The sequence below is a fragment of the Phyllobates terribilis genome, unplaced genomic scaffold (genome assembly GCF_046119375.1).
Source record: "Phyllobates terribilis strain yellow unplaced genomic scaffold, ASM4611937v1 Scaffold_3__8_contigs__length_932513732, whole genome shotgun sequence".
NCBI classification, from domain to species: Eukaryota; Metazoa; Chordata; class Amphibia; order Anura; family Dendrobatidae; genus Phyllobates; species Phyllobates terribilis.
The window spans coordinates 685,438,156-685,568,243 of NW_027362763.1; the positions used below are offsets into that span (position 1 = coordinate 685,438,156).

General features: G+C 47.5%; 1 protein-coding gene across 3 annotated transcripts; it reads left to right on the plus strand.

Annotated features, from left to right (window-relative positions):
• Positions 1–17,833: 17,833 nt before the first annotated feature.
• Positions 17,834–120,104, plus strand: SRP9 (signal recognition particle 9). 3 transcript variants are annotated; one of them, XM_073673299.1, is made up of 4 exons: positions 17,834–17,961; positions 36,469–36,588; positions 118,426–118,494; positions 119,482–120,104. In XM_073673299.1, exons 2-4 carry the CDS (start codon positions 36,535–36,537, stop codon positions 119,599–119,601), a joined length of 243 nt encoding a protein of 80 aa, XP_073529400.1. In that variant the 5' UTR covers positions 17,834–17,961; positions 36,469–36,534; the 3' UTR covers positions 119,602–120,104. The 3 variants fall into 3 exon arrangements, with proteins under 3 accessions (XP_073529400.1, XP_073529398.1, XP_073529399.1); XM_073673297.1 differs by lacking the exons at positions 17,834–17,961; positions 36,469–36,588 and adding exons at positions 63,407–63,664; positions 63,739–63,845; XM_073673298.1 differs by lacking the exons at positions 17,834–17,961; positions 36,469–36,588 and adding an exon at positions 116,145–116,330.
• The last annotated feature ends 9,984 nt before the right edge of the window (positions 120,105–130,088 follow it).

Here is a 130,088-nt window from a genome sequence, read left to right on the forward strand (position 1 = left end):
GGACCGGGGAGCGGTGCTGCCTGTGCGGCTCCTTCTGCTGCAAGAAGCCGGGAGATGAGCGACTGCTCGCAGCAGAAGCATCCCGACCGGCGGCGCCGCTCCCCAGTCCTCTGTTCACACTTGCTGTCGGGAGATCAGCGGGCCAAGCCGCTGATCTTCCGACGTTAGCCGCCAGATGAGCCGCTAACGGCCGCCATCTTTTTTCAGAAATCCAGCTGCGCTGATTGGCCGCTGTCGGACCAATGAGCGACGCAGGATTTCCAGGACAGACAAACAGACAGAAAGACAGATAGACAGACAGACAGACAGACGGGATAAGACAATTATATAGTAGATATATATATATATATATATATATATATATATCATGGCAATACTATTTGTTTATAGCATAGTGGTGGTGTGTATATATCAACAATATCAACTGTACTATTTATGTGTGTGCTGTAGTGATACTACTGATGAGTGTGGTATAGCGGTTGTTGAAGTCTGGCAGATGTTAATAGAGCTTCCACAGACAGCGCAACAACTCCACTTACAGATCAGAGGGGATGCCCTGACCTTCACCCCTTAACCCTTGTACAGGGTTCTGGACTTTTTCAGAGACCCCCGGGCAGGGACCACTGAGTCAGCGGCTGACCGATGGAGCTAGCTGGAGGTAAGAGGGGTCGTCACATTGGGTCAATACCAAGAGGTGACATCAGGGGCAAATTCAGAAAGCAGGTGGTCAAAATACAGGCCGAAGTAAGAAAACGGGATATACAACATATCACAACAGGAGCAAAGGATCAGAGTGACCAGGTCCTAGCTGAACTAACGAAATGACTGACAGCTAGAGACTGCTGGGGTTTATACAGAAGGGAGCCCCATCCATGGCTGCCAGCAGACAGCCAGTTACATACCAGCTCACTGCAGCAAAACACACGTGGACAGGAAAGGGACAACTAATCTCAGCAATCTACAAGCTGCCGGCGTCCAGCAGTAACAGTGGTTTCAGTGCAGCGCCACCTAGCGACCAGGGCAAAAGTTGCAGCGGAATGTTGAGACACAGATGCTTCAGCAGGTGTTATACTGTATGTCTGCACCATGTAGCAGGACTATTGAAGTGTAGGGTATGGCGATACTATTTAAATGCATAACATAGCAATCTCACACATGTACAATATCATAGTGTTATATGTGTAAGCTATGGTGATACTATTTATGTATGTGTTATATCGGTGCAATATATGTATACTATTTGTATATGGTATGGCACTATTATTTATGTGTGTACAACCCCTGGCAAAAATTATGGAATCACCGGGCTCGGTGGATGTTCATTCAGTTGTTTAATGTTGTTGAAAAAAAGCAGATCACAGACATGGCATAAACCTAAAGTCATTTCAAATTGCAACTTTAGGGCTTTAAGGAACACTAAAAGAAATCAAGATAAAAAATGTGGTATTCAGTAAGGGTAATTTTTTTCAGACCAAGCAGAGGGAAAAAATTATGGAATCACTCAATTCTGAGGAAAAAATTATGGAATCATGAAAAACAAACACACAAAAGAACACTCCAATACATCACTAGTATTTTGTTGCACCACCTCTGGCTTTAATAACAGCTTGCAGTCTCTGAGGCATGGACTAAATGAGTAACAAACAGTAGTGTTCATCAATCTGGCTCCAACTTTCTCTGATTGCTGTTGCCAGATCAGCTTTGCAGGTTGGAGCCTTGTCATTGACCATTTTCTTCAACTTCCAGCAAAGATTTTCAATTGGATTGAGATCTGGACTATTTGCAGGCCATGACATTGACCTTATGTGTCTTCTTTCAAGGAATGTTTTTACAGTTTTTGCTCTATGGCAGGATGCATTATCATCTTGAAAAATGATGTCATCATCCCCAAACATCCTTTCAATTGATGGGATAAGAAAACTGTCCAAAATATCAATGTAAACTTGGGCATTTATTGAAGATGTAATGACAGCCATCTCCCCAGTGACTTTACCTGACATGCAGCCCCATATCATCAATGACTGTGGAAATTTGCATGTTCTCTTCATGCAGTCATCTTTATAAATCTCATTGGAACGGCACCAAACAAAAGTTTCAGCATCATCACCTTGCCCAATGCAGATTCGCGATTCATCACTGAATATGACTTTCATCCAGTCATCCACAGTCCACGATTACTTTTCCTTAGCCCATTGTAACCTTGTTTTTTTCTGTTTAGGTGTTAATGATGGCTTATGTTTAGCTTTTCTGTATGTAAATCCCATTTCCTTTAGGCGGTTTCTTACAGTTCGGTCACAGACATTGACTCCAGTTTCCTCCCATTCGTTCCTCATTTGTTTTGTTGTGCATTTCCTGCTTTGGAGACATATTGCTTTAAGTTTCCGGTCTTGACGCTTTGATGTCTTCTTTTGTCTAAAAAGTATGTTTGCCTTTAACAACCTTCCCATTTTGTTTGTATTTAGTCCAGATTTTAGACACAGCTGACTGTGAACAACCAACATCTTTTGCAACATTGCGTGATGATTTACCTTCTTTTAAGAGTTTGATAATCATCTCCTTTATTTCAATTGACATCTCTCGTGTTGGAGCCATGATTCATGTCAGTCCACTTGGTGCAACAGCTCTCCAAGGTGTGATCACTCCTTTTTAGATGCAGGCTAACGAGCAGATCTAATTTGATGCAGGTGTTAGTTTTGGAAATGAAAATTTACAGGGTGATTCCATAATTTTTTCCTCAGAATTGAGTGATTCCTTATTTTTTTCCCTCTGCTTGGTCTGAAAAAAATTACCCTTACTGAGTACCACATTTTTTATCTTGATTTCTTTTAGTGTTTCTTAAAGCCCTAAAGTTGCTATTTCAAATGACTTTAGTTTTGTGCCATGTCTGTGATCTGCTTTTTTTTTCAACAACATTAAACAACTGAAAGAACATCCTCCGAGCCCGGTGATTCCATAATTTTTGCCAGGGGTTGTAGCATTGTGATGTTATATATATAGATATACAATATCAGAGTACTATTTCTGTGCACAGTATGGCAGCACTAATTATGTGTAAGCTATGATAATACTATTTATCTATGTGTTATATCGGTGTTATATAGGTATGCCATATAGCAATACTATTTATGTGTGTAACATTGTGATGTTATATATATATATATATATATATATATATATATATATATATACAGTACAGACCAAAAGTTTGGACACACCTTCTCATTTAAAGATTTTTCTGTATTTTCATGACTATGAAAATTGTACATTCACACTGAAGGCATCAAAACTATGAATTAACACATGCGGAATTATATGCTTAACAAAAAAGTGTGAAACAACTGAAAGTATGTCTTATATTCTAGGTTCTTCAAAGTAGCCACCTTTTGCTTTGATGACTGCTTTCCACACTCTTGGCATTCTCTTGATGAGCTTCAAGAGGTAGTCACCGGAAATGGTCTTTCAACAATCTTGAAGGAGTTCCCAGAGATGCTTAGCACTTGTTGGCCCTTTTGCCTTCACTCTGCGGTCCAGCTCACCCCAAACCATCTCGATTGGGTTCAGGTCTGGTGACTGTGGAGGCCAGGTAATCTGGCGTAGCACCCCATCACTCTACTTCTTGGTCAAATAGCCCTTACACAGCCTGGAGGTGTGTTTGGGCTCATTGTCCTGTTGAAAAATAAATGATGGTCCAACTAAACGCAAACCGGATGGAATAGCATGCCGCTGCAAGATGCTGTGGTAGCCATGCTGGTTCAGTATGCCTTCAATTTTGAATAAATCCCCAACAGTGTCACCAGCAAAGCACCCCCACACCATCACACCTCCTCCTCCAGGCTTCACGGTGGGAACAAGGCATGTAGAGTCCATACGTTCACCTTTTCTGTGTCACACAAAGACACGGTGGTTGGAACCAAAGATCTCAAATTTAGACTCATCAGACCAAAGCACAGATTTCCACTGGTCTAATGTCCATTCCTTGTGTTCTTTAGCCAAACAAGTCTCTTCTGCTTGTTGCCTGTCCTTAGCAGTGGTTTCCTAGCAGCTATTTTACCATGAAGGCCTGCTGCACAAAGTCTCCTCTTAACAGTTGTTGTAGAGATGTGTCTGCTGCTAGAACTCTGTGTGGCATTGACCTGGTCTCTAATCTGAGCTGCTGTTAACCTGCGATTTCTGAGGCTGGTGACTCGGATAAACTTATCCTCAGAAGCAGAGGTGACTCTTGGTCTTCCTTTCCTGGGGCGGTCCTCATGTGAGCCAGTTTCTTTGTAGCGCTTGATGGTTTTTGCAACTGCACTTGGGGACACTTTCAAAGTTTTCCCAATTTTTCGCACTGACTGACCTTCATTTCTTAAAGTAATGATGGCCACTCGTTTTTCTTTACTTAGCTGCTTTTTTCTTTCCATAATACAAATTCTAACAGTCTATTCAGTAGGACTATCAGCTGTGTATCCACCTGACTTCTGCACAACACAACTGATGGTCTCAACTCCATTTATAAAGTAAGAAATCCCACTTATTAAACCTGACAGGGCACACCTGTGAAGTGAAAACTCGGGTGACTACCTGTTGAAACTCATCAAGAGAATGCCAAGAGTGTGCAAAGCAATCATCAAAGCAAAAGGTGGCTACTTTGAAGAACCTAGAATATAAGATATATTTTCAGTTGTTTCACACTTTTTTGTTAAGTATATAATTCCACATGTGTTAATTCATAGTTTTGATGCCTTCAGTGTGAATGTACAATTTTCATAGTCATGAAAATACAGAAAAATCTTTAAATGAGAAGATGTGTCCAAACTTTTGGTCTGTACTGTATATATATATTTATATATATATATTATATATATATATATATATAATGTGCAATATTAGAGCACTATTTATGTGCACAGTATGGCAGCACTAATTATGTGTAAGCTATGATGATACTTTTCATGTATGTGTTATATCGGTGTTATATAGGTATAGCATATAGCAATACTATTTGTGTATGGCATGGCATTACTATTTTTGTGTGTCGTATAGCGGTGATATACATACGTACACCATCATAGTACAGTACTACTTATGTGTACAGTATAACGATGTTGTATATGCACAATATCATAGTACTATTTATGTGTATTGGATCTCAATACTATTTATGTGTGAACTATAGCGATACTATTTATACGTATGGTATAGTGGCGTTATGTAGTTGCACAATGCAGTATTTATGTGTATAGTGCATTATTTTACATTTTATCTAAATCTCAATGAATTTTAGGTGTGTTTGTACATTAGATTATGATGCCACACATTTTCTTTTCTACTGCTGCAGCTCCCTAAGGGCAATCGGCATATAGTGAATTCCAAGTGTTTCTGATTATAATGACTAAGTATAAATGTACAAGGCGTCAGTGTATACATGATCATTATTATTGATTGTTATGCATTAATAGTTTATTCTTGATAGACGATGGGATGTGGACAGCCTATCGGAGGCCTAACATCACCAATTATAAATGGTGAAGATGCAGATGGATTGCGAGGATTGATTGCTTTAATTTTCACCCCATAATAGAAATGTGTCTATTTTACACAATTGCACATAAGGAGCTTCCTGGAATAGGAACATGATCCACCAGTTGTGCAAGAATCGCCAGCCAAATACACGTGATGTACTAAAGTCAGCATGAGGCATAGCTGGATGTTATTATCACCTCCTAAAACTGCAGGAAATTTCAGTATTTGCTTACTTGGATACTTACTGACACTGTGCAGAAATTTAGTATGAAGTTATTTACAGCGGGTGAAATAAATACTGAACACGTCACCAATTATTCTAAGTAAATATATTTGTAAAAGTGCTATTGACATGAAATTCTCACCAGATGTCGGTAACAACCCACCCAATCCACACAGGCAAAGAAATCAATTGATAGATGTCCATAAATTCTGTGTAATAATGAGAAATGACACTGGAAAAAAGTACTGAAATTTATTTAATACTTCATACATAAGCCTTTGTTGGTGATGAAGCTTCAAGATGCCTGATGTATGGAAAAACTAGTTGCAGGCATTGCTCAGGTGTGATTTTGGCCCATTCTTCCACACACACACTCTTCACATCCTGAAGGTCCCGTGGGCTCCTTCTATGAACTCTGAGCTTTAGTTCCTTCCATACATTTTCTATTGGATTCAGGTCCGGTGATCGGCTCATCCATTCTAGCAGCTTTATTTTCTTTCGTTTCATCTTTATCATCCTAGTTGATGGCAGCAGATTTTTATCAAGAATGTCTCTGTACATTTGTCCATTCATCCTTCCTTCAATTATATGAATTTTGCCAATGCCGTATGCTGAAAAACAGCCCCACACCATGATGTTCCCACCTGCAAACTTCACTGTTGGTATGGTGTTTTTGTTATGCAGTGCCTTTTGACTTCCAAACATGGTGTGAATTATGGCCTCCAACGAGTTCAATTTTGGTCTGATCTGACCAGATTATATTCTTCCAGTGTTTCACGGGCTTGTCTAAATGTTGTTGAGCAAACTGTAAACAAGCTTTTTGTTCAGCAATGGAGTCTTGTGTGGTGATCATGCATAGTCAGTTCTGCTAGGAAGGTGGCATGAATGGACAAAATGCCCACGTGCTATTTTGGCCCAGGATTCCTTACTTCTTGCATTTGCCCTAAATTGCATAGTGTATAATACAGTTTTGTAGTATTTTTTTTAGAAAATGTTACTCCATACACAACCCCAGTAAGTTATACCCCCCCATCACGTCTTCCTACCCTACTATAATAACACATACATCTACTACTTCATACCCACCTCTAAGGCTAGAAAAAGTTGAGCAGAAATGCTCCAATTCTCAAAACTCTTCAAAAACTTTTAGTTTCTGCTCTCAAAACTCAGTAAAAAGGCTCTATGTGCACAAAGCCTAATATCCCTCTATTAACACTTATACCCACTACTCCATTCCTTCAAAACTTCATGTCTGTCTTCAGTAACCATTACCCCCAATAACCCATTGATGGCTTCACTGATGTGTTGCCTTTTGTAAGGAGCACATGACCACATTTCCAAAGGCACAAAAAAAGGCTTCAAGTATTAAAAAAAAAAAAAAAAAATCCCTTTATGGGGAGAATTGGGGTATGTTGGGCCCACCAGGGGTGATGATTCTCCATACACTCAGGTACGATCACATTGTAATCTTTGCTGCTATCGTCCACACAAGACAAATATTCTCAATGATCTGATCAGTAGATCTGATTAGGAATAGCAAGTAATTGGCTGTAAAGTTTGTCTTCTTTTGGGCCTTAGTACACCACTTGAGTATTCAGGTAGTTGGCATCATCAATACGACTGAGGATGTCTTCACATCACTGTCCTGCATCACTACTTCAACTCCAGCAAACTCAGCTCTGCACAATCTGTTATTCATCCCTGCGTTATCTCTGCTGTGCCAGATCTGCCATTGGACTCTGTTGCAAACTCAGCTCTACAATGACGCTAAGTCAACTGTTATATCACTGTAGCAGGTCTGTAAAATTGAACTACCCTGCAAATCAACTCTGCTACACCGCTGAGTTCATTCTGCTATATTACTGTGCCTGCTCTGTCTTTGGACTCTGCTGCAAACTCAGCTCTAGAATGAAGCTAAGCCAACTGTTATATCACTGTAGCCAGGTCTGTAAAATTGAACTCCGCTGCAAATCAACTCTGCTACACCGCTGAGTTTACTCTGCTATATTGCTTTGCCAGTTCTTTTTTTGGACTCTGCTGCAAACTCAGCTCTACAATGTCGCAAAGCCAATTGTTATATCACTGTAGCAGGTTTGTAAATTGAATTCCGCTGCAAATCAACTCTGTTACATCGCTGAGTTCACTCTGCTATACTGCTGTGCCAGCTTTGCCATTGGGCTCTGTTGTAAACTCAGCTCTACATTGTCACTAAGCCAACTGTTTTATCACTGTAGCCAGGTCTGTAAAATTGAACTCCCCTGCAAATCAACTCAGCTACACCGCTGAGTTCATTCTGATATATTACTGTGCCTACTCTGTCTTTGGACTCTGCTGCAAACTCAGCTCTACAATGACGCTAAGTCAACTGTTATATCACTGTAGCCAGGTCTGTAAAATTGAACTCTGCTGCAAATCAACTCTGCTACACTGCTGAGTTCACTCTGCTATATAGCTCTGTCAGCTTTGCAAGATTGAACTCAGCTGCAAACTCAGCTCTGCGACATCTGAGTTAAAAGTCTGCTTCTTTCCTGGGCCAGTCCTGTGCTTCCCAGATCTGCTACTCCGGTTCTTTATGGCTGAGTTATCCTGCTATGAAGCCTTTGAACCTTCTGTGCAACTTAGGTCTGCTGCTCCAGTTTGAGTCTACTCTGATCCCTTATGAATACAGCTCTACTACCTACTCTGCTTCACCGGTTCTCATGACTCCAGCTCTACTCTACTTAATTTTCTGTACTGCCACATCAGCCTCCGCTGTTCCACCTGGACTGCCCTGCTGCACCAACGTCACCTGTCCGTGCTGCATGAGAACTGCACATCTGAACCAAGGGCTTTGAGGATCCACCTCACCAGGTGAGACAGAACATTCCTGGAGGACCCTCGCCTGCCCTTCTTGGAGAGTCCAATCTTGCCACCCTAGTTTCGAACTGGTTGCAAAATTGTTGGAGTAGATGACTGAGCTCTTTTATTTTTTGGCACCACAGCCAAGTTTGGCATGGCCTGTGAACCCTTGTTGTGGCCTCATCTTATCCTATGAGATCCATCCTGGCACTTGGTCCTGAGGACGCTCCCACCACTACTGTCTACCATTAATGCAGAAGTTCTTCGGAGGGGTGATAACTCTTTAGCGGTGCTCTGTCCTGGAAGCTCCTGGCTGTGTTTTCCTGAGATACGAGCCGCGTCTTGTTATTAGCCTTTAATGCATTTAGCCATGAGTCATCGTCTCTGAATCGCAGACCGGCATTATTTTGGCTGTGTAACCTTGGGAAAAAAAAAAAAAAAAGAGAAAACATTGACAAGACCGAGGCCGAGATTCCTCCTTTTGTCATTTCTGATGTGTCTGACAATCACAGGCAGAGGCAGCTATACGACTACCTGCCAGCTTCCTACCTCTAGCCCAGCTGGGCAATTTCGAACACCAGGCTGGTTTCCACTATAGCCCTATTATACACCCACAAGATAGATGATATGTTGCTAATGCTGGGGTCCAACAGCTGAGGCCCCCACTGATCCCAAGAATCGGGCTCTGGTGTGCCCCCGATTAAATGGTGGCCCGTATGTGCGGCCATCGCTTCATTTTAATTTGCCCTGTTCTTGGATTGATTGGGGTCTCAGTGGTAAGACCCCCAGTGATCAGCAACTAGTCATCTGTAACATACCTGGCGGCGCCCTTGCATGGTGGTCCATCTCCCACTGTGCAAGAGCGCGCACTTGATCTCCAGTCCAGAATGTCTCTCTGGCTTCCCTCCATGCTGTCTGTTTGTGTCTGTTTCTGCTGCTTAAGGGCGGCGCCCGATCACTTCCTGCTTTTTGTACCTGCTGTGGGTCACACCCCTTGTGCGTCCTCAGCCTATTGCTGTCTGTCACCTGGTATATAACCCAGCTGCTCCAATCAATCCCTGCCTGAGCATTGTGTTTCATTCAGTGTGTGCTTGCACTCTGAAGGTGCCAGGTCCCGTTCTGTGTTCTCTTGTCTGCCTATCCTGGAGGCTGTATTTCCAGGCCTGTCTGAACACGCTCCTAGCCTGTTCCTCCTGCCTTCTAGGGGCCGATTACCTAGACCCGCTCCTGTATCTTGTCTGTCCTGTCTGAACTCGCTCCTAGCCTGTTCCTCCCGCCATCTAGGGGCCGATTACCTAGACCCGCTCCTGTATCTTGTCTGTCCTGTCTGAACTCGCTCCTAGCCTGTTCCTCCCGCCTTCTAGGGGCCGATTACCTAGACCCGCTCCTGTATCTTGTCTGTCCTGTCTGAACACGCTCCTTGCCTGTTCGTCCCGCCTCTCTGGGGTCCGTATTCCCAGACCCGCTCCTGTATCCCGCTGCAGTGTCGGTCTCTTCCGTACACTCAGTTCCAGTCTGAACTCTCTCCTATCCTTTACCTGTTTTGCCTCTATGTCCGTTCCTTTCCTTTTTCTGCAGAGTCTGAACTTGTACCTAACTCCTGCTTGTTGTCTCTGTACTCCCGTTTGTGTGTTTGTGGTCCACTCGCTACTTCACTGCAAGTACCTTGTGGGTATCTGGCTCTGCCTTTCCCTTCCTGTCTGTTCCGTGTGAACAGAGCCCTGTCCCCCCTGCTCAGTCTCGCTCCGCTCTGACTCCTTTGCTCACTGCTCCGGCAGCCTCGCTCCGCTCTGACTCCTTTGCTCACTGCTCCGGCAGTCTCGCTCCGCTCTGACTCCTTTGCTCACTGCTCCGGCAGTCTCGCTCCGCTCTGACTCCTTTGCTCACTGCTCCAGCAGTCTCGCTCTGCTCTTGCTCACCGCTCCTGGCGGTCTCGTCCTGCTCTGCTCTTGCTCGCCGCTCCAGACGGTCTCGTCCTGCTCTGCTCTTGCTCGCCGCTCCAGGCGGTCTCGTCCTGCTCTGCTCTTGCTCGCCGCTCCAGGCGGCCTCGTCCTGCTCTGCTCTTGCTCACCGCTTCAGGCGGTCTCGTCCTGCTCTGCTCTTGCTCACCGCTCCAGGCGGTCTCGTCCTGCTCTGCTCTTGCTCACCGCTCCTGGCGGTCTCGTCCTGCTCTGCTCTTGCTCACCGCTCCTGGCGGTCTCGTCCTGCTCTGCTCTTGCTCACCGCTCCAGGCGGTCTCGTCCTGCTCTGCTCTTGCTCACCGCTCCAGGCGGTCTCGTCCTGCTCTGCTCTTGCTCACCGCTCCAGGCGGTCTCGTCCTGCTCTGCTCTTGCTCACCGCTCCAGGCGGTCTCGTCCTGCCCTGCTCTTGCTCACCGCCCCAGGCGGTCTCGTCCTGCTCTGCTCTTGCTCACCGCTCCAGGCGGTCTCGTCCTGCTCTGCTCTTGCTCACTGCTCCAGGCGGTCTTGTCTTGCCCTGCTCTCGCTCACCTCTCTGGGCGGCCTCACTCTGCTGTGTTTGTCTGCCACATCTGTGGTTCTGTTCCAGAGTCCCAGTGTGTACTGGGTCCTATCCCGCCTGTGTTCCTACCTGCTAGTGCCTTCCTGTCTGCACTCTAGCCGTGCTTGCCTGTACCCCCCTGCCTGCATACCCGCCTGCCCGCATACCAGTCGTGCCTGCCTATTCCCACCAGTCTGTGTGCCAGCCTAACCAGTCTGTTCCTGTATTCCTCTGTGTGGGTCAACAGCCGTGTCCGGGGTCTGTCCTGGAGTAGCACCTGGTCCCTCTGCTCGGTTCCTCCTGGGTGCACTGGCGTCGTATGCCGTCGTGCGACCCTGGTCGGATCGGGTGAATACCTAGTTACGCCCCTCCAGGCATTCACTCTCCGGCACGGTCCAGTGGAATCACACGCACACGCCGCTCAGCCCGGGCGTGTGCATTACATCATCTACCATGTGGATGAGTGATAAGAGCTTTTATGCCCACTATAAATTAACTACTTGCCCCCAATGCTAGACCACTGCTACCCCAACAAGACCCCCAAATAACAAGGAGAGGCGAGAATGTGTTTTGTTTTTTGTATCCCCTTTCTAGCTAATTCGATTTGAGAGAATTCTCCCAAACTGAATTTCTGGAGATTTGCAGAACTCTGTGTAATGATCCCATGTTTGTATTAATGTGTATATGTGTGTGTACAGTATAGTGGTACTATTTATGTGTAGGATGTGGGAGTATTATTTATGTGCATTGTGTATCTTTTACTTTTTTTATGCCATTCCCCATGCAGTAGAAGCATGATATTACTATATTGTTATCCCCCCCCCCATCTACCATTGCAACCTCACAATTGCATCATGGGGATGATAATGGGGCAATTGAAGAAGCGCCCTCCCTCCGTGGTCACTATTGGTTAAGAAGCTGAGACTGGAGTTACATTACAACTACTAGTGTAAAACCGTGGTGCCGTAAATGCTCATTCCGCGCAGTGCTGAAAAGGGTCATTTTTCTATATGAATTAGAAAGGACTGAAACCATACAGGAGAGGGGAAAAGACCGGGGACGTGACTGGCGCATTATAACCTATTATATGACAAATCCGCCTGACATATAAAAATGCTCAAAAGCAACATGGTACCTCCATAATGTGCTGGACCGCCCAAAATACATCAAAGTCCTCACCCCAAACCTTACAATAAAGGGGAAATAATCCCTAATGACAGTACAGTCATGTGTTGGTGCACGCTGGTGCTCATCAGCGGGGGTCCGACCACAAAGGAGAAAACAAAGACTAAAAATAAACAATAACGTGCAAAAATAGATCAGAGGAACAATAAAACATTCAGCAACTCGACCTCCCCGAACCATCGAAAAGAAGCAGAAAAGGAACATCACATATAGCTACAAAACCATAGTGTCCCCCCGAGTATTCTGCCCCCCATGTATTGTCCCCCCTCATATTGTGTCCCCCCCGCATATTGTGCCCCCCGCATATTGTGCCCCCCGTGTATTATACCTCCGATTATTGCGCCCCCAGCCATGTCCTGCACAGGACAGGACGGTAAAGCGGATATTTGCTCCCTCTCGTTTGCACAGAATTCATGTGTTATTTTGATACTCGAGATAATTCTATGTAATTATGTTATAGCGGTAATTAAATAAAGTAATTAGAGCAACAATTCACACTGACAATCCCCCGATGGACAGTTCTCTTCTGTCACTGATAGTTACTTCACCGCTTATATTATTGTTTAAGACCAGTTTACACTTTGCATTTCCGAAGGCAAAAATTAGCAGTGAAACCTATGTGCTGCCATAACAGAGCCCCCCACAGTGCCCCCATAATAGAGCCCCCCACAGTACCCCAAAATAGAGCCCCCCACAGTGCCCCATAAGAGTCACCCACAGTGCCCCATAACAGAGCCCCCGACAGTGCCCCATAATAGAGCCCCCCACAGTACCCCATAACAGAGCCCCCCACAGTACCCCATAACAGAGCCCCCCACAGTGCCCCCATAACAGAGCCACCCACAATGCCCCATAACAGACCCCCCCACAGTGCCCCATAACAGAGCCCCCCACAGTGCCCCATAATAGAGCCCCCCACAGTGCGCCATAATAGAGCCCCCCACAGTACCCCATAACAGAGCCACCCACAGTGCCCCATAACAGAGCACCCTACAGTACCCCATAATAGAGCCCATTACAGTACCCCAAAATAGAGCCCCCCACAGTACTCCATAATAGAACCCCCACAGTACCCCATAATAGAACCCTCCACAGTACCCCATAACAGAGCCCCCCCACAGAGCCCCATAATATAACCCCCACAGTGTCCTGTAGTAGTCACCCACAATCCCCCTGTAAGAGCCACACACATTACCCCATAATAGAGCTATAAACAGCACCCCATAATAGAGCCCCCCACAGTGTCCTGTAGTAGATCTACCCACAGTGCCCCGTAATAGAGCCACACACATTACCCCATAATAAAGCCACCCACACTGCCCCATAACAGAACCCCCCACAGTGCCCCATACTAGAGCCCCCCACAGTGCCCCCATAATAGAGCCCCCCACGGTGCCCCATAATAGAGCCCCCCCCACAGTGCCCCATAATAGAGCCCCCCACAGTGCCCCCATAATAGAGCCCCCCAGAGTGCCCCATACCTGAGCCCCCCACAGTGCCCTGTAATAGAGCCACCCACAGTACCCCAAAATAGAGCCCCCCACAGTGCCCCATTATAGAGCCACCCACAGTACCTCAAAATAGAAAAACTCACAGGTGCCCCATAATAGAGCCACCCACAGTAGTACCCCATACTGCCCACAGTGCCCTATAATAAAGCCACCAACAGTGTCCCAATTACAGAGCCACCCACAGTGCTCCCATAATAGAGCCACCCACAGTGCCCCAAAATAGAGCCCCCCACAGTGCCGTATAATAGAGCCACTCACAGTCCCAAAATAGAGCCCCCCTTAGTGCCCCCGTAACAGAGCCACCCACAGTTCCTCAAGCCAAAATACCGCCATTATAGACACAGCCCCAGTGCCCCCATCTTATAGCTATCAATCTCCCTCATAGAGTTATATGAGCTTCATAGACTTTCACTGAACGGAATCATTCAGTACAATATTCCATATAGCAGCATGTGATAGAAAAAAAAGTATATTGCCTGGATTCCTATGGGTGATGGATGTCACCGTGTAGCATCCCCCCGCTGCCTCGCATTAAATGTATGCAACGTGAGCGTTTCTGATGCAGTGTGAACAGTGCTGTACGGTGCGTTCTCATGGAGTTTTTTATGTGTATTTTTCTTTGGATCTGCTTCAAAATCCACATAAAGGGAGACGTTGTGCCATGAAGACACATTATTGCTTCAATGCTGAACCTTCAGAGGCTCATACAAAAACGCAGGGTATGATTGTCTGCGGGATCAGACTACACGGGGATTGTTTGTAGTCTGTTACCATGGAGACACATAGTTCTACATACGAACTTAACAGATGGAAAACAGTAGAAGATTATTAATCAAGACTACATGGAAGTTGCTTAAGATTTTGTAGATACAATGGGGTAATTAATTACGTATGGGGGGCGGGGGGCATGGCACCTACGCTATGTTTGTCGAGTGGAACATGAACTTTTTGCAGCACAGAGTATTTCAGAGCAGAGGAACGTGACATGTCCACTTACATGAGGCTGCATGTGTCAGGGCAGTGTCATAGCGTAAGAAGGAAAATAAAGATGGAGAGTTACATAGTAGAGGAAGTAGGGTCTTCCAGCAGCACAAAGTATTTAAGGAGGCATGTGCTGAAATTGTGGGTGGCTGTGATGTCTTCATTCATGTAAGTAATGGGCAGTCTGTAATAACGCCAATATCATAGTATGATGGAGACTGGTAGATGAAGAAGCAGGGGCCACAGCAGCACAGAGGAATGCTGCAGAAACGAATGTTTACACCAAGTCTCGGTTCCCGATGTTCAGTGCCGTCTCCTGATTTAGGGCGCCACACCCTGCCCTCAGTATCTCTCGGATTTAATGCGCTGACAACTCGTTAAACCGGGTAATTTTCGTCTTCGCATAATGAGAATCAGGAGGCTTAGAGCGAATTAACTCTCACTCAGGGATTTTATGGGTTGGATATTTCTTAATTGCCGCCATATAAATGCTTAGAAATGATTGTGGGGTGTTATGTATTGTAGCACGAGATCGGCTCATATGTGACAATGGAGGCAAATACCGGCCGGCCCTCCTGCTCTGCCCGTGTCTTGTGTATCATCTGCTCCGTCATCGCAGAACTAACATATTCTAGATGTCCCCACAGCTGCTTAAAGGGGTACTCCAGAGGTACAGAGAAGAATGGAGTCCACATTGAGATAGATGTTAAAATATCAGCCATGAATGGCCGTAACAAAGCAAACAAAATTTTCTAGAATAATGCCAAACAGCAGCGTCACACAAAGAGGTATCATACACAGTGATGTCACAGTACAGGGATAATACACACAGTGATGTCACAGTACAGGGATAATACACACAGTGATATCACAGTACAGGGATAATACACACAGTGATGTCACAGTACAGGGATAATGCACACAGTGATGTCACAGTACAGGGATAATGCACACAGTGATGTCACAGTACAGGGATAATACACACAGTGATATCACAGTACAGGGATAATACACACAGTGATGTCACAGTACAGGGATAATGCACACAGTGATGTCACAGTACAGGGATAATGCACACAGTGATGTCACAGTACAGGGATAATACACACAGTGATGTCACAGTACAGGGATAATACACACTGTGATGTCACAGGACAGGAATAATACACACAGTGATATCACAGAACAGGGATAATACACACAGTGATGTCACAGTACAGGGATAATACACACAGTGATGTCACAGTACAGAGATAATGCACACAGTGATGTCACAGTACAGGGATAATACACACAGTGATGTCACAGTACAGAGATAATGCACACAGTGATGTCACAGTACAGGGATAATACACACAGTGATGTCACAGTACAGAGATAATATACACAGTGATGTCACAGTACAGGGATAATACACACAGTGATGTCACAGTACAGAGATAATGCACACAGTGATGTCACAGTACAGGGATAATACACACAGTGATGTCACAGTACAGAGATAATGCACACAGTGATGTCACAGTACAGGGATAATACACACAGTGATGTCACAGTACAGAGATAATGCACACAGTGATGTCACAGTACAGGGATAATACACACAGTGATGTCACAGTACAGAGATAATATACACAGTGATGTCACAGTACAGGGATAATACACACAGTGATGTCACAGTACAGAGATAATACACACAGTGATGTCACAGTGCAGGGATAATACACACAGTGATGTCACAGTACAGGGATAATACACACAGTGATGTCACAGAACAGGGATAATACACACAGTGATGTCACAGTACAGGGATAATACACACAGTGATGTCACAGTACAGAGATAATACACACAGTGATGTCACAGTACAGGGATAATACACACAGTGATGTCACAGTACAGAGATAATACACACAGTGATGTCACAGTGCAGGGATAATACACACAGTGATGTCACAGTGCAGGGATAATACACACAGTGATGTCACAGTACTGGGATAATACACACAGTGATGTCACAGCACAGGGATAATACACACAGTGATGTCACAGTACAGGGATAATACACACAGTGATGTCACAGTACAGGGATAATACACACAGTAATGTCACAGTACAGATATAATACACACAGTGATGTCACAGTACAGGGATAATACACACGCCAATGTCACAGTACAGGGATAATACACACAGTGATGTCACAGTACAGAGATAATAAACACAGTGATGTCACATTACAGGGATAATACACACAGTGATGTCACAGCACAGATATAATACACACAGTGATGTCACAGTACAGGGATAATGCACACAGTGATGTCACAGTACAGAGATAATATGCACAGTGATGTCACAGTACAGAGATAATATACACAGTGATGTCACAGTACAGGGATAATAAACACAGTGATGTCACAGTACAGGGATAATACACACAGTGATGTCACGGCACAGGGATAATACACACAGTGATGTCACAGTACAGGAATAATACACACAGTGATGTCACAGTACAGGGATAATACACACAGTGATGTCACAGTACAGGGATAATACACACAGCGATGTCACAGTACAGGGATAATACACACAGTGATGTCAAAGTACAGGGATAATACACACAGTGATGTCACAGCACAGGGATAATACACACAGTGATGTCACAGTACAGGGATAATACACACAGTGATGTCACAGTACAGGGATAATACACACAGTGATGTCACAGTACAGGGATAATACACACAGTGATGTGACAGTACAGAGATAATAAACAGTGATGTCACAGTACAGGGATAATGCACACAATGATGTCACAGTACGATGATAATGCACACAGTGACATCACAGTAAGGTGATAATGCACACAGAGTTGTCACAGTATATAACATATATGGTGGTTATTACAGCTATTACAGGATTGTTGCCCCATCTTCCCAATTTTCGCCAACAGCGGCTGTAATCCCCGAGTCTCCGCACTGTGTGGTGTTTTGTCTTGGATTATAATCCCTCTCTCCATTCCCAGACAGGCGCTTGCACTGTTTTGCATGTTTCGTCATGGCAGCCTGTAATTGCTCAATGTCTCACCTTGTTCCTATACAATGTGTGGTGGAGACTTGTCCTCAGGTGTTTCATCATACTGAGCGAGCGGAGCCGGAGACCACATCAGGTTCTACATCTGCGGCTCCAACTGCCCTGAGACAAAGTCATTAGGTAAAGCCACTAAATGTCTATAAGCTACGGAGACAGTAAATGGTAATCTCTCGTTGTAAGCTTAAAAATAGACGGTCACAGGCCGAGCCTCATATGTGTGTGCAACGATTAGTGTATCACATTCCATGGCTTATAATCTTAGCTGGGAACCTGGAAAGTTCATGTCACAATCGGTAAGAGGATTTGCAGCGCAAGGTAATAAGTTTATAATGTACATCGCTAAAGTCTACGGAAAAAGTAATCACTGTGTACATACATTACATTACTGATCCTGAGTTCCATCCTGTATTATACTCCAGAGCTGCACTCACTATTCTGCTGGTGCAGTCACTGTGTACATACATTACATTACTGATCCTGAGTTCCATCCTGTATTATACTCCAGAGCTACACTCACTATTCTGCTGGTGCAGTCACTGTGTACATACATTACATTACTGATCCTGAGTTACATCCTGTATTATACTCCAGAGCTGCACTCACTATTCTGCTGGTGCAGTCACTGTGTACATACATTACATTACTGATCCTGAGTTATATCCTGTATTATACTCCAGAGCGGCACTCACTATTCTGCTGGTGCAGTCACTGTGTACATACATTACATTACTGATCCTGAGTTACATCCTGTATTATACTCCAGAGCTGCACTCACTATTCTGCTGGTGCAGTCACTGTGTACATACATTACATTACTGATCCTGAGTTACATCCTGTATTATACTCCAGAGCTGCACTCACTATTCTGCTGGTGCAGTCACTGTCTACATACATTACATTACTGATCCTGAGTTACATCCTGTGTTATACTCCAGAGCTGCACTCACTATTCTGCTGGTGCAGTCACTGTGTACATACATTACATTACTGATCCTGAGTTACATCCTGTATTATACTCCAGAGCTGCACTCACTATTCTGCTGGTGCAGTCACTGTGTACATACATTACATTACTGATCCTGAGTTACATCCTGTATTATACTCCAGAGCTGCACTCACTATTCTGCTGGTGCAGTCACTGTGTACATACATTACATTACTGATCCTGAGTTACATCCTGTATTATACTCCAGAGCTGCACTCACTATTCTGCTGTTGCAGTCACTGTCTACATACATTACATTACTGATCCTGAGTTACATCCTGTATTATACTCCAGAGCTGCACTCACTATTCTGCTGGTGCAGTCACTGTGTACATACATTACATTACTGATCCTGTACTGATCCTGAGTTACCTCCTGTATTATACTCCAGAGCTGCACTCACTATTCTGTTGGTGCAGTCACTGAGTACATACATTACATTACTGATCCTGTACTGATCCTGAGTTACATCCTGTATTATACTCCAGAGCTGCACTCACTATTCTGCTGGTGCAGTCACTGTGTACATACATTACATTACTGATCCTGTACTGATCCTGAGTTACATCCTGTATTATACTCCAGAGCTGCACTCACTATTCTGCTGGTGCAGTCACTGTGTACATACATTACATTACTGATCCTGAGTTACATCCTGTATTATACTCCAGAGCTGCACTCACTATTCTGCTGGTGCAGTCACTGTGTACATACATTACATTACTGATCCTGTACTGATCCTGAGTTACCTCCTGTATTATACTCCAGAGCTGCACTCACTATTCTGTTGGTGCAGTCACTGAGTACATACATTACATTACTGATCCTGAGTTACATCCTGTATTATACTCCAGAGCTGCACTCACTATTCTGCTGGTGCAGTCACTGTGTACATACATTACATTACTGATCCTGAGTTACATCCTGTATTATACTCCAGAGCTGCACTCACTATTCTGCTGGTGCAGTCACTGTGTACATACATTACATTACTGATCCTGTACTGATCCTGAGTTACATCCTGTATTATACTCCAGAGCTGCACTCACTATTCTGTTGGTGCAGTCACTGAGTACATACATTACATTACTGATCCTGAGTTACATCCTGTATTATACACCAGAGCTGCACTCACTATTCTGCTGGTGCAGTCACTGAGTACATACATTACATTACTGATCCTGTACTGATCCTGAGTTACATCCTGTATTATATTCCAGAGCTGCACTCACTATTCTGCTGGTGCAGTCACTGAGTACATACATTACATTACTGATCCTGTACTGATCCTGAGTTACATCCTGTATTATATTCCAGAGCTGCACTCACTATTCTGCTGGTGCAGTCACTGTGTACATACATTACATTACTGATCCTGAGTTACATCCTGTATTATACTCCAGAGCTGCACTCACTATTCTGCTGGTGCAGTCACTGTGTACATACATTACATTACTGATCCTGAGTTACATCCTGTAGATCTTTTATTATAAAAATGAAAAACATAACAATAATAATAGTAGAAACATAGCAAAATTAATAACCAGAAAATAAACAATGTAATGAACTGGTCCAGCCGCTCCCTCTCCTCACACACATATTATACATATATACAGAATAATAAGAACTTACACTACAGACTTCTGGTCCGGTTACCAAAGAAAATGATAACCACATACAATAAATAAAATAAACATAAACAAAATAAACAATAGCTGACAAATATATACAAACTTTTTTTTATTTTTTAAATTAATATAAAATAAATACTAGCTATCAAATATATACAATACTAAACAAAACACCCCACACTCAAGCCCACCGTTCCCAACCCCGGCACTGACCTGAGAGCTGGTCCTGCGTCTCATGCCTATATCCAACGTCCATAGGACAGATCAGGCAGTGCCAGTTTTTCACCCAAATAACCAGTGTCCCTCAAGATTAACCCACCTCCCCCCTTTTCCCACCACCAAACCTAACACCTACACCCAAACCCATATATACAATATATACAGAAACAAACAATACAATAACCACAACTGACAAAGCCCAAGTTTGGCGCCTGCAGCCCTACATCACTGTCTACTGATCAATAAAACAAAAATCTATGGTGTCAGCAGCAGCCCACCACCAGGTGAGGAGATGACCAGACTAGGGCACACTAAAAGAAAAGCCCCTCCAGAGGAGAGCGGCCCTCCGTGTACCCAGTCTCTCATACTCCAGAGAATGCACCTTCACCAGGTCACCGAGTATGGTCCTAAACACATCGTCCACTGGGAGGATTTTCCGTTGCGTCGATACTAAGCACCGTGCGTTCCACGTCTGATACCTAACCACTGTGCTAACTAGAAATAAGGTGCAGCGGTCCCGACCACCCAGGTCTCCGAATGCTCCATAGGCCCATTCCGCATAAGAGAGACCGGCCAGCCGGGGCCAGCCAATGGAGGCGCCCACCCTGTTGTACACCTCTGTGTTAAAGGGACAACAAAGCAGGAAGTGGTCCATACTTTCTAGCATGGTACCACAATGCTCCCGAGGACAGTTCCTGTCCTCAGAGCTCCTACACTTCAGATTGTCCCTCACACACAGTTTCCCATGGAAGCAGCGCCAAGCCAATTCCCAAAACTTTGAGGGGATCCTGATAGAATTCAAAAGATGCAGACCCACCCCAAGATCCCGACTTGGGCAATCCCTGAGCGCCAGAGGCCTCTGAAAATGGGTCAACAGAACCCTTTTGTCAAGGAGCTTCCTTTGCAGAGTCCTGACCTCCCACATTCCCAGACCCCACCGGCGAATTACCTTCAGAACCACGGTAGCGTAAGCCGGGAGATGTCCATGCGGTGTGCGTAGATCCTTCACTTGCCCTCCTGTCTCCCATTCCTGGAAGAAAGGCTGAAACCATCCCCTACAGGAGAATACCCACGGAGGAGCCCTCTCTTTCCAGAGGTTTGCAATATTGATCTTAATGAAGGTATTCACAAGGAATACCACAGGGTTGACCATACCCAACCCTCCTAGTCTCCTCATACGGTAAGTAACCTCCCTCTTGACCAGGTTCAGTCTATTCCCCCATAACAATTGGAAGAACAAACTGTAGACCCGAGTCCAGAGAGGTTCCGGCAAGATGCACACACTGCCCAGATAGATCAACAAAGGGAGCAGGTAGGTTTTAATCAGGTTTACCCTTTCCCTTAGGGTCAAAGACCAACCCTTCCATTGGTTCACCTTCTGAGTGGCGATCTCTAGCCTGCTGTCCCAATTTTGTTTGGGGTAATCCACCTGGCCAAATTCGATGCCAAGAACTTTTGCAGAGACTTTGGGTCATGGAAAGGTGTCCGGGAGGTCAAAACCAGAATCTCCTCCTCCCAGCCAGAGACTCTCACACTTATCCCGGTTGATCTTGGACCCGGATGCCTCCGAGTAGCGATTTACCTCTGACATCAGTCATTCTGCCTCCCCATCAGAGGAAACAAAAACGGTGACGTCATCGGCATACGCCACCACTCTCAGAGTGGCTTCCGGTGCTGCCCGGTCCATCCCGATCCCAGCCAACGGCCCACGCTCCACCCTCCTAAGAAGTGGGTCAATCGCAAACATGTACAGCAGCGGGCTCAAGGGACATCCCTGGCGAACACCACACCCAACCTCAAAAGAGCTGCCAATCCAACCGTTCACAAGCGGGAAACTCTCTGCCCCAGCGTACAAGGTCTTAAGCCAATCAACAAACCCCCCCGCAGGCCATACCTCAGAAGGACAGACCAGAGGTACTCATGATTAACCCGATCAAAGGCTTTTGCCTGGTCCAATGACAACATGTACCCCTTCCAGTGGCCAGACCTACCCTGCTCCACCGCCTCTCGGACACAGAGTACAGCACTAATTGTACGGCGGCCCGGAACAGAGCAATGCTGGGCTCCCGAAAGGAGTCGGGGCACAAATTTCACCAGCCGATTAAACAGCACCTTTGCCAAAACCTTTCTGTCTGCATTGAGAAGCACTATGGGACGCCAATTCTCAATGCAAGATGAGTCCTTACCCTTTGACAAGATGATCAGGGCAGACCTCCTCATTGACTTTGGCAGAGTGCCCGAGGAAAGACACTCATTGAATACCTCAGTCAAGAGGGGAACCAAGGCGTCCTTAAAGGTCTTATAGAATTCAGATGTTAAGCCATCAGGATCGGGAGATTTCTTTAGGGCAAGCCCTTCAATCGCCAATTTAACTTCCTCTTCCCTGATCATCTCTGTCAAAACATCAAGAGAGGGGTCTACCCCTGGTTCGGGGACGGCTTCAGCCAGAAAAGCCGACATCTCATCCCAATCAAGATCCCTCTTCCCCAAGAGGTGCGAGTAGAAGGATCTGATGACCTCCAGGATCCCTGATCTGGATCTTTTCAGGGACCCCGCAGTGACAACCAGTCCTGTAACAACTTTACTATTCACTGACATCTTGCAGTTTCTGTAAGGGTCGGGCGAGCGGTACTTCCCATAATCCCTCTCAAAAACCAAAGATGCGTGTCTATCATACTGACACCTCATTAGCAAAGGTTTGACTCTGGAGATCTCCTCACGGCTACCTCCAGTTGAGACAAGATGCTCGAGTTTCCTCCTCAGGCCCTGATACAGGCGGTACCTGTCCAGGCTCCTGAGGCTCCAGAGCTGGCGGAAGAATATCACCACCCTTTTCTTGAACATCTCCCACCACTCTGACTTACTACTACAAAGATCCAGTAAGGGTACCTGGCTCTGAAGAAAATCCTCAAAGGACTGTCTTATCTCCGCTTCTTCCAAGAGAGACGAATTGAGCCTCCAAAAGACTCTTCCCATCCGGGGGGTCTCTGTAACATTCAGAGAAAACAAAATTAAACAGTGATCGGAGAACTCCACCTCAACAACAGATACTGCTGAAGAGACGGCTTCCTCCTTTAAATAAAACCTGTCTATCCTGGACCTACAGTTACCTCTATGATAGGTGAACCCCTCGTGGCCTAGGGTGTGCCGGATGTGGACATCCACCAGGCGAGCCTCACTAGCTATTCTATTAAGGGCGACGCTATCATAAGTCAGCTGGTCTCTGGAACCTCCTCTATTCCGGGGCCTCATGACAGTGTTAAAGTCCCCTCCAAAGACGACCTGCCGGCTCGTAAAAAGGTATTGCTTGATCCTCATAAAGAGACACTTCCGGTCCCACTTAGATTGGGGACCATAGATGTTAATGAGCCGAAGCTCCTGTCCCTTCATGAGGACATCTAATATCAGGCACCTCCCCATTTCTAACTCAATAACCCATCGGCATTCTACCGGTGCGGTAAAAAGTACCGCCACTCCGCTATACGGCTCGACCACAAGAGACCAATAGGAGGGCCTGAGTCTCCACTCCCTCTTAGCTATAAACACCTCTGCCATATTTGGCAGCCTGGTCTCTTGCAAAAAGAAAATGTCAGCTTCAACCCGGCTGAGAAAATCAAAGGCCGCAAATCTAGCCATATTTGACTTAATGCTGGCGACATTAATGGACGCCAGTGTCAAAGGAGTGGGTACCACCATCACTGGTGATTGAGTTAGATGGCTTTCTTCTTCCCACTCCCCTTATCCTCTGCCTCAGACGAGGAATCCTTCCCCCTCTTTAATGATACAAATGTAATAGAGGGGAAGGACGTAGCCTTCCTTTTGGCACTGAAGTAGTTAAAGGGAGTGTTCCTGTAGTTAAACCTCTCAGAACTGTTGGTAGGCCAAGCTAAGAAGTTAGCATCAGTGGTCCAGTCAGTAGAGAAGAGGGGGAACTTAGTGCCCTGACCAAGCCTTGAGTGTTATAGAGCTTGGTTCTGGCATAATGCCTTGTGGGCTGCAGTACCTGTAATCAGCCACAAGATGCCACTGTCCTGGGTGAAGATGTTAGGTTGAGTCTGCTAGCAGTGTTACAGACAGTGATGGGGTTAATGCTGTGTGATGACAGCCAACAGAGGGTGGGCACATTAGGAAAATCTCTGCTTAGTTTCCAGAAGCAGGAAGTGATGATTTAGTAAGAGATAGGACAGTGAACTGTACGGGCAGCCTGACTATATGGTGGCTGCTAGGGTAGACGGGAGCTCCATACCCTCAGACAGTGGGATCACCAGTGTAAAAGTCTCCCTACGCAAGAGTCCTGTTAGCCGGCCGGAGAAACTCAACAGAGGTATTGAGGACCCGGGGCACTTCTAGTCTGCAAGAAGCAGAGGAAGATAAATAGGACTCCAGGCTAAGACGTGGGGGAGATATCAGATCCGGAACACTGTTGATATTGCAGAAGAGTCTCTTGGGCTAGAGATTAGAGTCACAGAGATGCTTCACTTAAAGATGTTGCCAGCGCCTGTGAGGGAGATAATAACCTGTCGGGCCTTATCCATTATATCTGCCTGTAAATATTGTACATATTCCTCTTCCCCAAGTAAAGTCCAAGTTATGGTTAAGAACCTCGTGTCCTCTGAATTTATTGCTGCCCTGGTCCCAGAAGAGAAATGCCTGGAGACAGCCGCGATCGGATGGTTTGAAGTAAGTGGAGAGCCCCACATACACAGCCACACATCAGAGGGAGGACACGAATTGTCTGTAGGGTGCCAGAGTGAGAGGGGGCTACAGCTCGCCCACGACTACCTCGCTGGGGCACCTTACACAGACGTGTCCATTCCCACATTTTTCATTCTTTTTTCGTCCTCGTCTCCGGACTCTGGGCCAGTCCCTCCCCCCAAGGACCTTGCATCTCCAGGAGAAGGAGACTCGGCGCCCCCTGTAAGCTCCGCCGAAGCCGGAACCTCACCCTCGGCCTCCTCCTCAGAGGAAGAGATGTTATTAAGGGCTTGGAACTGGTTGGAAAGACCAACCAGAGGGGAGTCAGTTTTACCTTCCTTAGGTACCTTGGTCAGAGCGGGAGAAGATGTTTTATCTCCCTTCTCTTCTTTTTGGTGCCAAGCTTACACTTGTCCTCTAGCCACCACTTATTTTCCTCATCCATACTTTCATAATGGGAGGATTCTGAGGCAGAGTCGGTTTCCTCCCTGTGAATCCTCCTGACCTCCTCATCCAACTCATCATCCCTCGGGGCCTCAGCAGCAAGACTGGCATCCAGGACAGGGGCCGCCCCGGTAGTTTGGGGCTCGCCCCGCTCCCTCTCCTGTCTGCGCTTGTCTAGACGCCTCAGCTGGGCAGGCGTGTTTTTATTGCTTTTCTTCCCTGGCCCCTCAGCTCCCCCACCCCTGCTAGTCCCCTCCCCAGCAGAATCGGCCTCACGGCTTTCTCCCACCGGGGTCTTGACTGCATTAGCGAAGGAGCGAGGACAGCGGCTGAATGGGTGACCTAACTCACCACACAGGTGGCACCTAATCTCCACACAAGAGGCAGCAAGATGGCCGACACCCCCACACAACGCACATTTCTGCACAGTGCAGTTTGCACTGAAGTGTGTGGGGTCACCGCACCTGTGACAGAGCTTTGGTTGCCCCTGGTAGAAGACCAGGATACGATCCCAGGAATGTAGGCAACCGTACCACCTGAACGCTTAAGTTTTACCATAAACGTCCAGGCCCCTGACCAGATACCAAACTCGTTGCGGTTTTTCTTTGGCATCTCCACCACATCTCCATACTGACCAAGCCACGTCATGATGTCATAACAAGAAAGCGACTTGTTACGAGTCATCATGGTCACTTTCTTGATTTGGTTTTGGCGAGACACTGCCTGAACGGCAAAGTCTCGCCAGCTGGGCTCATTTTTTGCCAACTCATAATTCGTCCAGAAGAGCTCAAGCCCCTCTGGCCGAACAAAGCTGACATCAAACTCAGGCATGGAATAGGGATGTATCAAGGCATAGATATTAATAGCCTTGAAGCCCATCCTCAGCAGGAGCTCCACAACTTTAGACCTTGGAGGACATGCATCACTGCCCCTCCACCGAAGACGGACCACATTCCTACACACACTGCCTGGCCCGGCTGTTGGGAGGGACCACACTGTATCCCCCCCTTTTTGCTCTCGGAAGGCCATGCCTCTCTATCTAGAAGGATAGATCAACCTCTCGACCCTCTACCATTAGTGATCTCTCCCCCTTCTTTAGAGCCTCCAGAAGGCGCCGTTGCAACATGCCGTCCCCAAAGCCCGGAGACGAGGAGGAGGAGGATGCCCTATTTGCCCCGGCGGTGACACTGGCATAACTCTGGACAGGTGTTGCCACTACCGGGGGGCCAACTGGACCAGTGACTACATCAGTCCCAACAGCATCACCATTACCCACCTCCATCTCACCCTCCACCAAACCAACAACCACACCACTGGACAATGAATTGGCCTCATTCACACCAACCACCACATTCATTCCTGCTGGACCAGGATGACATTTTGACCTCAGCATCATCAGGCACAAGGGGCTCAGTCACCTCCATAGAACTGGAGGTGACCTCACCCCTGGTCTTATGTGTGCCCTCCACATCATGAGTCGGTAATTTCCGCTGTTTTGCATTTGTAGCGATGCGACGCTGATCTTTAGCATCAGGATCTTCCTGACCCCCTGACACCGGGCTGCTGCCCCCTCCCACTGAGGAGCGCACCACAGTATCGTTGCCTGATCGAACGCCCGCCACCGGGCCGCCCTCACTGTCCAGCCTCTCGGCTTATGCTCCTCTTGCTACGTCACCACTACTACAAGCAGAGATGGAGCTCTGCGCCTCACTACCGCGCTCTGTAATCTCTCTGCGCCTTTGCACCGGATCCACAGCAGAACCTGGGCTGGGCTGGGCAAAGGGGCTTATACAGCGAGCTGACCCTGCAGCCGACTCAGGGGGTACAGGGACGGGGGCATATACATAGCTTACCGCTTCCTGCAGCTTTGGCTTGTTCTTCTTAGCCTTTTTCTGGCCCCCAGGTGCCTCTCCTGGTAGATCGTCGCCAAGATGGAAATTCTGGAGGCACACTGGGGACTCCAGGAGCTTTATTTCTGCCATTAGTGCCCCTCCCTGGCTGCTGCTGTCACTGTCCTCCCCAGAGCTGGCAGAACTGCGACCAGATGTCATCTTCGCCTGTCCTGCAGGGAGCTCGCTGCACGTGGCCTGCGGGTGACTTTGCAGGCTGCCAGGTGGGGCTTTCTGCTCTCTGCCTTTGCTCATCTGCCTTTGCTCTCTGTTATCAGCCATTTCCCTGAATCGGTCTTCATTTATCAGTTTTTCCTTAAAAGGACCACTCCGCTCTCTGATGACAGCTTTCCTTAGTTCAAGTACATTAATTTCAGTTGTGAACCTCTTTACCTCCGCCTGGAGTTTAGCCTTCCTCAGTTTGGAGGCCCCCACAGCTTTGGCGCTTGTGCAGCGCAGCTCCTGCTGGAGCCTCCTGACGAGCTTACTTGCATCTTCATACTCACGGAGGTGGCTCATGACCCGGGAAGCATAGGTGGACACAGACTCTCGGGGACTTTGAATCGCCCAACCTTCCTCAGTGAGGTCGGCCTCACCTCCGTGAGCACCCAGCTTTCCTCCGGAAGGAGCACTATCATGCAAGCTGTCAGGCTTACCCTCCATGCTGGAAGCCTTGCGGCTTCTAGGAGTCTCCACAGTCCCGGGAGGAGTAGGAGCCACATTGCTGCAACTTCTGGTGGAGCGTCTCACCCCTGAGTCCTCCGATGTGCAGGTCGGTTGCTGGTTTCTCCTGCTTCCCGCCGGCCTGGTTCGGGAAGCAGAAGCCTGGGACTTGGCTCCATCACTCATCCCAGGAAACCCACTCCCTCCCTGGGTAGTAGAGAGAGCAGATCCCCAGGTGGAGAGGTGGTGGTTCTCACAACTCAGGAGAGAACAGCAGGATCTGCAGTCACCACACCCACAATCACCACAGTGAGCAACAGCTGATCAGAGTTGCACTCACTATTCTGCTCGTGCAGTCACTGTCTATGTGGCGCCCCTGCGGGTTCAGTCGCCACAGAGGTACTGCATCTCACCCAGAGGTGTGGTACCCCACTCTCAGGTAAGGAGGGAGTACTGCCCGGGACCCACCCACCTGCATCCAACACTACACCATTCCAGACCAGCAGGCAGGGCAAGATGCACTGGCTTATGCTGAGCCCTGTCCCTGGTTGGAAGTGGGGGGAACCGAGAGAGGGTGGAGGAAGTAGTGCAGGGGAGCACGTTGAGTAGGAGCATTAAAAGGGGAACCATCTTGGGAGTTCAGTTCAGTGGAATTCAGTCAGACAGCTCAGTCTGAGAGGAGAAGGAGTGGGAGCAGGAGCTCTGTAGGAGCTCTGCTCAGAGAGAGAGGAGAGAGAAGCGGGCCTAGACGGAGAGGCCCAGGAGGACAGGCAGGAAGAGGATGGGAGCAGAGGGAAGGCTCCCAGAGGAACAGAGAGGATCCTAGGGGCACGGGAAGTGGGGATGCCACCCGTGCAGCTGAATCTGCCAGGATGGGGAGGGATCAGGCCGTAGAGGGGACCGGCCCCTAACTAGTGGAGCACTACAAGGCTCAGCTAGGAACCAGAGGCTACTGTACTTTCAGGGTGCAGCTGCTCACTACCACAACTATATTGTCAAAAAGGTGGCCGCATAGGGTTCAGGGGACTGCACGTTGCCCTCCAAAATCCGAGACTACCGGCTTGGGACACTGGTTGCGAGGCGCAGGGAAGGAGGGTGAGAGGCAGCGCAGGAAGACGACCGAGGAAGGCACACAGAAAGGGATCCCGTTAAGTACTCCTGAAATACCTGGGAGATTGCTGAACCCCTGCCTTGGTGAACACAGGACGGCGTGGGAGGTTATCCTGGCGCTGGGAACCTGGAGTCTGACAACTGTGAGTAAATCTGAAGACTGCACCCCACTGTGTCCTGGAATTATTGCTGCGCCATCACCAGCCCTGCACTACACCGCACAAGCAACATCTACCTCATAACATCACTATTTCCTACCTTGGAGCTAAGCTCGGCCTGTGGAGAGCTGAACCAACTCTGCTGCATCACCACCAGCTCCAGAGGATCTGCACCGCAGCGGCGACTCCATATAGACACATACCACAGGTGGCGTCACGAACACTATATATATAAAAACTTTATTCCTTTTATTTTACTCCCCTTTTATTGACCGCCCTGGGTCACGGACCGGGTCACTGCCCCTGTGACATCCCCCAGCACCGACTGGCCCGGCTTCCGAGTACCCCACGGCCCAAGGGCGCGTCACAGTCACTGAGTACATACATTACATTACTGATCATGAGTTACCGCCTGTATTATACTACAGAGCTGCACTCTCTATTCTGCTGGTGCAGTCATTATGTACAAACATTACTAATTCTCTACTGATCCTGAATTACCTCCTGTATTATACTCCAGAGCTGCACTCACTATTCTGCTGGTGTAGTCACTGTGTACATACATTACATTACTGATCCTGAGTTACTTAATGCCCAGAAATGACAAAACTCCATCGCTGTGGACATGTTCCATCCAGGGACCCCCCCCCCAAAAAAAATGTAAATAATTGCCAGGGTCACAGAATAGCAGATCACACAACCTTCCAGCCTTTACATAGTAATTTTCCTCCTGCTGACGTCCTAGGCCCCTCTTTCATTGTCCCATAAAGTGTGATACCAACAAAAGTGTCCCCCAAACACAGTATGATACTCCCATGGTGAATTCCTCCACATGCGCAGTATAATGACCCTACTGTACCTCACCTCAACTCCCAGGGCAAAGTTTGCTGACCCCAACACAGTATGATCCCCCAATTGTGAGCCCTGGAGCTAAAGAGGATGGTAGATAATAAGGGAGGGTGTTAAACATAATAAAAGATGAAACTATATAACTAAGGACGGCGCTATACATAATAAGCGAGTACACTATATACTAAGGGCGTATGCTATACATAATAAGTGAGTACACTATGTACTAAGGGACTGTGCTATACATAATACGGCTACATTCCTGCATCTGTGTGCAGTGTCACTGTGCTGCCCTGTTTTACAGACGCATTGAACATGTCCTATTCTAATCCTCAAAATCGGATCAGAACAGGACATTCTCCGACCCTCTTAGATCTCATTCTCAGATATGTGATTTTCATGGATGTGTGAATGGATCTATAAAACTGTACGAGTCCGTGGACCATCCGATAAAAAGATCTGGCAGCACACGGACATTTCACACAAATGTGAGAATGCAGCCTAAGGGATTTTACATGTAACATTATCACTCCAAGTCACACAGTGCAGATACAGAATAATATTTACATCCAGGCACTTACCGCTGAAGTCTCGTCTGATCAGAGTCGGTTTCTGCTGCTTCTTCTCCATCTGGTCAGACCTTCATGTCGACATCTCCCAGTCACGCCTTGTCTTGTCATGATGATCTCCAGCCTAGATAATAACAAGGTCACATATATTGTATATATACATGTGTCTCCCCCGCACTACACCACTGAATACAGATCTGTAACCCCCCCATTAATATACTATTAGCCACTTAGTAATCAAAATATAAAGTGATAAGCAGCACTGTGCCCCCCATTAACTATAATCTCCACCTGCCAATAATATAAATTATTCAGTCTCTGTGACTCTCCCCAATTAACTGTAAGGCTATGTGCACACGGAAAATATACAAGCACCCCCATCATTGCTCAGTCCCAGCACCTCCATCATTGCTCTCTCCCAACACCCCCGTCATTGCTATGTCCCAGCACCTCCCGTCATTGCTCTCTCCCTGCACCCCGTCATTGTTGTCTCCCAGCACCCTTGTCATTGCGCTCTCTTAGGTCCCCCATCATTGCTCTGTCCCAGCACCACTATCATTGCTCTCTCCCAGCACCCCCATCATTGCTCTCTCCCAGCACCCCGTCATTGCTCTCTCCCAGCACCCTCGTCATTGCTCTCTCCCTGCACCCCCGTCATTGCTCTCTCCGAGCACCCCCATCATTGTTCTCTCCCAGCAACCCCCGTCATTACTCTCCCAGCAACCCCCATCATTGCTCTCTCCCAGCAACCCGTCATTTCTCTCCCCATGCCCGTCATTGGTCTACTAATCCCCATCATTGCTCTCCCCGCCCCATCAGCCCCATCACTGCTCTTCCCAGCCCCACCATTGCTTTCCCCAGACCCATCAGCGCTCTCCCCAGCCCCATCAGCCCCACCATTGCTCTCCCCAGCCCCATCAGCCCCACGATTGCTCTCCCCAGCCCCATAAGCATTACCATTGCTCTCCCCAGCCCCATCAGCCTCACTATTGCTCTCTCCAGCCCAATCAGCCCCATTATTGCTCTCCCCAGCGTTTCAGTAAAAATAAAAAAAAAACACTTACCTCTCTGCCCGTTCCCCCGCAAGCTGCATCATCACTGCTCTTACCAGCCCCACCATTGCTCTCCCCAGCCACATCAGCGCTCTCCCCAGCCCCATCAGCCCCACCATTGCTCTCCCCAGCCCCATCAGCCCCATGATTTCTCTCCCCAGCCCCATCAGCCCCACGATTGCTCTCCCCAGCCCCACCATTACTCTCCCCAGCCCCATCAGCCCTATTATTGCTCTCTCCAGCCCCATCAGCCCCATTATTGCTCTCCCCAGCGTTTCAGTAAAAATAATTAAAAAAAAAAACACTTACCTCTCTGCCCCTTCCCCCGCAGGTCGCAGCATCCTTGTTGTCTGCAATTTCCTCCCTCACACAGGCCCGCACTGCATGATGACGTCATCAAGCAGCGTGTGCCTGTGTGAGGGAGGAAGCGGTGGCAGAAAGCAGAGGACGGATCTCTGCAGCTCCGCTGTCATTCTGTCCTGTCAGCAGCGGAGCTTCAGGGATCGCTCCCTGCCCGCCACGAGCAGGGAGACGCTGCACCGGCAGGCCCCCGGGGGCAGCTGCACCAGCATCGGTATGTCCGCCCCTGGACTGCTATGGGCCCCCCAGCTTACGGGCCCCATAGCAGTCGCGTGGTCTACCGCCATTGGCGGTGCGCCACTGGTTCCATCTTATTTCACTTCTTTTAACCACTTCAGGGTTCGTAAACCCTTGAGTGGTTAGGAGTAGAGACATGCCCAATCTTCGGGCGGCTTCTGCTGGGATGTCATGCTCGCTCTTCACTGAGAGTACAGAGTGAGCAGAAACTCCAAGTTTTTGTGCAATTGTGATTTTTTTGTAGGATTTTGGAGAGTTTTTGCTCCATAAACTCAGCAAAAAGACTCAGTGTGAACACAACCCAAGCCTTAGGCTTTGTGCACACGGAGTCTTTTTGGTCAGTTTTCGAAGCAGAACCTGAGCAGAAACTCCAAGTTTTTGAGCAGATTTGAGATTTGGAGGAGAATATGGAGTTTCTGCTTAGTTTATGCTCCAAAAACTCCTTGAAAACCTTCATGTGCGCATGTCTTTAGGGTACGTACGCAGGACGTCTTTGCTCTGCCGTCGGTTAAAAGAAGTGACAGAAGACGTAACATGTGAACAGGAATGACGCCTTTATGGAATCCGCCTGAAAAAGACGCCATGTGCACATACACTTTGGGTTCACAGAGGACTGGGATTAGGGAACCTGACCTAGAGGTGTCTTTATGTAATTCTGCCCTCGGAAGCGGCAGCACTGGCAGCAGAGGAACGCTGGGATCAAGCTGTCATCACGCATCACACATGATTATTAACATACATAGCATGTCCCCCGCCCCCACACCCCAATGATTGGCACTTTGAGCACTGGATGATACAGTCTGTAACTCGGGGCCAACATTCACACTTAGATCCGTCAATCATGTATGTTCATTGCCAAGCAGCAAGAAGGGTAAAATACGGTGTGAAGAGCTCTGCATGTGTCTTTATAGATAGACAGTTACTATGGTTTGCAGTATTCACACCATTGCCATTTTCCGTGTTTTGCTACCTCCCAACCTGGAATTTCACTGTTTTTTTGAGGGTTTGCATCAGCTCATGTAAAGAATATGCCTACAACTGTGAACATTTGGTTTTCTTTTTATTGTGAACAAACAACAAATAGGACAAAATAACTGAAAACTTCAGTGTGCATAACTATTCACCTCCCTAAAGTCAGTACTCTGTGGAGCCTCCTTTTGTGGCAATTACAGCTGCAAGTCGATTTGGATAATTCTCTGAGTTTTCCACTGGGATTTTTGCCCATTCCTCAAGGCGAAACTGCTCCAGCTCCTTCACATTAGATGGTTTCCTCTGGTGAACAGCAATCTTCATGTCTAACGACAGATTCTCCATTGGAATAAGGTCTGGGCTGTGATTTGGCCACTCCAAAACATTTACACATTTCCTCTTAAACAACTCGAGTGTTGCTTTAGCAGTTTGCTTGGGTCATTGTTTTGTTAGAAGGTGAACCTCCGTCCCAGTCTTAAATCACTGACAGAATGAAACCGTTTTGCTCAAGAATATCCCTGTATTTCGCACCATACATCTACCCCTCAACATGGACCATTTTCCCTGTTCCTGATGCCGATAAACATCCCCACAGCATGATGCTGCCACCACCATGTTTCACTGTGGGGCTGGTGTTCTTGGGGTGATGAGCTGTGTTGGTTTGGTGCCAGACATAGCATTTACCTTGGGGGCCAAAAAGTTCAATTTTGCTCTTATCTGACCACAGCACCTTCCTCCGTACATTTGGAGAGTCTCCCACAAGTCTTTTGGCAAAATCAAAACGAGCCTTACAATTTGTGCAAGTAAAGGTTTTTTTCTGCCCACTCTTCCATAAAGGCCACCTCTATGGAGTGTACAGCTTATTGTGGTCGTATGGACATATACTTCAGTTTCTTCTTGGGAACTCAGCAGCTACTTCAGGATTACCTTTGGTCTCTGTGCTGCCTCTCTGATTAATGTTCTCCTTGCCCAGGCTGAGAGTTTTGGTGGGCACCCTCTCTTGGCAGGTTTGTTGTGGTACCATGTTCTTTCCATTTGATGATAATGGATTTGATGGTCTCCGGGGGATCATCAGATATTGGGATATTTTTCTTTAACCCAACCCTGACTTGTTCTTCTCAACAACTTTGTCCCTGACTTGTTTGGAGATCTCCTTGGTCTTCATGGTGTTGTTTGAAGATTTCCTTGGTCTTCGTGATGTGGTTTGGAGATCTCCTTGGTATTCATGGTGTTGTTTGGTTAGTGGTGCCTCTTGTTAATGGTGTTGTCCTCTGTGGCCTTTCAGAAAAGGTAAAGTGTATATACTGACAGACATGTGACACTTAGATTGCACACAGGGGGACTTCCGGTCACTAAGCATGGGACTTAGGAAGGAAATTGCTTGCACCAGAAATTTTTAGGGGCTTCAGAGCAAAAGAGGTGAATACATATGCACATGCCAAAGTGAACAATGTGTGTGTGTGGGGGGTGACATGATGCTTATAGTGAACAGTGGAGGAGGTGATGCTAAGTCCCTAATAGATTCCTTCCCCACTCCTCAATTCATTATAGGCCAGCAATAGAATCTTCTCACACCCTCAATTCATAAAGATGTTATTAGAGTCTTATAATGAATAGGGAGGCGGAGGCCATTATACAGGGATTTATAATGAATTGGGGGGGTGGAAGAAGTCACTATCAGGGCTATTAATTAATTAAGAGATGGGGTACCTGATCGCATCCTCTCACACCTACCAATCATTATAAGACCCTGATTACTTTTTCTACCACCCGCAATTCATTTTGACGCTATCGGGGACTTATAATGAATTGTGGGGGAAGGAGGACAGGGACTAAGTGTCACGGGTGTGTCAGAAGTGACAGACAATCGCCCTGCAGTTGGTTGCAGGAGATCTCTTCGTTTGGCATTAGACACCTTCTTAGAAGCTGTCTCTCTAGGACCCAGTGGCTATCTTCTTATTGCTGATTAACACCCTGGCCTGGGTGTATAAATACCTGCTGTCTGCTAGAGGTAGGTGCTGGCGATATTCACATAGCCCCTTGTGAAGGCTTGAGCAAGAGCAGTACTTATTCCACTCTGGAGCTAAGAGGACGTGTGTGCATCTCTCTGAAGTCGACTAAAGCTAAGCTATTTTCCCTTGTTTGTTCCCCCTTGTTGTCTTTAGTTGCTAGCGCGGATCAACTAGCGCTCACCCCCCCCCCCTTCCCTAGCCAGCTCCATACGCCAGGGAAAGACAGGGCGAGGTTCCTGTTCGGCGGTTGGTGTGGAACCAATATAGGGACGTTTAGGGGAGTCAGGGTGATATCAGATCAGCCTAGGAGGTCTCCACTCCCTCCTTTCCCTAGAGTCTGGGCCCCCTTACCCCCTTCCCTTCGTGTCACTTAGTCTTTCCTACACCTTGCGTGACACTAAGGCTATGTGCACACGTTCAGGATTTGCAGCAGAAAATCCTTCTGCAAATCCTTATGTGTTGGCAGGAAGAACAGTGCGTAAAATACACGTTTATGACTTGTGTTTTTGTTGCATATTTTCTGAAACAAATCATTGCTGAAAAAATGCAACATGTGCACATAGCCTTAACATGAATTGGGGCTTAGTGACAGTGACTGATTCATTTATATGTATTGGATAGTGAAAATTATATTTAATGGGGGGCTCAGCGCTGGTTTATGCAGTTATAGTTTAAATGGTGCATGGCTAATGGTATATTAATGGTGGGGCACATATTTGCATTCAGGGATGCAGTGAGGGGGTTTTATTCAGGAGATTCATTATATGTGACCTTGTTATTTTTAGGGCTGTGGTGATCAGTCTGACAAGACGAGTCGTGGCTGGGAGATGTCATCATGAAGGTCTGACCAGATGGAGAAGAAACAACAGAAAACGGCTCTATTCAGACGTCAGCGGTCACTGGATGTAAGTATTATTCTGTATCTGTACTGTGTTTCTTGGAGTAATTCTGTAGTTTGTAGAACAACCTCCCTTAGGCTGCATTCTCATATTTGTGTGAAATGCCCATGAGCTGCCAGATATTTTTATCGGATGGCACACGGACTCCAAGCTTCATAGATCCATTCACACATCCTTGAAAATCATGGATCCGAGAATGAGATCTGCAAGACTCGGAGCAGGTCTATTTCTGATCCGATTTTGAGTAAATACTCGTTGGGTCTGTGTGTTCTCCAAGAAAAACATCAGGCAGCACACCGACACTGCACACGGATAAAGGAATGTAACTTTACTATGTATCGCACAGTCCATTAATATATAGTGTATGTTCTTGTTACATATAGTGCTGTCCTCAATTACATAATTTCCTCTGTTATAATGTATAACACCGTCCCTTATTATGTAGTATCCTCTCTCGTTATATATGGGGCAGTCCCTTATATAGTAATAATATTATGCTGAATATTTCATTTTGTATCTAACAAGAGAGTACGCTATGTATCAAAGCGAGGGCGCTGTGAATAACAAAAATAATGATGATACACTTTGTTAGCGATGATACTATACATAGCTATGTAATAATGTAACGGCACTATACATAACAAGAGAGGACGCTATGTAGTAAATAAAATATATATATATATTATACACCCAGATAGTATACATCTGTAGCTTTGTCACCAAAAAAGGAGGGGGGCCCAGACAGTTCTTGCACAGGGGCCTCAATCTGTCAGTGTCCGCCCCTGGCCGGCTGTATTATACATCCGGCTTATTACTCTGATTGTTTAATGCTGTTGTCAGTCTCAGACAGCGGCACTTAGGTGGAGCGATCATGATTTGCATCTGCTCCATCACACATACGCGACACCATCAAATAGTGCCGATGGTTTGCCACATCATCCGGGAGCCCCTATTTCCGCCATCTTGGTGCTCCGGTGCAGCTCAGTCATAGGGCACCGTCAGACGGAGTGAGATCGGAACGCAATGCACAGACTGTAATTCTGTAATTTTTTTTTGACCACTAAAATATATATATATATATATATATATATATAAAAAAAAATCTACAAATTTGGGAAAACTACGACTCGTCTCATAAAAACAAGCTCTCAAAGGAAAAATAAAAAAAGTTATGTCTCTTGGAAGAAGGGGAGGGAAAAAAAAAACCAAAAGAGCAGAAATCAAAAATCGACTGGTTGGAAAGGAGTTAATGAAAAACAATTCCCGCAGGTAGTAGCACTTGTCGCGTGGACCCCCGACTCCAGCAGAAGGGGCTACTCCTCAGCCGTGGAGTAAAAATACCTTTGGCTGTGCTTACTTATGAGTTTATGGAGGAGACGGAGGAGGGGGTCTGGCATTGGACTTCATTTTTTAAGAAAGAACTTGTTGGCCTGAGGCTCGTGGCGTTACACTATTGGCAGCTCCAGAGAACATCAGTAATCCTAAAACTATGCAGAGTGTCCAAAGAGATGACCTCATGCATATCCGAAACATGTTCATCTCATTACACCACGAGACGTTAGAGGGTCCCAACAAGGTGATTAGACTGCTCTACTGCACATGGGGATCTGGGGGGATTCTGGGCTTTGCTATATAACGGTACACATTCAATTTGCTTTCTTCATATGCATGTTGTGGGCCGTAATGTATCACATGACCCATCTGGATACTGAAAACTGGGACCGTTGAATCAAAAGTAAACCAATCACAGGAAACCACCAGCCATCAGCAAATGTTTAATTCCCCTGCAGCACCCCCACAGGTGAAAAGAAGCATTACATTGTTCCTATACAGATGAATCTGTGTGCAGAGGGGAGCCGACTGGCCAGATGTCCTACCCCCTCCGTGGTGTGAACCGACAAGAAACCAGACGATATGGAAGAGCTCAACGAGTCTTTATTTACAGTCATCCAATATGGCAAACTCTCATTTCCAGTTCCAGTGAGCTCCACGCTCTCTCATTGTCATTTGTGACCATTCTTTACATCAGTCGTGTCTTCTGTCTCTGCACTTCAGGCCATCACCCTCATGGTGCCCACTTGCCCAACCGGGCAGTCCTCCTCTGGTTTCTGATCTGCACCTCAGGCTTTCCTCTCATTCACAGTGTGGTCTTCTCCTGGTCTTTCTCACTAGGCTTTGGCTGTTACAGCTACTTCAGGCATCCTCCATTCACGATTCATCCCAACTATCATTTCTTCTAAGGGGGGCACGTTATGTATGGGTGGTCTCTTCATGCTCTTTTTCATGGGCAGCCAATTTGCTGTGCCCGGAACAGTCACAGACGTAATCTAATCTTCCCTCAGTAACCCGGTGCAAGATGTTTCCATTAATAATATGCTCAATAATATGGCTCCTGCTGACTGCACAGGCCCTCTGCAACTGATACAATTCACCTACAACTGACACAAGCCCTCTGCAACTGACACAGGTCCTCTGGTACTGATACAAGCCCTCTGCAACTGTCACAAGCCCTCTGTTACTGACACAAGCCCTCTGCAACTGATATAGGCCCTCTGCAACTGACACAGGCCCTCTGCAACTGACACAAGCCCTCTGTTACTGACACAAGCCCTCTGTTACTGACACAAGCCCTCTGCAACTGACACAGGCCCTCTGCAACTGATACAAGCCCTCTGTTACTGACACGAGCCCTCAGCAACTGACACAGGACCTCTGCAACTGTCACAAGCCCTCTGTTACTGACACAAGACCTCTGCAACTGATATAGGCCCTCTGCAACTGACACAGGCCCTCTGCAACTGACACAAGCCCTCTGTTACTGACACAAGCCCTCTGTTACTGACACAAGCCCTCTGCAACTGACACAGGCCCTCTGCAACTGATACAAGCCCTCTGTTACTGACACGAGCCCTCTGTTACTGACACAAGCCCTCTGCAACTGACACAAGCCCTCTGCAACTGATACAAGCCCTCTGTTACTGACACGAGCCCTCAGCAACTGACACAGGACCTCTGCAACTGACACAAGCCCTCTGTTACTGACACAAGCCCTCTGCAACTGATACAGGCCCTCTGCAACTGACACAAGCCCTCTGTTACTGGCACAAGCCCTCTGCAACTGATACAGGCTTTCTGCAACTGACACAGGCGCTCGGCAACTGAGACAAGCACATAGTTACATAGTTAGTAAAGCCGAATAAAGACTTGCGTCCATCAAGTTCGACCTGTTAGTTCTGTAATTGCTAAAGTTGATCCAGAGGAGGGCAAAAACCCCAAATGATTTAGCCAATCTTCACCTGAGGAAAAATTCCCTCCCGACTCTGAAACCAGCAGTCAGAATAAATCCCTGTATCAACCTACTATTTTATTTTATTTTTAAGTATATGCTGAAATCTGCCTGGTATCTAGAAATGCATCCAGTCCCCGCTTGAACTGGTTTAGTGAATCCGACATTACCGTCTCCTCACTCAGTGAATTCCATATTCTCACTGCTCTTACCGTAAAGAACCCCTTCCTATGCTGGTGCTGAAACCTTTTCTCTTCCAGTCTTAGTGAATGCCCTCTTGTTACCGTAATATTCCTCCTTTTGAACAAATCCCGGGCAAGGTCTCTATACTGTCCCCTAACATATTTGTACACATTTGTAACGGGTCTGGGAGGCGGAACCTCTGAGCTACTATACAAGGGGGCAGTCCTTGTAAGGGAGCGGGTGGCGACCAGGGAAGACGGGCAGGAGGTCACAGCAGGTGACCGGGACAGTCTCTGAGTGGACGGGCTGGAGGTCACGGCAAGTGACCGGGGCAGTCACTGGATGAACGGGCTGATGGTCACGGCAGGTGACCGGGGCAGTCTCTGAATGAACGGGCAGATGGTCACGGCAAGTGACCGGGGCAGTCTCTGGATGAACGGGCAGATGGTCACGGCAAGTGACCGGGGCAGTCTCTGGATGAACGGGCAGATGGTCACGGCAAGTGACCGGGGCAGTCTCTAGGTAAAGGGTAGGTACGACCTGTGGCGGCTGATGATAGACGTGAGCTCCCAGGTGAGCAGGCGAGAGTCTCTGGATGAACGGGTGGTCACAGCATGTGACGGCGGAGCCTCCAGGAAGACCAACAGACAGGCGGCAGATGAGCGCTCCCAGGTGAGCGGGCAGAAGTCTCTGGACAGGCGGGTGGTCACAGCACGTGACGGCAGAGCCTCCAGGTAGGCTAGCAGACAGGCAGAAGATGAGCGCTCCCAGGTGAGCGAGCAGGAGTCACTGGACAGGCAGGTGGTCACAGCACGTGACGGCGGAGCCTCCAGGTAGACTAGCAGGCAGGTAGCAGGTGTGTGCTCCCAGGTGAGCGGGCAAGCTGGTCCATAGACAGACTGACAGGAGTTGGAAGGCAGACCGTCGGACCTCAGGCAAGCAGGCAGGTGGCTGATGTGCGCTCCCAGGTGAGCGGGCAGGCTGGTCCTTAGACAGACTGACAGGAGTAGTAAGGCAGACCGTCGGACCTCAGACTAGCAGGCAGGTAGCAGATAATCAGGCAGGAATCTGGCAGGTAACTGGCAGGTAACTGGCAGGTAACTGGCAACGGGACCTGAGGGCTGAAGCAGAGTAGTGAACAGTGCAACAACATTGCTCGGGCACCTCCATTTTGGAGGAGGTGCCTTATATATGGTAAAGTCCTCCGGCCATTGGCCGGGGACTCCTTAGGACGGCGCGCGCGGCCCCCTTAAGAGGGAGGGAGAGCGCGCGCGCGCGCCCTAAGCACAGTGGCCGGGAAGGAGCGCGCGCTGCCAGCAGAGCGGGAGAGGGACGCCGGGCATGGAGCAGAGCGGTGAGGGGAACAGCGTCCCTGCCTAGCAGAGGGCAGGGACGCCGGCACTACAGTACCCCCCCCTTTAGGCCCCCCCTTTTTTAGGCCAGATAGAAATTTAGCTAGGATGAGAGGGGCATGGATGTTCTCCCGGGGCTCCCACGTTCTCTCCTCAGGACCAAACCCCTTCCAATCTACCAGAAAAAAGGTCTTTCCTCTTACCCTTTTGGTGGCAAGAATGTTCTCTACCTCAAACTCGTCCTCAGCAGAAACCGGAGCAGGAGGCGTACCTGTAGACTTGGAAAAAGAGTTAAGCACCACGGGTTTGAGGAGAGATACATGGAAGGAGTTAGGGATCCGTAAGTTGGCCGGGAGTTTCAATTTATAGGCCACCGGGTTGATCTGACTGATGACCTCCAGAGGACCGATGAACCGAGGCCCTAACTTATAAGAAGGTATCTTGAGTCGAACATATTTAGATGAGAGCCAGACTTTATCTCCTGGACGAAATTGTGGAGGATCCAGGCGTTTTTTGTCAGCGTGTCTTTTCATACGCTCGGATGACAGAAGGAGTGCGGACCGGGTACTCTCCCATATGGAGGAAAATTTGCTAACGAGAGATTCCGCAGCCGGGTTGTCCACAGAGGTGGAGACAGGAAAAGGAATCCGAGGATGCTGACCAAAGACTACAAAAAACGGGGATTTGGAGGAGGATTCGCTCTCGTGATTATTATAAGAGAACTCAGCCCATGGTAGGAGATCCACCCAGTCAGAATGGTGGGCATTAACGAAGTGCCGGAGGTAACTGGTCAGGTTCTGATTGATCCGCTCCACTTGACCATTGGACTGTGGGTGGTAAGCGGAAGAGAAGTCCAGGGTGACGTCTAGTAGTTTACAAGTGGCTCTCCAGAAACGTGAGGTGAACTGTACCCCACGATCCGACACGATGTGGAGGGGCAGGCCATGAAGACGGAAGATGTGGCGGATAAAGTCTTTAGCCAGCTCGGGTGCAGACGGAAGGCCTGGCAGGGGAATAAAGTGAGCCATCTTGGAAAAGCGGTCAGCGACCACCCAAATGACCGTACAACCGGCAGAGACGGGAAGATCAGTTATAAAGTCCATTGCTATATGCTGCCAGGGGGCAGCAGGTACAGGAAGCGGAAGGAGGCGTCCGGCTGGCAGATGTCTCGGGACTTTGTTGCGGGCACAGGACACACAGGCAGAAACAAAGTCTATTATGTCCTTGTGCAGGGTAGGCCACCAATAGTGCCGGGCAATAAGCTGGAGGGTCTTTTTCTGACCGGCGTGGCCAGCTAGTTTAGACGAATGGCCCCAGTGTAGGATCTTCCCCCGATCAGGTACTGAAACAAACGTCTTACCGGGAGGGAGACGATTTAGACTCACGGGAGCCACCTGCATTACTCTGGCGGGATCGATGATATGTTTAGGTTCTTCCTCGAGATCAGACACCAGAAAGGATCGGGACAAGGCGTCTGCTTTGACGTTTTTGTCAGCCGGGCGAAAATGAAGAACAAAATCAAAGCGAGCAAAAAACAAGGACCACCGGGCTTGGCGCGGGTTAAGTCTCTGGGCATGCTGGAGGTAAGCCAAGTTCTTGTGGTCAGTGTAAATTATTACCGGATGAAGAGCCCCCTCGAGTAGGTAACGCCACTCCTCCAACGCCTGCTTGATGGCCAATAACTCTCGGTCTCCTATGGAATAGTTGCGCTCAGAAGAGGAGAAGAGTTTGGAGAAGAAGCCACAAGTTACCATTCTCCCGGAAGATGATTTTTGAGTAAGTACCGCTCCGGCTGCAGAGGAGGAGGCGTCAACTTCCAGGAAGAACTGCTTGTTGCCGTCCGGGCGATGCAGCACCGGGGCGGAAGAGAAGGCCTGTTTTAGGGAAAGAAAGGCCTCCTCTGCTTCGGGCGGCCACTCTTTGGGATTAGTACCCTTACGGGTGAGCGCGGAAATTGGGGCAGTCCGGGAAGAGAAGTGCGGGATGAAGAGGCGGTAATAGTTGGCGAAGCCCAGGAACCGTTGAATAGCCTTCAACCCCTCTGGTCGGGGCCATTTCTCGATGGCAGACAGTTTCTCAGGATCCATTTGTAGGCCGGTCTGAGAGATAATGTAGCCCAGAAACGGAAGCGAGGTCTGCTCAAAGAAGCACTTCTCATATTTAGCGTAGAGATGGTTCTGCCTGAGCCTAAGCAGGACCTGACGAACATCCCTCCGGTGAGTCTGGAGATCCGGAGAGAAGACCAAGATGTCGTCCAGGTACACCACTACGCAGGAGTAGAGAAGGTCCCGGAAGATGTCATTGACCAACTCTTGAAAGACGGCAGGAGCGTTACAGAGGCCAAAGGGCATTACCAGATATTCATAGTGGCCGTCCCGGGTGTTGAATGCCGTCTTCCATTCATCCCCCTGACGGATACGAACCAGGTTGTACGCCCCACGGAGGTCCAGTTTGGTGAAGATTCTAGCCCCCCTCAGACGATCAAATAACTCCGGAATGAGCGGAAGGGGGTACTTATTCTTCACCGTGATCTGGTTAAGGCCTCTATAGTCTATACAGGGACGGAGAGAGCCGTCCTTCTTTTTGACGAAAAAGAAGCCTGCTCCCGCCGGGGAGGTAGATTTCCGGATGAATCCCCTGGCCAGATTCTCCTCAATATATTCGGACATCGACCGGGTCTCAGCAGCGGATAATGGATAAATACGCCCACGGGGAGGAGAAGTACCAGGTAACAGGTCGATAGGGCAGTCGTATGGTCTATGAGGGGGTAGTGTCTCTGCCTCCTTTTTATTAAAGACATCAGCATAAGACCAATAAGGAATCGGAAGTCCAGGTAGATTAGCTGGGGTAGGAGAAGGACGGACGGGATGAACGGGAACCAGACAGGTCTTATGGCAGCCCTGTCCCCAGCGAAGGACTTCTCCGGTCTGCCAGTCAAGAACGGGTGCATGTTTCTGGAGCCAAGGTAGGCCTAGCAAGAGGGCGTGAGAGAGTCCAGGCAGAACATGGAAGGAGATACTTTCAGAATGCAGCATTCCCACCTGCAGAGTAATGGATTCGGTGATGAGTTGGATGGGGCGTGGTAAGAGCCCCCCATCCACGGCAGCAACAGACAAGGGTACAGCCAGAGGTTTGGTGGGGATGCGGTATTTCTCTACCAGGGACTGTGAAATAAGATTCCCGGCTGCTCCAGAGTCCAGTTGGGCTAGTTCGAAATAACGGTTCTCCCCGTAGACGATTGAAACTGACAACAGCAGGGATGGAGAGGATTTATTCTTGTCTAGGTGGACCTCTCTGAGCGAACCTAGACACAGGCGTTTCCCGACCTCTCCAGGCAGGCACGGATCCGGTGCTCCTTACTGCCACAGTAGAAGCAGGTCCCCTCGGCACGGCGTAAGTCCTGACGGGTCTTAACCATCTTGGTCTGGTCGACCTGCATAGGCTCAGGAGGGTGTACCTGGTTAGAGACAGAAGGAGTGACGGGTTTCTGAAAAGTAGGAGCTAGACGTGGTAACCTCCTCTCACGGGTGACCTCTCTGGCACGCTCCTGGAACCGTAGGTCAATCCGGGTGGCAAGAGTTATTAAGTCATCGAGAGTGGTAGGAATGTCCCGACCCGCAAGTTCATCTTTAATACGGCCGGACAGACCCTCCCAGAAGACGGAAACCAGAGCGTCGTTATCCCAGGCCAGCTCCGAGGCAAGGGTACGGAACCGTATGGCATATTGGCCCACGGTGAGACTTTCCTGACGGAGGCGTAGCAACGATGATGCGGATGAGGTCTTCCGTCCGGGTTCGTCGAAGACTTTCCGGAAAGCCGTGAGAAAAGCAGGCAAGTTGGACACCAGGGGGTCTCCTCTCTCCCATAGAGGATTTAGCCAGGCCAGGGCCTCCCCGGTGAGATGGGACATGATGAATGCAATTTTGGCTCGGTCGGAGTTAAACTGGTGGGACAATAGTTCAAAGTGCAGGGTGCACTGATTTATGAAGCCCCGAGCCTGGGCTGAGTCGCCTCCGAAGCGAGGAGGTGCAGAAAGCCGAGGTCCGGGGTAGGATATCATGGTGTTAGTGGACAGCGGAGCTGCCGGATTGCGAGACATGGCACTGGCGGAGGTTGTTGGTGGAGCAGTCAGAGTGTCCAGGCGAGTATTGACATTCCGCAGGTGACCCAGGATGGACTCCTGTTGGGACCTTTGACGGGACAGTTCATGACACAGGTCCGAGAGCGAGGGAGCTTGGGTGCCACCGGGTTCCATGGCCCGAGCAAACTGTAACGGGTCTGGGAGGCGGAACCTCTGAGCTACTATACAAGGGGGCAGTCCTTGTAAGGGAGCGGGTGGCGACCAGGGAAGACGGGCAGGAGGTCACAGCAGGTGACCGGGACAGTCTCTGAGTGGACGGGCTGGAGGTCACGGCAAGTGACCGGGGCAGTCACTGGATGAACGGGCTGATGGTCACGGCAGGTGACCGGGGCAGTCTCTGAATGAACGGGCAGATGGTCACGGCAAGTGACCGGGGCAGTCTCTGGATGAACGGGCAGATGGTCACGGCAAGTGACCGGGGCAGTCTCTGGATGAACGGGCAGATGGTCACGGCAAGTGACCGGGGCAGTCTCTAGGTAAAGGGTAGGTACGACCTGTGGCGGCTGTTGATAGACGTGAGCTCCCAGGTGAGCAGGCGAGAGTCTCTGGATGAACGGGTGGTCACAGCATGTGACGGCGGAGCCTCCAGGAAGACCAACAGACAGGCGGCAGATGAGCGCTCCCAGGTGAGCGGGCAGAAGTCTCTGGACAGGCGGGTGGTCACAGCACGTGACGGCAGAGCCTCCAGGTAGGCTAGCAGACAGGCAGCAGATGAGCGCTCCCAGGTGAGCGAGCAGGAGTCACTGGACAGGCAGGTGGTCACAGCACGTGACGGCGGAGCCTCGAGGTAGACTAGCAGGCAGGTAGCAGGTGTGTGCTCCCAGGTGAGCGGGCAAGCTGGTCCATAGACAGACTGACAGGAGTTGGAAGGCAGACCGTCGGACCTCAGGCAAGCAGGCAGGTGGCTGATGTGCGCTCCCAGGTGAGCGGGCAGGCTGGTCCTTAGACAGACTGACAGGAGTAGTAAGGCAGACCGTCGGACCTCAGACTAGCAGGCAGGTAGCAGATAATCAGGCAGGAATCTGGCAGGTAACTGGCAGGTAACTGGCAACGGGACCTGAGGGCTGAAGCAGAGTAGTGAACAGTGCAACAACATTGCTCGGGCACCTCCATTTTGGAGGAGGTGCCTTATATATGGTAAAGTCCTCCGGCCATTGGCCGGGGACTCCTTAGGACGGCGCGCGCGGCCCCTTTAAGAGGGAGGGAGAGCGCGCGCGCGCGCCCTAAGCACAGTGGCCGGGAAGGAGCGCACGCTGCCAGCAGAGCGGGAGAGGGACGCTGGGCACGGAGCACAGCGGTGAGGGGAACAGTGTCCCTGCCTAGCAGAGGGCAGGGACGCCGGCACTACAACATTTATTATGTCCCCCCTCAACCTTCTCTTTTCCAGGCTGAATAGTCCTAGTTTTGCCAACCTCTCTGGGTATTGCAGTCCCTCCATTCCCTTTATTAATTTTGTTGCCCTCCTTTGTACCTTTTCAAGCTCATTTCTATCCTTTCTATATATTGGGGCCCATAACTGAGCACAGTATTCCAAGTGTGGTCTGACCAGTGCTTTGCACAGTGGAAGAACAATGTTCTCATCCTTTGCAGCTATACCTCTTCTGATACATCCCATTACCCTGTTTGCCCTTACAGCAGCGGCCTGACTTTGGGCACTCCAATTTAGTTTGCTATCAATCAAGATGCCCAAGTCCTTCTCCATCTCTGAATTCCCCAATGATTTCCCATTCAGTGAGTACTGGTGACTTCCATTTTTCCTTCCCATATGTATGACCTTACATTTCTCCTCGTTAAACCTCATTTGCCATTTAATGCTCCACCTACCCAGCTTATCCAAATCCCTCTGTAGGTCTGCACTGTCCTCTTTTGTATTAATTGTTTTACATAACTTTGTGTCATCTGCAAATATTGATATTTTACTATTTATCCCGTTGACTATGTCGTTAATAAAGATATTAAATAACAATAACATTGGGCCTAGTACAGACCCCTGTGGTACCCCACTAGTGACGCTTACCCAATCTGAGTATATTCCATTTATAACCACCCTCTGCCTTCTATCCCTTAGCCAGTTAGCTACCCACTTGCAGACATTTTCCCCCAGCCCCATCATTCTCATTTTGTATACCAACCTATTATGTGGCACGCTATCGAACGCTTTTGAGAAGTCGAGATACACGACATCCACTGGTTCCCCCTGATCTACTCGAGAGCTAACCTCCTCGTAGAAGTCAATCAGGTTTGTTTGGCAGGAGCGATTCCTCATGAATCCATGTTGGTTCGGGGTTAATAGATTATTAGCATCAAGATGCTCCGTAATTGCCTCTTTAATGAAGCTTTCAAAAATTTTGCCCACAACGGACGTCAGACTCACCGGCCGATAGTTTCCGGCGTCACTTTTCGCTCCCTTTTTGAATATTGGCACTACATTCGCCTGTCGCCAATCAAGTGGTACAGACCCAGTCTCAACAGAGTCCTTAAATATAAGATATAACGGTCTGTCTATCACATTACTTAGTTCCCTTAGTACCCGTGGGTGTGTGCCATCAGGTCCTGGTGATTTGTTTATTTTAATGTTACTGAGGCGTTTCTGTACCCCAGCTTGGGTTAGATTTGTCATACTTAGTGGAGGATTAAGCTCGTCACTTCTCATTTCTCCTGTTAGTTCTATTTCCTTTGTGAAAGTTGACGAAAAAAATTTATTTAATAGATTAGCTTTATCCTCATCTTTCTCTATGATTTTGCCTTCATCACTTTTTATCGGTCCAATATTATCCGATTTAATCCTTTTACTATTTATATACGTAAAGAACAGTTTGGGATTTGATCTACTTTCCCTAGCAATACGTCTCTCTGTTTCCTCCTTCGCTATTTTTATTTGTTTTTTTGCAGGTTCTCGTTTTTTCCTTGTAACACATTAGTGCCTCCTTACTGTTTTCCTGTTTTAATCTCTTGAATGCCTCTTTTTTGCTATTTAACGCCCCTTTTACGTTCTTGTTCAACCATATTGGTTTCCTCTTATTTCTGGCCCTTTTATTCCCATACGGTATATACCTCTCGCACTGAGTATTCAGAATTCTTTTGAAGGTTTCCCATTTACTATTCATATTCCTTTGATTAAGAACTTTGTCCCAGTCTATAAGTTGAAGGTTTTCTTTCAGCTGATCAAACTTCGCCCTCCTAAAGTTTAATGTTTTAGTTGTTCCCTTATTGATAACCCTACTGAAGGGCATTTTGAAATTGATAATATTATGATCGCTATTACCTAGGTGCCCCCCTATCTGTACCTCAGTTATTCTATCAGGCCTATTAGTCAATATTAAGTCCAACACGGCCTTCCCTCTCGTTGGTTCCTGCACTAGTTGGGAGAGATAATTATCCTTGATATTTGTCAAGAACCTTTTTCCTTTCTGCGATCTACAGGTTTCTGTTTCCCAGTCAATATCCGGGTAGTTGAAGTCCCCCATTACAATCACCTCATTATGTTTTGCTACTTTGTCTATTTGTCCTAATAGGAGATTCTCATTCTCCTCTGTTATATTGGGTGGCTTATAGCAGACCCCCAGTAATATTTTATTATTATTTTTTGCCCCCTCTATCTCTACCCACATGGACTCGACCCCCTCTTCTCCCTCTCCTATATCTTCCCTTAGTCTGGGTTTTAGACATGACTTTACATATAAGCAGACTCCTCCGCCTTTCCCCTGTTTCCGGTCCCTTCTAAATAAACTATAATCTATTAAATTTACCGCCCAGTCATAGCTATCATCTAGCCAAGTCTCTGTTATACCTACGATGTCATACCTCTCCTCCGATATAAGCGCCTGCAGCTCATCCGCCTTATTGGTCAGGCTTCTTGCGTTGGTCAGCATGCAAGATAAAACTTTGGGGTTATTTAGCATCCTATTCTTCTCTAACGATCTAACTGTACTATCCCCACCCCCCTCTCCACCCTCATTATATTCACTTCTCCCCTTCCCCCTTGCTTGCCTCACATCCCACCTATTTCCTTGGTCCCCCCCCCGTCTCTAGTTTAAAAACTCCTCCAACCTATTAGCCATCTTCTTCCCCAGCACCGCTGCACCCTCCCCATTGAGGTGCAGCCCGTCCCTACGGTAGAGCCTGTAGCCGACAGCGAAGTCGGCCCAGTTCTCCATGAACCCAAACCCTTCTGCCTTGCACCAACTCTTTAGCCACTTATTCACCTCCCTAACCTCCCGTTGGCGCTCCTGTGTGGCTCGCGGGATTGGTAGTATTTCTGAGAAAACTACCTTGGAGGTCCTTGCCCTAAGCTTCCTACCTAGATCCCTGAAATCATTTTTAAGGACCCTCCATCTACCACTCACTTCGTCATTGGTGCCAATGTGGACCATGACCGCTGGGTCTTCGCCAGCCCCACCCAGTAACCTGTCAACCCGATCCGCGATGTGCCGGACTCGAGCGCCAGGGAGGCAGCACACCGTTCGGCGATCCCGGTCTTTGTGACAGATTGCCCTGTCTGTCCCCCTAATAATAGAGTCACCCACTACCAGGACCTGTCTAGCCTGCCCTACACTTCCCCCCTCCCCCTCATTACTGGAGCATACACTCCCCCGGCGGTCAGAGGATCTGTCGTGCTCCAATAATGCCGGTTCTGAACCAGCCTTCCTATACTTCTTCCCTCTATCCCTTCTAAGTGTTACCCAGCTCCCTGCCTGTTCAGCCTGCGCTTCCCCACTAAGCTCCACCCCCATTGTTGACCCATTGAGTGTCTGCTCGGTGAGCAGCAAACTCCGTTCCATGTTGTCGATGCTCCTCAGTACCGCTATCTGAGCACTTAGATCCAGGATTTGGGCTTCCAAGTGCACGATATGCTCACATCTCTCGCAGCAGTATGGATCCCTGAGCGGTAGCTCAGGGAATGCATACATTGCGCAAGATGTACACTGCACGGCTCCGGCCAACATGGACGTCATTCTAAATATGGGGATACAGCACTCTGTTACTGACTCAAGCCCTCTGCAACTGACACAGGTCCTCTGCTACTGATACAAGCCTTTTGCAACTGACACAAGCCCTCTGTTACTGACACAAGCCCTCTGCAACTGATACAGGCCCTATGCAACTGACACAGGCCCTCTGCAACTGACACAAGCCCTCTGCAACTGATACAGGCCCTCTGCAACTGACACAGGCCCTCTGTAACTGACACAACTCCTCTGTTACTGACACAAGCCCTCTGCAACTGATACAGGCCCTCTGCAACTGACACAGACCCTCTGCAACTGACACAAGCCCTCTGTTACTGGCACAAGCCCTCTGCAACTGATAGAGGCTTTCTGCAACTGACACAGGCGCTCTGCAACTGACACAAGCCCTCTGTTACTGACACAGGCCCTCTGCAACTGATACAGGCCCTTTGCAACTGACACAAGCACTCTGTTACTGACTCAAGCCCTCTGCAACTGACACAGGTCCTCTGCTACTGATACAAGCCTTTTGCAACTGACACAAGCCCTCTGTTACTGACACAAGCCCTATGTTACTGACACAAGCCCTCTGCAACTGATACAGGCCCTATGCAACTGACACAAGCCCTCTGTTACTGATACAAGCCCTCTGCAACTGATACAGGCCCTCTGCAACTGACACAGGCCCTCTGTAACTGACACAAGTCCTCTGTTACTGACACAAGCCCTCTGCAACTGACACCTGCCCTCTGCAATTGACACAAATCCTATGCAACTGACACAGGCCTTCTGTAACTGACACAAGTCCTCTGCAACTGACACAAATCCTTTGTTATTGACACAAGCCCTCTGCAACTGACACAGAACCTCTGCATCTGAAAAAGACGCTCTGCAACTGACATAAGTCCTCTGCAACTGACACAGGCCCTCTGCAACTGACACAGGCCCTCTGCAACTGACACAAGTTCTCTGCAACTGACACAGGCCCTCTGTAACTGACACAAGTTCTCTCTGCAACTGACACGAGTCCTCTGCAACTGACACAGGCCCTCTGCAACTGACACAAGTTCTCTGCAACTGACACAGGCCCTCTGCAACTGACACAAGTTCTCTGCAACTGACACAGGCCCTCTGCAACGGACACAAGTCTTCTGCAACTGACACAGGCCCTCTGCCATTGGCACCGTCCCTCTGCAACAGACACAGTCCTTCTGCAACTGACGCAAGCCCTATGCAACTGACACAGGCCCTCTACTGACACAAGTCCTCTGCACCTGACACTGAATGAAGGGAAGTCGGCCCCTAATCAAACTCTGTCTGTTCCTCACAGGCTCTCTGCTCAGGTTCTCTCAGTCTCCTGGAAAACAGACATTAACTCCTAAGCTGCTGTAGCATTAGCATGACTCCGCATTACTCACAGGCACACACAGAATGCATTACTGGAAATATATGGAAAATTAAATCATAGTCCCCGATTCATTAAGAATTAAAGGGTTTTACACCGAATTCTTGAGTAAACACTTTGATGAATCAGAGTCACAGACAAGTGCACTGAACATAACTCCATGCAAATGCTGGAAATGCTCAGCTCTCCAGGCATCATCGTCCTTCATAGAGCTGTGGTCTGGCAATAAAACACAATGGCGTATAGAAACAAAGTGCAAAACCATGCAAAATCCTAGGGGCAACATGACTAACAGTCTCATCGGCAAGACTCCACCTTCATCCTCTTGTGATGGCTGTCCACCGGAGCAGAGATTCTTTGTACACACTTTACTACTGACCTGTTCTGCCTAAGGCTTGACATTTGTTTTTTTATACTTTGGTAAAGGTGCCGGCCTGGCGCTGAAAGTGTTGGTGTTAATAAAAATCTTATCTCTACCTCCAAGACCTCCTCATTCCCACTAGAGAAGCCCACCTGTAATCACATTCCAATTCTGGTAATAAGGTCTCATATAGTGATTCACACATGTTGAATGATATACGTCACCAGATTCTGAGGTACGTTTAGAAAAGGGAACAGGGAAGAGTAAGATTAGAGAAGTGAGGTGAGAGGCCTGACTAAAGAGATGTGTTTTTAAAGCACATTTAAAAATGTGGGGGCTAGGAATTAATCAGATCGTCCTGGGTACAACATTCCATAAAACTGGCGCAGCACCGGAGAAATCTTGGAGATGGAATTTGGAGGTTTGGATTATGGAGGATGTTAGTCTTAGATGAGTTACAGAATGGAGAGCAGGGGTAGGGTGATAGAGATGAGGAAGGAGATATAGGGTGGTGCAGAACTGTGGACAGCTTTGTGTGTGAGAGTGATGAGTTTATATTGTACTCTTTAGGAGATGGGCAACCAGTGTAATTACTGGTACAGGGTGGAAGCATCGGTGTAGCGACTGGACAGAAATACGACCCTGGCTGCCGCATTCAGGATGGATTGGAGAGGAGATAGTTTATTTAGAGGGAGACTGATTAGAAGAGAGTTGCTGTCAGGGGTGGATTAAGAGTAGCAAGGGCCCCGGGCAGTTTAGAAGGCGCGGGCCCCCCCCCACACCTGATTTATTACGTGACATGTCACATGATCCCCTGTGATAGATCATGTGATAGTTCACGGGAAATTAATTTGGCACAATATTAATTGTGCTGCCCCATCTGAGAGCAGCACAATATAGAGGCAGATACCCTGATTCCAGCGATGTGTCACTTTTTCAGCTGCTTGTTGTCATTTTGAGAAAATCACCGTTTTATCTGCTGCAGATCTAGCAGCTCTCTGAATGCTGCGCTCTGTATAGCCCCGCCCACACCACTGATTGGCAGCTTTCTGCTCATGCTCAGTGTACACAGAAATCTACTGATCAGTGATGGGGGTGGGGTCCTACAGAACTTACTAGTCAATTACCTTCTGACAAATCAATGATTTTATCAAAACAACACTAAGCAGCCCAGTAAGTGACACATTACTGGAATCAGTGCTTCTAACCCTACATTATGCTGCTCTCAGATTAGGTGGCAAAAACCTGATGACAGATTCCCTTTAAAGGAGCTGTAAAGACAAAAAAAGTTTGTATTAAAAAAAATACAAGCCATTTGTGAAATTAACCTTTTTTCATTGTTAATTCACATTAGACTGTATCTTCAACACTTTTGTCAGCAGGTCTTATTACAGACTCTGAATAGGGCAGCTCTCTCCCTCTCCCTCAGCAGAAAGTCACAGCATGGTTAAAAAACGGGATCTTTTATGATTTTCTCATAATAAATAAAAAAGGACATGCAAGTCCTCCAAACTATTTTCCGTTTCTGTATAGGGGAGGTCCTAAATCTTTCTTGTTCTTTAGTTGATCACATGTCAAAAAGGCAAAGCATTTACTATGAACTCGCCTAAAAAAATATACACTTGGAGAGTAATATCATCATCTGCATGTAAATATTCCTTGACTCTAAGGGCTCGCTCACACTGTCGTATAACACGGCCGAATGCTATGTGATGTTTTATCGGATAGGACTCGGCCCTATGTTATACTATGGGACAGTGCAGATCTGCGATTATTGGCATGAGAAAATAATCTCATTCGATATTCGGACCATGTGCACCCATACAAGTCTACGGGTGCACGTAAACCATTGGACTGCACTCGGATGTCATCCAAGTGCAGTCCGATGAACACTCACAGAGACTATGGAGAAGATGGAGAAATTAAGTTCTCCATCTTCTCCATATCTGTGCTGCGAGAGAATCGGATCACACTCAGTTGAAGCTCTGACAGAGTTTGAGCCGAGTGTCATTAGCATAATTGGCCCTATTCTCTTGCATGAGAGAATATATGGCTTAGTGAGTGGACCCTAAAACTGAATAGTAGTGACGGACAGGCACCTCACAAGCGGGATCCATGTAGCTCTCAGATGTCATGTAGGTAGGGCTTCATTCCATGGGGTAGGGCTTAATTTCAAGGTATATAAAAAAATAGACTTCAAATAAAAATTAAATGAACACAAAAAGCACTAATTGAATTATTTTTTTCGGATTTATGTTTGCAGCCCCTTTAAAAACCCTTTGAGGACCAAGGCACATATATGTCCCATAGTTTTAAACTGGAAAAAAATTTTATTGAATAAAATTTAAGGTCCTCCAAGGTTTAAGTAGGTCATAAATTCATATGAATACTTCCTCATACAATTGCACATGCCAAAAGATGAAGAACAGAATCAAAAATATGACATTAAGTGGAGCACTTACAGGTATTCAAGGTGAAAGAGACCAGCAAAGGCATCGTCTCGAATGACAGTAAATGAGTTAGAATTCAGCAAGCTGAAAATGAAGACAGCAGGTTAGAAGCGAACCAGACTTTATGGTGCTCAGAATTAGTCAAGCAGAATTTATTGACTGCTCTTGCAAAGCACTGAGACTCCCGCTGTGTATAGATGGCACCGTGCGGCCTCCCGCTGTGTATAGATGGCGCCGTGCGGCCTCCCGCTGTGTATAGATGGCACCGTATAGATGGCTATGTGCGGCCTCCTGCTGAGTATACGTGTATAGATGGCTACGTGCGGCCTCCTGCTGAGTATAAATGCCGCACGGCGCTCCCCCCAGAGACAGCAGGAGGCCGCACAGCGCCATTCATACTCAGCGGGAGGCTGCACGTAGCCATCTATACACAGCAGGAGGCCGCACGGCGACATCTATACTCAGCGGGGGGTCGCACGTAGCCATCTATACACAGCGGGGGGCGCACGTAGCCATTTATACACAGCGGGGGGCCGCACATAGCCATCTATACACAGCGGGGGGCCGCACGTAGCCATCTATACACAGCGGGGGGCTGCACGGCGCCCCCCCCAGAGACATCAGGAGGCCGCACGGCGCCAACTATACACAGCAGGAGGCCGCATGCAGTCATGCACACACACAAACATATACAGACACGCATAAACACATTTGAAACACAAAAATACATACAAACAGACATCACACAATGACATCTGCCCACACACACACACAAACAGACAGACATCACACACACACACACCTGCCCACACACACACACACTTGCCCACACACACACACACCTGCCCACACACACACACCTGCCCACACACACACACAAACACATACACAGACAGACATCACACACCCACACACACCTGCCCACACACACACACACACCTGCCCCCACACACATCTGTGTGTATGTATAGTGTGTGTGTGTGTGTATAATTTGTGTGTGTGTATTTTTTTTAAGTTAAAAACAAGTAAAATGCATGTGGCATCATTATCAAGACTCCAGATTCACACTGAATTTTGCAATGCATTCATCTCCTCTTTCCAGGCTTCTATCTAAATCCCCGAAAAATGGCATTCAGATGGGCCTTGACATAGCCATTGATTTGAACAAAGGCAAACCGAGGCTAAAGTCTGAATCTTTAGGCTCCATTTGATCTGCTTTCAGATGTCTCATTTCAGACAGCACAATCCAGAATTTCAGGGATTCAGTTGTAAGCCTTGTGTAAAGACCTGAATGCAGCGCTGGATGTAGTGTGAATAGGTCCTTACATCCTACACCACCTCAGGGTATTGTTGTTATGGAGTATTGCCCCTGGGTGGCCGCAGTTATGACCACCACCAGGGCTCACGGTCACCCTCCCTAGCTTTGGTATTCTGGGGAGCTGGTATAATGAATATCTGAGAAGAGCCCTAGAGAAGCAAGAACATTGGACAACCAAGAGGTGGTGGCCACAAGTCAGGTGTAGTGTTCAACAGGGCAAGACTTTCTAACCTGCCCACACACACACACACACACACACACACCTGCCCACACACACACCTGCCCACACACACACACACACCTGCCCACACACACACACACACCTGCCCACACACACACACACACCTGCCCACACACACACACCTGCCCACACACACACACCTGCCCACACACACACACCTGCCCACACAGACACACACACACCTGCCCACACACATACGCCCACACAGACACACACACACACACCTGCCCACACACACACCTGCCCACCTACCCACACACACACCTGCCCTCACACACACACACACCTGCCCACACACACACACCTGCCCCCACACACACACCTGCCCACACACACACACACACACCTGCCCACACACACACACCTGCCCACACAGACACACACACACGCCCGCACAGACACACACACACCTGCCCACACACACACACACACCTGCCCTCACACAAACACACACCTGCCCACACGCACACACACACACCTGCCCACACACACACACCTGCCCCCACACACACACCTGCCCACACACACACACACACCTGCCCACACAGACACACACACACGCCCGCACAGACACACACACACACACCTGCCCACACACACACACCTGCCCCCACACACACACCTGCCCCCACACACACACCTGCCCACACACACACCTGCCCACACACACACCTGCCCACCCACACACACCTGCCCACACACACACACACACACACACATCTGCCCACACACACATCTGCCAACACACACACACACTCACCATCCCCCGGCTCCATTCTCCTGCCTGCTCTCTCTCCTCTCCGGTGGTAAGTAGCAGTACAGGCCGGGCACGCACTGCGTGACGTCACAGCTAGGAGACACGGCCGCGCACAGGGCCGTGTCTCCTAGCAATGACGCGGCCGGGCCAGCACAGGGAAGTTAACTGCTGCAGTGCTGGCCCGGCCGTTGAAGAAGTAGCGGCGGCCACTGCTGGGGGAGCGGTCCGGGGCCCCCCCTCCCGCCACTGCTACCGGTATGTGCCGCGGCGGCCTGCACATATAATGAGGGCAATCCGGCATTAGACACCCCGCCTGGAGCCGCGGGCCCCCTGCAGGCTCGGGGCCCCGGGCGGTCGCCCGGATTGCCCTCATTATAATCCGCCTATGGTTGCTGTAGTCCAGACGGGAATGAATAAGGGCGACAGTAAGAGTTTTTGCAGTTTCAATGATGAGAAAAGGTCGGATTCTGGAGATGTTGATGACATGAGCAACTGAGTGATCCGGATATAAGGAATAAAGGAAAGTTCTGTGTGCGATTCCCTTAGAATGCACAAAAATGGTTCTTCCAAATGTTTATTTTAATCTCTGTATTAGTGTTGAGCGAACATGCTCGACACTGCTCTGTACTCGCCCGAGCATCTCACTACTCGGGATGTTCGGCGAGCACCGAGCATTTCCGGGTTACTCAGGCGGGAGCTCCGGTCTCCGCCCTGCATGTTTGGCGCTCTTTGCAGAGCCAATGAACATGCAGGGATTGCCAGTCAGTCACTGTAATGCCGCAGCCATGTTGTTTGTGGGCATTAAGTGATTGACTGGAAGCACAGCGTCACCTCGAGTATTTAAAACCGGACGCCGTCATCTTGGACACAGTCGCTCCGGATCAGACAGTGTAGGGAGAGTGCTGCGGAGTTAGGGAGAGATATATAGTGTGAAATAGGTAGTGTAGTCCTTCTCAGGACTAATATCCATCCCAGATAGACAAGGACTTGCACGGGGATAGTTGCAAGTCTGCATCTTCTGATGCGGCAAGGAAAAATTCTGATGGGCACACTTTTAGGCAGTGACCTGGGAGTCAGAGATGCTTCCAGGGGTCTTCCCCATGCTGTTCCCATGTCTTTTCAGCACTGTATGCATGTGTCACACAGCACATGGCCAGATAAGGTTGTAAAAAGTTAAAATGACATTTCACGGTTAATGCATTTGTCTTGGTTGAAAGCAATACAAAAGTGCAAAAACGTATAAAAAATGCTACTTGTGAACATAGCCCAAGGTGTGGAGGAGTATTTTTGGTTTTGGTTATTTATTTTACCTTATACACAAATCTTTACCCTGGAAAGGAACTTCCATAACAAATTTCACAGGAAAGCAGCTTCAGTTTTGTCTTTGAACGTTTTATTGTGAGCCCGTAAAAGTGGCTTAATAAACCTGGGGGTCAGAAATGCTTCCTGGGGCGATCCCCATGCTGTCCCCATGTCTTTTGAGCACTGTCACTATCGTTTTGGGCACTTTTTAGGCTTTCTACAGACTGCCGGGGGTGCCGCCGCAAAAATGCTCGGGTCTCCCATAGTGTTAGGAGGGCGGTTGCAGACAACTTTATTAAAATGGAACGCAACCGACCCCGGGGTCCGCGATGCAGCCTGGAGGACTGCTGCCGAACACTTTCTGGGTGTAAAGTAAAGTAACCAACTTAAATGTTAAACCCTTCCGTGTTACTGCACACAGGAACGGGTATAGCGGTTTGCTCTGTAGCGTCGGCGTCCCTGCCTCCTGCTAGGCAGGAACGCTGTTCCCCTCACCTCTCCACTCCGTGCCCGGCGTCCTCCTCCCGCTCTGCTGGCAGCGCGCGCTGCTTCCCGGCCACGGTGCTTAGGGCGTTCTAAGGAATCCCCGGCCAATGGCCGGAGGACCTCACCATATATAAGGCACCTCCTCCAAAATGGAGGTGCCCGAGCAATGTTGTTGCAAAGCCTTCACTCTGCTTCAGCCCTCAGGTCCCGTTACCAGTTACCTGCCAGATTCCTGCTTGTTACCTGCCAGATTCCTGCCTGTTACCTGCCAGTCACCTGCCAGATTCCTGCTTGATACCTGCCTAATATCCGTTTACCTGTTTGCAAGCCTGCGGTCCGACGGTCTGCCTTCCGACACCGGTCAGTCTGTCTATGGTCCAGCCTGCCCGCTCACCTGGGAGCGCTCATCTGCTACCTGCCTGCTAGCCTACCTGGAGGCTCCGCCGTCACTTGCCGTGACCACCTGCCTGTCCAGAGACTCTTGTCTCCTCACCTGGGAGCGCTCATCTGCTACCTGCCTGCTAGGCTACCTGGAGGCTCCGCCATCACTTGCCGTGACCACCTGCCTGTCCAGAGACTCTCGCCTGCTCACCTGGGAGCGCTCACCTGCTACCTGCCTGCTAGCCTACCTGGAGGCTCTGCCGTCACTTGCCGTGACCACCTGCCTGTCCAGAGACTCTCGCCCGCTCACCTGGGAGCGCTCACCAGCCACCTGCCTGCTGTCCCTCTACCCAGAGACTGTCCCTGTCACTTGCCGTGAGTACCCGTCCTTCTACCCAGAGACTGTCCCTGTCACTTGCCGTGACTACCTGCCCTTCTACCCAGAGACTGTCCCTGTCACTTGCCGTGACTACCTGCCCTTTTACCCAGAGACTGTCCCTGTCACTTGCCGTGACTACCTGCCCGTCTTCCCTGGGAGCCACCCGCTTGCTTGTATAGTTGCTCAGAGGTTCCGCCTCCCAGACCCGTTACACGCTCTATCTCCGTTAACTGCATGGGAGAAGAGTGACCGGGATAGCACCTACTTAACTGAAGAACCACTCCGTGTTAATGCACACGGAGCGGGTTTCAGCAGTTCATACAATCTCCAAGAACCGCAGGGAGACGTGCGACTGGGGGAAAAGCAGTAGCCCTGTCTTCGATACAGGCGCTACGCTGTAGGGATTGGCGCTAAGATGCGTGTGACTCACGCCGACGGGTAAGTGCCCTCTGTCGGCGTGCTACCAGACAGAGGAGTGGTCCACGTGGTCCTGCAGGCAGCTCGGGGTGTAAGGCGACCCCCACTGACAGAGCCTGTCTGCAAGGCGAAGCTACCTGCCTACTTTCACTAGCCTGCCTCTATGGAGCTAACCTGCCTAGCAGAAACTACACGTGGCGCACAGACGTCCACACACCAGCATCATGCTCTATGATCTGAGCGCGCCGCCATGTTTGTGGGCGGGCCTTTTAAAGACTAAGCCCTGCCCCACTGTCGCACCATTGGTGACGTCACCTGTGACCAATCAGGCGGTGCCAGGTCACCGGTTCAGCTGGTTCCCGAACCACCAATCATGGTCCGCCATGTCACGGGCATGCTCAGTGTGATGCATCTTGGACTTAGGCTGCCGGAGCCCTGACTCCCTCCGCAACCTATACTTCATAGTGCTAGGCACAAACACCCGAGAAACAACTTGCACATCTTGTGCAATGGCTAGGCGTTGGGACTGACAGCAACGCTGTGCAGCATCAGCCCCAGCTGAACCAGATTGGGAGACCACAGCATCCACTGATGACTCAGAACCCATCTCTGATCCAGCAAGCACCCGGCGCCTAACACATAGACTAACATTGGGCTCGTTGCTCGGGTCGAGCACCCGAGTATCATGGCGAGCTCGGCCCGAGCTTCGAGCACCCGAGCATTTTAGTGCTCACTCAACACTACTCTGTATGAAATACTTAAAGGAGGATATCCAGCATCATTATTGAATATCGCAAATCGAAGGTATCAATCCTCAAAGTTTTTGAAAACCAAACTGCAGCTTGGAGACTGTCCCTGGCCGAATGAGACATGTGCCATGTATTCGGGTAACATGCTGGATACATTTTCTGTTACTTTCAGGCATCTGGTTCACATTAGGAAACGTTATATCTATGATCTGTAAGAAGCCGTTACATAAGAGAAGCTCTATCACAATGCATCTTCCTATCTCTGTTTTTTTATTGATTTTATAAACATTTTTTCGTTTTTTTTTTCTCTTTTTACTCAGTGGGAACCTACCTGGAAACTATCAGCAAGCTGCTGTTGACAAATATGTTTAAGGGTATGTGCACACAATGTCTGTTTCAGGCGTTTTCCACTCTGAAGACTCTCTGTTCATTACAGCACAAGTCAATGGAAAGTCTCAGAAGACGTACGGAAGAAGCTTGGGCGTCTTGTTGAGCGTATTCTCTGCTTTTTCGCTTCAGAAACTGCTAGCGGTTTATTCATTGTAAAATGGAAAGAAAAGCATGAAAAGACTAGAAAATGTCAGTACAAAAGACCACTAAAAAATGATGGAAAAATGCTCAAAAAACCCATTGAGTCTAAAAAATTATGAATAAAAATGAACAAGGAGATGCAACAAATGGTGCATCAGAAAACAAAGCCGACGTGTCCTGAAGTGTCTTCCTCTTGGAAAACCAAGTGGATATGAAAAATACGTCATGTGGACACACCGAAGACGCACATTCGCTGCACACCTGACTGCCGTCCTGCTTGGCTCACCGCCATCACTGAATTTATTTACAGCCATGGTCAGGTTTTCATTGCTGTCATATGTTTTTCGGATTGTTTTTACACAGCGTGAACCTACCTGGAAACTGTCAACAAGCTGCTGCTGACAGATCTGTTTAAAACAGGAAATTGGCTCCTCACCTGATTGCCATCCTGCTCGATTTACCACCACCATTGAAATTATTTAGCGTCATGGCTGAGTCTTTATTGCTTTCATATGGTTTTTTTAGTTTGTTTTAACTTAGTGACAAAAGATTTCTAATTATTACCTGGAAACTGTTAACAAGCTGCTGTAGTCAGATCTGTTTATAAAAGGACATTGGGGCTTGCTCTGGAGTGTCTCTTGCTGTGGAGTGTCTTCTGCTCTGGAGCGTCTCTTGCTCTGGAGCATCTCTTGCTGTGGAGTATCTCTTGCGGTGGAGTGTCTCTTGCTGTGGAGTGGTTCTTGCTGTTGAGTGTCTCCTCCTCTGGAGCATCTCTTGCTGTGGAGTATCTCTTGCGGTGGAGTGTCTCTTGCTGTGGAGTGGTTCTTGCTGTTGAGTGTCTCCTCCTCTGGAGCGTCTCTTGCTGTGGAGTGTCTACTGCTCTTGAGTGTCTCCTGCTCTGGAGCGTCTCCTGCTCTGAAGTGTCTCTTGCTCGGGAGCATCTCTTGCTTTGCAGTGTCCCTTTCTCTGGAGGGTCCCTTGCTTTGGAGCGTCTCATGCTGTGGAGCATCTCTTGCTGTGGAGTATCTCTTGCTGTGGAGTGTCTCTTGCTGTGGAGCGTGTCTTGCTGTGGAGTATCTCTTGCTGTGCAGCATCTCTTGCTCTGGAGTGTCCGTTGCTCTGGATTGTCCCTTGCTCTAGAGAGTCTCTTACTGTGGAGCATTTCTTGCTGTGGAGTGTCTCTTGCTGTTAAGCATCTCTTGCTGTGGATTGTCTCTTGCTGTGGAGCATCTCTTGCGTTGGAGTTTCTCTTGCTGTGGAGTGTCTCTTGCTGCCGGGTGTCTCTTGCTGTGAAGTATCTCTTGCTGTGAAGTATCTCTTGCTGTGGAGTGTCTCTTGCTGTGGATTGTCTCTTGCTGTGGAGTGTCTCTGGCTCTGGAGTGTCCCTAGTTATGGAGTGTTTCTTGATCTGGAGCATCCCTTGCAATGGAGTATCTCTTGCAGTGGAGTGTCTCTTGCTCTGGAGTGTCTCTTGCTGAGGAATTTCTCTTGCTGAGGAATGTCTCTTGCTCTGGAGTGTCTCTTGCTCTGGAGTATCTCTCGCTCTGGAGTATCTCTTGTAGTGGAGTGTCCCTAGCTCAGGAATGTCCCTTGCTGTGGAGTGTCTCTTGCCCTGGAGTGTCTCTTGCTCTGGAGTGTCTCTTGCTCTGAAGTGTCTCTTGCTCTGGAGTGTCTCTTGATGAGGAATTTCTTTTGCTGAGGAATGTCTCTTGCTCTGGAGTATCTTTTGCTCTGGAGTATCTTTTGTAGTGGAGTGTCCCTTGCTGAGGAGTGTCCCTTGCTGAGGAATGTCTCTTGCCCTGGAGTGTCTCTTGCACTGGAGTGTCTCTTGCACTGGAATGTCTCTTGCACTGGAGTGTCTCTTGCACTGGAATGTCTCTTGCACTGGAATGTCTCTTGCACTGGAACGTCTCTTGCTCTGGAACGTCTCTTGCTCTGGAACGTCTCTTGCTCTGGAACGTCTCTTCCTGTGGACCGTCTCTTGCTCTGGAACGTCTCTTGCTCTGGAACGTCTCTTCCTGTGGACCGTCTCTTGCTCTGGAACGTCTCTTGCTCTGGAACGTCTCTTGCTCTGGAACGTCTCTTGCTCTGGAACGTCTCTTGCTCTGGAACGTCTCTTCCTGTGGACCGTCTTTTGCTATGGAGCGTCTCTTGCTCTGAACACCATTGACACCCTATTGATGTTAATGGGCACCATGTAACACGACATTTCCCCCATGGAGGCGCTGCAGAGGAACGTAACACTTGCTGCCGGGTCCCTCTGCAGATCACAGCTGATGTCTTGGACTCCCAGCACCAAGACAAGCACATTGGGGGTTCTTTCTGAGAAGGATTTTTCGTAGGTGCTGCACAATCCCATTAATATCTGGATGAGCTGGATTTGGACTTTCCAGGGTAAATTCTGCTTTTATCTGTTTATTACAACATTTCCTTAAGGAATATTTATTTTCCCTTTATTCACATATCAGATGATGATCAGGAACGCCTTTCCAGCTCTGTGCGGACCAAGCCGGATGACACTAACCTCATTACCCTGGAAGTTACGGTCGGCCATAAGTTCCCTGGAGCAGAGGAGGTGAGGAATGGTGACCATTAGATGCCGGAAATTCCCGTAAAGGGAGATCTAATATGTGAGGTTCTGATCAGGAGTAAATACATAGCGGAGGGGCCCCGACGTGGCAGGGGGCAACCATGCTGCTTCTCTAACTGCTCAAACTCTTATACGGTTGTATTATTAACCCCTTCTATGCCCTACACCAATAAGTATGTTAGTATTACCCCATTCACTATCCTGGCATATCAGAAATATCCCTGGTGGTCTAGAGACGGTGAGTGAGTATTGACAACATAAGTTCCCTTATTGCTCTAGATCACAAGCAAATCTACCTTTAGTCTAACCACTGCCCTAGCCCACCAGGGATGTAACCATAAGCCCTTTAACTGCCCTAAAGCACCAGAAATGTAGACATAAATCCCTTCAAATCATCAGGGATTTAATTCCGAAATCCTTCACTACCCTTGACCAAAAATGTTACCATAAGCTTCTTCACTAAACTAAGACGACCAGAAAGCCCTTCACTGACACAGACCTCCAAGAATGTAGCCATTACCCTCTTCATTACCCTACACCACCAAAAATGCAACCACAAACACCTTCACTACCCTAGACCACCAGGAATGTAATCATAAACCCTTTAACGATCCTAGACCACCAGGGATGCAGCCATAGACCCTTTTACTACCCTAAACCACCAGGGATGTAAACCATAGACCCCTTTACTACCCTAAACCACCAGTGATGTAAACCATAGACCCCTTTACTACACTAGACCACCAGGGATGTAAACCATAGACCCCTTTACTACACTAGACCACCAGGGATGTAAACCATAGACCCCTTTACTACACTAGACCACCAGGGATGTAAACCATAGACCCCTTTACTACACTAGACCACCAGGGATGTAAACTATAGACCCCTTTACTACCCTGCACAACCAGGGATGTAAACCATAGACCTCTTTACTTCCCTGCACAACCAGGGATGTAAACCATAGACCCCTTTACTACACTAGACCACCAGGGATGTAAACCATAGACCCCTTTACTACCCTAGACCACCAGGGATGTAAATCATAGACCCCTTTACTACCTTAGACTACCAGGAATGTAAATCATAGACCCCCAGGGATGTAAGTCCATTTACTGTCTTGGATATCAAGCAATTCTACCATTATCTTCATTGCTGCGCTAGACCACCAGGTATATTGTTATTAACCCTTTCACTGTCCTAGACCACCATAAATTCAACCATAAATCTCCTCACTGCCCGAGACCACCTGGGATATTTTGGCCATCCATCCGTTTTATTCTGATAAGATGCGAGATGTAAATTGCTTATGCACAGGGACCCTTAGTTGTACGTGTTTTCAGGCCACCTACATAGAAAAGCTCTTTGCAAGCAGCTCTCCATTCTGGCTCATAAATGGGGGGCCCCACTTGGGACCCCTGGGCTCTATGATATCTATATGCCATGAACTGGCTTATAAAGTTCACTGGACGGGAACCGATGTGACCGCTGTCTGCAGAAGACCCCGGCACCCTGTATATCAGTATAATAAAGGTGTCATCCCTATTTAAAGGGGGACCTTTGGTAAAAGACCCCATTGTACAGAATTGAAGGAAGTATTAAAGTGGTCCCTCCTCCATGGCTGCGTGTAATAGAAGCCATGGGACTCTGCGGGGGGCGGTGGATTCTGTATTTTTAAACTTGGAGCTCCGGACTGGAATGTGTGATGGAGTCAGCGGGGAAGATTAGATAAACATGGAAAAACGTTGGCAGCCCCATGTCCCCTCCGCACCGCCGGCGACGGCGGCCCGTCCTGCGCCCAGCCAGGGATTCCTATCCCGTGTGTAATCAGCTGCCTTTTATATACTGAGGTGATGCGAATTGTTTCATCGTCTGATGTGGCCTCTTTCCTAATATCCATGGACGTGACCACACACCTCGTCTTCATCTTCCCAAATTTGGAAACAGAACTTGTGATCCGGCATTTTTTTTTAATGCTTCTATTTTATATTCCCCTATAATGGACACATAGGGGCAGCGTTAGGGGGGCAGCTATAAGGGGGTGCAGAGGCCATCCAGGCCCCGGTGCCCAAAAAATTCCCAAATAAGAGTTGGGTGTTTGTTACTATTGTATCCAGTTTAGACAATGCTCTGTGAGCGAAACACGTCAGCAGCACAAATCTCTCCTGATAGTTTGCTACAATGTATCAGTGCATGTAAAATGTACAGAGGATTGTCTAGATTGGATACAATTGTAAAAAATATCTGCAAAAAATATGCAGAGCTCAAACAGTAAGAAAAACAAAAAACAACTTTTTATCAATAGATAATAAAAAAAATAACTTTATTGATACATCATAATAAAAATTAAAAGAAAAATACTTTTCATCAATACATAATAATAAAAGTTAAAAAGTATCACTTTTTATTGATACATAATAAAAAAAAAATCACTTTTTATTGATACATAATAAAAAAAATCACTTTTTATTGATACATAGTAATAAAAATGAAAACACTTTTCATCAATACATAATAATAATAAAAGCAAAAAAACAACTTTTTATTGGTACATAATAATAAAAATAAAAAACTCTTTTCATCAATACATAATAATGATAAAAGTTAAAAATATCACTTTTTATTGGTACATAATAAAAATAAAAAACTTTATTGATACATAATAATAAAAAAATCCCTTTTTATTGATATATAATAAAAATGAATACACTTTTCATCAATACATAATAATGATAAAAATTAAAAATATCACTTTTTATTGGTACATAATAAAAATAAATAACTTTTATTGATACATAATAATAATAAAAAAAATCCCTTTTTATTGATATATAATAAAAATGAATATTGTACACTTTTCATCAATACATAATAATAAAAGTTAAAAAGATCACTTTTTATTGATAAATAATAAAGATAAAAAAAAATCACTTTATATTGATACATAACGATAAAAATAAATACACAAAACTTTTTATTGATATAAAATATGTAATAAAAATCACTTTTTATTCATACAATAATAAAAATAAAAATTACTTTTTGTTGAATAATTATTATTATTTAACATACAATGAATTATGTAGAAACTAGATAAGCCTAAGCCTTTTATATAAATACTGCATTTAGTAAGAATTGTAATAAAACTCTGCATTAGAAATGGAAACTCAGAAGATGTTCAAGAGCCCCTGGATTTACAATGCACAGAGGGATATATAGAGAATAATGAAAAGGAGGAATTATATATAAGATAAAGTGCATACATAGTGATAATGATTCATTTTCACCAAGAGAAAGCACACCTGATTCACGTTTTGTAACAAGCTTCGTCAGGGGATCCATTAAAATACACAGAACAGGGTAAAAATAATTTTTTTGGGTGCAACTGTAGCAAATCCTAAAGCTGAGACAAGTATTAGGTCTGTAGCCTCGGGACCAAAACACACACAAATTTTTTTTAGCAAGACCATATGTTGTTATAAGTGCAATGCATAGGTGTGCATTCACACAGTGGCCATTTAACAAGCAAAACCCAAGATAAAAATAAAATCAGGAAACACCCTGTAGTAAGTAAATAACTAGTAATACGACATATAAATAACATAGGGGACTTAGTTAACATTGTTTTGATCAAAAATATGTAAAAGCCATCCTACCACGACAAGGTATACCCCAATCGGGACGGTACCTAACTCTTGTAGTACACCTCATAGTATAGTAAAGTAGAAAATAATGAAAGGGAGGAATTATGAATAAGATAAAATTCATATATAGTAGTAATGAGACATTCTCACCAAGCGTTTCGCATCAAGCTTCATCAGGGGACTGATTGAAATACACAGACCAGAGTAAAAATCTATTTTTTTAATACATTTATAACAAACCCTCAAGCTGAGATAAATATTAGATCTGTAGCCTGTGGATGTAAATCATACAATATATAAATTATACACTGATAGTTAACTGAGCATCAGGGGTTCCACTCCTGAGACCCCCCAATAATGTGGGATAAGACTTAAGCCTCAAATGTCCTTTTTAGCACCTTTCAAAGGAAAGAAACTCAGGTGGAATTAGCTGAAAGTCAATGCCTGATGGGGTAGCTGCCTCCAGTAGGTGGCGCTAGTTTCATTCTGCATGAGAGCTAATCTGCATACCTTTTCTCCCAGGAAGCATTGCATGGTTCAGTCTCCCCAACAAGAAACAGTACCCCCGCCTAATGAATAGGCAACCATGAAATTGATAGTCATTGAAAAGTAAGGGGGTCACTTTGTATGTCACTATAGGAAGATGGGGGGTCCTGGACCCCGGAACAAAATCACCATACAGTATAATCTGGTAATAGGGCCGATAGGCCCCCTTAGGCACTCATTGTGTGAAGAGGGAACATGAAACTATGTGTGAATTTTACCCATGCATAAGTCATAGGACGGACGTGATGTTCTCATATATACAGGGGGCCGGATATCAGTAAACTATGTGCGACACTCATCCCCCCCCATCGACTCCTTGGTGAGACTCACAGATCCTTGTGTACGGAGGGTAGGAATGTCCAGTTATGTCTGCTATGTGGATGAGACATGGCCTCTCCTTGTCATCTGTGGGATACACAGGAGCCCTGCATGAAAATAGCACCCAGCAGTCAGCAGGGAGACATTTAAAGGGCCCCTGACACTGTTTTTTAACTTAGCATTCTTTTCTGCTATATTTATAAAGGTCTGTAACTTTCTAATACAGTTTGGCCCCAATTCTTCACTTGTGGGGTTTTTAAGTCCCTTTTCTTTTTTTTTTTGTCTTGTGGTCATTGCTTGAATTTTGCCCAATGTGAAGAATCATCTTATTTTGTCTTTAACTTTTTTTTTGTGACTTTTTAGTACAAAAAGTCGCACATTTTGCAAAATGTCACAAAAAAAATGCTGGCGCACAAGAAATCGCTCACATGAAAGTGGAGAACGTTTGTTAAAAAGCTTTGCAACTTTGGGGCAATGCTGGAGAATCGCCATATCGTGATGTATCAGCCCTCATGTGATCCTAGGTCATCGTTTTCACTCCACATCCTGCCCTAGAATAGCACAAAACCGAACCTGGTGTAAAAGGGAAAGAGAGAACGCTGACACCTGATGGTTGCAGGTGCTACTGCAACTTTCATTTTTTTTGCGAGGAGAATTGAAAACTGTTTGTTCTACATATCACAGTCTGAGCTAAAAAATAGGAGGAACAGGAAATGGCGTAGTGCCCCCATAAGAGAGTATGGTACAGTGCCCCCATAAGAGAGTAAGGTACAGTGCCCCCATAGGAGAGTAAGGTACAGTGCCCCCATAGGAGAGTAATGTACAGTGCCCCCATAAGAGAGTATGGTACAGTGCCCCCATAAGAGAGTAAGGTACAGTGCCCCCATAGGAGAGTAAGGTACAGTGCCCCCATAGGAGAGTAATGTACAGTGCCCCCATAAGAGAGTATGGTACAGTGCCCCCATAAGAGAGTAAAGTACAGTGCCCCCATAGGAGAGTAAGGTACAGTGCCCCCATAAGAGAGTAAGACACAGTGCCCCCATAGGAGAGTAATGTACAGTGCCCCCATAGGAGAGTAAGGTACAGTGCCCCCATAGGAGAGTAAGGTACAGTGCCCCCATAGGAGAGTAAGGTACAGTGCCCTCATAGGAGAGTAAGGTACAGTGCCCCCATAGGAGAGTAATGTACAGTGCCCCCATAAGAGAGTATGGTACAGTGCCCCCATAAGAGAGTAAAGTACAGTGCCCCCATAGGAGAGTAAGGTACAGTGCCCCCATAAGAGAGTAAGACACAGTACCCCCATAGGAGAGTAATGTACAGTGCCCCCATAGGAGAGTAAGGTACAGTGCCCCCATAGGAGAGTAAGGTACAGTGCCCCCATAGGAGAGTAAGGTACAGTGCCCCCATAGGAGAGTAAGGTACAGTGCCCCCATAGGAGAGTAAGGTACAGTGCCCCCATAGGAGAGTAATGTACAGTGCCCCCATAGGAGAGTAAGGTACAGTGCCCCCATAGGAGAGTAAGGTACAGTGCCCCCATAGGAGAGTAATGTACAGTGCCCCCATAAGAGAGTAAGGTACAGTGCCCCCATAGGAGAGTAAGGTACAGTGCCCCCATAGGAGAGTAATGTACAGTGCCCCCATAAGAGAGTATGGTACAGTGCCCCCATAAGAGAGTAAAGTACAGTGCCCCCATAGGAGAGTAAGGTACAGTGCCCCCATAAGAGAGTAAGACACAGTGCCCCCATAGGAGAGTAATGTACAGTGCCCCCATAGGAGAGTAAGGTACAGTGCCCCCATAGGAGAGTAAGGTACAGTGCCCCCATAGGAGAGTAAGGTACAGTGCCCTCATAGGAGAGTAAGGTACAGTGCCCCCATAGGAGAGTAATGTACAGTGCCCCCATAAGAGAGTATGGTACAGTGCCCCCATAAGAGAGTAAAGTACAGTGCCCCCATAGGAGAGTAAGGTACAGTGCCCCCATAAGAGAGTAAGACACAGTGCCCCCATAGGAGAGTAATGTACAGTGCCTCCATAGGAGAGTAAGGTACAGTGCCCCCATAGGAGAGTAAGGTACAGTGCCCCCATAGGAGAGTAAGGTACAGTGCCCCCATAGGAGAGTAAAGTACAGTGCCCCCATAGGAGAGTAAGGTACAGTGCCCCCATAGGAGAGTAAGGTACAGTGCCCCCATAGGAGAGTAATGTACAGTGCCCCCATAGGAGAGTAAGGTACAGTGCCCCCATAGGAGAGTAAGGTACAGTGCCCCCATAGGAGAGTAATGTACAGTGCCCCCATAAGAGAGTAAGGTACAGTGCCCCCATAGCAGAGTAAGGTACAGTGCCCCCATAGGAGAGTAATGTACAGTGCCCCCATAAGAGAGTATGGTACAGTGCCCCCATAAGAGAGTAAAGTACAGTGCCCCCATAGGAGAGTAAGGTACAGTGCCCCCATAAGAGAGTAAGACACAGTGCCCACATAGGAGAGTAATGTACAGTGCCCCCATAGGAGAGTAAGGTACAGTGCCCCCATAGGAGAGTAAGGTACAGTGCCCCCATAGGAGAGTAAGGTACAGTGCCCCCATAGGAGAGTAAAGTACAGTGCCCCCATAGGAGAGTAAGGTACAGTGCCCCCATAGGAGAGTAAGGTACAGTGCCCCCATAGGAGAGTAACGTACAGTGCCCCCATAGGAGAGTAAGGTACAGTGCCCCCATAGGAGAGTAAGGTACAGTGCCCCCATAGGAGAGTAATGTACAGTGCCCCCATAGGAGAGTAAGGTACAGTGCCCCCATAGGAGAGTAATGTACAGTGCCCCCATAGGAGAGTAAGGTACAGTGCCCCCATAGGAGAGTAATGTACAGTGCCCCCATAGGAGAGTAAGGTACAGTGCCCCCATAGGAGAGTAAGGTACAGTGCCCCCATAGGAGAGTAAGGTACAGTGCCCCCATAGGAGAGTAATGTACAGTGCCCCCATAGGAGAGTAAGGTACAGTGCCTCCATAGGAGAGTAAGGTACAGTGCCCCCATAGGAGAGTAATGTACAGTGCCCCCATAGGAGAGTAATGTACAGTGCCCCCATAGGAGAGTAAGGTACAGTGCCCCCATAGGAGAGTAAGACACAGTACCCCCATAGGAGAGTAATGTACAGTGCCCCCATAGGAGAGTAAAGTACAGTACCCCATAGGAGAGTAAGGTACAGTGCCCCCATAGGAGAGTAAGGTACAGTGCCCCCATAGGAGAGTAAGGTACAGTGTCCCCATAGGAGAGTAAGGTACAGTGCCCCCATAGGAGAGTAAGGTACAGTGCCCCCATAGGAGAGTAAGGTACAATGCCCCCATAGGAGAGTAAGGTACAGTGCCCCCATAGGAGAGTAATCTACAGTGCCCCCATAGGAGAGTAAGGTACAATGCCCCCATAGGAGAGTAAGGTGCAGTGCCCTCATAGGAGAGTAAGGTGCAGTGCCCCCATAGGAGAGTAATGTACAGTGCCCCCATAGTAGAGGAAGGGCTTGTTCACACATTGCATTTTATATTATCAGCAAAGTGAATGAGATTTCTAAATCACAATAATCTTACAGAATAAACAGGTAAAACACTCGTTCATCAAGCGAAATGATCTTTAGTCCAGCATAAAAGCTCATCGTTCTCGGCAGCGCACCTTTCTCGGCAGCACATCGTTCTCGACAGTGCATCGTTCTCGGCAGCGCATCGTTCTCGGCAGCGCATCGTTCTCGGCAGCGCATCGTTCTCAGCAGCGCATCGTTCTCAGCAGCGCATTGTTCTCAGCAGCGCATTGTTCTCAGCAGCGCATTGTTCTCGGCAGCGCATCGTTCTCAGCAGCGCATCGTTCTCAGCAGCGCATTGTTCTCAGCAGCGCATCGTTCTCGGCAGCGCATCGTTCTCGGCAGCGCATCGTTCTCGGCAGCGCATTGTTATCGGCAGCGCATCGTTCTCGGCAGCGCATCGTTCTCGGCAGCGCATTGTTATCGGCAGCGCATCGTTCTTGGCAGCGCATCGTTCTCTGCAGTGCATCATTTTTGGCAGCACATCGTTCTGTGTAAACTGTAAATCGATCACAGATTGTTCGCAGCGTTCAGTTGGTGGTACCTTCCTCCATTATTGCCACCGGTCGCTTTGTGTAAATGAATAGTTCGGCGTTGATGGAGTCATTGCTTATAGTTTACAGTAATTCTGTCCGTGTAAACATCGATGTGCGGAGGCTTTCTGGAAAACTTCTGCTGACTGATCTGAAAAAGAACAACAACATTGTAAAGCATGGGGGACACATGTATGCGCAGATCCGTCTATGAGTTTGTGGTCGCTGGTGCTTATTGATAAACCCCAATGTCCGGCTTCTCGTCTTTGATCCTGATGTTATTTCGGATGAATCAGGACATAATCATATGGAGACCCGGGGGCTGACAACCTCCGCAGCCGCCCCACCCCCTCCTTTACACTTTCAGCTGATCAGAGATTGCAGTGACTCCGGACCCCCAATCTCCTGATTACAGACCTTTATGCTAAATAGGATTTCTTGATTGAGGTAGACGAGTAATCAGGGAGATCGGATGTTACCGCCGGTCCCCGGTCACTGAGCCGCACTGGAGGTCTATGAGTCCGGGGGGTTGTAGGGCTTTTTATCCATTTAAGGCCCTGAATATAATCCTAACAATATGCCCGAACATCACTGAATAAAAACAGTGATTTAACCCCTTAAAGGACTAAGCACATTTAGACGTTACAATGAATTTCCGTTCTTCTTTTTGTGTTATTGGAATAGGTTGAAAATTCAATACATTCATCATATATCTTTATAGGGGGAAACCACTATTTTTTTTCAATTCAGAGCTTCAATTTTCCAGTAGAGCAGCAGAGACGTGTAAAGAGGACCTGTCACTAGGTCAAAAATGGCCAAGTTTAAAGCATGAAATTCTGCGAGAGTGCAGCCACCACTAGAGGGAGCCAAAGAGCTTTCTATATACTGTGATGTACTGAACTCAGTGCAGAGCTCCCTCTAGTGGTGACTGCAGGCGGACAGGGTTTAATAGTTACAATGTCACAAAAAAATTGCTGGCGCACGTGAAATCGCTCATATGAAAGTGGAGAAAGTTTGTGCAAAAAACTTTGCAACTTTTTGAAAAGTTGCAAATAATAAATTAAGCAAAAACTTCTGTAAAGCCGAAACCGCGCTCACAATGTCGAACTAAAAAATGAAAACAGAATTAGCGCCAATTCCAGAATGTTAATCCAACTGCAATGTATCATGGTGCAGAGACCCACAGGTTCCCTGCTATGGAAGAGGATGCTGCACATCATGGGTGCGGGGGAAGGTTAGAAGAATTGTTTGTTCCTTTTTAAAATGTGCTGGAGAATAGAGGAAGGGATCCAGTTTTGGGGGCATTACCCCACAATGGGGACATTATACCAGGAAGGAGCCCAGGATGGGAGGCATTGTATTAAGATGGGGGGCATTATACCAGAAAGGGGCCAAGGCATTGTACTAGGATGGGGGGCATTATACCAGAAAGGGGCCAAGGATTCTGGACATTACACCAGAATGGGGGCATTATACCAGGAAGGGACCCAGGATTGAGACATTATACTAGGAAGGGACCCAGGATTGAGACATTATACTAGGAAGGGACCCAGGATTGAGACATTATACCAGGAAGGGACCCAGGATTGTGACATTATACTAGGAAGGGACCCAAGATTGAGACATTATACTAGGAAGGGACCCAGGATTGAGACATTATACCAGGAAGGGACCTAGGATTGAGACATTATACCAGGAAGGGACCTAGGATTGAGGCATTATACCAGGAAGGGACCCAGGATTGAGACATTATACCAGGAAGGGACCCAGGATTGAGACATTATACCAGGAAGGGACCCAGGATTGAGACATTATACCAGGAAGGGACCCAGGATTGAGACATTATACTAGGAAGGGACCCAGGATTGAGGCATTATACTAGGAAGGGACCCAGGATTGAGACATTATACTAGGAAGGGACCCAGGATTGAGACATTATACTAGGAAGGGACCCAGGATTGAGGCATTATACTAGGAAGGGACCCAGGATTGAGACATTATACTAGAAAGGGACCTAGGATTGAGACATTATACTAGGAAGGGACCCAGGATTGAGACATTATACTAGGAAGGGACCCAGGATTGAGGCATTATACTAGGAAGGGACCCAGGATTGAGACATTATACTAGGAAGGAACCCAGGATTGAGACATAATACTAGGAAGGGACCCAGGATTGAGACATTATACCAGGAAGGGACCCAGGATTGAGACATTATACCAGGAAGGGACCCAGGATTGAGACATTATACTAGGAAGGGATCCAGGATTGAAACATTATACTAGGAAGGGACCCAGGATTGAGACATTATATTAGGAAGGGACCCAGGATTGAGGCATTATACTACAAAGGGACCCAGGATTGAGACATTATACCAGGAAGGGACCTAGGATTGAGACATTATACCAGGAAGGGACCTAGGATTGAGGCATTATACCAGGAAGGGACCCAGGATTGAGACATTATACCAGGAAGGGACCCAGGATTGAGACATTATACCAGGAAGGGACCCAGGATTGAGACATTATACTAGGAAGGGACCCAGGATTGAGGCATTATACTAGGAAGGGACCCAGGATTGAGACATTATACTAGGAAGGGACCCAGGATTGAGGCATTATACTAGGAAGGGACCCAGGATTGAGACATTATACTAGGAAGGGACCCAGGATTGAGACATTATACTAGGAAGGGACCCAGGATTGAGGCATTATACTAGGAAGGGACCCAGGATTGAGACATTATACTAGGAAGGGACCTAGGATTGAGACATTATACTAGGAAGGGACCAAGGATTGAGACATTATACTAGGAAGGGACCCAGGATTGAGGCATTATACTAGGAAGGGACCCAGGATTGAGACATTATACTAGGAAGGGACCCAGGATTGAGACATTATACCAGGAAGGGACCCAGGATTGAGACATTATACTAGGAAGGGACCCAGGATTGAAACATTATACTAGGAAGGGACCCAGGATTGAGACATTATATTAGGAAGGGACCCAGGATTGAGGCATTATACTACAAAGGGACCCAGGATTGAGACATTGTACTAGGAAGGGACCCAGGATTGGGGCATTATATCAGGTAGGGGTACAGGATTTGGGACATTATTACTGTAAGGGGCCAAGATAGAACATTATTATTGGAAGGGGCCAGGGATGGGGGACATTATTCCTGGAAGGGGCCGAGGATGGAGGAGATTATTACAGCAAACAGCTAGGATGGGGGATATTATTTCATATCTTTATAGAATCTAGAACGTTACAAGGGCTAATACCTCTGACCAACATGTGGGAGTATGGGGGCTCAAGTCCAAATTTTTACACTACACCGGGGCCCATCGGACTCTAGTTACACCACTGCCCTCAGCTGTGAGACGTATGAAGCCATGAAACATAATTAATAATGTTTGAGATCTTGAAAGTGGGTTTCTCTATGGGTTTTTATTTTTTCTTTTCTTGTACTTTTGTTTTTTTCCTCCCTTTCTTCCAAGAGCCATAACTTTTTTATTTTTTTTTAAATTCTTACGCTGATACAATTGTATCCGGTAATGAATCAGCTGCACAGATCTCGCTGCTGGTTCGCTACAATGTATCAGTCTGCAGTCTGGGGCTGTTTCACTCAAAGTGTATTCACCTTTCATCCGAGAACAGGATTAGCTATGGCCGGGTTACAGCGTGAGAAGGTTTCCATTCACTGACACCAAGCTGTAACTTTTAAAAAAGTATATTTAATAGTTGCAGAACTCATTGTACAAGGATTTATTTGCAAAAAAAAAAATAGAAGATCCCTTTAATGCTGGAGCCTCGTCTGGGGATCCTGGACCGGGTTCAGCTCATCTGAGAATATAAGATGAAGCGATCGTTGCTATTTTAATGATACAAGCTATAAAAAAAACAATCTGCCGGTGAGTCAGCTCTTCCCACTCATATGGAGACATGTAAAATGAAAACCATCCCGCACACGAGCCGCCGCTTCATACATGAGCTCATCCACATTCTTACATAAGAGCGCGGCAGCTGGGGGTCTCGTACATTCGTTCCTGATGTCTCTCAGGAAATCTCATAAGAGCGAATCATAGAACATTGATCAAAGGTTAAAGAAAAATTATGGATTCCGGTTCTAGAAAATCAGCCCTTTGGGAACGTGCGCAGAAATCCTAGGACCCCATGATGAACCTCAACATAAGCCCTATCCAAAAAAAAGGGGGAAAAAAGACCAAAAAAAATCAATAATCAAGGTGAGCTGCAGTGTAAAGCATAGGGGACGTATTCAAGTGAAATACAGACTACCTAAGACTCCACGAGTCGCAGCCAAATGCACGAATTTCTTATTAACTGTAAGGAAAAAAAGGGTTAAAGGTTATAGAAAATTAAGGAATTCGGGTTCACAAAATGGTCCTTTGAAGCTTTTTATCATAGCATTAATGCCCTTTCTCAAAAGGGGCAAAGGATATCCAGTAATCTAGCAAATGAAAGGGGAGCTGCAGTGTAAAGCACAGGGGAGAAAAACCTATAGGTGAAATTCAAATGATCTCAGACGCCAAGAGTGAAAATTGGGTGCACTTTCTTCTTATTACCTTTGGGACAGATGTTATAAGTTATAGAAAATAATGGAATCGGGGGTCTAGAAAAATTAACTCCAAGCATCCAGCACTTGAAAAGTGAGCTGCAGTGTAAAGCATGGGGGACAGCAAACAAATTCAGACAACCTCAGAATCCATGGAAGCCAGTAGATGGAATGGAGCTCATCTGCCTCTATGGGAAGGTCCTGTCTGATCTGCGGCATATGGCGGATAGTCGTGCTTAGTCAGCACTATACAATGGGGGAGGGGATATTTGGCATTGTGCACCTCTGGCTCCACCACCATCTGTCAGCTGTATGTGGGCACATATGGTTTCCGCACTTTCCCTGACTCACATAATGTCATCTCCTTCATGAAACACTGACTGCTCTCATTGTTGTGCCGCCATATTCGTCATCGCCCCTTCTCGCTGTTTATTAGTGACTTACATGATATTTACACTTTATGGCTCCATAAAATGCATTATATACACTGATCCCCTAAAAGTCAGGTGTGGACGTACCCAATGTGCCATCGAGGCAGCTGCACAGGGGCCCCCGAAGATAAGGGGGTCACTGTCACTTTAAAAGGAGCTTTGTGTTGTCCATTAGATAAATGGAAGGCAAAGAGCTAATCTCACACTTACTGACCATAGAGGGCGCTCTGCACTGAGCTATAGAAGGGACATATACTGTTCTTGTAGGACCCCTCCACCGCCTGTGGTGGTCCCCGGCCAAAGTGTTTTAGCATTGGGGACAGCCACAGTCTCGATTGCAAGAATCAGAAAACTTCACTTGTGAAACTACAGCTCCAGACATGCAACTTATGGCTTTCAGTGATTGCTGGGAGTTGTAGTCTTGATGTGGATAAAAAGTTCTTCTGCAACTTTGTAATATACTTTTGCATTTGCGACTTTTGTTTGTCCAGTTTTTGTTGTTTTTCGTGGTTTCCATTTGCGTCTCTTTCTTCTACTTTATATGTTATCTTTTATGTTCGTCATTGTACATGTCCTGTCTTGGACATTTCTAAGTTTCTTGCAAACGCTCCTTTTTACGTGTATGATTCCACACGTGTGTTCTCCTTAATACACTGCTTCCTATGTTTACATGCATTATGTAATATGGAGCAGCAAGAGGAAAAAGTAAGCCCACTCGTTTCGCCACCAGTATGGGCTTCCTCAGGGGCAGAACGACTAAGTAGAATAGTATGTCTCATTATTGTGATCACTAATCAAAACTATGCATAATAATACCCAATTCTATGTAGAGAAAGGGGAGGCATATTCTGACGCCGCATCTGGGATCAGTGGGTTGCACACGCGCAAAGACACAAAGCTTGGCGTTCGGAAATAAAAACGGCGCATGCAGTTTTTCATCATCCCTACATGTGCGCCTGCACTTTTGTTTGCCTCACGCATGTCAGTTTGGTAGCTATTTCTGCAATTTTCACGCATGCGCAGTTCTCATTTTCCAGCCCCAAGCTTTGTGTCTCTGTACATGTGCAACCCACTGATCCGGCATGTGGCATCCTGACTATGCCTTCTCTTGCTCAACATACAATGGGTAATTATTATGCATAGTTTTGATTATTGATCACCATATATGAGACATACTATTCCACTTACTCATTCTACCCCTGAGGAAGCTCATACTGGTGGCGAAACGCATAGAGATATTTTTTCCTCTTGCTGCTCCATCTTACTTGGTTCAGGTTATGTTCACATAATTCTTAATTTTTTCTTCTTTCTCTCCTCTGTCAGCTGAATGAGTGCTCCTGTGTATGGGAGTGTTGGCTGAGATGGCTGTCAGCCATGTAATTCGTATGGCCAGCCTTAAACTTACCGCCTGGTTACTATAATTAAAGAGGGACCAAAATGTTATCTTATCTTAATATTTTGTATAGTTCATGCGATCTATTATTCTCTGTTATGTCAATTCAAGACAGGGATCCCACCAAGGACAACATCAGCAAGAACGTTTGTATGTTCTCCCCGTGTTTGTGTGGGTTTCCTCTGGGTTCTTTCCTCCCATACTCCAAAAATATACTGACAGGCAACTTACATTGTGAGACCCAATGGGGAGAGAGAGTGGACTAACTAGAGTCGGATGGGCCCCGATGCAAAATTTGGACCTGGGCCCCCACCTGCATCCATGTTGTTTGGGCCCTTATAGCGTTCTAGATACTATAAAGACATGTGTTTGGCCTCCATGTAACGATGTCCAACCTGGTGCCATACTGTAATAATGTCCCCTGTCCTGCACCCCTCCCCTATCCCAGTGCCATCCTGTAATAATGTCCCCCATCCTGGCCCCTTCTTGTAATAATGTCCCCCATCCTGGCCCCTTCCAGTAATAATGTCCCCCATCCTGGCCCCTTCCAGTAATAATGTCCCCTATACTGGGCCCTTTCCTAGTATAATGCTCCCCATTGAGGCCCCTTTATTTAATAATGTCCCCCATCCTGGCCCCTTCCTGTAATAATATCCCCCATCCTAGGCCGTTCTTGTAATAATGTCCTACCTGGTATAATGTCCCCCATCCTGGCCCCTTCTTGGAATAATGTCCTCCCTATTTGCCCCTTACTGTAATAATGTCCCCCATCCTGGGCCCTTCCTCGTATAATGTCCCACATCTTGGTCCCTTCCTGTAATAATCTCCCCCAACCTGGCTCCTTTCAATAATAATGTCCCCCATCCTGGACCCCTTCCTGGTATAATGTCCCCCATCCTGGGCCTCTTCCTGGTATAATGTCCCCCTTCATGGGCCCTTCCTATAATAATGTCCCCCATCTTGGTCCCTTCCTGTAATAATCTCCCCCAACCTGGCTCCTTTCAATAACAAAGTCCACTATCCTGGACCCCTTCCTGGTATAATGTCACCCATCCTGGGCCTCTTCCTGGTATAAAGTCCCCCTTCATGGGCCCTTCCTATAGTAATGTCTCCCATCCTGGGCCCCTTCCTGGTATAATATTCTCTTTTTTTTTCCACACATTTAAAAAAAAAAAAAAAACGATTCTTCTTACCCTTCTCAGCTACCACGACGTACGGTGTCTCTTCCACGTCCGGCAGCTGACTTTGGCGTGTTCGCCACAAGTAGCGCATGATGTCATTGCCATGCGCTGCCTGTGACGGGCACACCAACATTAGTTATTGGCCTCTGATTGGCCGGTGGTGTGTATTGCAATGTAGGGGGCCGGCAGGTGAGTAAAATAGATAGGGAGAAGATGACTGTGTTCTTCTTCAGTGGGATTACTGTGAGGAAATACAGAGAAATCCCTGCCCTCCCCCCATGGCCATAAACCTGCAGGCCTAGGAACCTCCAGAGACATAGATGTCCATACGTGACCGATCCCAGGGGCTCCTTTTATGCCTGCTGAACATTATAGACTGCAAAGTTTTGGTGGACGACATCTGGTTACTAAATGTGAAATACTAGTTACCCGAAGGCTGGGGTGTCTACGGTACAAAGCTGAATGATAGGGTCCATACTTAGACCCCCATTTTCTGCAGATGGGGCATTTCTTTCCATCACTGTCTTCTGCCATATCTAGTAGATCGATGACATCCTATGGACCTACAAGTGCATAATATGTTTCCTTTCTTCAATGATCAAGATCTTTACTTGCTGCCAGTGAGGTTAAAAATCTCTGGGGACCTAAGACTTCTCACAGCAGAAGGTTTGTTACAGTTGAACCCAATCTAGACAAAGACATCAGCAGCACATACACTCCTACAATGTATCATTCTGGATTCCAGGATGTTCATCTCATAGAGGATTGTCTAGACTGGATAAAATAGTAACAAAACCTCAGCAGCAAGAAGTATCAGGTCGGTCTTCGTTTTCATGAGCAAGAACGTCCCCACAGACACTAAAACTCCTCAGAGACCTCCGTCAAAAAAGCTCGGCAACAAGTCACGGATACATCATTTATGTGGATCTTATTCCTCTCGGTACAAAGATCTTATCAAGCGTAGACTTTTTTTTGCCTCTCCGCATTTTAGTGCATTTTAGGCGGCTGTAAAGAATGCTTGTGTATCATCCCCAGGGGACACACTAACCACCAACCCACTGGACACATGCCGAATGTGCACCACTTATTCCACAGACATGCACACATATCCAGCACTTCTTACATGGCTCGAAATCAGACGTGAAACAGGTCTCGGAGCGTCATTACCTCATGTATGTAACATCTGTTACTGGCACCCCCGCATGGTTCCCCTCCTCTCTCCATGCAGGGATGCCGGCATACTCACCACTCTGGCCAAAGCAACGTCCTCGTGACCCTCCTCCTTTCTTGTGCACGCTACACTGTGTTCCGGCAGTGCGTTATGGTAATATGCCCCCAGCTAACAGCTGGGAGGTATTTAGTTAAAGTGAACACCTGCAAGATGTCTCCCAGCCAGTAGTTGGGATGCATCTTGTATAATAGACACCCTCCCCAACAGGGAGATGCCTGTGCAACCCCTATAGTCTAGTATTAGTGTTGTTGATGCATGCAACAGTATGTTGCCAGGTCTCCCGTTCTTAGTCTGTTAAAGTTATTCCCGTTATGCTGTGTTCCCATAAGTCTAGTATAGTTTGTCCGTGTTCCTGTGACTGCGTCAGCGGTATCCTATTCCAGAAACCGCGTAAAAGGTACCTATACCCAAATCCTTGGTCTCTGTGCGGCCAGTCCTGAGTTTGTAGTCCCTGGTCCTAACCGTTTCCTGATAACTGCGTGTGTGAACAAGAACCTATCTTCAAGATTCAAGTTGTCCATACAGTCAGTCTATCTGCGTATCCTGCTAGTCAGTGACTTGGGTCACGTCTCTGCGTGATTGGCAGCTGGAGTACAGGGGACTGCCTAGGAGTGGTACCTGGCGGGTAACTGCAGCTCAGTCTGTCTCCACCATGAGGAGCTCCAGTGAACACCAGGTAGCCGCTTAGCTATGCCCCTTCCTAGGTAAGCCCGACTCTGTGGCAGAGTGGGTCCATAAACCACGTGCACCACCTGTGGGTGTGACAAATTGTGGAGTTTCTTTACCTTTATAATAAAGGGATAAAATTTAATCCAGGAAAAGGGAGTGCCATGGATTTCTTCATTAAGCTACTCATGCTGGATACTTGGCATTCATGCAGCAATCGAACACTTGATATGTACAGCATTTGTGCCCCTCAATCTCTGGGGTCATTTCATACACACACAACTCACATAGTGGACAGCAGAAACTTGTGGGCCCCAAAGCACAATCTCCAATGGGCCCCCAAAATAACACAAGCCTTTAATAGTAATAGTCTTCTCATAGGGGGCAAAGGGACCTGTTGTGTGCCCCCTAGTCTCCAGTGCCACACATGACCATCACACTCAGGTCACATCCCATATATACTGTTCCCACAGTCCCATAGTTGGCACATGCACCAAATTTGCAGTCTGGACACACAGTATACGCAGGCTCCACTCATGCTGGACACATGCCCCATTCACACATTGGATACATGCCGCAGGTCAGACATGTACCCCTCACATCCAGGGCACATAAATCACATGCACTAGATATATGTCCCACATGCTCAAACAAGGCTCCTTAGCAGCAGCAACGGTGTGTCACCTCCTGCAGTAGAGCTGGGAACACAGTGGGTGGGAGCATGACCACTATAGAAGAAGAAGGACAGTGGGAATAATCATGCCATGGACACAGAAGCCCTACTGCTTAATGTCACCAGAATGTCCTACCAATGGCTACATGAATGGGGCAGCTGAGCAGTGGAGGTTTGGCAGGGTTTGTAGCAGACATTTTGGTTAATAAACTTTCCTAACATGAGGTCTTAGGATTCTCTGAGAGTTTTACAGTAGATGACACAATGGAAGCAGATAACACTGGTGGAGTACACACTGATCCTACACGTATGCCAGTTCTGTACATTGTCAAGAAGCCACCAAAAATGTTTCCACTAAGGAGTGAACTGGAAACGCTCAGTGTGGAGGAAACAGAAAGGAAAATACAAAGATAATTGGGAAAAAAAAGGATTGAAGAAACTTTTATTATCAACTGAAAAAAACTCTCTATAGATTAATAAAATTCAACATTAGGAAAACACATAACCTTTAAATTGCGGAAAAGGGAACAGAATATTAATGTACGTGTCATACAGCTGTAGGGTGAGGGTGAGAAATCACATGTGCCATATGCTTCATGGATTAGATATGATGGATTGTACTTATCTGTGTCCAGGTGCTTAAAATACTTTGTGTAAAACTATGACTTTATGCAAAAGAATATAACTACTATAATACTGCCCTCTATGTACAAGAATATAACTACTATAATACTGTCCCTATGTACAAGAATATAACTACTATAATACTGCCTCCTATGTACAAGAATATAACTAATATAATACTGCTCCTGTGTACAAGAATATAACTACTATAATACTGCTCCTATGTACAAGAATATAACTACTATAATACTGCTCCCTATGTACAAGAATATACTACTATAATACTGCTCCTATGTACAAGAATATAACTACTATAATACTGCTCCCTATATACAGGAATAGAACTACTATAATACTGCCCCTTATGTACAAGAATATAACTACTATAATACTGCCCCCTATGTACAGGAATATAACTACTATAATACTGCCCCTATGTACAAGAATATAACTAATATAATACTGCTCCTGTGTACAAGAATATAACTACTATAATTCTGCTCCTATGCACAAGAATATAACTACTATAATACTGCTCCCTATGTACAGGAATATAACTACTATAATACTGCTCCAATGTACAAGAATATAACTATTATAATACTGCTCCAATGTACAAGAATATATCTACTATAATACTGCCCCCTATGTACAAGAATATAACTATAATACTGGTCCTATGTGCAAGAATATAATTTCTATAATACTGCCCCTATGTACAAGAATATAACTACTATAATACTGCCCACTATGTACAAGAATATAACTAACATAATACTGTTCCCATGTACAAGAATATAACTACTATAATACTGCCCCCTATGTACAAGAATATAACTACTATAATACTGCCCCCTATATACAATAATATAACTACTATAATACTGCTCCCATGTACAAGAATATAACTACTATAATACTACCCCTTATGAATAAGAATATAACTACTATAATACTGCTCCAATATACAAGAATATAACTATTATAATACTGCTCCAATGTACAAGAATATATCTACTATAATACTGCCCCCTATGTACAAGAATATAACTATAATACTGGTCCTATGTACAAGAATATAACTTCTATAATACTGCCCCTATGTACAAGAATATAACTACTATAATACTGTCCCCTATGTACAAGAATATAACTAACATAATACTGTTCCCATGTACAAGAATATAAACTACTATAATACTGCCCCCTATGTACAAGAATATAACTTCTATAATACTGCCCCTATGTACAAGAATATAACTACTATAATACTGTCCCCTATGTACAAGAATATAACTAACATAATACTGTTCCCATGTACAAGAATATAACTACTATAATACTGCCCCCTATGTACAAGAATATAACATAATACTGCTCCTATGTACAAGAATATAACTACTATAATACTGCTCCTCTGTTCAAGAATATAACTACTATAATACTGCCCTATATGTATAAGAATATAACTACTATAATACTACTCCTATGTACAAGAATATAACTACTATAATACTGCTCCTATGTACAAGTATATAACTACTATAATACTGCCACTATGTACAAGAATATAACTACTATAATACTGCTCCTATGTACAGGAATATAACTACTATAATACTGCCACTATGTACAAGAATATAACTACTATAATACTGCTCCTATGTACAGGAATATAACTACTATAATACTGCTCCTATATACAAGAATACAACTACTATAATACTGCCCCTATGTACAAGAATATAACTACTATAATACTGCTCCTATATACAAGAATATAGCTACTATAATACTGCTCCTATGTACAGGAATATAACTACTATAATACTGCCAATATGTACAAGAATATAACTACGATAATACTGCTCCTATGTACAGGAATATAACTACTATAATACTGCTCCTATATACAAGAATATAACTACTATAATACTGCCACTATGTACAAGAATATAACTACTATAATACTGCTCCCATGTACAGGAATATAACTACTATAATACTGCTCCTATATGCAAGAATATAACTACTATAATACTGCCCCTATGTACAAGAATATAACTACTATAATACTGCTCCTATGTACAAGAATATAACTACTATAATACTGCTCCTATGTACAAGAATATAACTACTATAATACTGCTCCTATGTACAAGAATATAACTACTATAATACTGCCCCCTATGTACAAGAATATAACTACTATAATACTGCTCCTATGTACAAGAATATAACTACTATAATACTGCTCCTATATGCAAGAATATAACTGCTATAATACTGCTCCTATGTACAGGAATATAACTACTATAATGCTGCCCCTATGTACAGGAATATAACTACTATAATACTGCAATACCTGTAGTTATTCATTGAGTCTTACTGTATTAACCCTTTCTCTTCTGCATTGATTTTACCCTGCAGTATAAATATTTGAATATACAGCAGAATATTCCCGATCCGCTGGGTGCTGCTCCAGTGACTCTGGGCTCCCGGAGTTGGCTCACTTCCCAGAATTTTTACTTTCCAACGTGACGTGACTTAGGAATGTTCAGCTTGCAGGAACTAATCTGAAACAACAGTTCCCTTTGTGAGTCAGGGCCCCGGGACTCCTGAGCGGGTTAAGAGCCTTCCCTTAGGTAGCTATTTCCAGAGGGAGTTTATTTGCTCTTTGTTCTTGTGCAATGCCCCAACAAAGACTGAGCGCTTGAGCAGGAGGAGAGCGCCATTTGGCGAGGTGTCGATATGGTACAAGAAGGGCTGGGAAAAAAGGAATGCGGAGGACGGGGAAAAGAAAATAACTTTACTGTTTGTGTCCTAGAGAGGAAACTATTTTAGGAACAGTACAGATCACCATTAATGTAGTTTATGAATATAGATCGAGCCTGTCACTGATCTTTATTAAAGGGGTTGTCCATATTTAATAAGCCCTTTCCATTAGGAAGGTGCTCCCAAAATAAGATGACCCATGGGAGACCCGGTAACCTTTCTGTAATGTGCTGGGTAGCTTGGCAGCAAGTGTTCAATTCTTCTACAGCGCCTCTGCATGAGAAGTGCAGTATTACACACTGAAGTTTGAATACTGTAGATTATGTGATGAGCCTAGGTGTCACGGTTGTATTAGAGGTGACAGTCAGTCATCCTGCAGTTGGTTGTAGGAGATCTCTACGTTTGGCATTACAGACATCTTCTTAGATGAGAGCCTGTCTCTAGGACCTAGCGGCTACCTCCCTCTGGCTAATTAGCTCCCAGGCCTGGGTGTATAAATACCTGGTGTGTCTGAGAGGGAGGTGCCGGCTATATTCATTACTACTTGTGAAGGCTTAGCAAGAGCAGTACTTCGTCCTCTCTGGAGCTTGAGGCCGAGTCCGCACTGGTCTGGAGTTCATCTAAAGCTAAGCAATCTCCCCATGTTTGTCTACCCTTGTTCTCTATAGAGTTTAGTGAGATCGACTAATGCTCATCTTCTCCGTTCTCTAGTCTTACGCCAGGGAAAAGTCAGGGTGAGGCACATGTGCGGCGATTGGTGAGGAGCCAATATAGGGATGGTAGTTGAGACAGGGTGACACTAGACCAGACTAGGAGGTCTCCACTTCCCCCTTTTCCTAGAGTCTGGGCTCCCTTTCCCTCTTCCCTTTGTGTAGCATCAAGTCCTTCCCACACCTGGCGTCACAGCGCCCCTGCCTCCTGCCCTTCAGGAAAGTTATTTGTACCAATTAATCTGCGCCGCAAAGTAATTAAGGAACATCGTAACTCTGTGCTTGCTGGGCATCCAGGTGGTAAGGCAACCGCGGACCTCCTCTCTCGTTTTTGGTGGCTGGGATTGCATTGGGATATAATTGAACACATAGCTGCTTCTAGTATTTGCGCGCTTTCTAAGGTTTCGCTTATCTGTCCGTCTGGTACTCTTCTTCCGCTACCTATCCCTAGTAGGTCATGGACACACTTGTTCACGGATTTTATTACTGACCTACCGGTTTCTGCAGGCAAAACGGTGGTTTTGGTGGTAGTAGATAGGTTCAGTAAAATGGTTCACTTCGTCGCATTGCCTGCACTTCCCAATGCCAAGACACTTGCTCAGGTGTTCATAAATGAGATTGTGAAGCTTCACGATGTTCTCTCCGATGTGGTGTCAGATCGGGGGACCCAGTTTGTTTCCAAATCCTGGAAGGCATTCTGTTCTCGACTGGGGGTGCAGTTGTCCTTTTCCTCTGCCTTCCACCCTCAGTCGAATTGACAGACCAAGCTCATTAATCAGAATTTAGAGACTTACCTCAGGTGTTTTATCTCTGAAAACCAGGAGGATTGGGCATCCTACTTACTGTTGGCCGAGTTTGCTATTAATAATCATCATCAAGAATCTACCGGCAGGTCACTGTTCTTTGGTGCATACGGTTATCACCCACAGTTTGGTACCTTTAGTGGGGGAGGAGCTTCAGTCGTTCCTGAGGAACGGTCTGCTTTGTCGCTCTCCTTGGTATGGCAGGGTGTTCAGAGTAACTTAAAGATCATGGGAGACAGGTATAAACATATGGCTGATAGAAAACGCTTGCCAGGTCCAGACCTGAATGTGAATGACTTTGTGTGGTTGTCTACCAGGAATATAAGATTAAAAGTTCCTACTTGGAAGCTGGGACCTAGGTTTATTGGTCCCTATAAAATAACCGCCATCATTAACCCAGCAGCGTTTCGTCTTGAACTTCCTCTGGCCCTTAAGGTCCACAATGTGTTCCACAGGTTCTAACTCAAAAGGTATGTGGAACCTCTTGAGCCCTCACCTCTACCACCGCCCCCAGTAATGGTTGATGGTAATCTGGAGTTCCAGATTTCGAGGATTGTAGATTCTCATCTCCAACGTCGTTCTCTACAATACTTGGTGCACTGGAAAGGCTATGGTCCAGAGGAGAGGATATGGGTTTCAGCGTCAGAGGTGAACACTCCCAGATTGGTTTGCTCATTCCACACCTCTTTTCCTGAGAAACCCGGTCCTGAGTGTCTGGAAGACACTTGTAGAGGGGGGGTACTGTCACAGCTGTATCAGAGGTGACAGTCGTCCTGCAGTTGGTTGCAGGAGATCTCTACGTTTGGATTACAGACATCTTCTTAGATGAGAGCCTGTCTCTAGGACCTAGCGGCTACCTCCCTCTGGCTAATTAGCTCTCTGGCCTGGGTGTAAAAATACCTGGTGTGTCTGAGAGGGAGGTGCCGGCTACATTTATTACTGCTTGTGAAGGCTTAGCAAGAGCAGTACTTTGTCCTCGCTGGAGCTTGAGGCCATGTGCGCATTTGTTTGGAGGCATCTGAAGCTAAGCAATTCCCCCCTGTTTGTCTACCCTTGTTGTCTATAGAGTTTGGTGAGATCGACTAATGCTCATCTCCTCCCTTCCCTAGCCTAAGCCATACGCCAGGGAAAAGTCAGGGCAAGGCACGCGTGCGGCGATAGGTGAAGAGACAATATAGGGATGGTAGTTGAGACAGGGTGACACTAGACCAGACTAGGAGGTCTCCACTTCCCCCTTTCCCTAGAGTCTGGACTCCCTTTTCCCTCTTCCCTTTGTGTAGCACTAAGTCCTTCCCACACCTGGGGTGACACTAGGACTGTGTCTTCCAAAGACACTCCTTGCCGTCTCCAATTTCACCTAATTGATGGATAATCCCTTTAAATTGCAATTTCACATAATTTGTTAAAAATATTTACATGGGTTCATGATGGTTTGTAAGGCAGGTATTCTGCGGGGGATGGAAAGTGAGACAAATGGAAATCAGAGAAATTGTTGCATGTTTGAGCCATAAGTACTAAGCAAAGGGAAGCAGGACTTAAAGGCTTCTGTAGCATCGGCGTCTCTGCCTCCTGCTAGGCAGAGACGCCGTCCCTCTCACCTTCCTGTTCAGCGCGCGGCATCCTCCTGCACTCCTTCCCTCGCTGCTGCCGGCGCGCGCTCCTTCCCGGGCACTGTGCTTAGGGCGCGCTCCCCCTCTCTTAAAGGGGCCGTGCGCGTCGTCCTAAGGGGTCCCCGGCCCATTGCAGGAGGACTTCCCATATATAAGGCACCTCCTCCAAAATGGAGGTGCCCGAGCAAAGTTGTTTGCACTGTGTCTCACCTGTGCTTCAGCCCTCAGGTTCCGCTGCTTGCCTGACTCCTCGTCCTTCCTGCCAGCCTGTTACTTGCCTTGTCTGTTTGACCGCTCACTTGGGAGAGTCCACCAGTTACCTGACTGTTACCTGCCTCGTCTGTCAGATCGCTCACCTGGGAGCGTCCACCAGTTACCTGCCTGCTACCTGCCGCTTCTGTCTGACCGCTCACCTGGGAGCGTCCACCAGTAACCTGACTGTTACCTGCCTCGTCTGTCTGCCCGCTCACCTGGGAGCGCCCGCCAGTTACCTGCCAGTTACCCGCCTCGTCTGTCTGCCCGCTCACCTGGGAGCACCTGCCTGTTTCCTGCTAGCCTGCCTGGAGACCCTGCCGTCACTTGTTGTGACCATCTTCCTGGTAAAACCTATAGACTGCTACCTGCCCTGCTTTCTCGAACTGTATCCACCTGCCAGCTACCAGAGACTTCCGCCTGCTTGCCGTGTCCATCCGCCATACCGGTCAGTCCCAGCCATCTGACCCGTGGGAGCCACCTGCTCTCTTACAAGGTCGTCCCCAGAGTAGCACCTGGTCCCTCAGCCCAGATCCTCCCTGGTCACGGTGTCGTTTGCTGCCGTACGACCAGGGTCGGTTCGGGTGGATACTTAGTCACGCCCCTCTGGGTCCCTCCTTGCACCTCGGCACAGAGGTTCCACCACCCGGCCCCGTAACAGTTTGCTTGGGCCATGGAACCCGGTGGCACCCAAGCTCCCTTGCTCTCTGACCTATACCAGGAAGTCTCCCGTCAGAGATCCCAGCAGGAGTCCATCCTGAACCACCTGCGGAATGTCAACTCCCGCCTGGACACACTGACTGACTACTCCACCAGCAACCACCGCTAGTTGCACGACTCGCACCCCGGCAGACCGCTGCCCATCAATACCATGGCATCCTGCTCCGGCCCCCGGCTTTCTGCACCTCCTCGTTTCGGAGGCGACCCCGCTCAAACTCGGGGCTTCATAAACCAGTGCACCCTGCACTTTGAACTCTTGGCACATCACTTTACCACCGACCGGGCCAAAGTGGCTTTCATCATGTCCCATCTCACGGGAGAGGCACTGGCTTGGCTAAATCCCCTGTGGGAGAGAGGGGATCCCCTAGTATCCAACTTGTCAGCTTTCCTAACTGCTTTCCGGAAAGTCTTCGATGAACCGGGACGAAAGACCTCGTCAGCCTCCTCTCTGCTACGTCTCCGCCAAGGGAGTCTCACCGTAGGCCAATATGCCATACGGTTCCGTACCCTCGCTTCTGAACTTGCCTGGGATAACGAGGCCCTGCTGTCCGTCTTCTGGGAGGGTCTTTCCGGTCGGATTAAAGATGAACTTGCTGGTCGGGACATCTCTACCACCCTGGATGACCTAGTGTCACTTGCTACCCGGATTGACATCCGATTCCAGGAACGTACCAAGGAAACCACCCGCGAGAGAAAGTTTCCCCGCCTTGCTCCTAACTTCCAGAGACCTGTCTCTTCTTCAGTCACTCCCCGGGCGCACTCACTCGAGCCCATGCAGGTCGACCAGACCAAGTTGGTCAAATCCCGCCAGGAGTTACACCGGGCCGAGGGGAGCTGTTTCTATTGTCGCAGCAAGGAGCACCTGATCCTCTCCTGCCCGGAGAGGCCGGGAAACGCCGGTGTCTGGGATCGGTCGGAGAGGTCGTCCTAGACAAAAGTAAGTCCTCTCCCTCCCTGACTTTGTCTGTCTCTCTCTCCTGGGGAGAGGATCGTCACTTTGAAAACGCTCACCTGGACTCTGGAGCGGCTGGGAACCTCATCTCCCAGTCCTTAGTAGAGAGGTACCGTATTCCCACCAAGCCTCTTGAACCTTTGTCAGTTGCCTCCGTGGATGGTAAACTCCTTCCAGTACCCATCCTGCTGGTCACTGAACCCTTAACTCCGCAGGTGGGAATGCTGCACTCTGAGAAGATCGCCTTCCATGTGCTATCCGGACTCTCTCACTCCCTGTTGCTAGGTCTTCCTTGGCTCCAGACACATGAACCCGTATTGAACTGGCGATCCGGCGAAGTACTCCAGTGGGGTCCAGACTGCCATAGGACCTGCCTGGTTCCGGTCCGCCCAGCCCGCCCTCCGCCTACTCCAGCTAATCTTCCCGGTCTCCCGGCTCCATACTGGCCCTATGCGGACGTCTTCGGTAAAAAGGAAGCAGAGACATTGCCACCCCATAGGCCATATGACTGCCCGATCGACCTGGTACCTGGCGCCACTCCTCCCCGTGGGCGTATCTACCCGTTGTCTGCGGCCGAAACCAGGGCCATGTCTGAATACATTGAGGAGAATCTGGCTAGGGGATTTATCCAAAAATCTACTTCCCCGGCTGGAGCCGGATTCTTCTTTGTCAAAAAGAAAGACGGCTCGCTACGTCCCTGTATAGACTACAGAGGACTCAATCTAGTCACTATAAAAAACAAATACCCCCTGCCGCTCATCTCTGAATTGTTTGACCGTCTCAATGGCGCCAGGATCTTCTCCAAGCTGGATCTACGAGGGGAATATAACTTGGTCCGTATCCGTCAAGGAGACGAGTGGAAGACAGCATTCAATACCCGGGACGGTCACTATGAGTACCTTGTGATGCCCTTTGGTCTCTGTAGCGCCCCCGCTGTCTTTCAAGAGCTGGTCAACGACATCTTCCGTGACCTCCTGTACTCCTGCGTAGTGGTTTACCTGGACGATATCTTGGTCTTCTCTCCGGATCTCCCCACACACCGGAGGGATGTTCGTCAGGTCCTGCTTAAGCTCCGGCAGAACCACCTCTATGCCAAATACGAGAAGTGCCTCTTCGACCAGACCTCCCTTCCATTCTTGGGCTAGGTTATCTCCCAGACAGGTCTACAAATGGATCCGGAGAAGCTCTCTTCTGTTCTAAAATGGCCCCGTCCAGAGGGTTTGAAGGCGATACAGCGATTCCTGGGCTTCGCTAATTACTATAGTCATTTCATCCCACACTTCTCGACCCGGACTGCTCCCATATCTGCGCTTACCCGTAAGGGGGCAAATCCCAAGGTATGGTCGCCTGAAGCCGAGTAGGCCTTCCTTTCCTTAAAGAGAGCCTTCGCCTCTGCTCCCGTCCTGCATCGTCCGGACTATAATAAACAATTCTACCTGGAGATTGATGCCTCCTCCTCCGGAGCCAGAGCGGTACTCACCCAAAAATCTTCTACCGGGAGAATGGTAACCTGCGGCTTCTTCTCCAAAATCTTCTCCTTGTCTGAGCGCAACTACTCCATAGGAGACCGTGAATTGCTAGCCGTCAAATTGGCACTGGAGGAGTGGCGCTATCTGCTAGAAGGGGCTCTCTACCCGGTAATCATCCACACGGATCACAAAAACCTGGCATATCACCAAAATGCCCAGAGACTCAATCCTCGCCAGGCTCGGTGGTCGTTTTTAGCCCGCTTCGACTTCATTCTTCATATCCGCCCGGAGGACAAGAACGTCAAAGCTGATGCCTTGTCCCGGTCCTTCCTGTCCTCCGATCAAGAGGAGGAGCCTACGCACATCATTGACTCCTCCAAGGTGATGAATGTGGCCCCCTTGGATCTGACTCGTCTTCCACCCGGTAAGACGTTTGTAGCAGTATCAGATCGGGAGAGGGTTCTTCGCTGGGGACATTCTTCTAAACTAGTTGGCCATGCTGGCCAAAAGAAGACCTTCCAGCTCATTTCCCGGCATTACTGGTGGCCTACCCTGCGTAAGGACGTTGTAGACTTCGTCGCGGCCTGTTCATCCTGTGCCCGTAACAAAGTCCCCAGACATCTACCAGCTGGCCATCTTTTGCCCTTGCCCGTACCTGCTGCTCCATGGCAGCACATTGCTATGGACTTTATCACCGATCTTCCTGTTTCTGCCGGTTGTACAGTCATTTGGGTGGTCGTTGACCGCTTTTCTAAAATGGCCCACTTCATTCCCCTGCCCGGTCTCCCATCTGCACCCGAGCTGGCTAAAGTCTTTATCCGCCATATCTTCCGTCTCCATGGCCTACCCCTCCACATCGTGTCGGATCGTGGGGTTCAGTTCACCTCACACTTCTGGAGAGCCACATGTAAGCTGCTAGACGTTACCCTGGATTTCTCCTCCGCTTACCACCCACAGTCCAATGGTCAAGTGGAGCGAATCAATCAGATCCTGACCAGCTACCTCCGGCACTTCGTTAATGCCCACCATTCGGATTGGGTGGATCTCCTACCATGGGCCGAGTTCTCTTATAATAACCATGAGAGCGAATCCTCTTCCCAATCCCCGTTCTTTATTGTCTATGGCCAGTACCCCCGGATTCCAGTTCCTGTCTCCGCTTCTGTGGACAACCCTGCCGCAGAGTCTCTTGTCAGCGAGTTTTCTACTATTTGGGAGAGTACCAGGTCCGCTCTTCTTCTGTCCTCCGAGCGGATGAAGAGATATGCTGATAAGAGACGTCTGGATCCACCTCAATTCCGTCCAGGGGACAAGGTTTGGCTCTCTTCCAAATATGTGCGGCTCAAAGTACCCTCCTACAAGTTGGGCCCTCGGTTCATCGGACCCTTCGAAGTCCTCAGGCAAATTAACCCAGTGGCCTACAAATTAAAACTCCCGCCCACCCTACGCATTCCCAACTCCTTCCACGTATCCCTCCTCAAACCCGTTGTCCTTAACACTTTTTCCGACAATCCAGGTACTCCTCCTACTCCGGTTTCTGCTGAGGACGTCTTTGAAGTGGAGAGTATCCTGGCCACCAAGAGGGTAAGAGGGAGAACCTTTTTTCTGGTGGATTGGAAGGGGTTTGATCCTGAGGAAAGAACTTGGGAACCCAGGGAGAACATCAACGCTCCGCTTCTCCTTGAGAAATTTCTCTCTGGCCTAAAAAAGGGGGGGCCTAAAGGGGGTGGTACTGTAGCATCGGCGTCTCTGCCTCCTGCTAGGCAGAGACGCCGTCCCTCTCACCTTCCTGTTCAGCGCGCGGCGTCCTCCTGCGCTCCTTCCCTCGCTGCTGCCGGCGCGCGCTCCTTCCCGGGCACTGTGCTTAGGGCGCGCGCTCCCCCTCTCTTAAAGGGGCCGCGCGCGCGTCGTCCTAAGGGGTCCCCGGCCAATTGCAGGAGGACTTCCCATATATAAGGCACCTCCTCCAAAATGGAGGTGCCCGAGCAAAGTTGTTTGCACTGTGTCTCACCTGTGCTTCAGCCCTCAGGTTCCGCTGCTTGCCTGACTCCTCGTCCTGCCTGCCAGCCAGTTACTTGCCTTGTCTGTTTGACCGCTCACCTGGGAGCGTCCACCAGTTACCTACCTGCTACCTGCCTCGTCTGTCAGACCGCTCACCTGGGAGCGTCCACCAGTTACCTGCCTGTTACCTGACTCGTCTGTCTGCCCGCTCACCTGGGAGCGCCCACCAGTTACCTGCCAGTTACCCGCCTTGTCTGTCTGCCCGCTCACCTGGGAGCACCTGCCTGTTTCCTGCCAGCCTGCCTGGAGACCCTGCCATCACTTGTTGTGACCATCTTCCTGGTAAAACCTATAGACTGCTACCTGCCCTGCTTTCTCGAACTGTGTCCACCTGCCAGCTACCAGAGACTTCCGCCTGCTTGCCGTGTCCATCCGCCATACCGGTCAGTCCCAGCCATCTGACCCGTGGGAGCCACCTGCTCTCTTACAAGGTCGTCCCCAGAGTAGCACCTGGTCCCTCAGCCCGGATCCTCCCTGGTCACGGTGTCGTTTGCTGCCGTACGACCAGGGTCGGTTCAGGTGGATACTTAGTCACGCCCATCTGGGTCCCTCCTTGCACCTCGGCACAGAGGTTCCACCACCCGGCCCCGTAACAGCTTCTCTATGAGTGGGAGGGGGAAGCAGGACTCATAGGCTATTCTATGAGTGGGAGCGGGAAGGAAAACTCACAGGCTTCTCTATGAGTGGGAGGGGGAAGCAGGACTCACAGGCTTCCCTATGAGTGGGAGCAGGAAGGAAAACTCACAGGCTTCTCTATGAGTGGGAGGGGGAAGGACTCACAGGCTTCTCTATGAGTGGGAGGGGGAACCAGGACTCACAGGCTTCTCTATGAGTGGGAGGGGGAACCAAGACTCATATCTATGATTGGGAAGGGGAAGCAGGAGCCACAGGCTTTATCTATGAGTGTAAGGGAGAAGCAGGACTCACAGGCTTTGTCTATGAGTGGGAGGGGGAAGAAGGACTCACAGGCTTCTCTATGAGTTGGAGGGGGAAACAGGACTCACAGGCTTCTCTATGAGTGGGTGTGGGAAGCAGAACTCACAGGCTTTATCTATGATTGGGAGGGGGAAGCAGGACTCACAGGCTTTATCTGTGAGTGGGAAGAGGAAGCAGGACTCTCAGGCTTTATCTATGAGTGGGAGGGGGAAGCAGGACTCACAGGCTTGATCTATGAGTGGGATGGGGAAGCAGGACTCACAGGCTTTATCTATGAGTGGGAGAGGGAAGCAGGACTCACAGGCTTTATCTATGAGTGGGATGGGGAAGCAGGAGTCACAGGCTTTATCTATGAGTGGGAGGGGGAAGCAGGACTCACAGGCTTGATCTATGAGTGGGATGGGGAAGCAGGACTCACAGGCTTGATCTATGAGTGGGATGGGGAAGCAGGACTCACAGGCTTTATCTATGAGTGGGATGGGGAAGCAGGAGTCACAGGCTTTATCTATGAGTGGGAGAGGGAAGTAGGACTCGCAGGCTTTATCTATGAGTGGGAGGGGGAGGTAGGGCTCACAGGCTTTATCTATGATTGGGAGGGGCAGAAGGACTCACAGGCTTTCTCTATGAGGTGGTGGGGGAAGCAGGACTCATATGCTTCTCTATGTGTTGTTGGGGAAGCAAGACTCACAGGCTTTTCTATGAATTGTTGGGGAAGCAGGACTCACAGATTTTCTTAATGAGTGGGTGAGGTGAAGCTTTCTTTATGAGAGGGTGAGGAAGAAGGACTCATAGGCTTCTCTGAGTAGGGGAAGGAAGCAGGACACAGACTTTTTGATTAGGGAGAAGTAGGACTCACAGGCTTTTTCTATAAGTGGGTGGGAGGAGCAGGAAACAAGCTTTCTTTATGAGTGGTTGGGAGAAACAGAACTCACAAGCTTTTTCTATGAGTGGATGTGAGAAGAAAGACTGGGGCTTTTTCTATGACTTCTAGCAGCCTTTAGCTTTTGACATCAAAATAATTAATGAAATCATTGTAAACTAATTATTGCTACTCCTCCTCTATGCTGTGTCTATACCTGTAGATAGGAGACCTGACAGAGGTGCTTTAACAAGTTTGATGTGTCAAGGTGTCATATGGAAAGAAAGTGATCGAAAAGGGAAGCGAGAGCAGTTGTCACATTTTTAAGCCATGGGCAGTAACCGGGGGATTGTCATGTGTCATGATTTTTGTGCAGTCCAGAGTGTGAAGAACTGCCCTGCAAACTAACCAGAGCAACGCAGGTAGAGCCCCCATGATAAGCCCCGTTCTGGAGAAAATCAGAAAGAAATGCATTATATTGGCCTGAAAACGCGCTATGGCCATGAGAGAAGGGGAAGGAAAAGCAAAGTGAGGGTTAGGGAAAAAATAAGTTTTGTCTCAAGTGACCCTTTAAGTGAAGAGGAGTGTAAGATCTTAGGAGACAGCAGATTTTGAGATTTCCCCATAATGACCCAATATTGGAGAAATGTGAAGTCCTGGTGTATCACAGGAGAGATACTGGAAAAGGAGCTGAATCACCATAATGGAGCCTTTGCTGCCGAGACCTCACATTACAGGTACAGACTAATAATAGAGAAGGATACATAAATATAAGACTTTCTAATTTCGGGCAAGGTCAGCATCTGGATGGGGCGGCAGGACTCTCACCAGATGAATTATTGAAGGGGAATGTTCATCTCAATAATGGAAGAGTCATAATACATATTTAATGGAAATTCTGGAAACCAGAGGCAGAAACATCCATATCGACATCGCTGACGAGTGAGAAATCATCAGAAAACAGTAATAGACGCAGAAAACAGGATCGCTGCGTCATCTCTGTCCCTTATCAGTCCTCATTTATTCATGCTGATTGTTATATTCAGCATCGCTATCACTTCTTATCAAAGTGACTTCTCAGAGTCATTTCACAGGGTCCAGGTGAGATCCTGATCTATCAGTAGAATGAAGAGGCCGAAGTGCTGCGTCCCCTCAGCGTAGATCAGCTTCGCATCATACATGGCACAAAAATAATGCTGCCATACTGCGCAAATAACTAATGCTACCAGACAGTATAGAAATACCATACTGTCATATTATATACATAACTAATGCCACCAGACAATACTGTTATGTTATACATAGGATTAATGCTACCATACAGTATAAATAGCAGACAATACTGCCATACTGTACACAGACAATATGGCCATACTGCAAACATACCTATTGCCACCATACAGTATAAGTAGATAATACTGCCATATTGTGCACATGCAAAATGCGGCAGTACACATAACCTATGCCACCGTATAGTATACATAGTGTGGTAACGCGACAAGCTCGGCTGTATGCGGAGGTAGATAAGGAACACTGTCTCTTTAAATTTCGGGTTAGTTTATTGAGCATCATAAATTAACCTGGAATCCATAAAGAACACAGCCCATTCGGGATACAGGCAAAATAAAATACAAAGTTGCAGCACAGTCCGTACATCAGCCAGGGTCTGGTCAGTCAGGATTAGGCACACACGATTCAGCACAACATGTGCAAGCTCCTCTCTGGAGCAGGTTTTCTGCAGACACTGAACAACACCTGAGTGTAAAGGCTGGCTATTTAAAGCCCAGACCACACCCTGGATTGGAGATAGGGTGGATGATGTCCCGCCCCGCATTTCGCCATCCACTAAAAAACATACCCTTGTAAACCTGGGCCGTTAACCCTCTCTGCACCTAATGTGCAAGAGAAACTTCCATGTTTCACATCACTGAGGCTAAAGGCCCCGTCACACATAACGAGATCGCTAGCGAGATCGCTAATGAGTCACGGTTTTGGTGACGCAATAGCGATCTCGCTAGCGATCTCGTTATGTCTGACAGGTAGCAACGATCAGGCACCTGCTGTGAGATCGCTGATCGTTACAAAGCTTCCTGGACCATTCCTGGGTCGTTGCGCTCCTGCTGGGCAGTGCGCATCGCTGTATTTGACACCTTAACAACGACCTCATTAACGATTCAGAGCTGAAACATGTAGGCGTACTTTTTTGGACTTTTCTGCGCTCCTCGTCCCTGATTGGTGGTCACTACTGCGTCCTTGTTTTTTTCAGATCCCACCAGCGTTCTCCGGCTGTGACTCCATTTTGAGGAAATCAGGCATCTTTAGCGAGGTAAGTATTGTTTGGGGTCTCAAATGAGTTTCCATTTTTTTAATAGAGACGCAGTAGAGATCCCATCTGACCAGAGACGCGGTGTTAAACCAAGGCCACCCAATCAGAACGCAGTAGCGTCCACCAATTGGAGATGAGGGGGGCGCGGAAAAGCAATTTTATGCACGCCTTTCTGACATAGTACAGTCCCTATTAAGGTGTGGATCGTTGAAATAGCTGCTGTGTTAAAGCGTCCCAACGACCACCGAGATCGTTGGTTAGATCGCTGGGGCGGCCAACATCGTTGGAAAGTTCTGCATGTTTGACATCTCCCCAGCGATCCCAAAACCATGACGCAATAACGATCTCGCTAGCGATCTCGTTATGTGTGACAGGGCCTTAAGAGTCTCAGCGACACATATCTCCCTTCCAACGCACTACCAGTGATTTTGTCACATATTCTCCCCCCAGCCCAAAGCCGGAGGTTTTGGCACCTTCACTCATTAGACAGAAAAGTCTGGACAGGGCATCTGCATTAACATGTAATTTCCCGGGCCTGTGCTCCACCGAAAAACTAAAGTCCTGGTGGGCTAGCAATCACATGGTCACCCTGGCATTCTTCCCCATTCTTTCCCTCATCCACCTTAAGGGAGCAAGGTCTGATACCAGTCTGAAATTGTGGCCTAACAGGTACTACCTAAGGGTGTCAACCGCCCACTTGACGGCCAGGCACTCCTTTTCCACAATTGCATAGTTCTTTCGCAGGCCAAGAGTTTTCTGCTCAGATAAAGAATGGGATGTTCCTCCCCATTTACCTCTTGGGATAAGATGGCTCCTATCCCGACGTCTGAGGCGTCAATCTGGAGCACAAACTTTTTATGAAAGTCAGGCGCTATCAAGACCGGCTAGTTACACAGAGCATGCTTCAGTTCTTGGAACGCTATCTCTGCCTCAGAAGACCACTTGGCTATCTCCATCTTTGTACCTCTAAGCAGGTTCCCAGAAAGGCCCGTACCGGTTTCTTGGAGATCAGTTGCAGGCAATTCTGGATTGCCTCCACCTTGTTCATTTGCGGTTTTATTTCGCCCCTTCCAACGACGTAGCCCAAGTATTTCACCTCTTCTCTTCCTATGTTGCATTTTCTTGGGTTTATGGTAAACCCGGAATTTCTCAAGGCATCCAGTACTACCTGGACCTTCTGCAGGTTGTTTCCCCAATCTGGGCTAAAAATCACAATGTCGTCTAGGTAAGCGGCAGCGTATTTCTTATGTGAGCACCTAGGATCCGGTCAATGGCCCTCTGGAATGTAGCTGGGGCTCCCTGTAGTCCGAACTGCATCCTGGTGTACTGAATGCACCCGTTGGGGGTAGAGAAGGCTGTTTTCTCCTTGGTACCTGGGGACAGGAGAATTTGCTAGTACCCTTTGGTCAGGTCCAGTGTAGTGATGTACCTGGCAGGCCCCAGCCTCTCAATAAGTTCATCGACCCGGGGCATCGGATAAGTGTCAAACTATTAAGCTTCCTGTTATCATTACAGAAGTGCCATTCTCCATCCGGCTTGGGTACAAGCACAATAGGGCTGGACCAGCCTTTCTTTGACTCCTCGATAACGCCCAGGCTTAACATTCTCCTCACCTCCTTGGAGATCACGTTGCAGCGGACTTCGGGAATTCAATACGGTCTCTGGTTCACCCGTACATGCGGTTCCGTCAATATTTCATGCTCCACAACTTGCGTACAAATTCTGAGAACAGGTCTAGGTTTCTCTGCAGGAGTTCTCGGTACTGTTGTTTTTGGGCCGATGATAGTGTCTCTGCCTTGTGGCCCGATTGTAGACCCTCGCTTGGGCTTCTTGAGCCTATAGAAGGCTCTCTTTCACAATTGACATCACCCTCTCTATCCGGTCCTGCATTTGGGCCACATGCTCGATAATGGTCCGGTGGGGTGTAACCTGTTTCCCAGGTCTCCTTGGTTATGTCCAGAAGTTCCCGAGGGTGTCGTCCGTATAGCAGCTTAAACAGCAAGAACCCCGTAGAGCTCTGGGGAACTTCCCTAACGGAGAACAGCAGGTACGGCAGTAGGCAATCCCAGTCTGACCCACTCTTCTCCATGACCTTCTTCAACATTGACTTCAAGGTCTTGTTGAATATCTCTATCAGTCCGTCCATCTGCGGATGGTATACCGACGTCCGGAGTTGTGTAATTTGGAGGGCCCTACACAACTTCCTCATCACCTTCGACATAAACGGAGTTCCCTAGTCTGTCAGGATCTCCTTTGGCAGACCCGTCCGGGAGAAAATATGCACCAGTTCTCTGGCGATACTTCTGGCGGAGGAATTTCTCAATGGTACCACTTCTGGATACCGAATTGCATAGTGCAATACTACAAGGATGTATTGGTGCCCCCGGGCAAACTTCACCAGGGGCCCGACAAAGTCCATGGTGAGCTGGTCAAATGGGACCTCTATGATAGGAAACGTTACTAGGGGGCTCCGGAAATGGGACACGGGAGCAGTTAGCTGACAGATGGGACAGGACCGACAGTAATTAATCATCTCTCTGTGACACCCAGGCCAGTAGAACCTCTGTAGGACTCGTTCCCGATTCTTGTCTACCCCTTGCTGCCCACCCAAGATGTGAGAATGGGCCAGGCCTAACACTCTACGCCTATAGGGTCCCGGCACCACCAACTGCTCTATGACTTCCCCTTTTGGGTTAGTGATCCGATAAAGAAGCTCCCCATTGAGTGAGAAATATGGGAACCTGGTGTCAGCCCCCGACTCTTGAGCAACCCCATTGATTACCGATACATTGTCAAAGGCATACTTCAAAGTAAGATCCCGCATCTACGAAGTACCAAAGTTCCCCCCAAGGACACACAAGGGGAACTCATCTGCCTCTGATTATGATGATGATGCATCCTGGTGTAACCGGCTTTCGGTTAAGCTACTGGGCACCCCTGCTTTCCGCCACAAGTCCCAGAACAGACTGAAGTCCCTCCCTATTATCACCGGGTGATGCAGATCCCTAACCACCCCCACCTCATGGGACTCATGTATAGTCACTCTGGCCATAGGGTAATCCTTGGCGTTCTTGTGAATTTACCGCACACCCACGTTTTTCCTGGGGATCAATTGGTGTGGGAGCGTGGCCCTTATGAGAGTCACCAAGCTCCCTGAGTCGAGGAGTTCTGCCACCAGTACTCCATTAGCGGTCACGGGACATGACTGTGGCCCCTCACCGGGCTGATAGTCCACACTGCAGGCATAGTAGGAGCAGTGACGTTCAAGGCTACAGTCCATCTGTTCAGAGGGCAGCTACATGGCCTGGGCCGTGACACCGCCAACAAATAATCTCTCCTGCAGGGACCTTGGGCATCACCTCCCCTGCCCCTTTGGACCTTGGACGCTCCAAACCCTTTTGGGCCTCTGCCCCCGATTGGGACCCCCAATATGGAGTGAGCTGTTTTCCAAAGGAACCCTCGACCCCCTGGTACCTCTCAACCAGTCCGACCAGTTTATCAGCGTTCCAGGGATCACCCTGGGCAACCCAAGTCTGTACCGGCCTCGGTAAGGAGCGCACAAATCGATCCATCACTACTCGCTGCACCATCTGTGATAGGGTAGAGGACTCCAGCTGCAGCCATTTTTAAACGAGATGCAATAGGTCAAACATTTGGGACCGTGGGGGTTACGACTGGGAAAAGTCGTCCACAGACCTTATCGATGGAGCTGTTGCCGTGCCATGGATCGCCTCTGCGAGCAAATCAATCTACTGCTGCTGTTGTCGGCACTGGTCCTGTTGGGCCTGCTGCTGGAGCTGCTGCATAAGTAGCTTAGTGGTCTCCTGTTGCGCCATCTGCTGTTGCTGTAGCATCTGCTGGTACTGCGCTTGCTGCTGCTGGTGCTGCGCCTGCAACAGATGCTTAAGCAGATCCTGCATTTTGTCCGGCGTCACTTGCTAGCTTATGGCTGACTTCACCCAGGACATGCAGTACCTTTTTTAACAGTCACAAATGTTCACCTGGAGTTTTGCTCGCAATTCTAACACCGCTTGTAGTAAAGCGACAAGCTCGGCTGTATGTGGAGGTAGACACAGGACACTGTCTCTTTAAATTTCGGGTTAGTTTATTAAGCGTCATAAACTCCCCTGGAGTCCATAAAGAAAAGAACACAGCCCATTTGGCAAAAAGGCAAAACAAAATACAAAGTTGCAGCACAGTCCGTATATCGGCCGAGGTCTGGCCACTCTGGGTTAAGCACACATGGTGCAGCACAATACCTGCAAGCTCCTCTCTGGAGCAAGCTTTTCCAGATACTGACCACACCTGAGTTTAAAAGCTGGCTATTTAAAGCCCAGACCACTCTCTGGATTGGAGATAGGGTGGATGACGTCCCGCCCTGCACTTCGCCATCCACTAAAAACATGCCCTTGTAAACCTGGCTCGTTAACCCTCTCTGCACCTAATGTGCAGGAGAAACTTCCATGTTTCACCTCACTAAGGCTAACAGCCTCAGTGAAACATATCTCCCTTCCGACACACCGCCAGTGACTTTGTCACAATAGTTAATACTTCCATACAGTACAAACAGCTAAAACCACCATACAATAAACATATGTGACGCGCCCCCTGGGACATATTCCTTTTTGAGGGGAATACCCGGCACCGGATCAGATGGGGGGGGGTTGTAGTCTCCGAGCGGCTGTGACCCGGTCCCGTGCCCAGGGCGTCAAGCTCAGTGTGATGTGGCAGTCCTACAGATGTTATTAAAGTTCTTTTGTGTCGACTACGCCACCCGTTGTGATGCGGTCACTGTGGCCGCCGCTGCAGCAGGGTCCGCTGAGGCTGATGGTGGGTGCGCAGCTTGGTGGGATAACCCCCAACGGGAGGGGTATAGCCTCAGAGGGGACAGGCGCAGAGGATGGGGGTTGTGGTGGTGCGATGCAGCCGGCAATGAAGACAGACTCGGGTTGTGCAGTTAAGGGTGTTTACTTACTGCTGATGTTGTACTGGTCACTCCAGCTGCTAGTGACCACCCGAGCCGTGCTGCGTCCACCAGGTCCTGGATCCGGCCAACCCCCAAACAAGTCCAGAGCGTGGCCCTGAGCTCTCCCTCTGTCCTTTCTTCAGCCGTCCCCACCAGTGATTCACCTAGGTCCAGCTCCCTCGGGCCTTCTTTTGGGACACCCTTGGCCCTGGGTTCCCTGACCCTTCATGTGGTGTGCCTTCGGGGTGAATGTGGTGGGTGACCGTGACAGACACTGCCCACGGTCTCCGGTCTCTGGCTGGGGAATGTCTTTGCCCCCACCAGCTTGGGTTCCGGTACCCTCTTGCTGACTCCTCACCCGGTGCTCTAATTTGGGTTCTTGGGTCCCTTCAGTCTTCCCCCTCTGGGTCTTTCTCTGCTCCACTCTCTCTCTCTCCAGGGCTGCTGTTTCCTTCTCTCTCCTCTCCAACTGACTTGTTCTCAGCGTCTGACCCTGATCTAAGTTGGTGCCCTCCTTATATATCCCTCTATGTGTGAGCTCAGGTGACCAGCACCCAATGAGCTCCTATCACTACCCAGACTGCTCCCCCTATCTGCCCCTACACTATATGGGATGTACCACCCCCCTCCCACTCCAGCCAGGAACAGGCTCGGTTGTACCTGCACATTTCTAAGTGGGAGTACCGTCGGCCTGCTCCTCTGGAATGGGATGTATGTAGTGCATGCAGTCTATCTGAGCTCAGTTCCACACTCCTTCCTTACCCGGGAGTGGAATATCACACCTCTGGGTTGAGGTGCAATACCCCTGTAGCAGCCGAATCCTCAGGGTGCTACATTCCCCCCTGGTAAATCACAGCACGTCCTCGGGCTGTAAAGACATAAATAACACCAAAACATACAAAATTTTTCATATAAACATATAAAACATATAAAACATTATATATATAAAACTTTTTATATAAACATTCTCGTAGACTTCTCTTGTCTCTGGTTCCTCCTCCGGACACTGTGCAACGTGTGTCCGGGAAAAGTGCGACAGTCTCTTAGAAAAATCTGGTTTTCTATAAAACCGGTAGGGGGCGCTTTAGGACGCGCAACTATATACAGGGAAAGTTGAAAGTTGGCCGCTCTCAGTCCTCGGCCAGGTAGAGGGTAGGGAATGGCTGCTCACAGTCCTCAGCCTGTAGGATGAAGGGGTTAACGGGTAAACAGTTCACTGGTCCCAACGGGGACTTATTTTAGCAGCAACAGTTTCAGTTTCTTTATACCCCCATGGGGTAACTATTTACAGCTCCTGCTCTGCCGCACTCAACGGCGTCTTCCTCCTGCTCTTTCTTGATATGATGTTTCTTCAGACCCGTCCGGGTCCTCTGGCTCCTCCTCCCCGTACCGCAACTCCTCCTCCGTCAAGCGGTGTACGTGGAGGGCGTAAGGTCCTTTGGCACACTTGTGCCGGGTGAAAGTGACCTCGTCTCCGACGTAGAGGTCACGGCCTTTGTGACCTTCCGGCAGGTGGGACTCGACGTCTCTGCGGGTCACAAAAACGTCACCGCGGTTGTTACGGTCCCGAATAAAGCCCCACCCATGCTGCGGGTTGAACTTTATCACTGTCCCGATGGTGCGGGGACAATGCGCTGCACGGGGGTTCCTCCTAGTCCGGCTCTTCTGCTCCGCGCTCTGGATTTGGGCCTGTTGTTCTCTGACCCGCCTCTCCTCCCGTTCTCTCTTAAACTCTGCCAGCTGTTGACGGCAACACTCTGTACGTTCAGCTGCGGCTGCCCGAGTTTCTCCGGTGAACCCCATCAAATCTTCTCCCGTGGGGTCCCACACGAATTGGGCTTCTGCTAGAGGAGGCGAGACCCGAGCCACGGGCTTCGGAGCCGGGATTAGGGGCTCACACAAGGGCCCTAGTCTTTGCTGCCGCTCCAGCTCAGGGTACCCTTCGGGCCAGATGAAGGGCCGCCCGTCCGGCCATGTGAGCTGGCCGAAGAGGTCCTCCCCCAGGTGTGGCACCCTAGGTATTGCGGGCGCGGGCGCGGTGGTGGTGGCGCCCGGGTTGCCCAGGCCTTGCGGCCAGGCCTGGGGCACCTGGAAGGTGAAGGGCACCGTTAGGACGGCGGCGCCCTGGGCTACCTGGCCTTGCGGCCAGGCCGGAGGCTCCGCGGAGGTAGGGGGCGCTGTTGGTGGTGCGGCGCCCGGGGGTACTAGGCCTTGCGACCAGGCTGGTGGTAATTCCTGCTTTGTCACGCTCCGGATCGGGGCGCGTGACGTCACAGGGGTCGCTGCGGCGGCTTCCGGTCGGGGCCTAGTCCATTGCGGTGACGTGGCGGCTACGGGCACAGCAGGGGGACTTTCGGGCTCTGCGACGGGGAGCTGGGGCAGGTAAGCGGTGTCACGGCTTGGGGTATAGGCGTCCCCTTTACCTGCCTCCATGCGTTCGGCTCCCTCCTCGGCGCCGTCTCCGGCCTTGGGTCCTCCTGCGCCATCCTCAGAGGCGGTCTGCTTCCTCTTCCAGGGTAGCGTGCTCCGCTGACTGGTCTCTGCGTGCTGAGCCATCTCCCGGCTCCACTCCGCCAGTATCTCGCGCTGTACCCGGGCCATCCTCCTTGCGAGGCCCTCCAGGGCAGTTTGTGCACACTCCCGGTCTCGGGGGAGCTGCGCTAGGATCTCCGCTAGACCTAGCGGGGTTGTGGACTCTAGCAGGCTCCTGACCATCGGGTCGGTGCTGCTCTGCTCGGCTTCCGGCAGGCTCCTGGCCAGCGGGCCGGTGCTGCTCTGCCCTCCTTCCTCGGTCTCTAGCAGACTCCTGGCCAGCGGGCCGGTGCTGTTCTGCTTTCTCTCCATCTCCGGGTGAGCTCCTCCGCTACTCCTTGTTAGACCTCTTGCCTCCGGGTGCGCTCGCTCCAGACTGCTCCAAGCGACACCCATCTTTTCTCTTCTCTTTCGTCTCCTCCCACTTCGAGGGCGGTCCCGGGGCAACTCGGTGACTGTCAGCTCCAGGGGGAGTTCTTTCACGCTGACAGACACCTCCAGCATCACAGTCTCTGTTGGTGGGGGCGGTTTCCACTTTTGGCGCCATTTTCTGTCCTGGCCCACGATGGGAGGTGGCCTCTTGCCCTCCTTTGGCACGCCCATAATGGCGTCCGCTGCTCTTCCAAGGCGGGAAATCTGCGGTTTTGGCGGGAATCGCTTCCCAGTGGCGGGAAACTCGGCAGATGGCGGGAACAAGCTGGAAATGGCGGACAATCGGCGGGAAACGACTGGTGATGGAGTCCGATGGCGTGGACCCTCCGGAACCGGCGGGAGACTTCTTTCTGAGGTAAACTTGCACTTTTCTTCAGGCACGCAGTACCCGGGTGTTGCGGGCACGTAATCCTGCCGACTACGCCAAAGTTGACGCGCCCCCTGGGACATATTCCTTTTTGAGGGGAATACCCGGCACCGGATCAGATGGGGGGGGGGTTGTAGTCTCCGAGCGGCTGTGACCCGGTCCCGTGCCCAGGGCGTCAAGCTCAGTGTGATGTGGCAGTCCTACAGATGTTATTAAAGTTCTTTTGTGTCGACTACGCCACCCGTTGTGATGCGGTCACTGTGGCCGCCGCTGCAGCAGGGTCCGCTGAGGCTGATGGTGGGTGCGCAGCTTGGTGGGATAACCCCCAACGGGAGGGGTATAGCCTCAGAGGGGACAGGCGCAGAGGATGGGGGTTGTGGTGGTGCGATGCAGCCGGCAATGAAGACAGACTCGGGTTGTGCAGTTAAGGGTGTTTACTTACTGCTGATGTTGTACTGGTCACTCCAGCTGCTAGTGACCACCCGAGCCGTGCTGCGTCCACCAGGTCCTGGATCCGGCCAACCCCCAAACAAGTCCAGAGCGTGGCCCTGAGCTCTCCCTCTGTCCTTTCTTCAGCCGTCCCCACCAGTGATTCACCTAGGTCCAGCTCCCTCGGGCCTTCTTTTGGGACACCCTTGGCCCTGGGTTCCCTGACCCTTCATGTGGTGTGCCTTCGGGGTGAATGTGGTGGGTGACCGTGACAGACACTGCCCACGGTCTCCGGTCTCTGGCTGGGGAATGTCTTTGCCCCCACCAGCTTGGGTTCCGGTACCCTCTTGCTGACTCCTCACCCGGTGCTCTAATTTGGGTTCTTGGGTCCCTTCAGTCTTCCCCCTCTGGGTCTTTCTCTGCTCCACTCTCTCTCTCTCCAGGGCTGCTGTTTCCTTCTCTCTCCTCTCCAACTGACTTGTTCTCAGCGTCTGACCCTGATCTAAGTTGGTGCCCTCCTTATATATCCCTCTATGTGTGAGCTCAGGTGACCAGCACCCAATGAGCTCCTATCACTACCCAGACTGCTCCCCCTATCTGCCCCTACACTACATGGGATGTACCACCCCCCTCCCACTCCAGCCAGGAACAGCCTCGGTTGTACCTGCACATTTCTAAGTGGGAGTACCGTCGGCCTGCTCCTCTGGAATGGGATGTATGTAGTGCATGCAGTCTATCTGAGCTCAGTTCCACACTCCTTCCTTACCCGGGAGTGGAATATCACACCTCTGGGTTGAGGTGCAATACCCCTGTAGCAGCCGAATCCTCAGGGTGCTACATATGCAAAACTGCCATACTGTACATAACTAATGCTACCATATAGTATATAAAGACAATACTGCAATGCTGTACACATGCCCAATGCCATCAAATACAATACTGCTATACTGTACACATAACTAATTTCATCATACATGTAAAATACTGCCATACTATATGCATTACTTGTGCCACCAGATAGTACACATAGTCAATACTGCTGTACTGTACACATAAATTCCACAACCCAGAATATATATACACTACTGTCATACTGTAAACATACCTACTACCACCATACTGTACACATGGCTAATGGCATCATATACAATACTGCCACTTTGTACACAACTTATGCCATCATACAATATACATAGTCAATACTGCCATACTGGACACATAATTAAAACCACTATACAATATATCTAGCTAACACTGCCATACTGCTCACATACCTAATTCCACTAGAGAGTATACATAGACCGCACTGCCATACTGTACAGATAAATAATGCCACCATACTGTATACATAGACAATACTGCCATATTGTGCAGATAAATAATACTTCTATACAGTATATAGATCATACTGCCATAATGTACAGATAAATAATAACACTATAAAGTACACATAGACCGTACTGCCATACTGTACAGATAAATAATACCACTATACAGTATACATAGATAATACTGCCATACTGTACAGATAAATAATACCACTATAGAGTATACATAGATCGTACTGCCATACTGTACAGATAAATAATACCACTATACAGTATACATAGACAATACTGCCATACTGTACAGATAAATAATACCACTATACAGTATACATAGACTGTACTGCCATACTGTACAGATAAATAATGCCACTATACAGTATGCATAGACAATACTGCCATACTGTACAGATAAATAATACCACTATACAGTATACATAGACAATACTGCCATACTGTACAGATAAATAATACCACTATACAGTATACATAGACAATACTGCCATACTGTACAGATAAATAATACCACTATACAGTATACATAGACAATACTCCGATACTGTACAGATAAATAATACCACTATATAGTATACATAGACCGTACTGCTATACTGTACAGATAAATAATACCACTATACAGTATACATAGATAATACTGCCATACTATACAGATAAATAATACCACTATACCGTATACATAGACAATACTGTCATACTGTAAAGATAAATAACACCACTATACCGTATACATAAACCGTACTGCCATACCGTACAGATAAATAATACCACTATACCGTATACACAGATAATACTGCCATACTATACAGATAAATAATACCAATATACAGAATACATAGACAATACTGCCATACTGTACAGATAAATAACACCACTATACCGTATACATAGATCGTACTGCCATACCGTACAGATAAATAATACCACTATACAGTATACATAGACAATACTGCCATACTGTACAGATAAATAATACCACTATACAGTATACATAGACAATACTGCCATACTGTACAGATAAATAATACCACTATATAGTATACATAGATCATACTGCCATACTGTACAGAGAAATAATGCTACTATACAGTATACACAGACAATACTGCCATACTATACAGATAAATAATACCACTATACAGTATACATAGACAATACTGCCATACTATACAGATAAATACCACTATATGTATACATAGACAATACTGCCATACCGTACAGATAAATAATACCACTATACAGTATACATAGACAATACTGCCATACTGTACAGATAAATAATACCACTATACAGTATACATAGACAATACTGCCATACTGTACAGATAAATAATACCACTATACAGTATACATAGACAATACTCCGATACTGTACAGATAAATAATACCACTATATAGTATACATAGACTGTACTGCTATACTGTACAGATAAATAATACCACTATACAGTATACATAGATAATACTGCCATACTATACAGATAAATAATACCACTATACCGTATACATAGACAATACTGTCATACTGTAAAGATAAATAACACCACTATACCGTATACATAGACCGTACTGCCATACCGTACAGATAAATAATACCACTATACCGTATACACAGATAATACTGCCATACTATACAGATAAATAATACCAATATACAGAATACATAGACAATACTGCCATACTGTACAGATAAATAACACCACTATACCGTATACATAGATCGTACTGCCATACCGTACAGATAAATAATACCACTATACAGTATACATAGACAATACTGCCATACTGTACAGATAAATAATACCACTATACAGTATACATAGACAATACTGCCATACTGTACAGATAAATAATACCACTATATAGTATACATAGATCATACTGCCATACTGTACAGAGAAATAATGCTACTATACAGTATACACAGACAATACTGCCATACTATACAGATAAATAATACCACTATACAGTATACATAGACAATACTGCCATACTATACAGATAAATACCACTATACGTATACATAGACAATACTGCCATACCGTACAGATAAATAATACCACTATACAGTATACATAGACAATACTGCCATACTGTACAGATAAATAATACCACTATACAGTATACATAGACAATACTGCCATACTGTACAGATAAATAATACCACTATATAGTATACATAGATCATACTGCCATACTGTACAGAGAAATAATGCTACTATACAGTATACACAGACAATACTGCCATACTATACAGATAAATAATACCACTATACAGTATACATAGACAATACTGACATACTATACAGATAAATACCACTATACGTATACATAGACAATACTGCCATACTGTACAGATAAATAATACCACTATACAGTATATATAGACAATACTGCCATACTGTACAGATAAATAATACCACTATATAGTATACATAGATCATACTGCCATACTGTACAGAGAAATAATGCTACTATACAGTATACATTAACAATACTGCCATACTGTACAGATAAATAATACCACTATACAGTATACATAGACAATACTGCCATACTATACAGATAAATACCACTATACGTATACATAGACAATACTGCCATACTGTACAGATAAATAATACCACTATACAGTATATATAGACAATACTGCCATACTGTACAGATATACAGTACAGACCAAAAGTTTGGACACACCTTCTCATTTAAAGATTATTCTGTATTTTCATGACTTTGAAAATTGTACATTCACACTGAAGGCATCAAAACTATGAATTAACACATGTGGAATTATATACTTAACAAAAACGTGTGAAACAACTGAAAATATGTCTTATATTCTAGGTTCTTCAAAGTAGCCACATTTTGCTTTGATGACTGCTCTGCACACTCTTGGCATTCTCTTGATGAGCTTCAAGAGGTAGTCACCGGAAATGGTCCTCCAACAATCTTGAAGGAGTTCCCAGAGATGCTTAGCACTTGTTGGCCCTTTTGCCTTCACTCTGCGGTCCAGCTCATCCCATACCATCTCGATTGGGTTCAGGTCTGGTGACTGTGGAGGCCAGGTCATCTGGCGTAGCACCCCATCACTCTCCTCCTTGGTCAAATAGCCCTTACACAGCCTGGAGGTGTGTTTGGGGTCATTGTCCTGTTGAAAAATAAATTATGGTCCAACTAAACGCAAACTGGATGGAATAGCATGCCGCTGCAAGATGCTGTGGTAGCCATGCTGGTTCAGTATGCCTTCAATTTTGAATTAATTCCCAACAGTGTCACCAGCAAAGCACCCCCACACCATCACACCTCCTCCTCCATGCTTCACAGTGGGAACCAGGCATGTACAGTCCATCTGTTCACCTTTTCTGCGTCGCACAAAGACACGGTGGTTGGAACTAAAGATCTCAAATTTGGACTCATCAGACCAAAGCACAGATTTCCACTGGTCTAATTTCCATTCCTTGTGTTCTTTAGCCCAAACAAGTCTCTTCTGCTTGTTGCCTGTCCTTAGCAGTGGTTTCCTAGCAGCTATTTTACCATGAAGGCCTGCTGCACAAAGTCTCCTCTTAACAGTTGTTGTAGAGATGTGTCTGCTGCTAGAACTCTGTGTGGCATTGACCTGGTCTCTAATCTGAGCTGCTGTTAACCTGCGATTTCTGAGGCTGGTGACTCAGATAAACTGATCCTCAGAAGCAGAGGTGACTCTTGATCTTCCTTTCCTGGGGCGGTCCTCATGTGAGCCAGTTTCTTTGTATCGCTTGATGGTTTTTGCAACTGCACTTGGGGACACTTTCAAAGTTTGCCCAATTTTTCGGACTGACTGACCTTTATTTCTTAAAGTAATGATGGTCACTCGTTTCTCTTTACTTATCTGCTTTTTTCTTGCCATAATACAAATTCTAACAGTCTATTCAGTAGGACTATCAGCTGTGTATCCACCAGACTTCTGCACAACACAACTGATGGTCCCAACCCCATTTATAAGGCAAGAAATCCCACTTATTAAACCTGACAGGGCACATCTGTGAAGTGAAAACCATTTCCAGTGACTACCTCTTGAAGCTCATCAAGAGAATGCCAAGAGTGTGCAAAGCAGTCATCAAAGCAAAAGGTGGCTACTTTGAAGAACCTAGAATATAAGACATATTTTCAGTTGTTTCACATGTTTTTGTTAAGTATATAATTCCACATGTGTTAATTCATAGTTTTGATGCCTTCAGTGTGAATGTACAATTTTCAAAGCCATGAAAATACAGAAAAATCTTTAAATGAGAAAGTGTGTCCAAACTTTTGGTCTGTACTGTATAATACCACTATACATTATATATAGACAATACTGCCATACTGTACAGATAAATAATACCATTATACCGAATACATAGATAATACTGCCATACTGTACAGATAAATAATACCACTATACAGTATAGACAATACTGCCATACTGTACAGATAAATAATACCACTATACCGTATACATAGATAATACTGCCATACTGTACAGATAAATACCACTATACCGTATACATAGACAATACTGCCATACTGTACAGATAAATAATACCACTATACCGTATACATAGATAATACTGTCATTCTGTACAGATAAATACCACTATACCGTATACATAGACAGTACTGCCATACTGTACAGATAAATAATGCCACTATACAGTATACATAGACAGTACTGCCATACTGTACAGATAAATAATGCCACTATACAGTATACATACACAATACTGCCACACTGTACAGATAAATATTACCACCATGCATAGACAATACTGCCATACTGTACAGATAATGGTATTGCACAGTACACATATTAACACTTCCACATTAATAAAGTAAGAACCTCTCTGAAGACAGCGAGTTCTGGAAGCAGCCGGTGGTCACAGGTCAGATCCCGGAGCCCCCGGAGATCAGCTGGAAATGTGGCATCAGCAGTGACACGGCCTCATGTAACACACGGAGACACAGCGCTGCCAGGTGTCGGCTCTGCCTCTAGTCATCGTGTTATTACCTCTCTGTTACATCCAGATCCAAGAAATCTAGCTGGAGAGCATCAGTACAGTGTGCACCCAAAATCCAAACACCAAGAGTTTTAGTCGCCTCCCTGTAAATACTATAAAAAGTGATCAAAATGTCATCTGTACCTCAAAGTTGTTAAAACTACAGCATGGTGCAAACCTATAAATCCTCTACAATCACTATTTTAATTCAATTAATTAAAAAGCACCAATAGCCATGTGATAGCAAGTGGTGAATGGATGAATAATCATCTAAACCAGCATATCTCCTCTAGGGAAGATAGATAACACATTATACAAAATGGACTTAACTTGCCCTGGTAAAATGTATGATGATCCGGCCTAACGAGGAGGTTGGCGCCCCCGCTCACCGGCGGCTGTCCCTGTCTTTCCTGGTTTCCTGTGCGTGAGCGATAGCAGGAAAATAGGTGACTGCCGATTCTAATACATATATAATCATAAAGCATAAAAATCAATTCAGACAAGTATGAAATTTGCAGAGTAGTATGATACACTGATCTGAGTACAGTCCCCGTCTGTGAGGCTCATCAGGAGGCCAGCAGAAAGAGTTAATGCACAGAAATGATGATGATGCAGGTTGCAGGATGACAACAAAAATACTACACCCCACAGGTAGTAATAAAAAAATCCCCACAAAAGTATCGGTGTAATCGTGCAGACCGGAAGAATCAGAGGTCCGGGTCATAGTTACTGCACAAGAAACGCCATAAACACAATGGCAGGATTGGTTTTTTTTCACCATTTCACTGCACTTGGAACTCCACCCCCCCCCCTCCATAGTTTATTTATTTATTTTACTCATTTATATAGCGCCATTAATTCCACAGCGCTCTACATACATTATCGTCGCTGTCCCCATCGGGGCTCACAATCTATATTCCCTATCAGTATGTCTTTGCAGTGTGGGAGGAAACCGGAGGAAACCCACGCAAACACGGAGAGAACATACAAACTCCTCGCAGATGTTGTCCTTGGTGGGATTTGAGCCCAGGACCCCAGTGCTGCAAAGTGACAGTGCTACCCACTGAGCCACCATACAGTGCTAACCACTGAGCCACCATACAATGCTAACCACTGAGCGACCATACAGTGCTACCCACTGAGCCACCATACAGTGCTAACCACTGAGGCACAGTACAGTGCTAACCACTGAGCCACCATACAATGCTAACCACTGAGCCACCATACAGTGCTAACCACTGAGGCACAGTACAGTGCTAACCACTGAGCCACCATACAATGCTAACCACTGAGCCACCACAGTGCTAATCACTGAGCCACCATACAGTGCTAACCACTGAGCCACCATACAGCGCTAACCACTGAGCCACCATACAGCGCTAACCACTGAGCCACCATACAGCGCTAACCACTGAGCCACCGCACAGTGCTAACCACTGAGCCACAATACAGTGCTAACCACTGAGCCACCATATAGCGCTAACCACTGAGCCACCATACAGCGCTAACCACTGAGCCACCGCACAGTGCTAACCACTGAGCCACCATACAGCGCTAACCACTGAGCCACCATACAGCGCTAACCACTGAGCCACCATACAGCGCTAACCACTGAGGCACAGTACAATGCTAACCACTGAGCCACCATACAGTGCTAACCACTGAGCTACCATACAATGCTAACCACTGAGCCACCATACAGCGCTAACCACTGAGCCACCATACAGTGCTAACCACTGAGCTACCATACAGTGCTAACCACTGAGCCACCATACAGTGCTAACCACTGAGCTACCATACAATGCTAACCACTGAGCCACCATACAGCGCTAACCACTGAGCTACCATACAGCGCTAACCACTGAGCTACCATACAGTGCTAACCACTGAGCCACCATACAGCGCTAACCACTGAGCCACCATACAGCGCTAACCACTGAGGCACAGTACAATGCTAACCACTGAGCCACCATACAGTGCTAACCACTGAGCTACCATACAATGCTAACCACTGAGCCACCGCACAGTGCTAACCACTGAGCCACCATACAATGCTAACCACTGTGCCACCGTACAGTGCTAACGACTGAGCCACCATGCTGCCATATATTACAGGGGAAATGGTGTCATTGTAAGCTACAATTCGTCCTGCAAAATGATAACTGTGACTGCACCATGTGTGCTTCCTGGGAGCCCAGTGTGGAGCGCAGTCTGCTGGCTGCCATTCTCTGCATATCTGTAGTTATTGCTATTGACCACTAGAGGGAGAGAAGCCTCCTCTCTATAGATTCACTGATGAAAGACACTCTATTCATGCCAAAACCAGAGAGTTTCCTGCGCCCCGGAAGTGCTCGTCTGTGATTGGTTGGAGGTCGTATAAGCAGCCAATCAGAGGCCTAGCTCGTGTATCTGGCGAGTGCTGATGTGTGCTCCCGGCTTCCCTGCCTTAGATCCGCAGTGACCGGCGCGGCTCCATTATGCCTTACTACCGCACCTGGGAGGAGTTCACCCGGGCCGCCGAGAAGCTCTACCAGGCCGACCCCATGAAGGTGAGTGCGGCAGACGTGTGACTGCACGTCCATATCATGTAGGATCTCTGTTTGCTGACAGTGAATGAAGTGGATCCATTTCTCATTGGATTCAGTGGAGGAAACAAATCTGCTGCAAATTCTGCCTGTGCTTGCGTGCGGATTCTCTGCTGATCTCACTGCTTAGTGTGAACAGGCTCTAAGCAGCGGAGATCTGATGCTTCTCCCTACAGGTGTCACCTGCCGCCTGTGTCCTTCATGGTGGTGTCCGCTGCTCTTCTCTGGGCTCCGTTTATCAGGGTCGTTTTCTTTTTTTGCGCTGGCAGATTGCGGGTGCGTGTCGATGGTTTTTACAGAAAATATATATATCTGTGTGTATTCAACTTGAAAGTTTTAAAACTATATAAACGTTTGGTACCGCTGCATCTGTAAAAGCCTGATCTGTCAAACTATAAAATTCTTTGTGTAAATGGTTAAATTGATTAATATACTTTTGTTATATTCTATGCACGTATTCCTCTATAGGCACGTGACCCTGCGATCCTCTGATCACTCTATATAGTGCAGCTGATGATCCAGCATATTGATCAGCTTCACAGGAGGATGAAGAAGGCAGCGATGGGAGACTTCTGCTCGCCCCTGTCTGCCGTAGTAACCCATTAGCACCCTGCGATCTCGCTGTGAGATGCTGGTGATCACTTACTACCGGGCGTCCTAGTGATTAAACAGCAGCGATCTGTCCCAGCTGTATAACACCACCTGAGCCCACTCCACACATGCGGACCCCAGCATGGACATAACGTTTCACCCATATGCACCAAGGTCTGGTCTGAAGGTGAAAGAGTGGGATTTGGATAAATGGTGATGGTGACTGCAGAAGTTTGGGCAGCAGGAGGCGCTCTCTTCTTGCATTATTCGTGTCCACCTCTGTGAATGGTGTAGAATTGTGTGCTTCTCCTGTACGGAGCTATGTGTTTCTATGGTTACAGACTACAAACAAACCTTATGTTGTCTGATCCTGGGATCTGTTACGGTTTCCTCCTTTACTAGAATATTCCCATTTACTGATGACAAGCAGAGATCTAAAGATGGTGGGGAATCGAAACAAAGTGCATTATAGAAAGTAGTGGATCTTCTGCTTCTTGTCCGGTGTGTTCGGAGACTGAATATTCAGGATCTGCTGGAACCTCGGCCTTCTGGCTAATCTGTCACTGTATTATTATAGACGGGTTATCCTTTTCTAGTTGCCATGGTGACTAAGCATTACGAGGCTTGTGCAGGATTTGTGGATGGCTATTACATTACTCAGCAAGTTGGGGGAAGGGTAAAACCTTTGAGGGTCTAATACAGGACTCTCCCCAACCAGGCAGGCAGCAATCTGTGTGTGTGTATATATATATATATATATATATATATATATATATATATATATATATATATATATATATATATATATATATATATATATATATATATATATATATATATATATATATATATATATATATATATATATACTTTCAAAATGTTCTGTGTACCCCAAAATGGTATCAATGGAAAGAAAATCTCACAACTCCATTGATTGATGGCTTATATAACATATAATAATCTTTATTTTTATATAGCGGTAACACATTCCGCAGCACTTTACATACATTATCGTCGCTGTCCCCATTGGGGCTCACAATCTAGATTTCCTATCAGTATGTCTTTAAAGTGTGGGAGGAAACCAGAGAACCCGGAGGAAACCCATGCAAACACGGGGAGAACATACAAACTCCTTGCAGATGTTCTCCTTGGTGGGATTTGAACCCAGGACCCCAGCGTTACAAGGCTGCAGTGCTAACCACTGCGCCACTGCGCCACCGTGCCGCCCATGTTTCCTAGGTCTAATAGTTGACAGTGCAGAAGAGCGCTGTGCAGTGGCTGTTCCCAGTACTGTAGTCAGATCACTTGATCTTCAGTACCTGAGAACGGCCACTAAGCGGCGCTCTTTTCCCTACACGTGGTTTGCAGCTGGCCTCTATATATACATAATGCAGGGTCTCTGCTCTGGGACTCTCCACTTTGTACAACTCCAGGACTAACCTTTCACCGATTGCTCTTTCCTCCGCAGGCGCGAGTGACACTGAAGTACAGACACTGTGACGGGACACTACGCATGAAAGTCACAGATGACGTCGTGGTGAGTAGACATTACCGAGATCGGACATGATCCCTGCCCTCGCACTGACTCTACTCGCGCCGTTTGTGTCTACCTCTGCGAATTGTCCTGATTTATAATCTACCGTTATGTGTATGCAGCTCCTCTGCAGAGCTACGCGAGTCTGTGTACAGACTACAAATACATCCAGTGTAGTCTGCAGAATGAGGTTCGTGCACCTAAAACTGAGGAACGGCTTTGACTTTTCTCGGTCACAGCAGCTGGAGCCATATTCCATGGGCCGCGTAAGGAGAGATTACTACCGAAAAGCTCCATATGATGAGAAACAAGAACATAAAGGACTTTTCCACTTCAGACAATCTCTTTATGTTTGCAATGTCCTGTAACTTTACCCAAGTGATCAGGAGTGGCAGCTTGTAAGTGTGCAGTGCCCCTGCTGGGGAGATGGAGTACTACACTGCAGCCATTCAAGTTCCAACAGGTCAGAATTCCCCTCTGTTACCAGATGGAGCTGGTGGTCACGGGACGACCAGGATGTAGTTCTGTACTTGCAGTCAGTATCAACCACTTCTCCCAATATTCCATTATGAAAGTTTTGTCTGCAGTTGACCACCCACTGGATGTCACCTAGAGGGGAGTCCTGACCTCGGGCGTAATTCACATGTCAGGACTTTGCAAATTTCACATCTTCCTGTTTTAAGAAATTCACTTGTACGTTAGCAGGTATAGACTGACCTCATCTAATGTGAATGGTGGATCCTGTGTTATCTACTGTATATAGAGGAGTGATCAGTCATTGTACAGGAGGGGGAGGAGGTGAGCTGTGATAACACAGGATCCATCATTCACAATAGGTGATATCAGCGGTGTATAGTGTTTCTTTATCATCAGAGACAGGATTATATGGCGTTTGCTGAAAGGACAAGTAACAGGTGGGGGGTGAAAACGGTAAGTTTGGTCTGTGGCCCCTGCTCTGCTCCCATCTTCTCCTGTTTTCCTCTTCTCCAGTGTTTGCTGTACAGCACGGATCAGGCCCAGGACGTGAAGAAGATCGAGAAGTTTCAGAGTCAGCTGATGCGACTAATGGTGGCCAGGGAATCCCGCACTTCTGCCATGGAAACCAACTGACTGTCTCCAACCCAGAGGGGCTGAAAAAAATAAAGAATCGGTTATCAGAATTTTTTTTTTTTTTTTTAAATTTGTCATTCACCAGGAAGGAGCAAGCGACTGATAGAATAAAAGGAAACAAACGAGGAAAAACTTATTTATCAGTAAAACAAGAAATCCTCCCGTGATGGTCGACGGTCGGGACGTTCTCTGTTTCCGTGTTAAAGCTTCTATTTATTTTTGGAAATGGATCAGAATATGGACATTTGTCCTGTGGACGCTCGACCCCCGAACGAGAGTTAAATTAAATCAATTGTAAATGTTAAGTTGTTAAAAAAAAAAAATAAATAATAATAATTTTTTTTTTGCAGGAAACTTCTTTAAAAAACTTTGTTTTACAGGGATTTTCAAATACATTAAAATTTTTGTTTATTCATGCATACATTTTTTTTTTCTCTTCCAGCAGGTGTTGACTGGAAAGTTTGGAATATTTTTATCATTTTCAATAAATGTGATTATTCATAGTTAATGATTTTATGTATCGGCACTTGGAAAGGGAGGGAGGGAGTGGGCTCTGGTTTAATTTTGACTTTGCTTAGTTTAATCTCCATGGAGGACAATGGACGGGAACGGGGGGGGGGGGGGAGAATGTGCTGCGCCCCAGCCGGATAGAAGTCTCCTTGTGTCCGTACTACAGGGTATTTGTGTAGGTGGCTGTACACGTTGGAGGAATGTCAGCCAGACCTGACTTTTTCATGGGAATGGACAGCTGTGCCAGGGTCTGGCTGTACTACCTGGTGTAACCCTATGTTATTAGTCTCCATTTTCATGTCATTGGGCTGCTACAAGGAGAGGCTGAGTCACAGTCAACAGGAGCAAAATACATACGTTTTACATAGGCGCCCCCAAATGGTGGCTGCAGGTGCCTTTAGTGGGATTGGATGCACATGCTGTGTTTTGGTCTTCCATCACAATTGGGGCCTCCGTGATGTCTGTGGCATCATATTCCATTTTTTTTTCTTTTAATGGAAAAACCCCTTTCCTTTTGGACATCTGTGCATGGTGTCCTTTACACTTTAACTCACGCAAGGTGTTTAGTAGACAATAGGCTGCTGTGTAATTATAGTGTATCGCATGGCTGCTCGGTAAGACGGTACCCCTGCTGCACAATGCCAGGCTGGGGCGGGCGAGGCCCTGAGCTCTGCCTATAAATGTCAATCATCCCTTATCAGAGGTACTACAGCAACACTGACACCTACGTGTGGAAAGAAGTACTACACCACAATGATAAATTAGCACTTAATTCTTTTTTTTTTTTTTAATCAGCACTGTGAAATATCTGATCTATTTTATTGGCTGATGTGTATAATATATGTAGATGTTAATTTTCTTTACATGACTTGGGTAACAATCTTTCGTGGGCTGCAGCAGATACCTGGGCATCAGAAACTTCAATCATCTTTTTGATGTTTATGTTGTAGTGTTGCGGGTATGCTCTGAGAATTTGGAGAACAGCCATTGCCATGATCTCTTCATTGTGATCCTCAGATTGTTCTTGACTGACCATTATCCTGTTGGAAAAGGCTGCAGCCGATAGGGAATCTTGCAGCTAGGAAAGGTACTGAGCCCATACAATAGGTAGGTGGTACATGTCACATCCATCTGAGGCCAGGACCCAAAGTTTAACAGCCAAACACTGGCCCATCATGGCCGCTGTGCCCTTTTCTTCTCCCTGGTGCCATTGCTTTCCCAGGTAAGCAGCACACCCTGCTGTCCACATCTTGGAAAACAAGATCTAGCTGCGTGGGCCGCCACCTTCCTTTGCTCCATAGTCCTCTATAGGTGCTGTTGGTTGTAGAGATGGGTCAGCCCAGGCTTTCAGATTGGAGTTACACAGCCTGACACACACGCTGCGGGAGCTGCCCTCATGAGCACCGCCGCGGGCCAGGAACCGCCCTCACGAGCGCCGCCATCTTGGATATGCTCTGCCTTGGTTGGCTACATATCACAATTTGGCCCTGGTTGATTACATCCTTACATTTTCTCTGCTTACAACACCATGATTTATCTTTTCACCATCTATCCCGCCCCCGGCAGCGCTATTGTTGCCAGATGATCCATGTTATAGTTTCGCCGGACAGGATATTAATATTATGGTTGATTAGTGTATATACACTGTATACATGATCATCTGGGTCTTGTAGTTCCTCTCCAGCTTCTATGAATACATCTATACAGATGAATGAGTTCACGATGTGTTGGATCCGTGGGAAGCGACAATTCTCGCCCCCTCGTTGATTCGGCTCGTCCTAGTCACTGACTGCCAGATAATGGCCTCTCTGGAATTTGCTGGTGTCGGTTTTACCTGCACATTTCCCCACACAACAGTCCATTTGCAGTAGCGGCTGAGCGTGTGATCCGCCGCCGTGTCCTCCGCAGAGCTGCTATAATCCGGCCCCGTGTAACTGAGACGACGCTGCTTTTCTTTACTCTACAATGAGCCTCGGAGAAAAAAAAAAATTCTGCTCCGCTCACCTGGATTCAGCAATGAGATGATCAGGGGGTAAGTGACACCTTCTGGGGAGCAGCGATGGGATCTGGAGCCAAAATCTGATACAGGAAAAGGATTAAGCTGCAAGCAACAGCCTAAGAACGAGACAGGCATGCAAAGAGTTGAATCCGGAGGACAAACTTCGTCCAAGAGCCATAACTTTTTTTATTTTTCTGTCGACATGTGGCCGTATGAGGGTCGTTATTTGTATTATTTGCAGGACAAGTCGTAGTTTTGATTGCCACCATTCACTTTACTGTATAATGTACTGAGACACGGGCAAAAAAATCAAGTGTAATGAAATGGTGAATAAAACTCACAATTCCGCCATTGGTTTCTGGGATTTATTTATTTTTTTCATTGACGGATCAAAATGACCTGGAAATCTGATTCTCCAGGACAGTACGATGACAGCAATGCTGAGCTTGTTTTTTTTTTTTTTTATTATTATTATTTTAGCAGTGAAAAAAAAATAATTTACTTTGAAGAAAAATAAAAAAGAATGCAGTTTATGTCACTATTTTCTGAGACCCAAAATGTATTCTTTATTTTTCGGACAATGGAGCTTTTATTCTTTTCTGTGGCCAGCTGTAGTTTTTGCTGATATTTTTTTAGGGGGATAAATATTATGTTTTGATATTTTTTTTTTCACTACAATTTTGATATGGGAGGTGAAGTGATTTAACTTATAGGTTAAATGATTTAATAGCTTGGTAAAAAAAAATTTAAAGACTTACTTACAATTTATCTTAAAACGGGGAGATGATTTTCATTTTTCTAAAACTTTTTTTTTTTTTACTTTTCACTATTTTTAGTCTTAGTTTTTATATATATATATATATTTTTTACTTTTCACTATATTTTTAGTAGTTTAACCCTGTTATTGTGTGGTCGTTTGTACTATATACTATATTCAGTACTGCAGTATATAGGAAAAAAAATTACAGTCTCCTATGTCTGTGGCTGGGCTTCACCAGAGTACCAAGATGGCAGCTACGGGGGCTTTTAGGAGGTCTCTAGCTGCCATGGGAACCCACTGTCACCCCACAATCACGTCTCAGGGAGCCTTAACGGTGTAGGAAATAAATGCTTCCCCCCCATTCCTAACCTTTTATATGCCGCTGTCACAATTGAGGGAGGCATCTAAGAGGTTAAACTGTTACGCTTGGAGCTAGATGTGGCTTAAATTATTTATTATACGTTTTTTGGTTTAATATTTTCTTGATACTGATTTTTATAACTATGGAGAAGTCTGTGGGAAAACACAAATACAACATGCTGCTTTAGGAAAAAAAAAAGAATGGCAAGGGTTCAAAAATGCATCAAAAGAAAATAAAAATCTACATAAAACAACCGGCATTTGTAGTGTTTCATATTCCCTTTTGTTTTGTGTGGAACCTTTGAGGCCTTAACTGAAGTGGCTTTGTTGCCCCTAGCAACCAATCACAGCGCAGCTTTCATTTTATCAGGTGTTGGAGAAATAAAAGCTGCGCTCTGATTGGTTGATATGGGGGGGGTAACGCCTGCAGTTTTTTTTTTTTTTTGTATAGTCTGTAACCATGGAGATCCATGGGTCTGCAGAGGTGCTGTATACTTTGTAGGAATTGCTACATGTCCATCTAACACTTGGCTTATAAGATAAGAACCTGCTGCACATGAGATGGGAGTGAATGATCGGTGATACCGGGCGCTGCCGCTGCTGCACCCAGATACTGTAATAACACATGACTGGAGAAATGGCAGCCGAGTGCGGTACACTGCCAACTAACAAGGCCTGGAGCCAGGGTACAGGAAATGTATGTGCACCCCACCCCAGAGCTGGCCTCTGCTCTAATGAGACTCAGCCCTCAGTAACCTGTGATACTGCTGAGCCCTGTATCTAATCCTATCCTGTGTGATACTGCTGAGCAGTGTATCTAATCCTATCCTGTGTGATACTGCTGAGCAGTGTATCTAATCCTATCCTGTGTGATACTGCTGAGCAGTGTATCTAACCCTATCCTGTGTGATACTGTCAGCTGAGCTGTGTATCTGATCCTATCCTGTGTGATACTGTCAGCTGAGCTGTGTATCTAATCCTATCCTGTGTGATACTGCTGAGCAGTGTATCTAATCCTATCCTGTGTGATACTGCTGAGCAGTGTATCTAACCCTATCCTGTGTGATACTGCTGAGCAGTGTATCTAACCCTATCCTGTGTGATACTGCTGAGCCGTGTATCTAACCCTATCCTGTGTGATACTGCTGAGCAGTGTATCTAACCCTATCCTGTGTGATACTGCTGAGCAGTGTATCTAATCCTATCCTGTATGATATTGCTGAGCCATGTATCTAATCCTATCCTGTGTGATACTGCTGAGCAGTGTATCTAATCCTATCCTGTATGATATTGCTGAGCCATGTATCTAATCCTATCCTGTGTGATACTGCTGAGCAGTGTATCTAATCCTATCCTGTATGATATTGCTGAGCCATGTATCTAATCCTATCCTGTGTGATACTGCTGAGCAGTGTATCTAACCCTATCCTGTGTGATACTGCTGAGCAGTGTATCTAATCCTATCCTGTGTGATACTGCTGAGAAGTGTTTCTAATCCTATCCTGTGTGATACTGCTGAGCAGTGTATCTAACCCTATCCTGTGTGATACTGCTGAGCAGTGTATCTAATCCTATCCTGTATGATACTGCTGAGCCGTGTATCTAATCCTATCCTGTATGATATTGCTGAGCCGTGTATCTAATCCTATCCTGTGTGATACTGCTGAGCAGTGTATCTAACCCTATCCTGTGTGATACTGCTGAGCAGTGTATCTAACCCTATCCTGTGTGATACTGCTGAGCAGTGTATCTAATCCTATCCTGTATGATACTGCTGAGCCGTGTATCTAATCCTATCCTGTATGATATTGCTGAGCCGTGTATCTAATCCTATCCTGTGTGATACTGCTGAGCTGTGTATCTAATCCTATCCTGTGTGATATTGCTGAGCCACGTATCTAATCCTATCCTGTGTGATATTGCTGAGCAGTAAATCTAACCCTATCCTGTGTAAGGCTGAGTGCCCACTATGGGTTTTTTAAGCGTTTCCGCAGGGGCAATTCCGCATGGTAGAAGGTCTGCCATGTTCCCCAATGATAATCCGCATGTGCTGTGCACATGCTGCGGAAATCTACGCCGCCGATTATCATTGCGGAAAAATCCGCAGCACTACCAATTATTTTGCGGAAGCGCTGTTTTCACCGCCATTGACTTGCATCGGAACGCATGGAATCCGCATCACTGGATCTGTACATGCAGAATCCATGCGCTTCAATGTGCGGATGGTACCCGGGTCTGGAGAAGAGGAGACTCTCCTCCGGATCCGGGTACCATAGAAACTATAAAAAATAAATATTATACTTACCTTCTGATGGCCCCCGGTGTCTTTATTCGATGCGTCTCGGCTTGGCGGCAGCTCGAGGTGGACTGAACGACCTGCGCTGACGTCATTTAGTCATGTGACGGGTCACGCGACCGCTGACGTCGGCAGATCCTTTAGTCTACCGCTAGCTGCCGGCAAGCTGAGACGCATTGAATAATGACTCCGGGGGCCATCAGAAGGTAAGTATAGATTTATTTTGTACCATTCTTTTATGCAGGGGCGGACACAGACTGTAGTGGGCCCCTGTGCAAGAAATTTTTGGGGGCCCCCCCCTGCCCTTCATAAGGCAACAAAGTTATGTAAACATAACCCCCCCATGTGCAGCCCTCATCCCCCCCATATGCAGCTCTCATCCCATGTGCAGCTCACCCCCCCCGTGCATCTCTCATCCCCCCCATGTGCATCTCTCATCCCTCCCATGTGCATCTCTCATCCCTCCCATGTGCATCTCTCATCCCCCCCGTGCATCTCTTGCCCCCCCGTGCATCTCTTGCCCCCCCGTGCATCTCTCATCCCCCCGTGCATCTCTCATCCCCCCGTGCATCTCTCACCCCCCCGTGCATCTCTCATCCCCCCCATGTGCATCTCTCATCCCTCCCATGTGCATCTCACATCCCTCCCATGTGCATCTCTCACCCCCCCGTGCATCTCTCATCCCCCCCGTGCATCTCTCATCCCCCCCATGTGCATCTCTCACCCCCCCGTGCATCTCTCATCCCCTCCGTGCATCTCTCATCCCCCCCGTGCATCTCTCATCCCCCCCCCGTGCATCTCTCATCCCCCCCCCGTGCATCTCTCATCCCCCCCCCGTGCATCTCTCATCCCCCCCCGTGCATCTCTCATCCCTCCCATGTGCATCTCTCATCCCTCCCATGCATCTCTCATCCCCCCCATGTGCATCTCTCATCCCTCCCATGTGCATCTCACATCCCTCCCATGTGCATCTCTCATCCCCCCCGTGCATCTCTCATCCCCCCCGTGCATCTCTCATCCCCCCCATGTGCATCTCTCATCCCCCCCATGTGCATCTCTCACCCCCCCATGTGCATCTCTCACCCCCCCATGTGCATCTCTCACCCCCCCCATGTGCATCTCTCATCCCCCCCATGTGCATCTCTCATCCCCCCCCATGTGCATCTCTGATTCCCCCCACTCCTGATTAATTAATTGTATTTAAAAAAAATAAAACTTGTTATACTTACCCCCATGCGATCCCTGCAGAATCCTGGCGCTCGTCCACGTCGCTGCCACCAGGTTCTCCTGACGTTCGGCCATGTGACGGCGCCACATACATAGCCATCAGCTTTTGTTTTGGCCAAAAGATTTTTAAAGCCGCCACCACGATAAGGTAGACTCTTCTGGCCGGGCCCTACTCTAAGCTATTAAAATTTTCTTAAAATATCCAATACTCTTTTTAGATATATTTTTATTTAGTTTTCTTTAAGGGAATGTGTCATATACATTTTTTTTTTAAATGACCAATAATACCACATACAGGGAATACCGCCACACCATGACCAGACCACATATTACCACAACATAGTGGCCGAATAATACCACACAGAAGGGAGAAAAACTGCCACACCATGACCAGACCACATATTACCACCACATTACTAATATTACCACCACATTACTAATATTACCATAAGTGTCATTATACACGGGAGCTCTATACATGGTATGTATAATGTAAGTGTCCAGGTAATCTAGTGATCACCAGTGACATTATACACAGCAGCTCTGTATATAGTGTCAGTGTACAGGTAATACAGTGATCACCAGTGACATTATACACAGGAGCTCTGTATATAGTGTACAGGTAATACAGTGATCACCAGTGACATTATACACAGGAGCCCGGTACATAGTATATAGTGTAAGTGTACATGTAATACACTGACTCACTGGTGACGTCTCTAGGTGAAGTCCTTCAGCTACGCTTTTCTCCTTCATTCAGCACAGACCGCCATCACGTCTTCCAGCCAGGACTCGTCTCTGCATAAAATAACACAGTTATCTAGAGCACATTCCCCAACTTCTACATTACGCAGCTGAATACAGACGTGCATCCACCATCAATATATGGTTAGTTATTATGCCACCTACCATTCCAAATATAAATTGTAATCCACCACGGTGCCCCCATTAACTGTAAATAGGCACTTAATATATAATTTAATTAGAACCTCTACTCTTTCCGCCAATTTGTTACCAGTTACACTCCTGCATCCGCAACGCCCCCTACTCTATGCTTCCTGCTCCCCGCATTCATTATTTACATGCACCCCCTGCCCCAATTCATTATATCATGTCCGTGCTCTCCCCACCCCATCATCATTTACTCTCCCCCACCCCACATTCATTATGTGCAGCTCATTATCCCCCTACTCCCAATTCCCCCATGTGCAGCTCATTTTCTCCCAATTCCCCCATGTGCAGCTCTCATCCCCCCCATGTGCAGCTTTCAAACCCCCCCCATGTGCAGCTCTCAAACCCCCCCATGTGCAGCTCTCAAACCCCCCCATGTGCACATCTCTCACCACCCCCCCATGTGCACATCTCTCACCCCCCCATGTGCACATCTCTCATCCCCCTCCCCCACATGTGCCCCTCTCTCATCCCCCCCATGTGCATCTCTCATCCCCCCACATGTGCGGCTCTCACCACCTACCCATGTGCACCTCTCTCACCCCCCCATGTGCACATCTCTCATCCCCCTCCCCCACATGTGCACCTCTCTCATCCCCCTCCCCCACATGTGCACCTCTCTCATCCCCCTCCCCCACATGTGCACTTCTCTCATCCCCCTCCCCCACATGTGCACTTCTCTCATCCCCCTCCCCCACATGTGCACCTCTCTCATCCCCCCCCCACATGTGCACCTCTCTCATCCCCCCCCCACATGTGCACCTCTCTCATCCCCCCCCATGTGCATCTCTCATCTCCCCCCCACATGTGCATCTCTCATCTCCCCCCCCACATGTGCATCTCTCATTCCCCCCCCCCACATGTGCATCTCCCATTCCCCCCCCCATGTGCATCTCCCATTCCCCCCCCCACATGTGCATCTCCCATTCCCCCCCCCACATGTGCATCTCCCATTCCCCCCCCCCACATGTGCATCTCCCATTCCCCCCCCCCACATGTGCATCTCCCATTCCCCCCCCCCACATGTGCATCTCCCATTCCCCCCCCCCACATGTGCATCTCCCATCCCCCCCCACATGTGCATCTCCCATTCCCCCCCCCCACATGTGCATCTCCCATCCCCCCCCCCCACATGTGCATCTCCCATTCCCCCCCCCCCCACATGTGCATCTCCCATTCCCCCCCCCCCCCACATGTGCATCTCCCATTCCCCCCCCCCCCCACATGTGCATCTCCCATTCCCCCCACTCCTAGTTAATTGTATTTAAAAAAAAATAAAACTTGTTATACTTACCCCCATGCGATCCCTGCAGAATCCTGGCACTCGTTCAAATCGCTGACACCAGGTTCTCCTGACTTCCGGCCATGTGACGGCGCCGTCACATGACCGGAAGTCAGGGGAATCATGAAGGCGCTGCCACGGCAGCGCAGCGCAGCGCTGAGATGTCCCGGACCCGGCGCTTAGCATGGGGCCGGAGGCCCCATCAGGCGAGAGATGCACAAGAGGGGGGCCCCCAACGGGGCTCCGAGGGGGCTCCTACCGGCCGGGCCCCATACTGGAGTCAGAGCAGTCATGCCCTGATGGCGGCCGTGCTGGAGGCTGGAGGGGCCCCCTCTCCCTCGGGGCCCCCGTTCAATGAACCGGCTGCACGGGCGGTAGTTCCGCCCCTGCTTTTATGGTCACACTATATAAATCCATGCAGGTTGCATGGATTTATATAGTGTGACCAAGTTGTCAAGCACTTTCCAAGTGATGCTAAACTCTCTTGGAAAGCGCTTGACAATCCGCATGCGGAAATGCATGTGAAGAACGCTTCACATCCACATGTCCCTGGCAGGAAAACGCATGTACAATCCGCATGCACAATCCGCATGCACAATCCGCATGGACAATCCACATGGACAATCCGCATGGACAATCCGCATGGACAATCCGCATGGACAATCCGCATGGACAATCCGCATGTACAATCCCCATGGACAATCCGCATGTACAATCCCCATGGACAATCCGCATGCGTTTTTTCTGCCAGGGAGATGTAGAAACGCTCAGAAAAAAATCTGGAGCATTTCTGCATCGTGGGCGCATAGCCTAAGGCTGTGTGCCCACGTAGCATTTTTCAAGCGTATATGCTGCGGAATTTCCGCAGCGTAAACGCTTGAAAAACGCATGTATATCCGCACCCCATGGTCCCCAATGGGATTCCGCAACTTCTATGCACATGCTGCGGATTTTTCCGCAGCGTTTATGCCGCGTACAAAAATCCGCAGCATGTCATTTAATTTTGCGTTTCCGCAAGCGGAATTGCCTTAGTCCAATGCATAAAAAACGCAAGGCAATTCCGCATGTGGAAAATGCGCGATAAACGCGCGAAAAATGCGCG

Coding starts and splice junctions, on each gene's coding strand:
- SRP9 (XM_073673297.1), top strand. CDS start 63,640: ATGAGCTGGATTTGGACTTTCCAGG. Junction 63,665..63,738: donor CTGGATTTGGACTTTCCAGG/GTAAATTCTGCT, acceptor TTCACATATCAG/ATGATGATCAGGAACGCCTT. Junction 118,495..119,481: donor AAGTCACAGATGACGTCGTG/GTGAGTAGACAT, acceptor CCTCTTCTCCAG/TGTTTGCTGTACAGCACGGA.